Genomic DNA, 137,238 nt, shown 5'->3' on the forward strand with positions numbered 1-137,238 from the left:
TGCTCCTCATGTTTTTGCACAGAGGGGTCTGACTCTGCAGCGGCCCCTGCACCTCCCAAATGCACCCCTCTGATTGGCAGCTGTGGTCAGGGGGCGGGGCCGGCTCCATCTCTGGATCAAACTCCATCAAAGTCATTTCTGAGTCTGCACGTAAAAATAAAATAACCTCCTCACAGAGAAAGTTAGGAATAAAAACATCCCAAACCCTCTGGACTCAGTGGACCTGTGGACCTGTGGACATGTTGGAGAAATGGAGCCTTTTCTTTCTGATCCTGGAGCTCAGCTCAGGTAAAACACTTTACGCTTTAACTATTCTTCCAAAATCTAACCTGTATGATCTGAAATAATTATGTTTCACAACTATTTTTCTGCACAACTTTGTCAGAAATAAAATAAAAAGGTTTAAAAGTCATTGAGCTGCAGATTTCGGCTGAAAAGTTTCCCGTTGAGTCAGATTTACTTTTACATTTCCCACATGTTTCTTCACAGGGATCGTTTTAACATCATCAATCCCACCTCATTTATTTAGCTTTGAACCCAAAAAAACAAAACGAATGAGTTTATCTTAAAACTAAAACATGATCCCGAATGCCTCTGAGCAAAGCCTTGTAGCTAATATGTCACAAAATAAAACAAAACCAAGGAACAGTGTGTGTTTGTACATTTATTTCCTGTGGTTTTAAGGCCAGACTCTGCAGGTGAAGAGGAAACTTTTCAAAATGACTTCAGTTTGAAAATCACTGACTTAAAGATGAGACAAAATGTATTGCAGGTTATTTTTTATAGTTTTATGTTTTCATCTAAAAATAAGTTCTTTAATACATAAAAATGCTCTGCGATGAAATCCGAAAAATTGATTTTGTGACATATTAGTATATATGTATATTTTTTTACTTCTGCCATTTCACTGCAAAACTCATTTTTTGCTGCTACATTCTGGGCCTTGAATTGTGTCGTATTTTTAAAGTGTGTTTATACTGTTTTATGCCGCCTGTAAGGGGACCATGGGAATTTTGAAAGGCGCCCACTTATAAAATGTAGTTTTATTATTATTTCTTTGTGGAAAAATCTTTAAAAAAATTAATAAATCTTGTTTTATGAAATAAAAAATATTGTTAAGTCCAAGACTTTAAAGTTTGAAGTCTGCAGGAGCGGCAAAAAGTCGCACCAATGTGAGAAAATTACAATTAAATCTTTGGAGATAATTTTGTTTTTGTTTCCAGGTGAAAGTTTATATGTTAGAAACCGATTTGGCCCAAAACCTGAACATTGAAACAGAGTCATTCTCGCGGACTAGAATTTGGAAATGTTCCAGCCGTGTTTGACGTGAAAACCTTTTATTTCCTCTTTAAACTCTGACTTTAAACTCATAACTCCAGTCACTTCCATCATTTACAGGAAAGTGATTTGAACAGAGACCGAGCGCACACGTAAACACGGGGATGTCTTTAAGATGATTCTGTAATAATAACTCCATGTAAATAATGAATAAATACATTTTCAGCTCATCGTTCCTCCACACTTTAGATGAAGCTTTGTAGATTCTTTTATTTGATCGTCCGGGTCGTTCTTCAAACCAAACCCTGAGAAACACTTTGACCCAGACATCGGCTTGCCCTCTTTTCAGGAGAAAACATGTTTTACTAAAGTTCCTAAATATATGACTTTTTCAGTAACTCAGGATATAGAATATTTGTTCAATTAAAGTAACTGGAATTACAATAATTACAAACACGGAGGAAAAGGAAATCTGACTGAATTAGGACTATTTTCATTTTTATATTTGTAGTATCGTAGCTCAGTTAAATATTTGAAACAGTAATATGTAAGATACAATCTGTTACCATTTCCCAACACTGGTGAAGATATAACTTTATTTTATAACAGACACATTAAAGACCTTTAGAAATAAATAATCAGTACAGAGGATTTATTATAAGATCAAAACGCTGGCGGGTGAAGATTCTTTTTTTTTTTTCTTATCTTTTTATTTCACAGAAGTTGCCAACAAACAACACAATCTATGAGGTTTTACCCCTCATGTCCCACCCACTTCCCTTTAACAAAACACACCAAAATAAATAAGGCAAAATAATACCAATGATAAAAAAGGAAAATTAATTAAAAATAAATACATTTTAAAATGCATTGTTACACTTGGCATTATGAACAGCAGTAATAATCGTAGGGATGTCCTGGTTGTTGTTTTGTTGTTTTGTTTTTCCTTTCTTTACACTATTATTATTATCATTATATTATTATGTTAATAATATTAATGATTACTGTTTTATTGTTTTATTCCACTTTCTTTCTTGATTTCTTTCTTTTTGTTCTTTTCTTTTCAATTGAGTTGAAATGTGTCATCCTAATTGAAATTTAATTTAAGGGAGACCAACTTAGACATTTTTGGTCATCACGACATCGATATGAAACATGTGTATTAGTACTGCAACAGTACTAATACAGGTATAAAGCAGCACCATCATTTTTCATACTAAATCCATACTAAATAAATAAGTCAGGAATTCTGAATGTTACAAACCTAATATTCTACACTAATGTTTGCTTGCTTTTTAAAATGATCCATGGAGTCACTGCACCCCCTCTGAGAAAATGTATAACTTTATGCTCTGATAAAATGACTCGAGCTACTCGATCCACTTCTAGAGGAGAATGCAGCGTCCCGACATGTAAAACTGCCTTCGCTAAATCTGCTTCTCTGTGATCGGGTCAGTGGAACTCACGCCAACAGAGATTATTGCAAGTGCGACAATCAAAAGTTTTGACTAAAAAATGGCTTCTAGAAAAACAAACTTGCACTCATAATCTGTAGCGTCATGTGGGAGCGACCGTTCACCTAGAAAAAGGACTGGTAGAAAATGTTCCAATCTTGTTTAAATTAAATGTATGTTTTTAATGATGTCAAAATGTATAAATCCATGGTCAAGTTTTCATTTACATTTAAAATCCGTTTCTGTAACATCAACCTGCCCAGGGACGACAGGTGGAAATGAGCATCTTTGCTCTAACCTGGCACAAAGCATCTTTCCTTTTGGTCAATGTTAAATTGTGCACTGTCCCTGTCTAAAAAATAAAACATACCACACCATTTTATACCATCTAGTTCCTACTTAAGCAACATCCAAAGGTACATTTACACATGTGATTCCTGAACAGATGATTTGTTGTTACAGATGATAAATAATAAGGGTCTTAGCCCATAGTCACGTTTCAACGGAATCTTCCATGCTTGAAAGTAATGTGGGAGGGTGAAGATTCTAATGAGTCGCCTTGTTTGTTTGTTTGTTTGATGTTTGTTTGTTTGTTTGTTTGTTTGTTTGTTTGTTTGTTTGTTTGTTTGTTTGTAAATGTGTCCTCTGCATTGAACCCCTTCGATGCCGCTGGGGCGACCCGTCAGGGGCAGTGGTCGACAGCAGTGCCGCGCCCGGGGACCCGTCTCCATGATGTGGAGCCAGGCTGATGGTCAGAATCACCTGGCTGGAGGATTCACCTGTTGTACATGTTTTTAGTGGTAGGGGAAACCGGAGTACCCGGAGGAAACCTACGCAGACACGGGGAGAACATGCAAGCTCCACACAGAAAGGCCCCGTCCTGGTAGGAATCGAACCCGGGACCTTCTACCCGCTGTACTACCTCAGGCTGTTGTTGAGGCTACAACTGTGTAGAATAACTACATGTGCAGTAAAAAGTACCATCTCTGCTGAGAAAAGGATCCTATATTTCGAATGTACTTAACATAACGAGGAATAGTCAGCTCGATAAATGCTTCTTCTGAACAGTCTGTATAATCATTATTTCCTCATGTTTCCATCTGAATGACTGTGATAAATGTCAGAAACTAAACGTCAGAGCTTCAGGAGGAACCTTTACGACATGTTTCTCTGAAGTTCAAAATAAAAGTTCACTTTGTTTTGGAATGAAAGAGCGAGTTTTTCCACGTCTGTCTCTGTGTTTCGCTTCACAGAAAAGAACACGTTTCAAAGTAAAGTCGTGAGTCATGTGACCATCACGCCAGTGCTATCACCGGAGAAGGTCCAGGGGATAGAAACGGTTCAGATGTGAGGAAACAAAAGGAAATGAACGCTTTGTGCAATGAAGGCGCTCGAAAACAGGCCGAGAGTGAAGTGAGAGTGAAGGAGGCGCTGAGGGGTTTCACAGAGGAGAAAAAGATCTGTTTACAGTATGTAAACAGATGTAAACAGATCGTGTGTGTTCTGTTGTTTCCTGATGGTTTTGATTGGTCTGAAAATGCTTCTTTTCTGCTCAGATTTGAGGAAACACTCTTTTCTCTCTTGTCTTTTTTGCAGATATTAATGTTGCACCTTTTCATGGCCCGAGTGTAAAATGCCTCTGCGTCTTTTTTTGTCTTTTTCCAAAATCCCAAGGCCAGACGCTTGGCAATTTGGGCCATTTTCATGCATAAAATAGTTTCTTTTATATGAAAACAGAAACCGTCAGAAAACTGGCCGTGCGTTTGTCCTCATGTTGAAGTCAGTGATCTGCAGCAGGAGGACGTCTTTACATTTAAAACGTGCCTCTGTTCACCTGCAGCATCTGGCCACAATAGTCAACATCTTCATGGTGTGATTGAAGCGGCTTCAGAGTTTTGACTTGTTTTTGTTTGACTGATTTCAAAGTTCAAATGAAACATGAATGCTGGGGAAGTATTCAGAGGCGTGTCCAAACTATTCTCACTGAGGGCCACATGCAGAAAAATATACAAACGACTGGGCCGCACTCAGTAGAGGTCAGGTATGTAACTTCACCCCTGCACTTCCTGCTTGGCTGGGTGTGTTTGTGGTCATCTGGGGTCCTTTTGTAGCTGATCTATGGAGCTGGGGTCCTCATGTATATGATCATGGGGCTGGGGTCCTCGTGTATGATCTATGGGGATGGGGTGGTCATGTATATTATCTATGGGGATGGGGTCCTTGTGTATATGATCTATGGGGATGGGGTCCTCGTGTATATGATCTATGGGGATGGGGTCCTCGTGTATATGATCTATGGGATGGGGTCCTCGTGTATATGATCTATGGGGCTGGGGTCCTCGTGTTTATGATCTATAGGGATGGGGTCCTTGTCTATATGATCTATGGGGATGGGGTCCTCGTGTATATGTTCTATGGGGATGGGGTCCTCGTGTATAGGATCTATGGGGATGGGGTCCTCGTGTTTATTTTTTTTAATTTATTTTTTAAATTTTTTTTTTTATTATTGACATAAAACACAGCTTACAAATAGCACATAGACAAAGGGAAGACACATAAGGGTTGGGTACATATTTGATTATTCGTTCTTGGGTTCTGCGTGGATGTGTGGTGTGTGTGCTGAGTAGGTGTGCAATATGAGTAAGAGAGAAAACACAACAAAAAAGATGAAAGCAAATAATAAATCATGGGAAACAAATCGTGGAACATGAAAAATGATGATAGTAACAAATAATAGTAAGGACACAATAATAATGAGGTAAAGGTAAACTGAATGGGGTAATGAACATGAGGAAGGGTAAACATTCAAGATTGGAGGAAGAAAAGGGAGAGAACAAACAGGAAACTACAATATTAAGTTCTGTCCTCGTGTTTATGATCTATGGGGCTGGGGTCCTCGTGTTTATGATCTATGGAGCTGGGGTCCTCGTCTATATGATCTATGGGGCTGGGGTCCTCGTGTTTATGATCTATGGGGCTGGGGTCCTCGTCTATATGATCTATGGGGCTGGGGTCCTCGTGTATATGATCTATGGAGCTGGGGTCCTCGTGTATATGATCTATGGAGCTGGGGTCCTCGTGTATATGATCTATGGAGCTGGGGTCCTCGTGTATATGATCTATGGAGCTGGGGTCCTCGTGTATATGATCTATGCCGCTGGGGTCCTCGTGTATATGATCTATGGAGCTGGGGTCCTCGTGTATATGATCTATGGAGCTGGGGTCCTCGTGTATATGATCTATGGGATGGGGTCCTCGTGTATATGATCTATGGGGCTGGGGTCCTCGTGTATATGATCTATGGAGCTGGGGTCCTCGTGTATATGATCTATGGGATGGGGTCCTCGTGTATATGATCTATGCCGCTGGGGTCCTCGTGTATATGTTCTATGGGGATGGGGTCCTTGTGTATGATCTATGGGGATGGGGTCCTCGTGTATATGATCTATGTGGCTGGGGTCCTCGTGTATATGATCTATGGGGATGGGGTCCTCGTGTATGATCTATGGGGATGGGGTCCTCGTGTATATGATCTATGGGGATGGGGTCCTTGTGTATGATCTATGGGGATGGGGTCCTCGTGTATATGATCTATGGGGATGGGGTCCTCGTCTATGATCTATGGGGCTGGGGTCCTCGTGTTTATGATCTATGGGGATGGGGTCCTTGTCTATATGATCTATGGGGATGGGGTCCTCGTGTATATGTTCTATGGGGATGGGGTCCTCGTGTATAGGATCTATGGGGATGGGGTCCTCGTGTATATGTTCTATGGGGCTGGGGTCCTCGTGTATATGATCTATGGAGCTGGGGTCCTCGTGTTTATGATCTATGGGGATGGGGTCCTCGTCTATATGATCTATGGGGCTGGGGTCCTCGTGTTTATGATCTATGGGGCTGGGGTCCTCGTCTATATGATCTATGGGGCTGGGGTCCTCGTGTATATGATCTATGGAGCTGGGGTCCTCGTGTATATGATCTATGGAGCTGGGGTCCTCGTGTATATGATCTATGGAGCTGGGGTCCTCGTGTATATGATCTATGGAGCTGGGGTCCTCGTGTATATGATCTATGCCGCTGGGGTCCTCGTGTATATGATCTATGGAGCAGGGGTCCTCGTGTATATGATCTATGGAGCAGGGGTCCTCGTGTATATGATCTATGGGGCTGGGGTCCTCGTGTATATGATCTATGGAGCTGGGGTCCTCGTGTATATGATCTATGGAGCTGGGGTCCTCGTGTATATGATCTATGGGATGGGGTCCTCGTGTATATGATCTATGGGGCTGGGGTCCTCGTGTATATGATCTATGGAGCTGGGGTCCTCGTGTATATGATCTATGGGATGGGGTCCTCGTGTATATGATCTATGCCGCTGGGGTCCTCGTGTATATGATCTATGGAGCTGGGGTCCTCGTGTATATGATCTATGGGATGGGGTCCTCGTGTATATGATCTATGGGGCTGGGGTCCTCGTGTATATGATCTATGGAGCTGGGGTCCTCGTGTATATGATCTATGGAGCTGGGGTCCTCGTGTATATGATCTATGGGATGGGGTCCTCGTGTATATGATCTATGCCGCTGGGGTCCTCGTGTATATGATCTATGGAGCTGGGGTCCTCGTGTATATGATCTATGGAGCTGGGGTCCTCGTGTATATGTTCTATGGAGCTGGGGTCCTCGCGTATATGATCTATGTGGCTGGGGTCCTCGTGTATATGATCTATGGGGATGGGGTCCTCGTGTATGATCTATGGGGATGGGGTCCTCGTGTATATGATCTATGGGGATGGGGTCCTCGTGTATATGATCTATGGGGATGGGGTCCCCGTGTAACCAATCTATGGAGATGAAAACCCTAAAAAAAATCCAATATTTGATATTAACTGAATCCCTGCTCTCTGTACTTGTCAAAGACGAACTTTTATGACCATGTAATGGTTTCTTATTTGTCTGTTAAGTCAGAGTGGCGTTGTTGAAACACAATTGCATAGCTAAGGCTAAGGATATAAGAGGATATAAGAGGATGGGGAGAGCAGCCGCGTTGGGGTGTAATCTGTCTTAGTACAACCTGTCAACCTTCATCCACATTTACAATAGATATTTTCAATACGTATCGATGTAAATTAATTTATTGAAACACTAGTATATAATTCATGTTTAGAATTGGCTAAAAAGCATTTTCTTTATTTATCTTATTTGAATAAAAACAAACCTTCTTTGGACCCACCACCTACAGGAGGAGACCTAAGGGGCTGGTGTGTGATTTGGGCAGCTCCAACAGCTGCCCCCACGACCCGGAAAAGGACAAGTGGAAGAAAATTTATTGGATGGATGGATGGATGGATGGATGGATGGATGGATGGGAAAATAAAAACAAAAATTCACATTTAGAAATGACTAAAAAGCATTTTCGCCCAAAACTAAGACTAAAGCGACTTCAAAACCCCTCTGTCTCTTTGAGAAAACTCGGACAGAAATCTTGATGTCTGCCTCATTTTTATTGGCTTAATGGTCTCTGTAAACAAGCAAACAGAGCAGACTGTACATGAATAAGTGTGTCTGTGTGTGCTCCTCCGCAGGTGGCTCGGTGGCGCCCCCGCTGGCGAAGACAGTCCCTAATGGGCAAACGGCAGAGATCACATGTAGGATTGAAGGGGCTCCCACTGTGGTCTGGTTCCGGGTCTTGGACGAGTCTGGGATGGACTACATTGCCTCAGTGACGTCGTTGAACGGCATTGTTAAGCACAAAGGTGACGAGTTCGACTCCCGCTACAGCACTGAGCGGCTCAGGTCCCACGTGCTGGTGCTCAAGGCCTTTGGGGGCCCTGACGCTGGTGCCTACAGCTGCGCGGCTCTGCAGGGCAAAGACGTGAAGTTCGGGCCTGTGACTCGCCTCCAGTCAGGTCTGAGCACACGCACAAGCACACACACACACACACACACACACACACACACACACACAGCAAAATGGTCATGTTATCCTCATCCTCACCACCTCTCACAAAGATGTCCAAGTGATCAGAGAGTAACCAGCTCTACAATTAATCAAAAACAAAGTCTGTATCTCAAATTCTGACATTTCATCAATAAAAAACATGTTTTTTCTATGACTTTATTAGCCTCAGTGCCCAGTCACAAGATGGAAAAGATCTTTGAGTCACTGCTTTTGCTGTTCCCTCAGTGAAAGCAGCAGAACCAGCTCCTCCCTCAGTGAAGACCACCATCACCACCACATGGACTCCGAGCCCTGCCCCCTGTGTCTGTCCGACGCCGCCAGGTACTTTTACTACAGTACTAATACTGCATACAGGTAACTGGATAAAGTCACAGGTGACTGGATGAAGTCACATGTAAACTATTTCACTAAAATAACCAACACACACAATTATTCACCAATAAAATGTGTGAGTTTCATCAACTTACTCTGATTAGTTTTCACGTTATGTAAAGAAATGTACCATGAATTTAGCCAGACTTGGGCCATTTTCAGACAGAGAAAACAGGAAGTTCAGAGCGCGACCGGTCTCTGCTGATTGGTCAAATGCCACAGAGGCGGGATCTGTGATGTAAAGTGATCTCTTCTGATTGGCTGAGTGAAGACTCATTATACTCATGTGCAGCAGAGGAAAGTGTGCGGAAATGACCAAAAGTAGTCACTTGCCCTATAGAGGGTTAAGAGCGCCTTAGTTCAGGCCTGGAAACAGGTACTGCAGTACTGTGTAGTAGTTAAAGTATTGTGTACTCCTCAGCGGCTGTAGGTCCGATGCACTGCTCTTTGATGATCCTGGCGCCCCTCGCTGGAGGCTGTGGGTTACTACTACTACTACTGCTGTGTACTGTGCTCTACTGTAACCGTGAGTACTACAACTGCTGCTACTACTACAACCACTTCTTAGAGTAGTTTTATCATATAGTACTTTTTACTTCGACTTCAGTAGTATTACATTGAAGTATTGGTTTCTTACTTGATTAAAAATAATTACTTTTTCCACTTTGAGTAAACATTTAAGCGCCAAATACTTCATTTTGATCGATGTGATCTAACAGTGGTTCCCAACGTGGGGCCCCCATGGAGCCTCAGAGGCACTACAGGGGCCCCCCAAAGCTTGTCTCCAAAACAAGTACGTTGAGAAAAAAAAAAAAGAAATACATTTATTTGCTAAAATGTATGACTTTTAATCAACATTTAGCCTACAGTCATTTATTTAGATATTAAATCAAATAATTTAATCTAAAATAATAACAAATTCCTTTGAATAATGTGATGTCCTGGACTGTAGGAATGGCTGATCTTTAATATAATACATGTAGATCATCTGCGCAGCTTGATCTTTAGAATGATTTCGTTTTTTTTTTTGTACCGTACTCTGGGAGTTTTCTTTTTCCACTGGATTTTAGGTTTTGTTTCACACGTCACTGAAAAGAAATCACACTTTTCTGCTCAGTTACTCATAGTACTCAAGTAACATTTTCTCCAAGTATTTCTTTTACTCTTATATTTGGGCTCCTCTACTTCTGCTACTCTGCTGCTCCACTTCCTGTCCATGACTGCAGTCCTTGTGCTTGTTTTGCAGGCGTGCGCACTCGCCGATGTCCTCATCATTACAAACGGAAGTACGTCTCACTGAACATCCTAATATTTTGGAAGTTTTGAAGAAATCATTTCACTTGATGTCACCCCAGAGGCTGTGTTTAATCATTTTTCCAACATTTGTTGGTTTGTGTTGCAGGCCAAGGATGGTGGCGCCGGGGAAGCAGCTCATGACCAACGCTCACATGTAGAATCTGTCCTCACATGTAGAGTCTGTCCTGCACATGTAGAGTCTGTCCTGCACATGTAGAGTCTGTCCTGCAAGGTCTGTCCTGTACATGTAGGGTCTGTCCTGTACATGTAGAGTCTGTCCTGCACATGTAGAGTCTGTCCTGCACATGTAGAGTCTGTCCTGCACATGTAGAGTCTGTCCTGCACATGTAGAGTCTGTCCTGCACATGTAGAGTCTGTCCTGCACATGTAGAGTCTGTCCTGCACATGTAGAGTCTGTCCTGCACATGTAGAGTCTGTCCTGTACATGTAGAGTCTGTCCTGCACATGTAGAGTCTGTCCTGCACATGTAGAGTCTGTCCTGCAAGGTCTGTCCTGTACATGTAGGGTCTGTCCTGTACATGTAGAGTCTGTCCTGCACATGTAGAGTCTGTCCTGCACATGTAGAGTCTGTCCTGCACATGTAGAGTCTGTCCTGCACATGTAGAGTCTGTCCTGCACATGTAGAGTCTGTCCTGCACATGTAGAATCTGTCCTGCACATGTAGAGTCTGTCCTGCACATGTAGGGTCTGTCCTGTACATGTAGAGTCTGTCCTGCACATGTAGGGTCTGTCCTGTACATGTAGAGTCTGTCCTGCACATGTAGAGTCTGTCCTGCACATGTAGAATCTGTCCTGCACATGTAGAGTCTGTCCTGCACATGTAGAGTCTGTCCTGCACATGTAGAATCTGTCCTGTACATGTAGAGTCTGTCCTGCACATGTAGAATCTGTCCTGCACATGTAGAGTCTGTCCTGCACATGTAGGGTCTGTCCTGCACATGTAGGGTCTGTCCTGCACATGTAGAGTCTGTCCAGCACATGTAGGGTCTGTCCTGCACATGTAGAGTCTGTCCTGTACATGCTTTTGTACATGCAGCCTTTAAGAGACTGTTTTTCTGACATTTATGGCAACATTTCCGGGTTGGGAAATTCTGGGTATTTGACATGGGAATTAACGGGAATTAATTAATTAATGATTTAATATTGAAATATCTTTCAAAGGAAAAATGAAAAGTTGTAGTTGCCTGGCAGGTCCAGAAAGTCAGAGATTTAGTTTTCAGATTAGTTTTCCCCTCCTGATGATGTGTTGTTATTGTTCATCTTCTTCATCCATAACTCCTCCTCCAGCTGCATCCAGCTCTTTAGTTCATGATCTGTGAGCTTTGTGTAAACGCTGTAAAATCCTTTATGTGTGTGAATGTAAATACAAATGAAAGTGACTGTTTTCAAATGGGATATTTATTACAATTTAAACATCAATCAAAGGTTTCCTTTTAACAAAGTACGTTCAATAGAATATAATCGAGAAATGCACTCAACATTTTTCATCAAATTGTGTCGAAACAAGATGTAGAAAAATGAAATCTGTTAGTTTTTGTTGCAAATGTTTGTGTAATAAAGTCATTTTGAAGTTTCCTGATGTTTCTGTGAGAGTTGTACTTCAACCAGGTATAGGGGTAAAGACAACAGGTGAGATTTTAACTAAACATATATATAACTAAACATACATATATACTATCACAGAAACATGTCTGTACACCAAACTAACTATCAAAGAAATATATATATATATATATATATATATATATATATATATATATATATATATATATATATATATATATATATATATGGTGTACAGAGATGTTTCTGTGATAGTTAGTATGGTGTACAGAGATGTTTCTGTGATAGTTAGTATGGTGTACAGAGATGTGCGTGTGATAGTTAGTTTGGTGTACAGAGATGTGCGTGTGATAGTTAGTTTGGTGTACAGAGATGTTTCTGTGATAGTTAGTTTGGTGTACAGAGATGTTTCTGTGATAGTTAGTTTGGTGTACAGAGATGTTTCTGTGATAGTTAGTTTGGTGTACAGAGATGTTTCTGTGATAGTTAGTATGGTGTACAGAGATGTTTCTGTGATAGTTAGTTTGGTGTACAGAGATGTTTCTGTGATAGTTAGTTTGGTGTACAGAGATGTTTCTGTGATAGTTAGTTTGGTGTACAGAGATGTGCATGTGATAGTTAGTATGGTGTACAGAGATGTGCGTGTGATAGTTAGTATAGTGTACAGAGATGTGCGTGTGATAGTTAGTATGGTGTACAGAGATGTGCGACGCGTGTGATAGTTAGTATGGTGTACAGAGATGTGCGACGCGTGTGATAGTTAGTATGGGGTACAGAGATGTGCGACACGTGTGATAGTTAGTATGGGGTACAGAGATGTTTCTGTGATAGTTAGTTTGGTGTACAGAGATGTTTCTGTGATAGTTAGTATAGTGTACAGAGATGTGCGTGTGATAGTTAGTTTGGTGTACAGAGATGTTTCTGTGATAGTTAGTATAGTGTACAGAGATGTGCGTGTGATAGTTAATATGGTGTACAGAGATGTTTCTGTGATAGTTAGTCTGGTGTACAGAGATGTGCGTGTGATAGTTAGTATGGTGTACAGAGATGTGCGTGTGATAGTTAGTTTGGTGTACAGAGATGTTTCTGTGATAGTTAGTATAGTGTACAGAGATGTGCGTGTGATAGTTAGTTTGGTGTACAGAGATGTTTCTGTGATAGTTAGTATAGTGTACAGAGATGTGCGTGTGATAGTTAATATGGTGTACAGAGATGTTTCTGTGATAGTTAGTCTGGTGTACAGAGATGTGCGTGTGATAGTTAGTATGGTGTACAGAGATGTGCGTGTGATAGTTAGTTTGGTGTACAGAGATGTTTCTGTGATAGTTAGTCTGGTGTACAGAGATGTGCGTGTGATAGTTAGTTTGGTGTACAGAGATGTGCGTGTGATAGTTAGTTTGGTGTACAGAGATGTTTCTGTGATAGTTAGTTTGGTGTACAGAGATGTTTCTGTGATAGTTAGTTTGGTGTACAGAGATGTTTCTGTGATAGTTAGTTTGGTGTACAGAGATGTTTCTGTGATAGTTAGTATGGTGTACAGAGATGTTTCTGTGATAGTTAGTTTGGTGTACAGAGATGTTTCTGTGATAGTTAGTTTGGTGTACAGAGATGTTTCTGTGATAGTTAGTTTGGTGTACAGAGATGTGCATGTGATAGTTAGTATGGTGTACAGAGATGTGCGTGTGATAGTTAGTATAGTGTACAGAGATGTGCGTGTGATAGTTAGTATGGTGTACAGAGATGTGCGACGCGTGTGATAGTTAGTATGGTGTACAGAGATGTGCGACGCGTGTGATAGTTAGTATGGGGTACAGAGATGTGCGACACGTGTGATAGTTAGTATGGGGTACAGAGATGTTTCTGTGATAGTTAGTTTGGTGTACAGAGATGTTTCTGTGATAGTTAGTATAGTGTACAGAGATGTGCGTGTGATAGTTAGTTTGGTGTACAGAGATGTTTCTGTGATAGTTAGTATAGTGTACAGAGATGTGCGTGTGATAGTTAATATGGTGTACAGAGATGTTTCTGTGATAGTTAGTCTGGTGTACAGAGATGTGCGTGTGATAGTTAGTATGGTGTACAGAGATGTGCGTGTGATAGTTAGTTTGGTGTACAGAGATGTTTCTGTGATAGTTAGTATAGTGTACAGAGATGTGCGTGTGATAGTTAGTTTGGTGTACAGAGATGTTTCTGTGATAGTTAGTATAGTGTACAGAGATGTGCGTGTGATAGTTAATATGGTGTACAGAGATGTTTCTGTGATAGTTAGTCTGGTGTACAGAGATGTGCGTGTGATAGTTAGTATGGTGTACAGAGATGTGCGTGTGATAGTTAGTTTGGTGTACAGAGATGTTTCTGTGATAGTTAGTCTGGTGTACAGAGATGTGCGTGTGATAGTTAGTATGGTGTACAGAGATGTGCGTGTGATAGTTAGTTTGGTGTACAGAGATGTTTCTGTGATAGTTAGTCTGGTGTACAGAGATGTGCGTGTGATAGTTAGTATGGTGTACAGAGATGTGTGTGTGATAGTTAGTTTGGTGTACAGAGATGTTTCTGTGATAGTTAGTCTGGTGTACAGAGATGTGCGTGTGATAGTTAGTATGGTGTACAGAGATGTGCATGTGATAGTTAGTCTGGTGTACAGAGATGTGCATGTGATAGTTAGTATGGTGTACAGAGATGTGCGTGTGATAGTTAGTATGGTGTACAGAGATGTGCGACGCGTGTGATAGTTAGTATGGTGTACAGAGATGTTTCTGTGATAGTTTGGTGTACAGAGATGTTTCTGTGATAGTTAGTATAGTGTACAGAGATGTGCGTGTGATAGCTAATATGGTGTACAGAGATGTTTCTGTGATAGTTAGTTTGGTGTACACTGCAAAAAGTACCCTACTAAAAACAAGGAAAAAAATCTTAAAATAAGACATTTTGTCTTGTTTTAAGGAAAAAATTCTGCCAATGGGGTCAGCATTTTTTTCTTGCTGAGATTCTTATTTCTAGAATATTTTTCTCATCATAAAACAAGAAAGAAACACTAAATTTAAGCAAATAAATAGCTAGAATTAAGTAAAATGTCCTCAGAAAACGGAATAATTTAAGGAAAACATTCTTATTTGGTGAAAAATTGTGGGTATTTCACTTAAATGTTGCTTGGTTTAAGTAAAATGTTCTAAATTACACACATTTTTGAGCTAAATGTTCTTAATAAATACTAATATTTAAGGAAAATTTTGCCCACGCCCGGAGACCCATCTCCATGATGGTCAGAATCAGCTGGCTGGAGGATTCACCTATTGTACATGTTTTTAGTGGTAGGGGAAACGTACACAGACACGGGGAGAACATGCTCCACACAGGAAGGCCCCGTCCTGGTGGGAATCGAACCCGGAACCTTCGAGCTGTGAAGCTGAGGCTCTAACCGCTGTGCCACCGCGCCGCCCACGTTAAAGAATGGAATGTATTATCTCTCTGTGAGAATCAGTTCTTACATTAAGAGTTGTATTATTTGTCTAAAACTGAAGAAGATTCAAAAAGTTTTTCTTTCTTGTTACAAGAAAAATTATCATGTTTTTAGCAAATATATCTGAACAAGAAATGGCTAGATTTTGTTTCCTAAAATAAGATTTTTTTTCTCAAGAAAACTTTGCTCGGCAAAACATTATTACTTTTTAGGGAAAAAATAAGAACTTATTTCTTAAAGTAAGACATTTTTTACTTGCTTAGAATCCACTTTTTGCAGTGTACAGAGATGTGCGTGTGATAGTTAGTTTGGTGTACAGAGATGTTTCTGTGATAGTTAGTTTGGTGTACAGAGATGTTTCTGTGATAGTTAGTCTGGTGTACAGAGATGTTTCTGTGATAGTCAGTTTGGTGTACAGAGATGTGCGTGTGATAGTTAGTTTGGTGTACAGAGATGTGCGTGTGATAGTTAGTATGGTGTACAGAGATGTGCGTGTGATAGTTAGTATGGTGTACAGAGATGTGTGTGTGATAGTTAGTTTGGTGTACAGAGATGTGCGTGTGATAGTTAGTATGGTGTACAGAGATGTGCGTGTGATAGTTAGTATGGTGTACAGAGATGTGTGTGTGATAGTTAGTTTGGTGTACAGAGATGTGCGTGTGATAGTTAGTATGGTGTACAGAGATGTGCGTGTGATAGTTAGTATGGTGTACAGAGATGTGCGTGTGATAGTTAGTATAGTGTACAGAGATGTTTCTGTGATAGTTAGTATGGTGTACAGAGATGTGCGTGTGATATTTGCTGCATAGCGCGGGGGAGTTTGTGTGAAGCCCCCATACACTCAGAGGAAGTGGCTCCAGTCAAACAGAAACAGCCTCAGAGACTGATGCAACAAATTCCACTTCACTTTAAGACTTTTTTCCTCTTTACGGCTTAACGTCGTCACTGAATCACAAAGGAAGCCCCGATAAAAGCACTGTTTACTTACTTTGTTTTGCAACTATTTCCCCCTCGATTCTTATGTGGGAATCACGGCTCTTTAACGGGATGTGTTCATTTAAAAGATCCACTCAAAGGCTGGCTCATTCTTATAATGACTTTTGAAGCAGACAGACAATTCAGATTGTCAGAAAGGTGCTTTGCTCAGAGCTTTGGCACTATAGGATTAAAATGAATAATGTTTACAAAGAGATGTAAAGAGATGGCTTTGAGCCCATTAAGGCCCGTCTTTGAGCCGTGCAGACCCGGGTTTGTGCTGGTGTGACCTGCATCTGGGCCTGGAGGGACTTGGGAATTTGTGTGTATCATTTCAGCTGCATTCAAGTGTTGTCACGTTTTGTTTAAAAATGACATCTGACAGTGGGTTTACGCTGCCTGACCAAACATAAGTGTCTTTTACCTGGATGTTACTTACCACCAGATTCCACATTCTCTGTGTTCGCCCTGTTCCACTCCAAATACATTGCTATTTTAACTGAAAAGAAACATTCCACATCCTCTCTGTTCCTCCTGACAAAAATACAGATCAACTCTATTTTTGTGCTCTGTCAGAGGGAGGATCAAGCTCCACATCAGACAACAACATCGAGGTTTTCAAAGTAAACCCTCCGCAGGTGTCATGATTTATCTTTAGGTTTGTTTGGTCTTGTCTCTGGTCCATACATCCCCTGTGTGGATTGCCTGTTCCTGCCCTATATATATATATAGGTGAAACTTGGAAACTTAGAATATCATGAAAAAGGCTGTTTATTTCTGACATGTTCCTGACAAGATCTCTGTCCCCAGGCGAGAGAGCAGCACTTTCTCTCTTTTCCTCTTGCAAGAGTCTTTTTAATATTTTTGGATGCAATGCCATGTACTTCTTTCATTTGTTGTTGTCTTTTCCGAGCAGAGTACTTATTCACGTCCATGTATATCATTCAGTCCAAAGATTACAGGTTAAAACTCGAAAAATTAGAATTGTTCATAGATTTCTGTAATACAACTTGAAATGTGAAACTGACCAGCTCTCTCCCCATGATTCTGGCCCAAAACATGACTCCGCCCCCTCCTTACTGACGTCACAGCCTTGTTGGGACATTGTGGCCATTCACCAACCATCCACTACTCCATCCTTCTGACCATCCAGGGCTACACGGCCTCATCAGTGAACAAGACTGTTTGAAAATGAGTCCTCATGTATTTCTGAGCCACTGCAGCCGTTTCTGCTTCAGCTTCAATGAACAGTTTAGGGGAGGCCGGAGAGAAGGTTTATGCACAACTGCAGCCTTGATGTTCGGGAGACTCCAGAGGCACCAGCAGCATCAAATACCTGTCTGCTGCTTTGTAGCAGCTGTTCTCTTAATCTGATGTGTTTGTCTGGCAGAAACCGTCCTCATTGTGCCTTTATCTGCACAAACCCGAGTGTGCTCTGAATCATCCACAAATCTCTCAACAGCACTTATCGAAGGTTTTTTCACGCTTTTCATCAGCAGAGAGATCCTTTTTCTTTCCCATGTTGCTTGAAAATTATGGTCTGCTTAATAATGTGGAGCGTCCTTTTTCAGTAGTTTTTCCTTTAACTGGACTAAACCTGACAATTTATCATCCCAGGTCTGAGATTTAATGTCAGTGATTCAAAGAGCCCTGAGACACGACACCATCCATGAGTTTCATTGAAAAAATATATATTTACGTTTATGACAAGGAAATACAATTTGCACAATAATTCTTGCCATAGTGTACGATATAGACTCATTACATGCAAAGTGATATAATGTCAAGTATTTATTTGTTTTTGATTTTGATGATTTTTGCTTACAGCTTGTAAAAAACCCACATTCCAAATCTCAGAACAATAGAATATTCATGAAATCAATAAACACATATATTTTAAACAGACATGCTGGCCCATCTGAAAACTATAATCATGCACATGTACTTAGTACTTGTTTGGGCCCCTTTTAAGTAACCAAAATGTGACAAAAATGTAACCAAAAACAAAGTGACATACTTGCGGAGTCTGGTTAGAGCATAAAGGTTGTTCTACATAACATCTCCATTGGCCACGGGAGTCTGTCTGCCCACTAACCTCTTAACCCCCGCCTTAACCGAGTGGATTCTCTCCAGCTTTACCCAAATTTTAAAGCTTCTCGACTGGAGCTTTTAGCTTAGGTCAAGGTCAAAGTTTATTTAGTTATAATTGCACATAAAAAATACAGTTGACACTGCCCAAAGTGCTGCATATGTTTCAGAACAAGAGAGAAAAATATATTTACAATGTACATGCAAATAAGCTATAGAAGTATTTGGAATATAGACCAGTGTAACATGGTTCAAAGATGTTCAAAGCTTTGTAAATCTTTTTATAACCTAACCCGGATTTATACTCAATAACTTTATCCCGGACCTGTCTGGTGTGTTCTTGGACTTCATGAAGCTTCTGCTCCACAATAGTCTCTAACAGACCTGAGACCATCACAGAGCAGCTGTATTTGAACTGACATTAGATCACACACAGGTAGACTCGATTTAGTCACTGGGTCAACATGTGATCATTCAGAAATCATCAGGAAACTTCTGAAGGCAGTTGGTTGCACTAAAAGGAAAGGGGGCCTATACTTTTGCACATCACACTTGTCAGTTTTTATTTATAAAAAAAAAATCTAAATCATGTATACATTTCATTTCACTTCTCGATTGTGTGTCACTTAGTGTGCGTCTTTCACATCAAATTTCAATTAAATATATTTATGTTTATGGCAAAATGTATGAAAGTTAAAGGGGGGCCCATGCTTATGCATACCACTGTATAATATACACACCACCTCAGGTGCCGCCCCACTCAGAACTGGAACAATTTGATGCGTACAAAGGGTGGGACTGCAGCGTGCACATATCCTCTGGGTAATGGTAGTAGTAACAGTAGTGTGCTTAATCTGTATCTGCCAAGTAGTGCCGGCATGCACACACTGGATAAAATGTCTCTCAGCAATCACCTGTATGTTTGAGTGTAGCAGTGTTTACAGTCTATGTTCAGAGGTTTTGCTCCCATTACCTCTCAGAGCAGGCACAAATGAAAACATGGCTCTGTAAAATGGCGAAGCTATCAAAACAGACAGCTTCTCTTTTCACGGACTGACAGGTTTCACCAAACCGAAACACAAGGACCACTGTGCATAGTGTTTTTGGAGCTTACAGAAGCAGGACTCTTCATGGCCGCGGCACATGGACAGCCAGATCAGAATAATTCATTTGCAAATGTGCATGTTTGCCTCCTTTCTCCTATAGGCCTGGGCACAGAGATGCTGTCTGTGCGATGGCAGAAGTTATTAACGTCGCGGTGTCATTAACAGCGCTTCATTCACTGAGTTTCAGGTGCTTGGTTAGCCCTCTGGCCTCTCAACTGTGAGGAGGTCACTGAGCAGAGTCTCATGTTTGAAAAGCACTGCTCTTGGTTCAGTTGGTTCAGACATTATCAACTCCTCACACTTTCTGTATTAGGCCTTTGGCTGATTTGGATGTGGTTTAGTCCAACTTGAGCTCTAATAGCCTATTGTTTTTATGTCCTGACTTAGTCCTTGTTTAGTTCTGATTATAATCCTGGTTTTGCCCAAACATATGCGGCCTTCATGTGCTCTGGTAAAGATGATCCTTTCCAGTTGTGAAGGGGAAGTTATGAGGGCATTGTGTTCAAGTGATTTTGTGTCGTAGAAAAGTGCAACATAAAAAATGTTTGGGCACCCCTGTAAATGTTCATGATTTTCCTCCTTTTGTTGTCTGCATACAACATTTCAGTTAATTATATCATACAGGAGACATGGTGCCTCCAAACAACTCTCAGATGACCTGAAAACAATGATTATTCAACATCATGGTTTAGGGGAAGGATACAGAAAGTGTCTCAGAGATTTAACCTCTCCTGTGTGTCTCCTCAGGCTGACAGAGGGGGCGCTGTGTCCTAACTCCTGTGTGTTTCCTCAGGCTGACAGAGGGGGCGCTGTGTCCTAACTCCTGTGTGTTTCCTCAGGCTGACAGAGGGGGCGCTGTGTGCTAACTCCTGTGTGTTTCCTCAGGCTGACAGAGGGGGCGCTGTGTCCTAGCTCCTGTGTGTTTCCTCAGGCTGACAGAGGGGGCGCTGTGTGCTAACTCCTGTGTGTTTCCTCAGGCTGACAGAGGGGGCGCTGTGTGCTAACTCCTGTGTGTTTCCTCAGGCTGACAGAGGGGGCGCTGTGTGCTAACTCCTGTGTGTTTCCTCAGGCTGACAGAGGGGGCGCTGACAACGGGACCCAAGTCTTAACCCGGCAAGTGCCCAGACTCTCTCTCTCTCTGATGTTTTGTCGCTTTGAGTTGCCGATTTATCCAGGAAGTATCTCCAATATGTACCCAAATATGGTCGTTTCCTTAGTGGGAGACAGCAGCGGCTAAAGATGGGATAAATATACACAGGGTGCATGCAGACAAAGGGACTAAACTTTAGTCGCTCCCACAGACTCCACACTTTTCTGATTCCACACAGATGTATTGAGCTTTGAACCAGAAAAACAAGGAGAAACTTTCACTTATTAGTTTATTCCAAAACTAAACCAGATCCAAAATCCCTCTGAGCAAATCTTTGGACCTAATATGTCACAAAATGAAACCACTCATTTAAACCTGGCTCTGAATATTATTTAATGCCAATTCTGGAAAACTCCTGATATTCAAGTCAATGTGAAGGATAAATGAGAATAGCGGGCCTGTAGAGTCTGTTACTTACATAAGAACATCCCATAATTCGCATTAGCCGTGTGTGTCCTGTCATCTCCCCCTCTCTCCCTCTGACCAGCGTCACACGGCGCTGACAGGAGACATCTGCAGCTGTCAGACCCTCAGACCCTCACACTCTTCACACACTTCACACACTTCACACACTTCACACTCTTCACACACTTCAGTCTGTGACAGGCCTGATCCGCTTGTGACTTACATCAGGGCTTCCCACTTCCCCCTATTGTCTGTGTTTTGTTTTGATGACGTTAGTTACAGACAACTGCAGATCTTATTCACCAGTGTTAAACTTACACAAATCACCTCTAAAACTATAATAGTCTTTCAAATGAGGCATTGCACTGGCCTATAGGCTGTAAACAAAAACGCATTGAAAACATGACAAAAAGTGACAACAACACATATACCCTCATACCCCGCCTGAACAAGTGCATTTTCTCCAGTTTGGCATCACCCAAAGCTTCTGGACTGGAGTTTTATTTATTTATTGGTTTATTTGGTCGGAACAGTGCGTGTTAATGAACATACAGGTGCTCGTCATGTATTAGAATATCATGGAAAGTGCATTTACTTCAGTTATTCAACTTAAACTGAAACTAATATATGACATAGACTCAATACATGCAGAGTGTAGCCTTTCCTTGTTATCATTTTGATTATTGTGGATGTAAAGAAACTTGTAAAAATCTGTAAGCCATAAGTAAGCCATTGTAAAACGTTTTCAACAGGGGTTTGTTCACCTGAAAGGACACACGTTTCTTCATGAAATATAGTCTCTGTTGACCCTTTTTGTGACAAGGTCTGTATTTGTATTCCACTTTAATTTGTTTTCTAAGATCACCTCCAGATATGCTCAGAAACCAATACGAACACGAAAACTTTATTGTCTTTGGTTTCACCTTTAAGACACATAAAACACATCAGCATTCAGAACATCATCATGTGGCTCCACATTTCTTGTATTACAAAGTCATTTGAACAGCTTCTCTTATGACCTTAAAGAGCAGCTTTTACTGCTCTTGGGACAAAGGAGTTCTTCTAGATGTTTTTCTTTGTGGGTACATCTCTGTATCTCCGTCCTGACCGCAGTAGCTCAAAGTCATTGTTTAGCAGGTGGGAAGGGTCATTTATAATGCGCTTTTAATGCGAGTTTGTTCTTATTCTTCATGATAAGGTTACCATACCACATCAGCGTGTTAAAGGGGAGGTTACTTTCCACAAGGATGACTGACTCAAGAATGGACTGGATTATTCCACAATTATTCCGTTTGTGAAGCAGATACGTTGAACACTTCTTAAAAATAAAGTCAGTGTTCTCAAGAAAAGTGAGGGTCAGTGATTTCCATCAATCTGTAATGGAATCAATGACCTCTTCCTTCATGAAGGCTGGGCTGTGTAGCCTCCCGCCTGAAGTTAACGTCTCACCACCCGCCAAAACCAAATGCATTCTCTCCACTTTGCCATTGTCGTCACTTTTTATTTCCCTTATGTGTTTTTGTCACTTTTTTATTACTTTTCTGCTGGATTTTTGTCTTTTTTTGCTGGATTTTTGTAAAAAATTTAGCTGGATTTTTGTCATATTTTTTGTTCAATGTTTGTCATTTTTTGCTGTTTTTTTGTCACTTTTTTGTTGCTCTTTTGTCACTTTTTTGTTGAGTTTTTGTCATTTTGTCGCTTTTTTTGTCACTTTTTAGCGCTTTTTTGTTGTGTTCACATCCTCATTTTCTTCTCGTTTTTTGCCTCTGTTTTGAAGAAGCTTTTAGATTTGGAGAATTTGGAGAACCAGAGAAAACACGTTCAGGTGGGAGTTAAGAGGTTAATGGTCAGCTCCTTCATCTTAGTTGTGCTCGTAGGTCAGGGCCGTGTCCAGTCTCGTCCTCCTGAAGCAGGATGATCAGTGGACTTCATCAGGGGCCGTCCAGGGTGGAGCTGGTGCAGCTGTTGGTATAAAGCATATACAGCACTGGCGACAGTACGCACCCTTGAGGAGAGCCGATGTTAGTGACAGTCCTGTCTGAGATACAGACCCCTCCAGACCTGCTGCAAATCCAGAATTCATCAAATAAGTCGTCCCTCAAGAGAAAAGTCCACAGACTCTGAGCCGAGAGACAAAAACTGTGTAGAACGCTGACGAAAACTCAAAGAAAAGTGTTTTTAGCTCATTTTTTGACTTGTCCAAGTGAGACAGAGCCCCGGGCTGGAGAAGCAAACTGAAAAGGTTTGTATGATCCTTTTCCAGTATGTTTGAGTGTGTTTCAGCTCTGTCTTTGTGTTTTCTCTGCAGCTCAACAAACCAGGGATAAACTTTTAGACAAACGCCCTCCACACGCTTCAGACTGGGAGCAGCTGCAGCTGATCCACACCAGGCCTGGACCTCTAACCCCCGCCTTCACCAACTGCCTTTTCTCCAGTTCAGCTTTACCCAAATCTAAAAGGCCACAGCCTATGCCAGAGTAAAGTAAAGCTCATCTGAACGGATCCTTTTCACCATCACCATTTTCTTTGCGTTTTTGTCACATCTTTGTCACTTTTGTGTTGTATTTTTTCATCCTTGTTTCTTTCTCGTTTTTGTTGCTATTTTGACACTTTCTTCAGAAGCTTTTAGATTAGGGTAAAGCCCGACTGGAGAAAAAGTGCTGGCTTTAAAGCAGAAGGAAATAAACTCGGCACACGCCTCTGTTTGAGCCTCGTGTTTGTGCCTGATGGTCCTGACAGCTCTGACAGCTCTTTGTGCCGCTCCGGGGCCCGGCTCCTGGGGGCCGCACGTGCTCCGGCTCAGATGGAGATTTAATTGGTTTTAAACAGAGCTGAGCGTCTGAAGGGCCCTCCGGTCGGGGCCCCGCCTTTGTGTCTTTAAGCTCCATTTAAAGTCCATTCAGACCACGTTAAGCTCATCATCCGCCCATTATTCCCCTCAGGACACCGGCCCCCGGGGCCCGAGCCCGTATTTAAGGGCCGCTCCGGGGCCCGAGTCACAGACAGAGAGAGAGGAGCTGCTGCAGGGCCCGGGACAGACGCAGACACCGAGACTGAGGGGCGCAGCCGGAGGAGGAGAGTTCAGCAGCAGGAGGAGGAGAGTTCAGCAAGAGGAGGAGGAGAGTTCAGCAGCAGGAGGAGGAGAGTTCAGCAAGAGGAGGAGGAGAGTTCAGCAGCAGGAGGAGGAGAGTTCAGCAGCCGGAAGAGGAGAGTTCAGCAAGAGGAGGAGGAGAGTTCAGCAGCAGGAGGAGGAGAGTTCAGCAAGAGGAGGAGGAGAGTTCAGCAGCAGGAGGAGGAGAGTTCAGCAGCAGGAGGAGGAGAGTTCAGCAGCAGGAGGAGGAGAGTTCAGCAAGAGGAGGAGGAGAGTTCAGCAGCAGGAGGAGGAGAGTTCAGCAGCCGGAAGAGGAGAGTTCAGCAAGAGGAGGAGGAGAGTTCAGCAGCAGGAGGAGGAGAGTTCAGCAAGAGGAGGAGGAGAGTTCAGCAGCAGGAGGAGGAGAGTTCAGCAGCAGGAGGAGGAGAGTTCAGCAGCAGGAGGAGGAGAGTTCAGCAAGAGGAGGAGGAGAGTTCAGCAGCAGGAGGAGGAGAGTTCAGCAGCAGGAGGAGGAGAGTTCAGCAGCCGGAGGAGGAGAGTTCAGCAAGAGGAGGAGGAGAGTTCAGCAGCAGGAGGAGGAGAGTTCAGCAGCAGGAGGAGGAGAGTTCAGCAGCCGGAGGAGGAGAGTTCAGCAGCAGGAGGAGGAGAGTTCAGCAGCAGGAGGAGGAGAGTTCAGCAAGAGGAGGAGGAGAGTTCAGCAGCAGGAGGAGGAGAGTTCAGCAAGAGGAGGAGGAGAGTTCAGCAGCAGGAGGAGGAGAGTTCAGCAGCAGGAGGAGGAGAGTTCAGCAGCAGGAGGAGGAGAGTTCAGCAAGAGGAGGAGGAGAGTTCAGCAGCAGGAGGAGGAGAGTTCAGCAGCAGCAGGAGGAGAGTTCAGCAGCAGGAGGAGGAGAGTTCAGCAGCCGGAGGAGGAGAGTTCAGCAAGAGGAGGAGGAGAGTTCAGCAGCAGGAGGAGGAGAGTTCAGCAAGAGGAGGAGGAGAGTTCAGCAGCAGGAGGAGGAGAGTTCAGCAGCAGGAGGAGGAGAGTTCAGCAGCAGGAGGAGGAGAGTTCAGCAAGAGGAGGAGGAGAGTTCAGCAGCAGGAGGAGGAGAGTTCAGCAGCAGGAGGAGGAGAGTTCAGCAGCAGGAGGAGGAGAGTTCAGCAGCAGGAGGAGGAGAGTTCAGCAGCAGGAGGAGGAGAGTTCAGCAGCAGGAGGAGGAGAGTTCAGCAGCAGCAGGAGGAGAGTTCAGCAGCAGGAGGAGGAGAGTTCAGCAGCAGGAGGAGGAGAGTTCAGCAGCAGGAGGAGGAGAGTTCAGCAGCAGGAGGAGGAGAGTTCAGCAGCAGGAGGAGGAGAGTTCAGCAGCAGGAGGAGAGTTCAGCAGCAGGAGGAGGAGAGTTCAGCAGCAGGAGGAGGAGAGTTCAGCAGCAGGAGGAGGAGAGTTCAGCAGCAGGAGGAGGAGAGTTCAGCAGTCTCTGATGGAGGAGTCTCTGCTGGACCTGGACCAGGAGCCACTCCTGGACCTGGGGCTGTGGGCCCCTGTGGAGCCCGGGGACCTGCTGTTGGACTCTGGGGGGTTGTCTCCATGGGGCCTGGGGCCCCTGGGGGCCAGTTTTGGGGAGGTTCCTCTGGGCCTGGAGCTGGAGGAGCTGGGGGCGTGTGCGGAGGAGGCGGGGCCTCACAGGGCGCGGCGCTCACCGCCACAGCAGCCGTACAAAGTGCAGCGTCACGCGGCGAACATCCGCGAGCGTAAGCGCATGCTCAGCATTAACTCGGCCTTCGAGGAGCTGCGCGGACACGTGCCCACCTTCCCCTACGAGAAGCGCCTCTCCAAGATCGACACGCTGCGCCTCGCCATCGCCTACATCGCTCTGCTCCGGGAGATCCTCGTGTCCGGGAGAGACCCCAAGGACTACGTGGACGAGTGTCTAAAGAGTGGGCTCAAGGGCCCCCAGGGGCCAGAGGGGGCTCAGGGGGCCAGCGCCGCCTGGAACACCAGTGGTGAGTACTACACAGGCCAGCCCCAAACCCTCCTTAGATCCAGAGACGTCCTACACGTCCAGGGGCCACTGACCCCCCTCTGAAGAACAGAACGTACCTCACACCTGTTCATGTGGGGGACGTGTCTCCTCTGGTTCAGCCTATAGGTCTGGGGGGTCAATATTTTTACAATCAGCAGAAATCTGTAAACATGTGCTGCAAACATCTACATTTACTTTGGTTTGATCATAGTCCTGAACAGACGACAGAAGGGCAGAAAAAACACTTTCACATTTCCCCATATCAATAACGTTTTCCTCATTTTTCTTCATGTTGGATTTAAAGTAGAAGCTGTAAAGGTCTCAGGTCTCAGGTCTCAGGGCTCAGGGCTCAGGTCTCAGGGCCGTATTCGCCTCCATAGGCATTGCTCATATTTGATATAGTTTAGATCAGGGTCATGTGATTTTACGTGTCTGCCTTGATAGAGAAGTGCTGCATCAAGGCGACTGCTAAAAAAAATTGACAAAATGATTTTTATTTTTTTAATTGGTTTATTTGGTCGGGACAGTGCATGTTGATGAACATACATGGGTCTCATGCATGTAAACGAGCCACACCGGATTGTAGTCTTGGGCTAATTTCCATCCGCCATGCTCACTCTCAAACGCACTCTCATTCATCCTGGCCTATTGTACATGTTTTTAGTGGTAGGGGAAACCGGAGTGCCCGGAGGAAGCCTATGCAGACCCGGGGAGAACATGCAAACTCCACACAGAAAGGCCCCGTCCAGGTGGGAATTGAACCGGGACCTTCTAGCTGTGAAGCACGAGTGCTAACTGCAGTGCCACCATGCCGACTTCTTCTTTGTGTGACTGAAAGGCCAGTGCCTTCCGTTCAGTTTGCGTGAAGCAACGAAGAAAGCTCTGATTTGGACCGTTTTAACCGCTGGAAAGTTGATGTTTTTGATTGTTTTTGATTGTCGTCGTCATGGAGCTTGTTACAATATTAGCTTAAAGTCTATTTTTACAACCAGGGAACAGCTTCTCCGTTATTCTAACTCCCCCCTCTCTCCTCCTCTCTCTCCGCAGATCTGACCGCGCGCCTCTCATGGATAAAGTGGGACTAAACTCCAGTTAAGTTAAACGTGTGGAGAAACACTTAACCGCGAGTGCGTAAAAGCTGCTGCGTAAACGAGTCCAATTACGCACTGGCTACAAACGCGAACGAACGCACTCTGGTGTGAGGTTTACACCGGGACTAAACCAGGACTAAACCAGGACTAAACCAGGACTTAAACCCGGGCCTTGGCGTGCAGCATGTGCGCGCGCTCCCAGCTCCTGATCCATATGGATGAGCGCGGAGTAAACTGTGCGTAAAGAGGCTTTTGTTTGAGACTCGAGTGTTTGCGCCTCCATCAGCTGCTCCAACAAAAACAACAAAACCCCGCACAGAAACAACTAAACAGCACAAACAGGCTTTAACTCAACTTCTTTCTGAAGGATCATCGTCACAAAGCGCGGGTTTACGGAGCTCTGCCCCGCTTCTGTTCCAAACGCATTATTATTTCACCGAAGCTCCTCCTTATCTATTTATTTATTTATTCGCGTATTTATTTGTGTCTGTTAATTTATTTTATTCTGCTCTTTGTGTGGTTTTGGTTCGTTCATATTTCCATAGGTTTGGAGCTCATCATGTCAGTGTCTTATGTTTATTTTAGGTTAGTTGTAGAATGCGCACGTGTACATGTTGCCCCGCCTCCTCTGCTAATGAACTGTGTGTTTAATGATGTGAACACATGTGTAACCTGCAGTACAAATAAACGATCTTTTGTCTAAATGATTTATTTTGAGACTGTTTTCAAACCTCTTAACCCCCACCTGAGCCGAGCATGTTTTCTCCAGTTTGGCTTTACCCAAATCTAAAAGCAGAAACGTACGACAAAAACGAGGATGACAACGTGACAAAAGAGCGATGAAGGCCATAACCCGTCAGGAAGGAGAAAACAAGTTTCCTTGTGTGAAAAAGCTTCCATGTCGTGGTCCAAGACAGAGCAGAAAACATTCACAGGTTGATTCATTAGACACAACATTAGTGTTATGTATGAGTGTAGTGGCGCAATGCCCTGTGCTGAGAGCCACTATATAGATTAAAGGTGCACAGATGTTCTTTAAGCACGCGTGTCTTCAAGAATACCATAGAGTGCAGTGGAGTTATTAAAACGTATTTATTTTGCTCATCTTTTAAATCAGCACAAAACCAAGAACTCTGACAATGACACGTCAAAAATCATATCACCTTTGCACCTTCCAACACCTGGTGCCAATATCCTGCCTTTATAACAGCTGTGTGTCCTTACAAGAAGGGGTAAACCACAGTGCCCCATGGGGCAGGAGGCACACATACAAAATGGCTCCTACAATGAGCCTAAGGCTGCGTCCAAAACAAGCAGATTGTAGCCTCTAAGCACTAATGATCGAATGCAATTTCTCCATCTGTGAGATCAATAAAGTATCATCTTATCTTATCTTAACACTAGCAACTAACTCCTTAACCTTTCATGGGTCGACTGTTAGATCTGTGCAGTTAGAGAACTAGAGCTTCAGCAGCATTTGAACAATCCGTCCGTCCTTAAACAGGGGAAAGGGAAGTGACATCACCAACAGCTGTTTTTCTTCTTCTTTAAAGTTATTGGTGGAGTGCAGGTCAAACAAAAGTGCATGTCGCCCCCTACTGTACAGTGTCCCAACAACAACATAGTGTCCAAACAAAGACATTTAAAGCAGTACTAAGTTACTTGTTTACCTTAATAAATCCTCTCCGTAGTCCCTGTGGGGGTGATACAAGTGTTTATGGGATGATTGGAGGGTCTTTCATCTCCCCCTGGTGTCTCTGGCCAGAAAACCATGTTTGCAACTTGAGAAAGCAATACACACTAATGGAATCACGAAGAAGAAGCTAACATGCTAACGGGCAAAGCTAACTGCGGGCTAACGTCACTTTAAACAGTATTTACAGCCAAGTCTGAGTGAAAAAAAAATATTTCCATTGTATAATTGGATGCACAGTAACCCTCTCTCCCTTTGTCTTTCCTGTCAGCGTAGTATTTACTCTCCAAGACAATTAATAAGTTAAAAAATCGTAACTTGCTATGACACCTGCAGTTGCACTTATGGCCTCTCGGGGGAAGAGTTACTTAGTACTGCTTTAAGGAGAAAAATAAATCCAAATGATCCAAACATTTCCCTTTAGCCTTATTTTATTTCAACAGCTGTTCCTTAAAGCTACAGCAGCAAATGATTCATGTGGCTTAAGTTTCTACTAAATGAAACAAAAGCACAAACTGTCTTCATTTAATCCGTTTCCTGAGTTTCCTCTTTAACACTGACATGTGACTGAGCTGTGGGGACGACAACATGGATTTATCACTTTTATCAAGTTTGGCTTGTGCAGAATCTTATTTTTTTATTATTATTATTATTATTATGATTAAATGTGCTCCTGTCAATCAACAGTGGTTACTCATGAATCACTGGAGGGTGGGGGCGAGGGGGGTGGGGGGATTGGCGCAGTGCCTTATGGGATGGCACATAGCTCCTAATCACCAGTTAGTTAGCATCAGAGGTCCCTATGCTAAAGTGGCTATGATAGTTAGCATCGAGGCTCCTTTTCCTAACTCCTTCCTAACTGACAGCCCAATTCGGAGGCAACTTGCCATGGCGGACGCTGACGCACATCCGGTTTGGCGTAAGAGCTCTTGCCAATCTGCTCGTTTCGGACGCAGCCCAAGTTCACTAACTGCACAGATCTAACAGTCGACCCATGAAAGGTTAAGGAGTTAGTTGCTAGTGTTAGTACTTAGAGGCTACAATTTGATGGTTTCAGACGCAGCCTAACCCTCTATGGCATGACTTTTTATTTTAGGAGAAAAAAATATAAAATATTCCAACCCACATTTTGGGTTGACGGAACAGAAGGAAGAAATGTTGTTTTTCCAACAAAAGTGCTACAACTGCAACAATGTCTTGAGGCAGCAAACCGAAAAAAAGCATTTCGCACTTTTGTTAGAGTAATCATTCCTCACTATATAAAACTACATTTGCTAATGTCGCAATGGAGCAATTGCTTTAAAGGTATTATCCACACTATTACTATAAGATCATCTGAGTGATGCTCCTCTCACAGTAACAAGTACCACATGCAATTTTGAAACTTACGAGCAACCGATCACCATAGACGGCATTATTTCAGAAATGTACAAATATTTTGCTGGGCTGCTGGGCCCTTTTCTCTTTCACGTTCTCTCTGAAAGTATTGTTAAAGGCATTCTCCCAGTAAGTGTGACCTAAGGACTCGTAAGTTTAAATAAAAGGACCCTCTGCTACTCGATCATTGGAGGCCAGTCTCTGAACTTCACAAAGATTACAAGATCATTCATGAGGAACAGGAACATATTTAACAACACTAGATTAGTTCTAGACCTTAGAGACTATGCTGACCTCATTAATGATGCCAGCTTCATTCTATTCTTTGACTTTTTCAAAGCCTTTGATACAGTGGAACACCTCTTTGTTTACTCCTGTCTCGTAGATTAGACTTCGGGTCATATTTCTGTGATGTGATGAAAACACTTTATGCAGGAACATGAAGTGATGGAACAACACATGGTTCTGATGGAGTCTCACTTTACTTCTTAGTCGTAGCTCAGATGTGTTGTCATGTGGTGAAGTTGAGTAGGTTGGAAGCCCCTCTATTGCTAAGTTTACTATTGAGTCAACTGACAGAGGACAGTGCTGTTTGTAAAGACTGCCTTACAGGTGAAGCCGGCATTTCACGTGAAATCTTTTCGAAAGCTTCAGGTCTGTATTTGAGCTTATTTGCATTTGAGTTATTTGCATTAAAACGTTGGGATGTAACTTCAGGTAACAACATCTGTGTTAAAAGTAAGATGAACTATTTAGAAGTCACCATAACTAAAAATCAGCAGGAGAGATGCCACCTCAACTTTGAACCAAGAATAAAGAAAGTGCAAGACAGATTCAGTCTTTCTCTGTGTTCCTTACATAATACAACACCAGATGAGAAAATCTGGTGTCCTCAACAACTACAACAGTGGAGGTCTGGACAATCTCGATTTTTCCACAAATCGAAGCTAACATCTGTGTCTTTCAGATCAGTGTCTTTAGTTTAAGGCTCTATCTAAAGGAAAAGCTCTCATCACAGAAATAACCCAAACAATAAAGTTTGGGAAAAGGCGTAAAAACAATTCAAATGTGCCCTGTCTTCATGTCTTCAGTCCAAATTAGAGAATTATTATTGGAAGAGAAGAGGAATACCAATACACATATTACAGCCTATATCAGTACCAGCATACAGCGCCCTCTAGTGCGGCTATAAAAAGCAATGTGACAAATATCCCCGGTCTCCCCTAAATCGGATGCAACACGCAAATTTTAAGTACTATACTCGCACTTTAGCACCTGGCTTAGTAAATGACCCCCAAGGTGTATAGAGTCGTCCAATGACCAAGTCTATGGCCCCTTCCGAAACGAGCAGATTGGTAAGAGGTTGACTGTCAGAGATCCCGCACATGCGCACTCCGCCGGAGGGCAAAACCTCCTCAATCCTCCACAATCAACACAGCCCACTCAAAACCTCCTTTTTAAGACAGCCACCGGCAAAACCATCGCCGCACAGACCACCAAGATCACGAGCTACTGCACGAATCGGAGTCAGACTGCTGCAAGCGAAACGCCCATTTCATCCGTGCCATATACTACAGACACAACGTCATTAAAAAAAGTTTGAGCTTAAACTATAGTTACTCTTAATACTTATGTAAACATTTTAACCAGTTTAACAATTACATTTAGGCTATTAATTTATTATCATTATCAGCACGTAAATATCATTAAAATCACCAACGTTCACCAAAAGAAGATGAAAGCATCCCCACAGTTGGGACAAAATGACCTGTTGTACATTTAGAAAGTGCTCGGTTCAAAAGTCTGCTGTGACTGGACCGTCCTCTCTTGATCCGCATGAGGAACATCTACTGAGGCTTTAGCAGACACGACTGGAACTTGATGGTAGTAACTTTTTTGTGTCTGTACATGTGGAGCAGGTTTGTATTTTCTTACCTCTAATAACATGAAGTGAGTCATGGCACAGTCGCTGATTCAGTCTCCTGATCACAGCTGTTGCTTTCTACATGTTCAATCTGATCTTACATCAGTGAAACGTTACGCTCCTCTCCTTCCTTCGTTTGTTGGTGTCGTCATTCATTCGTTCATTTTATTATATTTACTTTTGACCAAAGTTTTTAGCTAATTTCTAATGGAGTACGAAGACCTGTGCTTTCCTTTTGCCTCCAGTCGGCGCCACGGCTCAGTATCACGTGCTCGTGACGTCACTCATCAACATGCGTGTAGGAAGGAAAAGAAGCCTGTATGCTAACTATCATAGCAACTTTAGAATAGGGACCTCTGGTGCTAACTAACCGGTGGTTAGGAACTATGTGCCATCCCATGAGCCACTGCACCAATGTTGTCCAGAGATGCGGCGAGTAGAGTCATGTTGTTAGCGAGCGCGACCACTTGAGCCACGTTAGCATAGCAACGGTTTAGCATAGTCGTCGTCAGTTTATCCCGCTCAGAGGGAAAGGATGACTTTCCACCAGCCCAGGGGGAGGAAGACGGCAACAGGGACATCCTGATACCGTCTTCAATGACCGGGACGCCAGAGAACTCGCCCCAGTTCTCCATCGCGTATGGGCCATAACCTGTAGGTAGTCTGCCACTGGAGCAGCAGGCTGCGGAGGGAGCTGGACCTCCATTCTAGCAGCGGCGGCGGCGAGGAGGTGAGGGACATGGTCTAGGGGATAACGGCCATGTGGAAGGTCATCTTCGAGGATGGAAGAGACATCTTCGAACCTCAAAGACGGCGCCGTCATCCTCCTCATGGAAACTACCCGAACCCCTCGGAGGAGGCGGGGGTGGGTGGTTAGACCCTGACGGACCCGGCTCGGTTTCCGCCACCTGCTCGCGGCGCACCGAGGGGCCTGGCCCTATGGAGCCCTGGCGACGCTCGAGCTCCTCCCTGGGGAGCTCAAGACACGCCGGACAAGAGCCATCCTCTGCGAAGTGGCGGGGGCCAAGGCACAGGAAGCAGAGGCGATGCCCGTCCTGAGGGAACATGACGGCCGGGCAGGAGCCGCAGATCCGCTCGACACCGGAGGGCGTCGACATCTTCGAGCGGAGATCTACGGCGGAGAGTCCAATATAGAATACTTGAGGAATCTTCTCAAGGCTTTTAGAGCTGAGAGAAAAGGGAGACGAGCATTTGGAGAAGGCCCCTTTTATAGGGGTGCAGGGTGTGTGGTTCCCCTTAGGTGATTGGAGCGGACAGATCAATTGATCTTCTCAGGGCCAGTGTTCATTTTGACAACATATTTTAATTTAGTTTTAGTCTTAGTCTTTTGACGAAAATGTAGTTCGATTTTAGTCTAGTTTTAGTCAAAAAAATATCTTCAATTTTAGTCTAGTTTTAGTCGACTAAAATTGCAAGTAAATTTAGTCGACTAAATTGAAGACGAATTTAGTCGACTTATACTGTATTTATAATATTGATTCTAATCATATTTAATGTTGTTCCTCTGCTTCATGGAGCTGCTCCACATGAACAAAGCTCAGAGCTGATCCTTTGGCAGAGAATTTACATGATCTGAGGCTCTTTCAGACGCTCAATAGAAGTTTGGGTGATTTTAGTCTCTCCTTTTCATTTTTATTTAGTCTGATTTTAGTCGACTCAAATATCTGGACATTTTAGTCACAGTTTTAGTCTCATGAGAAACTTTTCATTTAGTTTTAGTCCAATTTTAGTCACAAAAATATCACTTTGACTAAAATTAAGACTAAATATTTTAGTTGACGAAATGAACACTGCTCAGGGCTGGAAGCAGAGCTCCCGAGATTATGCATCAGCGAAGCACCTAAAGGGCTGAAGCATACATTCACAGAATAAAGTTGATTTATTAGGTTGGGGCTAACACCTGAACACAGTTTTAGTCTTACTTACTTACTTACATTGTGGCGTTTTCCCTGGTAACCTGGGTGAACAAGGGCTCATGTTTTAATCAGAAGGTGATGATCATGATTAGAAGGTCGGCGGTTTCCTCCATACTTTACTCACTGCTTTCAAAAATATATTTTTTTTTCACAATTTAGCCAATATTGCCTATACTTCACAAGATGATCTACTTCTGGGAACTAAAGCAGGGGTTGATGTATTAACCTGTAATGTCACAACTGAATGTATGATAGATAATGAACACATGAGCCCAATGCCATTCAAACGTGATATAGCGTACATGAAACTGTATAGCTTGCGGTGAGTGTGTTAATGTGTATGGCGCCATCTAATGGACTTACAAGGGAGTGTCCTCGGGTCTTCACAGGACTGTCCTGGGACATGCCAAGAAACAAGCCCAAATTGAACCTGCCCACGTTGAACCGCAACACCGCGCATCACAGTTTGGGCAGTTTAGAGCGTTTCCTTAGGGAGGGGCTGGCACGTGCCTGACTCATAGCGGGGGAGGAGGGGGGAGTGACTGAGATTTTCCACCGGAGGAAGGAAAACAATACTCAAACTCGGGACATTTTCAACAACCTTTTACCAAAACCGTCCGTGAAAAGAACCTTCAGCCTACGCCGAGGAGAGATGCCCCACAAGAGGAGAACCCACGGGAGACACGGGGAGGTGCGTGCGCTTCTGCTGCTCTGGAGCCTGTTGCGCAGCATTGCTCTCCGCGCGCGCTGGAATCTGTCTGGATAATGCTCTGAAAGCGGAGGAATGTCTGAGAGAGTAATGGATGCATGTTTGTTGTTGAAAGTGTGACCCGCTGCTGCTGTTGTGGAGCATCGATTGAAGCTTGTTTCTGTCTCTGTGCCGCGGCTGCAGCTCCGGGGCTGCGGCTCTGACAGTGATATAGAAAGGAGAACTCTGAAAACTGTTACTGTTCTCAACGCCTCTCTTGTCTTAACGTGTTTCATGTGGCAGCTGTCTCTTTTTAGCGGCTGCAGTGGCTTTGCGTTGTAAAATCACTAGGGGGCGCTGATTGATATTGTTGTAAGCTGCAGTGAGGAAATACCAGAGTCATAGATCTAAGATATAAGTAGGCTATTATGGATACTCATCTTGATTAACTATATTCGGATACAGTTAGCCTACTCTTTCATTTCAGAGTGTTTGGAATACAGTTACTCTCCTGAAATCAAAGGACACAGGACTCATTTTAGCTTCATGTTAGATGTGTCGATGTTATGGCTGTCAAAAAATGTGAGAAAACAAAGGAGTTCGTGAAGCCTTTATTAACCAAAAAGGACAGCATGACGACAGTAGAGGTCTGTAAGTTTGACGTAACAGCAAAGTATATATTATAGCACAGAGGCTGATTTTATTACCATGAAACAAAGCATCTTCATCAAGAGGACACCAAAATAAACATCCTGCATTATAGACGTATATTTCCACGGATGCATCGAGAGAGAAAAGATCCAAATGACCAAGAAAAGTTGAGGGATCTGCAGCGTTACTGTGTGCATTACCATAGCCACACCCAGTTTAGTCACATTTAGGTCCTCTTTAGAGCCAGTTTAGTCACATTTAGGTTCTCTTTAGAACCAGTTTAGTCACATTTAGGTCCTCTTTAGAGCCAGTTTAGTCACATACTAGCTGAGACCCGGCCTTCGGCCGGGCCTCGCTAGTCTCCACATTTGATATTCAGAGATTGTGAGTGACTACAAAGAAATGTCCAACCCATCACACAGTTCAGCTGTAGTGGTTCCCAACCCATTCCAAAAACTATGGCCACTACAAATGTGTAAAATAATGAATGCTAAAAATAATTTCAAACAAACAGCAATTGGAGTGTTTGATGCACCCGCACTCCTTTCTTATAAACTACAACGAGAATATGTTCGCTAAACTCGGGGAACAGGATTCAAGAGACAGTGGAATAATTATGGATAAATATTAGGGGTTCAGCTCTAACTGTTTGGTTCACGGTGCAGGACCCGAGGTTTGGTGCATCACGGTAGTGTACAATCAAAAAAATAATAAGTAGGTTTTGAAATGAAATAGCCTAATGATCGTTGTTAGACAGTATTCATAACCTTACAATAAAATTGGCAATGCTTTCCAAGCTGCTTTAGAATCAAATGTACCTCTGGGCTCACAATACGTGAAAGCAAAATAGAAAACAAATGGTCCAGCAGCAACGTAAAAAAAAAGAAAAAAACTACGCAGTGCAGGCCATGCGCTCGTTAAGTGGTAGTTTCATTTTCGCTTTTACTCACACGGAGGATAAATCACTTGGAGCAGCGCGTTTGATTAGAGGCTCGTGTTTGAGCAGGTTTTGGGCAATGTTTTGCGTGTACTTTTTTTCGGAGACAAAGCTTTGGAGACGGAATACGGTCAGCACCAATTAGCACAAACTCACTACTGTCACCAGGCTTCCTGGTGTTCCCAAACGGTCTTCCATCCCAGTCCTAACCAGGCCCGTCCCTGCTTAGCTTCAAAGTCGGTATGGGAAATAAACATGGCGGCGCCCAGGCGGCGGCCATTGAAATTGCGTTTTCTATTATAGATAGGTCCTCTTTAGAGCCAGTTTAGTCACATTTAGGTCCTCTTTAGAACCAGTTTAGTCACATTTAGGTTCTCTTTAGAGCCAGTTTAGTCACATTTAGGTCCTCTTTAGAGCCAGTTTAGTCACATTTAGGTCCGCTTTAGAGCCAGTTTAGTCACATTTAGGTCCTCTTTAGAACCAGTTTAGTCACATTTAGGTCCTCTTTAGAGCCAGTTTAGTCACATTTAGGTTCTCTTTAGAGCCAGAGTAGTTACGTCATGTTTCATGGAGCCGTGTTTGAGCTTGTCTGGTTTCACCTGGGGAGAGTCCTCTACCTGGTCTGTTGTTTGTGTTTAATGCAGAGCAGCTCCACATTTCAATAGGTTCCGTGTACATTAGGGTCATTAGAGTCATGTGTCCACATGTAGGTTAGCATGTGCAATCGGCCTCATTGTTGATAAAAAGTCTGTAATAAACCACAAATCAATCTGGACTCAGTGTGTGATCATCTTCAAGGCTGCTTTATGTGGTTACGGCTTTATAGAGTTCGGGAAATTCCACAGTTACCATGGAGATCAGCCATCTTTGCAGCTGTTAGCATACATTTCCATTGACTAACATTAGCTAGAAACAGTATCAAAAGTGGAGAAAAAAGCCGTGGAACAACTCTGAGTTACTGCTGGTAAATACATCTGACTCACTGTGGTGTCCAAGTGTTTTAATGTGAACAAGAACTTCAGTATTTTAACTTTTACAATCTCCATTAGTTCACAATTGCTGCTCATCCCATAATGTTTAGCGATATGACATCACATTCCCGAATCCTATTGAGGTTATTAGTGCGTAATACTTGATTCCACAAGATCCATTATTGGAGCTAGCTGCTAGAGCTGCTAGAGCTGCTAAGAAGCTAGTTAGCTCCGGGCTCTAAACAATCTCGTAATTTCGACTTCCCGTTGGGCTTTAATTTTTTAACATGGCGGAAACGGACTTCCATACCTTTCAGATAGTATAATGAAGCTAGCATGAATTCAAACTGGAAGACGTATCTGCAGCATTTTTGAGGCAATTTTTTTTTTATCTATACATGCAAAACTAAAGTGTTATGTTCATATTTGTTTGTATATAAATATGCATTTCTGTCGTTATGAACCTTGTCTTTGAATAGATGGTTATAAAAAATATTTTTTAAGCATGAAATTGTTTGAGCGAGATAAACATTTTCTGGTCACACCCTGCAAAGAGGGCCATTTCTGAGCTTTTCTGAGTAGGACCATCTTTGTGAAGCTATAACTCAAAGAGAGATTAATTTAGGAAGCATAAAGAAGAGAAAAAGGATATAAAACGCTGCGGCATTACGGCGCTCGGTTACGGTGCAATGCTTTTCACAAAGTATTTCCTCTGATCAGATCCTCTGAATGAATTGGAGTTGTTACCAGTGTATGCCTGTAGTTTAGATGTTCATTCAAACCTGTTTAATGACATCAAGCATTTAATATCGGCCTTAGTTACCAGGACGAGCTGTTTCAAAGGAAATAAACAAAAGTAAAGCTGAGAAAAAGATATGCTAATATGACCAGAAAGCAGACGTAGACTAATCAGAATCAGAAATGTTTTATTTGCCATTGTTAATGAACAGGTTCATTGTTAATGAACAGGTTCATTGTTAATGAACAGGTTCACAACCAGGAATTCTTTCTGGTTCAATCATGCAGCATGAAACATAAAACATTTAACACATAACTTAGATAAATTAAAAAACTATACAAATAGTGCAATAGAGCAGTGCAAACGGTATAATATCACAACAGAAGCCGCCTCACAGGGCTGCACCGAACAATAAGGCAATACAACAGAGCAATAAATATGACATGTAAAGTTCAGGTGAATGAAGTATCCAGGCAAATATAATGTCCAAATAAACGTCGACGTGCGGTGCGGGTGTCCCCTGTCCTTAGACTCTCCAGCACGGCAAAGAAAAACTCAAAAAACCAGCGGGACAAAAGAGAAACCTTGGGGAGAACCACAGAAGGAGAGATCCACTCCCATGGACGGACAGGCTATAGACCCAGGGCCGAAGGATCCCTCAGCAGACGGGCCAAGTTTGCAGACCGTTCAGACCTCAGATTCCAGTACGCAGGGTTCCTCCGTTCAGCCGAACGATCCGACCCACACGCCTCCAGGTCCTGGAGGTTACAGGTCTGGAGAGGTGGGAGTTTACAGCCAATCACCTTCTCAGCAGAGTCAATGCTTGTTCCGGTTTGTGGCGCCGGGAACCACACGGTGATGGAGGAGGTGAGGATGGTCGGAAGATTCCTCAGCTACCGCAGGGAGGACTTATTTGTTTGTTTCTAACTCTTTATATATAAGCAAATAAGGGAGGGGGGAGAAGTTAAGGGGGCTGATGGGAGTCCCTCTGTGGGCGGGGCCAAGCTTGTGGTGGAAGAACGTCCAGTTGTTGGAGATTCAGTCCTTGTTCAGTCGCTGTTGGACGGTGGTAAACCGTGGACTGAAGACTGATCAACCGGCCACCTGGAACACAGAGAGAAAGATGAGACGAGAAGTCAGGCGTTAAGAGTCACATCTGAGGAGCGTGATGTTCAGCGATGAGGACACACAGGTTCTGCTTGAGGACAAAGAGACTACAGGATCTGTTGGAGAGTGAGGAGGTCTGCGGATGAGAAACAAGATGGTTTTCAGGAGAGGATGGATGACATGAGTGGAGAGAGGAGAGGACGGGGGAGAAAGAGAGAAGACAGGAATGGAGAGAAGAGAGGGGGAAGAACAGAGAGAACAAACCCCCCCTCGGCCCCACCCTCCAGTGATTCATCACTGTTACACTGTTATACCGTAGATACAGACGGCATCTGGATTCTGATTGGCTGGTGCATTATTTTGGTATAACCGCACACGGATTCCGGTAGTTATATCACTGGGATATCACTCCGCTGTGGGCATCGCCATAGCAACGCATGACACAGCTGAACCAGATAAACGTGTAATTAGTGACTGACAGGAACGTATGAGATGGATTTAGTGTTTGCTAAATGTTTGTAGAGGAGAGTGAGCAGCTAGGTTAGCTACTGTTAATAACATATGAGCTTTACATTTCTATTGGAAACGGTTAAGGCTATTCATCATTTTCAGCCGTACATAAAATGATCCTGCATTGAAGCATATTTGTCTGGATTAGTAAAGTCAAACATAAAAGTTTCAGTTGGGGGGGCCCAGGTGTGAGCGACTCCACCGCAGCTGTTTCCATAAACAGTTGAGCTGGTTGAGCTAGCTAGCTAGCTTCAGGTTAAACAGCGTAAAAGTGAAATAACTCCTGCCCACGAGTGCCGCATATCGGTGTTTACTTCCACGGTAAAGTGTTTCCGGGTTAGTCCTGTTGTGTTGTGATTCTGTGCTGATGTTGTGTCGTTGAGCCTGACTGAGATCCTCGTAATAGCTGCGGAGAATGACTCGCTCTGAGACCAGCCTTCAGTGACCGGCTAATAACCCACACAAAATAGTCCCGTAGTCTGGCAGATTTAGTGAGTTTAGTACATGAAAAAAACATTTATTATAAATGTTACGTTTGTGGGACCCTGGTATAAGCGGATCAATCAAGTAAGGATTAAACAACTCGGAGCCGCATTAGACAGTTATAATGCACAACGTGGAGTCAAGAACACCACGACGCAGAAATCAGTGCTACTTTTCTTTTTTTTAGGAACGTAATCATAACGTAGACAGTTCTGATTCATCACTGTATAAAGCTGAACAGCAGCTAAACAGCATATTTTTGTCTCAAATCCACCAGATTGCACAAAATTGTTAGCCTGCCTAACACCAGACTAAAATCACAAGTGATATTTAGTCTGGGGACACCAATTCATTTTCTGGTAGGAGAGGTGTGGTTTACGATCGGCCATAGCCGCTCATTGGGCGACACGAATGTCTCTCATGCGTCTGCACGAGGCCACAGCCAATCGTATCATCGTATCCGATGACGTATGACGTACCCATTGTAAACTTTCGAGCTAAACTATTTAGAACACGGCCTAAAGCTTGATGGAAAAATAGCGTTGCATCTGCTGCTGTTGTGTTGGATCCGTAAATAAACTTTTTTTTTTAATCCGTAATTAAACTACAAGCTTCCGTATATAGAATAGCTCGTCATCATCTTGCCGTCCCTCCTCGTTCTGTGATTGGTCCCAAATCCATGCGAAAATTTGGGCCATGGTCCCCTGGCTGCTGTGCAGTTCCAAATGATTCGAGCGCACACAGCAGTCTGGTGTTAGCCAGGTTACAAAATTGCATCTAATTCATCAAAAATTTCCTGAGGAGGACTGACTGTTGCTCTAACTTTCTGGGAGTATTTCAAACAAGAGCACATATAAAGATCAGTTTTTATGTACAATGGTTTAAAACTTATTTTGAAAAGAAATAAATAAAAAGTATTATAAAACACCTTCTGTTCCATGTAATCTATACACAGCCTATATTGACCTAATGTAGTGTTCTGAGTCTTCTAGTTCCACCACCTCCCAAAGTCCACTTTAACTACTGCATGTACTTTGACCTAACACTACTATACATATACTGCAGTTGTACATAAGCTACTGAAGATGGTAGCAGTAGAATTAAAAGTAACAGTGCTAGTAAATGTAACATTAAAATGGTAAATGGACTCAACTTATAAAGCGCTTTCCTATGTTTATCAGGCCCAAAGCGCTTTACAGTAAGGAACCAGTCACCCATTCATACATCAATGTACGCAGGCACTGGTAGTGTCTGTAGTAGTAAAAGTAACAGTGGTAAAAAAAAAGTAGCAGTAGATGAGTAAAAGTAGTAGTAACAGTGGTAGTAGTAAAAGTATTCTATTCTTTTTATTCTTTATTAGGATCCCCATAACAGTAGTAGTAGATGTAACAGCAGTAGTATATGTAGCCGTAGTAATAGATGTAATAGCAGTAGTATAGGTAACAGTAGTAGTAGATTTAACAGCAGTAGTATAAGTAACAGTCATAGTAGATGTAACAGCAGTAGTATAGGTAGCAGTAGTAATAGATGTAACAGCAGTAGTTTAAGTAACAGTCATAGTAGATGTAACAGCAGCAGTATATGTAGCTGTAGTAATAGATGTAACAGCAGTAGTCATAGTAGATGTAACAGCAGTAGTATAGGTAGCAGTAGTAATATATGTAACAGCAGTAGTATAAGTAACAGTAGTAGTAGATGTAACAGCAGTAGTATAAGTAGCAGTAGTAATAGATGTAACAGCAGTAGTATAAGTAACAGTAGTAGTAGATGTAACAGCAGTAGTATAAGTAGCAGTAGTAATAGATGTAACAGCAGTAGTATAAGTAACAGTAGTAGTAGATGTAACAGCAGTAGTATAAGTAGCAGTAGTAATAGATGTAACAGCAGTAGTATAAGTAACAGTAGTAGTAGATGTAACAGCAGTAGTATAAGTAGCAGTAGTAATAGATGTAACAGCAGTAGTATAAGTAACAGTAGTAGTAGATGTAACAGCAGTAGTATAAGTAGCAGTAGTAATAGATGTAACAGCAGGAGTATAAGTAATAGTAGTAGTAGATGTAACAGCAGTAGTATATGTAGCTGTAGTAATAGATGTAACAGCAGTAGTAAAAGTAGCAGTAGTAGTAGATGTAACAGCAGTAGTATATGTAGCTGTAGTAATAGATGTAACAGCAGTAGTATAAGTAACAGCAGTAGTAAAAGTAGCAGTAGTAATAGATGTAACAGCAGTAGTATAAGTAGCAGTAGTAATAGATGTAACAGCAGTAATATAGGTAACAGTAGTAGTAGATGTAACAGCAGTAGTATAAGTAACAGTAGTAATAGATGTAACAGCAGTAGTATAAGTAGCAGTAGTAATAGATGTAACAGCAGTAATATAAGTAGCAGTATTAGGAGATGTAACAGCAGTAGTATAAGTAACAGTAGTAGTAGATGTAACAGCAGTAGTTTAAGTAACAGTCATAGTAGATGTAACAGCAGCAGTATATGTAGCTGTAGTAATAGATGTAACAGCAGTAGTCATAGTAGATGTAACAGCAGTAGTATAGGTAGCAGTAGTAATATATGTAACAGCAGTAGTATAAGTAACAGTAGTAGTAGATGTAACAGCAGTAGTATAAGTAGCAGTAGTAATAGATGTAACAGCAGTAGTATAAGTAACAGTAGTAGTAGATGTAACAGCAGTAGTATAAGTAGCAGTAGTAATAGATGTAACAGCAGTAGTATAAGTAACAGTAGTAGTAGATGTAACAGCAGTAGTATAAGTAGCAGCAGTAATAGATGTAACAGCAGTAGTATAAGTAACAGTAGTAGTAGATGTAACAGCAGTAGTATAAGTAGCAGTAGTAATAGATGTAACAGCAGTAGTATAAGTAACAGTAGTAGTAGATGTAACAGCAGTAGTATAAGTAGCAGTAGTAATAGATGTAACAGCAGGAGTATAAGTAATAGTAGTAGTAGATGTAACAGCAGTAGTATATGTAGCTGTAGTAATAGATGTAACAGCAGTAGTAAAAGTAGCAGTAGTAGTAGATGTAACAGCAGTAGTATATGTAGCTGTAGTAATAGATGTAACAGCAGTAGTATAAGTAACAGCAGTAGTAAAAGTAGCAGTAGTAATAGATGTAACAGCAGTAGTATAAGTAGCAGTAGTAATAGATGTAACAGCAGTAATATAGGTAACAGTAGTAGTAGATGTAACAGCAGTAGTATAAGTAACAGTAGTAATAGATGTAACAGCAGTAGTATAAGTAGCAGTAGTAATAGATGTAACAGCAGTAATATAAGTAGCAGTATTAGGAGATGTAACAGCAGTAGTATAAGTAACAGTAGTAGTAGATGTAACAGCAGTAGTATAAGTAGCAGTAGTAATAGATGTAACAGCAGTAGTAAAAGTAACAGTAGTAGTAGATGTAACAGCAGTAGTATAGGTAGCGGTAGTAATAGATGTAACAGCAGTAGTATAGGTAGCGGTAGTAATAGATGTAACAGCAGTAGTATAAGTAGCAGTAGTAATAGATGTAACAGCAGTAGTATAAGTAGCAGTAGTAATAGATGTAACAGCAGTAGTAAAAGTAACAGTAGTAGTAGATGTAACAGCAGTAGTATAGGTAGCAGTAGTAATAGATGTAACAGCAGTAGTATAAGTAACAGCAGTAGTAAAAGTAGCAGTAGTAATAGATGTAACAGCAGTAGTATAAGTAACAGTAGTAGTAGATGTAACAGCAGTAGTATAGGTAGCAGTAGTAATAGATGTAACAGCAGTAGTATAAGTAACAGCAGTAGTAAAAGTAGCAGTAGTAATAGATGTAACAGCAGTAGTATAAGTAACAGCAGTAGTAAAAGTAGCAGTAGTAATAGATGTAACAGCAGTAGTATAAGTAACAGCAGTAGTAAAAGTAGCAGTAGTAATAGATGTAACAGCAGTAGTATAAGTAGCAGTAGTAGTATATGTAACAGCAGTAGTATAGGTAGCAGTAGTAATAGATGTAACAGCAGTAGTATAAGTAGCAGTAGTAGTATATGTAACAGCAGTAGTATAGGTAGCAGTAGTAATAGATGTAACAGCAGTAGTATAAGTAGCAGTAGTAGTATATGTAACAGCAGTAGTATAGGTAGCAGTAGTAATGGATGTAACAGCAGTAGTATAGGTAGCAGTAGTAGTATATGTAACAGCAGTAGTATAAGTAGCAGTAGTAGTATATGTAACAGCAGTAGTATAGGTAGCAGTAGTAGTATATGTAACAGCAGTAGTATCAGTAGTAGTATATGTAACAGCAGTAGTATAGGTAGCAGAAGTAATAGATATAACAGCAGTAGTATAAGTAGCAGTAGTAGCAGTACTGTGATGATGAAATGTTGTTGCGCAACATTTCCAGAGTTAAGTGTAGGCGGTGACTTTTCCCATGCCCAGTGAAGTAACTTATGTCTACATACTTTAGAATACTTTCCCCTCAGTGATTGGCTCATTCTGAACAATAGAGCGGTGTGGTGTTTTTGGTCTCCATAGCAACCGTTGTTTTTCCAATGTTAGATACCCATCTATCATCTGTTTGCCTTGGCTTTGGGTTCAAGACTTACTAAGTCAAAGTGGGTCTGCAGATGACGTCCCTGTGTGTAAAAGTGGGTCTGCAGATGACGTCCCTGTGTGTAAAAGTGGGTCTGCAGATGACGTCCCTGTGTGTAAATGTGGGTCTGCAGATGACGTCCCTGTGTGTAAAAGTGGGTCTGCAGATGTAAAAGTGGGTCTGCAGATGACGTCCCTGTGTGTAAAAGTGGGTCTGCAGATGACGTCCCTGTGTGTAAAAGTGGGTCTGCAGATGACGTCCCTGTGTGTTAAAGTGGGTCTGCAGATGACGTCCCTGTGTGTTAAAGTGGGTCTGCAGATGACGTCCCTGTGTGTTAAAGTGGGTCTGCAGATGACGTCCCTGTGTGTTAAAGTGGGTCTGCAGATGTAAAAGTGGGTCTGCAGATGACGTCCCTGTGTGTAAAAGTGGGTCTGCAGATGACGTCCCAGTGTGTAAAAGTGGGTCTGCAGATGACGTCCCTGTGTGTAAAAGTGGGTCTGCAGATGACGTCCCTGTGTGTTAAAGTGGGTCTGCAGATGACGTCCCTGTGTGTAAAAGTGGGTCTGCAGATGACGTCCCTGTGTGTAAAAGTGGGTCTGCAGATGACGTCCCAGTGTGTAAAAGTGGGTCTGCAGATGACGTCCCTGTGTGTAAAAGTGGGTCTGCAGATGACGTCCCAGTGTGTAAAAGTGGGTCTGCAGATGACGTCCCAGTGTGTAAAAGTGGGTCTGCAGATGACGTCCCACTGTGTAAAAGTGGGTCTGCAGATGACGTCCCACTGTGTAAAAGTGGGTCTGCAGATGACGTCCCTGTGTGTTAAAGTGGGTCTGCAGATGACGTCCCTGTGTGTTAAAGTGGGTCTGCAGATGACGTCCCTGTGTGTAAAAGTGGGTCTGCAGATGATGTCCCTGTGTGTAAAAGTGGGTCTGCAGATGACGTCCCTGTGTGTTAAAGTGGGTCTGCAGATGACGTCCCACTGTGTAAAAGTGGGTCTGCAGATGACGTCCCTGTGTGTAAAAGTGGGTCTGCAGATGACGTCCCTGTGTGTAAAAGTGGGTCTGCAGATGATGTCCCTGTGTGTAAAAGTGGGTCTGCAGATGATGTCCCTGTGTGTAAAAGTGGGTCTGCAGATGACGTCCCCGTGTGTAAAAGTGGGTCTGCAGATGACGTCCCTGTGTGTAAAAGTGGGTCTGCAGATGACGTCCCTGTGTGTAAAAGTGGGTCTGCAGATGACGTCCCTGTGTGTAAAAGTGGGTCTGCAGATGACCCACTTTGACTTGGGCATGATGCACAGCTGCGTGCGCATCGGTGCACGCGGATGCACAGATGAATTTTCGTATCTTTTTTTCCGTCTCAGACGGACTGACCCATCATTCTGGTTTGCCTGTTACTCGAGGTATCCTGCTTTTTGTAATCACAAGTTAAACTGGGTCATCAACATTCTTGCTCGTAGCCTGGTACTTCTGATCTTCTTTACGTTCAAAAACAAACAGCTGTTCGGCTCGGAGGAGTCGAACACTGGACGCACTCACATGTTTGTTTTGTTCTCCGCATGTTTCTTTTGTTCTTAAAGTATGAAAGTGTAGCTGTTGGAGTCTGTCACTGACAAATGACCTGGGCTTTAACGGACTTCTCCTGATACTCTGGAATGTCTGATAAAGGAGCGGTTATGGACACGCTTCATTGCGTGCCCGTGCACGAGGGTGTGTCGGGAGCGCGCTCCAGTTTCAGTCGCTCAGCAGAACTCTCTCTCTCTTGCTCCTCCTCGTGCGTTTTGGTCCTCTGTAAACCGTGTACGTGCGCGCGCGATGCCCAGAGGTGTGGCGTATGCGCGCGCGCGGGGCGTGGCGCGGGCTTTGGGCATGATGCAGCGCGCGGGGCGGGCCAGAGCGCACTGTTCCCGGGAGCTGATGGGTTACGCACTGTACTGGATGGTCCTCGTGAGTATTTGACACTTTTTTTTTTTAGCACATATTGGCCTGATTTGGCACCTTTACGCACGCACGGGAAATCCTGAAGTAAATATCGGAGCTGAGCGCGCGCGGAGTCCGGTTAGCTCGTGCGTGGGCGGGTTGGTTGAATGAACTTGGCCAGACTTTCGCCTCTGAGTCTGCAGGAGTTTATCTGACAGGAGGAGGGAGCGTCTGCGTGTGTGTAAACGAGGATTAGCGAGAGCAGTGGAGCAGCCACAGTGGGACCAGTGCACGGGGACATGCAGGGGACATGGAGGGACATGGAGGGGGCACGGAGGGGGACATGGAGGGGACATGGAGGGGGACATGGAGGGGGACATGGAGGGGACACGGAGGGGACATGGAGGGGACATGGAGGGGACACAGAGGGGACATGGAGGGGACACAGAGGGGACATGGAGGGGACATGGAGGGGACACAGAGGGGACATGGAGGGGACATGGAGGGGACAAGGAGGGGACACAGAGGGGACATGGAGGGGACACAGAGGGGACATGGAGGGGACATGGAGGGGACACAGAGGGGACATGGAGGGGACACAGAGGGGACACAGAGGGGACATGGAGGGACATGGAGGGGGACATGGAGGGGACACGGAGGGGGACACGGAGGGGGACACGGAGGGGGACACGGAGGGGGACACGGAGGGGGACATGGAGGGACCGATTTGAGAAAGTCAAGTTTATTATTGCAGTATTTAAAGGCCCTGCACACCATGTTTTGGTTACAAACAATGAAAGAGAAAGAGTGAATTGTTAGTTGTGTATTCTAACACACTTAGCATCCTAATTTTGAACAGAGATGAGTTGAAAAGCGCGTTACACAGATGGCAGGTCATGTTGCAGGGTGGTCACAGAAATGCTTCGAACGAGCCTTCAAGTTCAAGTGAAATGGCTCTGTTTTCTCCACGGTTTGCAGGAGGAGCAGCACACTGAAGGACCACATAGCTCATGTTGTTCCTACATCTACACCTTTAACCTCTTTACCCTCAACTGAGCGCATTGTCTCCACCTGGGTTTCCAAATCATAAAGCCTCTCGCCTGGAGCTCACCGCCTTAGGCCAGATTAACGCTTCATTTGAAAGCTAAGGCCTACAAAACAATTAGAACTATTTTGTCGCATTGTCGCTGCGTTTTGATCCCATTTTTGATGCATTTTTTGTAGTTTTTTTAAAATATTTTCATAATCTTCGTCACTTTTTTGACATTCTTTGTTGTGTTTTCATCCTTGTTTTCATCCCGATTTTGCCGTTTTGTTCTAGAAACGTTAAGATTTGGGTAAAGCCAAACTATAGAACATGTGCTCGGTGCAGGTGAAGAGGTTCACTTTGTTTCAAACCAGAACGTTTCCGTAGAATACAAAAATGGGGCAGATCAAAGTGAAGTAAATACATTATGCAACGCGCTTGGCTTGTAAAATGTTATTTCTAGTTCTAACACCTCTTCCTCGTCACCATTTGCATAAGCGCTGAAGAAGTGAGGAGGTCCCGGTGTTTAGAACGTCCGACATTATTCGTCATTATTCTTCAGTGTTCAGCCAAAATAATCAGCTCCGAACAATAGGCTGCATCCTGTCCGTACGATTCCACTGGACCTGCTAATGATTCCACCTTTGTGTGTGCGTGTATCTGTGCATGTGTGTGTGTGTGTGTGTGTGTGTGTGCACGTGCAGCACGGAGGGGCCCTGCTGGACGGACACCTGCCCAGTCGGTTTGCCGCCTTCTGCCCCAGCGCTGTGTCCAAGCACCTGAAGGTAACAGTCCAAAAGCCAGTTCTGTGTGGGGCTGGGGGACCACTTTTCATGTGTGTTTATTTATTTATTTTTTTCATTATCAATGCTTGCCCCAATGCCGATACCTGAGCGATACTTTTTTCGATATATTTGTTGTCTCGAACCAGAACAATAATGTGTGGAAGATTTGCACATTTACAGTAACAGGGGTGAATAGAAATTAAAGGGGGGGGGAATTGGGAGAACTTGTGGCTAAAAAAGAAGGAAATTGTGTGTGTAAAAAAGAAAAATGGGAAAAATTTGGCAAATATGGGGAAAAGTATTGGGGACAAAATGGGAAAAGAAGAAATAATTGGGACAAAAATTGGGGGGAAATGGAGCAAACATTGGGCAAAAGAGAAAATAGCTCATTTAGTTGAGCTGAAACAACCAACACACTTCTTTAACTCTGTCCCTGGACCAACTGCATCAAAAGTTCTACTGGTTTCATTTTTTCGATCCCAGTAAAACTTTTTTTCTGATGCCACGCCTGTATTGTTTAAGTCGCCAGCCCTACGTGAGCCGCTGCAGATTCCTGACACAGCTGAATATGAGTAGAGTAGGAGCAGGAATGGCCAAAAGTTTAAATTAAAAAAATGGGTTTAAATGTGTGCTTTTATTTTGTGATCTTTTTTGAAAAACCTTGTCAGTAGTGGAAAAAATGTGTGAAAATTCTAATGAATAAATCAGGCTGGAGTCAGACACTGAAACCTCCCTGTGAATGGAGTCTAACATAGAGATGTTGTTGCAAGAGCATAAACCTGTGGAGAAACATTGACTCGGTGCAATAATTATTCTCCTGATCGTGAGGATATGTTCAGAGCAAACACTGAAGAAAACGTCTGGCCGTGATCTGATGTACTTTAGTTTTGGCTCTTGGTGAAGGAGTGAAGTGTGTTCTGTAACGTGCTGCTGCTGCTGCTGCTGTTGATGATGATGATGATGATGATGGGACTTTCTGTTACCGCCGCGGGGAAGATCACGCTCATAAATGTGGCAAAAACATGATTTAATATATGTGCATGGTAATGTCAGGTTTGGACCGTGGGAGAGACGGGCGTGGGAAAGTGTGAATGACCACAGGGCGGACTCTGGTCTGAATGAATCCTGGTGGAGACACAGTTTAGGTCCGTGTTGGAGCCTGCAGACCCGGGTCAGCGCTGGTGTGGCCTGGGTCTGGGCCTGGAGGGACTTGGAATGACCAGGAGTAGAGCTGGGTACCGTTAAACGATACCAGTGTGGTATCGGAAAAAGAGTTTAGGTTCTATTGGTGCCGGAAAAAAAAAGATCCAACTTTTGATGCTGTTCGTCCAAGGACTACATGAATCATCATAACATATTTATGAATGAAAATATTTGGTCCGTATGTTGGTGTTTTGGTGTCATGTGAGTAATGGTGTTGGACAAGGACAAGTTCTCTCTCCTGTTCTGTTTAATGTTTATATTGATGAAGTGTCCACATAGTTGAATGTCTGTGAAACAGGGTGTGTCATTGGTACAAACGTTGTCATCTGATGTATGCGGGTGATCCTGTGATGATCAGTCCAAACAGTGCAGGGATGCAAATGTGTTGTGAATATGGCACAGAACATAACCCCACTGAGAGCACTGTGATGGCTGGAAGAGGCTTTCCTGGTTATGCCCTCTGTGATAAGACTCTTCTGCTGAGGTCAAATATCTTGGTCCCCTCTTTTCTGCTTATTTTTATTTATTTATTTATTTATTTGACAGGGACAAGTTCATTTTCACCTGTCGTCCCTGGGCAGAGGCAAAGTGACAGCAGTTTTATACAGAGGACAGTGAGCATTCTTACTGATAAGTCCATTCACAATGTAAAATATAAAACACTGGCAAAAATAGTTTTTTTTTAAATGTGCCTTCTTTCATTTTTTTATTACTTTTTCACTCTTTCTCTTCCCCCAATTTATTCAATTTTTTTCCTCATTTTTGTCATTTTTTGCCCCAATTTTCTTTGTTTTTTCCTCATTTTTATTTGTAATGTTTTTTTTAATTATTATTCCCAATTTGTACTTATTGTTCTGAGCTGCTGCAGTCGGTCCGGTCCCCATGTGCCCAAAGAAGGAGCTCTGACCTGAACATCCTGAAGGACCAGGGTATTCCATCCAGGATGACTTCTTCCCTGATGGCACGGGTATATTCCAAGATGACAGTGGCAGGGTTCATGGGGCTCACGTTGTGAAAGATCAATGTTAAAGGAACTTTCTCTTTTGCCAAAGTGTTTTTGGGGGTCAGGCAGTGCTGGGGCCCCTGACAGCTGGGGGCCCCTTCAGAGCAGCCCCTGCCGTGTTACATTAACGTCGTCATAAAGGTTTCTGTGGCTGGACGTGTTCAGGATGTGACCTGCTGAATATTGATCTTGAAACATAAATCTTAAACCTAATTGCAATTGCAAAACTCGTCTGAAAGAATTTGCATGTCCCGAGCTTGGGGGGGTCACTCTCAGTACTGCCCCCCGGAGCAATGGGATATTTGTCTGCATTGCTTCTGGCTCCTGAAGAGTTTTTTTGCATAAAAAGTTCCATAATGCACCTTTAACCATTGCCGCTGTGGGAGATGCAGAGGTGTGTGCACATATTTATTTTACACTTTAAATGTGGAGTTTGATCTGATTATATATTATAGACAGTGCTTGATGTTGCAATGTTTGCTTTGCAATGCCATGTGGTAGTAAACATTATGAGCACATGATCAGCTGAACAAACACAGTTTCACTTACTACTTACCTGTGTCACAAGTGTCTGTGCTGCCCGGCCTCTGGACCTTTGTCTGGTTCTCTGTAGATAAACACGTCTTCTCTTGTTCAGCATAAACACACTTAAGGTGAGGTGAACTTTACTGTCCCCATAGGGAAATGTGTCCTCTACATTTGACCCATCCTTCGATGCCGCTGGGCTGACCTGTCAGGTGCAGAGGGCGGAGATGGAGCCAGGCTGATGGTCAGAATCACCTGGCTGGAGGATTCACCTATTGTGCATGTTTTTGGTCGATGGAGTGCACAAACAGGACAGTGTTCAGTCTGTAGCTGTTGAAAGTACGTTCTGCTGAACCTAAAGCAGCCACAGTGAGCCACTGTCCCAGTAAACCCAGTCTGATGCAGATCACCGTGTTATTGATCAGTTAGACATGAATTATGAGCAGAGTTATTTATTTCTAACTTAAAAGGACTATACAGAGTTTAACTGAGCAGGTCAGTGGTTCACCAGCAGAGGGCGCAGCAGCTGCTCAGAGCAGGATTCAGGAGGATTACTGAGAACTGTGTGAATGAAGCCAAAAACCACTGGGGTGTCTTTGATAAGGAAATTGTTTAACAACATGGCTAAAAGCTGATGATATAGCCGCACGGTGGCGCAGCGGTTAGCGCTCACGCCTCACAGCTAGAAGGTCCCGGGTTCGATTCCCACCTGGACGGGGCCTTTCTGTGTGGAGTTTGCATGTTCTCCCCGTGTCTGCGTAGGTTTCCTCCAGGTACTCCGGTTTCCCCTACCACTAAAAACATGTACAATAGATTCCCCTCTGGGGCCAGGACTCCCCTGAAAAAGAGATTAATCTCAGTGGGACTATCCTGGTTAAATAAAGGTCAATAATAAAAATAATAAAAAATATAGGACCTTTAAACTGTGGAGGTGAGGCCCCTCCTGCACTGCCCCTGACTATGCCAAGGGGGCGCTGTGTCTGCAACTGTAAACCAGTCTGTTCACAGCTAGAAGGTCTCAGGTTCGTTCCCCGCATGGTAGTGATGGGATTTACGGCTCTTTTCTGGAGCCGAGTCTTTGGGATCCGTTCATTTCAAAGAGCCGTTGTAAAGACTGGCTCTTTTTAATATAACATTTTAATAACAAGTGGCTGTAACTGTCTGATAAGTCATTTTCAGTGCGTTTAGCTTCGACTTCAGAGCAGGAAGCTTTGACTCGTGTGGCCTGCTCCGTTGTTGGGCTGGTTCTTGGTTCGGGGGAGTTCTGGGTCAAATTGACTTAAAAAAAAGATCCGGCTCTTTTTACTTAAAGATCTGTTTAAAAGAGCCGCTCGTCATGAACGCCACATCACTAACAGACAGGGCCTTGCTTTTACCTTTAGTTAACCAGGAAAGTCCCACTGAAATTACAAGTCTGGTAGTAGTAGTAATAGTAGCTGTAACTAAAGTATTCTAGTATTCCCTGTGGTAGTTGCAGTAAAGCGCATCAGACTGGAGTTTCCTCACGTCGAGCCTGTTCCACCGGATCAGCAGCTCTCCTCCCCTGGAGCATCTGGTTCACACCCGCTCAGGCCACGCCCCGTCAGGTGTGTCATCCCGAGGCCCCGCCCCCTCAGGTGTGTCTGTCTGAACATTGGAGTTAGTCAGGTCCAAAGCAGGTGTTTGTCTCTGCGTTTAAGTTGTTTTTAAAGCCACACTGCGGAACATTGCAGGTCATGTGTAGCGCGTGTGACATGTATCGCAGTGTAGGCCGGCGTTTCTGAGGCGAAATGCATGTTTTGTAACGTGTATTTTGCCTCTTTTTGGCCCTGCAATGGTGCTGTAGATCCTCAGCTGATTGTGACACATGAGTGTGGCATGTTTGGTTCAAGAGTCGCCCAACAAACCGCAGAGAAAACTATTAAAGGATCCTCACGCCTCATGCTTAACCACAGACCACACCCACCACACCTGCACCACAGGAATCCTCTGTGGAAGAAATCAACAGAAACAGGACTGTCAGGACGAGAGATGCAGCCATCCATAGCGTACATGGATCTGATCATTACAACTTCAGCACAACAACTTCAGTTTCATGAACTAAAACACAAACACTTGGATGTTTTCTTCAATTAGGTGATCCAATCAAAATCCCAGCTTTGATCCGCTGACGTTAGTATTAGCATGATGCCGCTAGCAATAGCATACTGTCTCTATCCACAGCATTTTGTGTAGTCCTTCAAAATAAGGTGCTGCATGTTCATATTGTTGAAAGTTGTGTTTTTAAAACTATGAAGCCAAAACAGGCATCGGTTCGGCATCGGACATTTGTTTCCGATTCTTGATGTCGCCTTTTTCCAGCATCAACTGCCATTTTTCCCACTTGAGCATTCAACTGAAATGCTAACGGCTATAGGAAAAATACATTGAGCAGGCTAATGCTAATGGCTATAGAAAAAATACATTGAGCAGGCTAATGCTAACGGCTATAGGAAAAATACATTGAGCAGGCTAATGCTAATGGCTATAGAAAAAATACAATGAGCAGGCTAATGCCAATGGCTATAGGAAAATACATTGAGCAGGCTAATGCTAACAACTATAGGAAAATTACATTGAGCAGGCTAATGCTAATGGCCATAGGAAAAATACATTGAGCAGGCTAATGCCAATGGCTATAGGAAAATACATTGAGGAGGCTAATGCTAACGGCTATAGGAAAATACATTGAACAGGCTAATGCTAACGGCTATAGGAAAAATACATTGAGCAGGCTAATGCTAACAGCTATAGAAAAAATACATTGAGCAGGCTAATGCTAACGGCTATAGGAAAAATACATTGAGCAGGCTAATGCTAACGGCTATAGGAAAAATACATTGAGCAGGCTAATGCTAACGGCTATAGAAAAAATACATTGAGCAGGCTATTGCTAACGGCTATAGGAAAAATGCTTTGAGCAGGCTAATGCTAACGGCTATAGGAAAAATGCTTTGAGCAGGCTAATGCTAACTGCTATAGGAAAAATACATTGAGCAGGCTAATGCTAATGGCTATAGGAAAAATACATTGAGCAGGCTAATGCTAATGGCTATAGGAAAAATACATTGAGCAGGCTAATGCTAATGGCTATAGGAAAAATACATTGAGCAGGCTAATGCTAACGGCTATAGAAAAAATACATTGAGCAGGCTAATGTTAACGGCTACGTCACCGATGCAGTGGTTTTGTTCAAGTTCTATCATTAGCTGCACACCTCCACCTGGGGCGCTATTTCTGTCTTCATCTGCATCTGAACTCAGAGCATTCTGACCATCTCCGAGTTCAGTTTACATGTTGGAATTACCACTTTGATCGGCTTGTGTTGAGCTGTGTTGCTCAAAAATAAAATGTAGAAATCTCACTTTAGTTCCACCTTAAATCATTTGTCTAAAAGCGGGTTTCTTTCTTTTGTTGCAGTTTTGTTTCCTCCTTGTTATAGACGTTTGGCACATCTTCCAAACACTATTCCTTGTAGACCAGTGGTTCTCAACCTGCTTTTAAAAACAAATCTACACATTTTTTTCTACTAAAGATTTTTAAACATCACATTTAACAGAGGAATGAGAGAAAATTAGACATTTAGAAAGAACTTGGACAAAACAAGCGACTTCTGGGAATAAAAAATAGTGTAAATGTGATTTTGAGTATTTGTGACGAACCAGCGAGTAAAAACTTGACTGATATCTTTATAAGACATATCAAATGTTTAAGGACATTATTCACACAGCTCCTCAATGCCCCGCAGAAGCCCCTGTGACCCCCTGCTGGCTGACAAAGGAACTGCTGGAGCATTGTTGACATTCTTGAGAGAGGTGTGAGTGTGTGCAGTGTTTTCACACAAAGACCCACTATCTTTACTGTGTTCTCGGCCCAGCCCAGGTGTGACCCCGGTCTCAAGTCTGTGAGTAAAAGTACTGCTGCTCTTGAAGTATTCTTACTCGAGTAAAGGGGCAGCAGGAGAGCGAGCAGGTCACAGGCTCCACTCTTTCAAACTGTGTCACGGGCCATGTTTTCACTCCCTTTTTTAAACCTTTGATTTAGTCTGACAAAACAACTGCAGCTTTTAGTCACTGTTTTAGTCTCTTTAGACGAATTGGCTGTTTTTACAGTAAAAACTGATGTTAATCAGATGATGAGCATCGTATTAGTGACAATGCAAGTTTTAGTCTATATTTCGTAATATTAAAGCTCTGTCATACATGTGCGTGTGTGTGTGTGTGCGTGTTCTTGTTCTTATGACATTGTGAGGACCAGTTTGAGTTTTTAACCAACAGGGTGAGGACATTTTTGTAAAGTGAGGACATTTTGGGTGGTCCTCCCTTGTTTGAAGGACTGTTTGAGGGTCAGGATGTGGTTTTAGGGTTAGGGGTAGAATTGGGTTTAGATTAGGGTTTGGGTTAGGATTAAGGTCAGGGTTAGGGTTCATGTCTGGGTAGTACATTATGTCAATGAGTGTCCTCACTAGGATAGAAGTACAAGATTGTGTGTGTGGGTGTGTGTGTGTGTGTGTGTGTGTGTGTGTGCATGTGTGCATGTGTGTGTGCATGTGTGTGTGCACCCAAACGAAGCGCCTGTCATCATTAGTAACCGCTCGTGCTGATATTTGCTTATTGTTCAGTAAATAACCGATAAACCATACATTTTAGCTCAGTATTGATCGCCTTTTCATTTAGTAGCATTTACCATTATTCTTTCCTTTGTAAAACCTTTAACAGAAGCAAATTGATCCATTATCTTTCATGTTTATTGCAGCTTGTGTGGCTTTTCAGGACATGATGGTTGAGTTTGAGAACAGAGGTCTGTTGTACATAGAGCCACTACCCGCTAAGCTAAAGACTACTGACATTCCAGACCTGCTGTTCCATCCTCCACACACACACACATCTGCAGGCCTTTTTTAGTCATTTATTCTTTTAGTCATTTTTTTGGCGGGACAGTGCATTTTAATGAACATACTTGGGCTAATTTGCATCGGTTGTCCCACACTTGTTCTCTCAATTCATCCTGGCCTATTGTACATGTTTTTAGTGGCAGGGGAGACCGGAGTACCCAGAGGAAACCTACACAGACACAGGGAGAACACGCAAACGCCACACAGGAAGGCCCCGTCCAGGTGGGAATCGAACCCGGGACCTTCTAGCAGTACATGAATAATACCAGACATGAAATGAAAGACTGAAGAGGTGGACGTGTACTGTCGGGTACCGTTACACACTACATACCAGTACTTTAGCGGTACTTGGTTTTCAATACCGATACTTGGACGATACCTTTTCCGATACCTATACTCCGATATTTATCATCGAGAACCAGAAAACAGTGTTCATGTGTGGAAGGTTGGGTTCATCTCCAGTATCAGGAAATGTGTCAAATCATTTGGGAAGAATTGTGGCAAAAATGTTGGAAAAAAGTGGGAATAGATATGGGAAATGTTTTTAAGTATTAGCAGAAATGAGGGAAAACAAGAAAACATTGTTGCAAAAATAAGAAAAATGGTGTTGGCCGCTGTATTGGGTCTAAATAAATATGGTATGGTTTAATGTTGCTCAGCACAAACGTTGTTTTAAGGCCATGAATAAGATATTATTGAAAAATCCCTGTGAAAAAACCTTCCAAATGTTGAGAAAAGTGCAGGAGCTCTTGTGCACTCTTCTGTACCCGTCCCTTTAAATCCTGCCTCAGCCACGCTCCTCCTAACCCCGCCCACGTCCTCACAGGCCCCGCCCCCTCCTGCCCTGTGCGGGAGAGAGGGCTCGTCAGTGACTTTCCTCTGAACACACGGAGCCTGGACCGCTGAACTCAGCCTGTTGTCCATGTCCTCTTGGTCTGGGCTTATTGGAAACCCGGCTTCGCTCTCGTCTTTGTCGGACCCTCGGTGGGGGATCTTCTGGTGCAGGAGGACATCATGGGGCAGATTCTGAGCTGGATCAGGGGCACGTCTCCGCAGGACGAACCCGGGCTGAGGGTCGTGTCCGTGGAGGAGCAAGTGAGTCTCGAACCGGGACTAACCCCAGGACTGTCACATGTGTTTGTTTTCAATCTCTGCCCCTTTTTTGTTCCTGCTCAACTTTGACTTGGCTTTGCTCCAGATCAGTGGAATGTGCTCAGACAGGGCAGTGTCTGTGTCTGTGTATACACGCAGTACACGCAGTAACAGTACTACAGTGTACTGCAGTAATGCTCCTTGTGCAGTGGTGGTTTTTATCTGTGCGGTTGCGTAAGTGTGAGGAGTTCGAGGAGTCTCGCCCAAACAGCATTCTCCTGAGATAATGCAGCTGGGCGTGGGGCGTGCAGAGGTTACAGCGGCGGCCAGCACGCAGTACACGCTGTAAAGTACACACAGTAAAGTGCACGCAGTAAAGTGCACGCAGTAATGGCAGCAGTAGGAGTTGTTGTATCCTCTGCTATACTAGCCTGGGAATCCCCATGCTGCTGTGTGCGCTGGAATCATTTGGAACTGCACATCAGTCTGGGGACCATGGCCCAAATGTTCGCATGGATTTGGGACAAATCACAGAACGAGGAGGGACGGCGAGAGTATGATGAGCTGTTCAACATACAGAAGCGTGTAGTTTGTTTACAGATCCAACATGACAGCAGCAGACGAGACTCCATTTTTCGATTAAGCTTTAGACCGTGTTCTAAATAGTTTATCTCGAAAGTTTACAGCGGGTACGTCATACATGATCTGATACGATGATACGATTGGTCTGATGAGAGACATTCAGCACAATAAACGGCTCTCGACGATCGTAAACCACACCTCTCCTGCCAGAACATGGACTGGTGGTCCCCAGACTAAACATCACTTGTGTAGCCAGGCTGTGATCAGGTCTATTGTTTGAAAAGTTTCTGAACTGTCGCTGACTCTTTCCTCCTGTGTGAGCCTCTGTCTGAGAGTGTTGTCATCGTGCCCTTGTGCAACACACTCCCGGGCCCCGCCCCCCTGTGTGTGCTCAGCGGGAGCGCAGGTTGTTTTGTTTATGGTTCTAGACAACAAATCTTTTCGTATGTATCAGATAAAGTAGCGTGTAATGCATTGTTCAGGCACCGGTTTAGTAAAACCACGACTGATGAGCCTCTGAGATAATCTCCTTTGTCAATGTGGCCACATTCTCTGACATGATGACATCACGCACTTCATCAAAAAGAAGTGCTCGTCCAAAATGAATTCCACTGCATGTTTTTCACTCCAATTTGCTTTCAAGTGTCCTCATTATATCTGCTTAATGTAATCTTTAGGAATGACAAATGCTGAGATTTGTGTCATTCCAAATGTTTTGAGGCTTGAATGAACATGAACAAGCCTGACATGTGACCTCCTGCTGCCCACATGAACCCTGACCCCCCCTCTCTGATCAAGTGTACAATATTAAATGACACGCTGGTCTGGATCGGTTTATTTCTCTGTTCTTGGTTCGATTCCCAGCCGGGGGGGGGTTCTGTACTGCCACTGACACTAGTGATACTGCATGTTCCACTGTAGAACCACAGCTGGCTGGTTCCCACACCTTTACTCCTGATTAAACCGTCTCACAGTAAAACGGTAGTTGTTGAGGTTAGATTGGTGTTTGCTGATTCAGCGAGAAGCCCGAGGGCCACACTTTGGACACCCCAGCTGTGATGTGAACTACAGTAAGTTACTGTACCACTCACACACCATTTCCCAGAATCCTCTGTGAATGACAGTGTGATACTGTTGACATTACAGTAAACCAAACTGTCATCGTATCTCACAGTGAGGTGGACTGAGAGTGAGAGCGAGTGGTGGTCAGAGGTAGGGCTGCTCGATTATTGAAAAAATAATAATCACGATCATTTTTGTCATAATTGAAATCACGATTATTCAAACGATTATTTGTTGCCTTTAAAAAAAAAAGTCTTTATTTTATTTATATATTAATTAAAAAAAAAACGATGGTGAATATTTTCTGTTTTCTGAACAGTCATAAAAGTACAAATGATTTCATGTACGCCTCGATTAAGGAGAGGTCCCTGTTTCACACCTGCCCCCTGCTGGCCGGCCCTCACACCTGCGCAAGTAAACTGAGCTGTTTGTTTTTACATCAGGCAAAAGCATGAGCCATGGCAGGTGAAATGTGAAGGGAAAATAATCCCAGCGCCGTGAAATAATGCAAGTCTGCTTTGCCAGTAAAAAATGAAAAAAAATTGGAAAAAAATGGAAGAAAAAAATGAAAAAAATCAAATAATATATTTTTTCGAGTATGCTAATTTTGTAATCGTTTAGTGTAATAATCGAAATTGTAATCGAATTTCGATTATTTGCACAGCCCTAGTCAGAGGGGCCACAGAATAGCAGCCACGCTTCCATCAGTCTGTCCCAATGGGCAGCTGTGGCTACAACAGGAGCTTACCTCCACAGAGTATGGAGTGAATGAATAATGTAGTGCTTTGAGACACTTGGTAACACAGGCTTGTAAAGCACAAGAGTGTAAGCCTTTGTTCTGACTGTATTTGGGGCAGATTGTCCTGATAAACACCTCGTTCTCTCAAACACTGAAGTGCACAGGGTTTTAGTTGATTGAGTTTTTAGGATCTGACCCAAACATGTGCAGGTCTTAGTTTGTGTCACTAGTATCAGGACTGAGGCGAGTGAGTGAGTCATCACACTGTGGGAAAAGGTTCAATATCTCGGACTTTGGACGGAGACGCTCCTGACGTCTCTCAGGTATTTACCAAGTACTTACTCAGCTGGAAGTACTGCAGTGGTGTCTGTGTGAAATATGCTGTAAATATACTCAATGTAGTACTGGTGATACACTTTATGGTTAAATCCAGCGGATATACTGCAGTAAAGCTGTGTGTATTTGTATGTAGTAGTACTCTCTGTGAAGTGTTAGTCTAAGCCGTTTAGTTGGTATATAAAAACATGAAAGCGACTGATATGGAGCAGTACTCTGGTGTAGTACTGCGTAGTTACAGTACTCCTTGTACTTTGGAGCAGAGGATAAAGACAGGAAATGCTCAGAGGAAGCTCCGCCCCTGGAGTGGAGTCTGTGATGTCAGGCGGAGAGACACGGGTCAGGAAAGAACAGTTCAAATGTTTTCCCTGATCTTTATGCAGAAGCAGAGTTTAGTTTCAGATACTAGAGTTTAACAAACAAGTGCACGCTTCATTTGCAAACATTCCATCAAACAGAGGAATGAGGGAAATTGTGTTTTCAGGAAATGAATTGGACACAACAGGAAACTTTGGAGGAAAAAGAAAAAAAGAGAGTATCATATTTCGTGATTCGTGATTCCATTAGTGTGTATTGGTGACTCCGGTCCGGTGGCAGTCAAGTTGGTTTTACAAGTTGGTAACAACAGAGGAGAGACGGGATTACGTGACTGTTCTGAATCTGTGGAGCTTTGTGGATGTTGCTCGTCATCATTCACGTTCCTTTGTATTTTGGGCATGAATGTAACTAGTAAAGTAACTTGTGATCTAGCTTAGTTACTTTTAAAATCCAATATTCAGTAAGTGACTAATTTACTTTTTAAAGGAGTAATCAGGAATTGCAAGATCTACAATCTTAATAATTAATATATCGACAAAACACCCTTGTATTTAAACCTGGCTGATCCATTTTTTCATATTTTGTTGGATATATTTAATCATAAAAGGCCTTTTTATATGAAAACATGAAATAACAGAAAACTTGCTCCACATGCATCCTCATGTTAATGTCAGTGCTCTACAGCAGGTTCTGGCCTTAATCCTACAGCGTTGGGAAGTGTCCCTGTAAATGATTGGTCAGTCCCTGTCATGGAGGGTGAGCGCCAGTTGGAGTGTGTGAAAGTCAAACTCTCTGCAGGACCTCGTGGTGGTCCTCTGGAGGTGAGCTCAGGCTGAACTCAGGGGACAGGAATAGCCTGGACATGTGACCTGCTGAAATATCATCTACACGTGAACTCCACACATCACCCGGACGTTTACGCGCTCTATGTATACCACAGCCCTGACGGAACATACATCACCCAGCCAAAACAAAGCTCTGCAGGAGGGCCTGGAGGGCCAAGCAGGGCCGAAGAGTCAGAGCAGGGACGGAAACAACAGCTTTAAACACGTGCTTTCATTTTGTCACATGTTCGTTACAAAGATTTGCTCTGACGGATATTGGATCGATTTAATTGCAAATAAATAAGTTGTTAGTGGAAAAATCTGTAAATATTCAAATTTCACCGTTCTTTGAGTTCAAAGCTCAACAAATCTGTCTAGGGCATCCTAGGATTAGGACTGGGATTAGGGTAGGCTATAAATAAGAATATTATTCATGACCCATTAGCATGCTTGCAGATAAAAGTATATTAAGCAGAATATTCATACTTAACAAGTATATTATTCATGACCTATTAGCATGCTAACAGATAAAAGTATATTAAGTACTTTATTCATACTTTACAAGTATATTATTCATGACCCATTAGCCTGCTAACAGATACAAGTATATTAAGTACTTTATTCATACTTAACAAGTATATTATTCATGACCCATTAGCATGCTAACAGATACAAGTATATTAAGTACTTTATTCATACTTAACAAGTATATTATTCATGACCCATTAGCCTGCTAACAGATACAAGTATATTAAGTACTTTATTCATACTTAACAAGTATATTATTCATGACTTATTAATGGCTAATGCTGATTTTTATACTCACTAGTGCCACCTCAGGTCTTACAGTAACTGCAGTTTCTTTATTAAAGGAACAGGCCTCCGTTCTTCCGCACTGAGATATGTTCTGACCTGAGCTTAGACGAGTTGATGTGTACCTGTCTGGTCTTTGTGCGTGTGGAAGAGTTTAAGTTTAGTCGCTTCTAACTTCACCCCGTTTGGAGCCATAAGAATATACTGGGAGAGGCCAAATGCTAACAACATCTTTGGTCGTTTTGCATGACTGAGGGCATGTTTTGTTTTTCACACAGGGTTTCCGCAGGGCATTAAAAAGTATTAAAATCTCAACAAATATTTTTTACTACATAAAACATCCAAAATCCCAAAGTGATGGTCTCCAGCTCCTTCAGCTGCAGTTTGTAAATATGTAAATGTCCCTCATTCCTCTGCAGATCTAAAAACATGAAGTTCTGATTTGGTAAGTGGATCCAAACGGGTGAAAGATGCAGATGTTTGTGCTCAGTGATTGAGTCATATTCAGTGAAACCATAAAGAGATCTCTCCTGGAACACACCGGCTCATTTTACAAAAACAGATCAACTCTCGTGAAGCACGTGCTGAGCTGCTCATCATTTCTTAGTATTTGGAAACATTAGTTACATGTTGGATATTCCCCAAGTCGGGCACAATTCTGAAAGTCATCACAACATGCGGGTGGATGAGCTTTGGACCAGACCTTTTGTGTTTCTCATCAATTCATGAAGATCTAGAAATGTAAAGGACCTATGCCTAACATTTGAGATGTTTCGTAGGTGTTGGCTCATAAAAGTATGGTGTAATAGAAGTCGTTTGTGAACAAATGTTTGTATTGTCCTCTTTGCTGTGAGGAGACAGGTTTACCTTTGACTTAAACAGGTTAAACATTAGAAGTGCTTTAACCTGAAACATCTGTTCTGCTCCAGTGACATTTAAGGCTTTATTTTGACATCATTCCTTTAATGAGTTGTTTTCGTCTTTGTAAATCTGACTTCAGTGAGAAAAGGCGGCGCAGTGGTTAGGGCTTGTCCTTCACAGCTAGAGGGTCCTGGGTTTGAGTCCCACCTGGACGGGCCTTTCTGTGCAGAGTTTGCCTGTTCTCCACATCTGCCTGTGGGTCCTCTTACGGGTCACCCCAGCGGCATCGAAGGGTCAAATGCAGAGGACAGATAAAGTTCCTGAATCATGACCTAAATAGGACGGGGATAAATGGCTGTGCAGTGTGAGCAGAAGAGGGACAGGTGGTCAGTCTCCCTTCAGACGGAGGTCAGTCCCACTCGTCATATAGACATGTGTTCATTCAAAAGAAAGACTCATGACCCTGACCCTGTGTTTGAAGAAGCTACAATATAGAATGTAGTAGGGATGTCACGGTAACCGGTGTAGCGGTAAACCCCGGTAAAAATTTTGACGGTGAAAATGACCGTCTTGTTTTGTGTTTTTATTATTATCTCGGTGAATAACCGCACCCGCGGTGTAGGCACGGTGAGCCTCACCAGCCACCGTCTCATCTGCTGCAGTTTCCGCGGCTATTGTCAAATATAAAGCTACAGGCATCACAAAACTTAGATCAGTTTGGTGCTCAGTCTCCTGCACAGTTGCGCGCTGTGTCGGCGTAGCTTTGTTGTGCAGATGCATTAGCCGTTCCCGCTAGCTACGAAGTAAAAGCAGTAAAAGTTCACTTGTCGTAATATAAAGCCGTATAACTTTCACCTCAGCGTCAGCGCGATGTCTCATGCGGTTCATCGCCCTCAGTGGTGCGTCTGTTGGAGCGGGGTTAGTTTAATATAATAGATCCATGGGTTAGCGAGTAGACGAGCCTACAGTCAGCCGGCGGATGCGGGCGGCTGTAGCGCTGCTCAGGTGAAGTGAGGGAGCGAGAGGGCGAGCGTGGGGCAGCGGGGCTCACTCAGCCTGGAGCTGGAGGCTCCTACGGCTGAAGCCACGGGGAAATGGCATAATTGTATGTTATAGCAAGTAAGTTAGCGTTTTAGCTGAAATGCTGATGTGGGACTTTGGGTTGAAGGAGAATGTAACGAGTCGCCTCATAGTGCGGCTGCAGCGCCACCGCCAGCATAAGCCGTGTCCGGATACCTCCGCACGATGGCACAATGCGTTACGGGGCTCCCGGTGGCAGATTGCAACAGATTCACTCTCGCCACAGTATTAGGAATTTAATAATGATGGCATTTTCCCAAATCTGCAAAGCGAAAGCTCACTGGAAGGACAACAACAGTTTTCCTGATATAGACGGTTTATCTTCGTTTCTGACGCTATAAATAGTTCATGTAACACCCTCGAAACGATCAACAACACATCGTAGAGTTCCTTTACTTTGATGTGAAAAGGCTTTGTCTGTATTTTTTTATGTAACAAGCACTGTTAAACTTTTTTGAAACTATTTCAGTTTGTATAGGATTATCAATGCTTTCTGAACATATTAACACACATTTTAAAAAAATACCGCGATAATACCGAAAACCGTGATAATTTTGGTCACAATAACCGTGAGGTAAAATTTTCATACCGTGACAGCCCTAGAATGTAGATATGACCCAAAGGTCTCCCCTCAGAGTGAAGTAATCAGCTTCAGATTTCAGTTGTCATTTTTTGCAGCGTTAGTGGATGGGGCCAGGGGCGGAGCCAAAAGTACACTATATTGTATTATTTATTTCTCCAATGTATTTCTGATATTATAGACAAAAGTGAAGGATCCACTTGGACTCTGCTTCGTGGCACGTGGCGTTAGTTTTGGTTGTAGAACGGCCTGGTTATCTGATTAACCAATCAGATTACCCGCTTTACCTGATGCTGACAGTGGCTTCCTTCAGGAGTCGGATCACAGTCAGTGTGCTTTCGTTCTGTTAAACCAGGGGTGTCCAAAGTGCGGCCCAGGGACCAAATGCGGCCCTCAGACAACATTTGGTCGCCCTCAGCCTTGTCACTGAATCGGTACACATCTTCAGAGATTGTCCTTTTTATTTGAAAAGTTATGATTCTACACAATTCTAACCTAACAACATTTTATTGTGAGACAGAGCTGCATGAAGGTTTTAAGGCAAGACACTGCAGGTGAAGAGGGAAAAAATGTATATTTACAGATATCAATTTGAAACTGTTGCTGTCGATCACTGGCATAAATGTGAGAAAAAAAATACATTGCAAGTTTTCTGTCATTTTATCTTTTCATATAAGAACAAGGTGTTTTATGCCTGAAAATGCCCCAAATTTCCCATCTTTTCGGCGACGAAATCTGAATAATGTATAGAGCTACATTCAAATTTATGGTTTAATTTTATTGATAAATGATTTACCAAGACTTTCTCAGAGGGGATTTTGGATCTATTGTTTAGCTTTAAAATAATCTGTTTTTTTTGTTGAAAATGTTGTAAAAATGTAATTTTCACCTTATTTTTTGACATTCAAAACTCAATAAATGGGGCTTAAGGGATTAGATAATAAAAAATCGCTCTGAAAAAATCTTCCAAATATTGTTCAGTCCAAGGCTGGAAAATGTGAAGTCTTTAGGTCCGACTGACGTGGACATAGTGTCGCCACAATGACAGAAAAATGTGTTTGGAGAAAAAGGGCCTTGAAATTGTGTTCTCCCATATAAGTCTATGGGGGAACATTGAATCAGCGCAATATTTAAACATGTTATTGTGAAGATTAGGCATGTTTTCTGTTTCCGGGTGAAAGCTTGTATGTTCAGATACCAATTTGGGCCAAAAGAAAAAAAATTGTTTTGCCTGTAGTGTCTCCCCTTAAGCATAAATAAAGGTGTGGGGCACAATTTAAACCTCTGCTAGTCCAAGGTTTCGTGGCACTAACCACCGAACTATGGCCCTTCACCCCGAGTTTGCTTCAGTATGCGGGCCGGCCCCCCATGAAAAAAGTTTGGACATCCCTGTGTTAAACCATCCCAAAAAAGGCTAGGTTCTACTGGGATCCAGAAAATCAAAGGTCAAAATCTTTATATTGTAATTTTGATCATGGTTGTCAAGACATGAGGAAAAAATAGTGGGAAATTGGGGGAAAAGCGTAGTGGAAAACGTGTATAAAATGTTTGAAAAGGATAGTCCTAATGAGATTAACATTAATCTGTTTTTCAGGGGAGTCCTGGCCCCAAAGGGAAACCTATTGTGCATATTTTAGTTGAAAAATGCCCTTTTGCCGCTTTTGTGAAAGGAAGTTTCTTGGTTGTTGAAATCAATAATAAAATGTTAAAGAAATGAAGTGGAAGGACAAGGAATAAGTGAACACTGTTAATGTGATAAATGTTTGATGTGTTGGAGGGCGTTGGTTTGAGTCCCGCTGTGGGACAATGTAACACACAGGTCTATCTACAGCCTGGTGTCTGATAAACTCCAGGGCTCAGGGGCTGTTTGTCCTTTTAAAGACAAACATCAGAGTGTTACATAAACCAGGCCTGCTCTCGATCATCCAGCTCCAGGTCTGCCCTGCAGGGTCCTTCACCTTATCATCGTTGGCTCATTCAGACAAAATAACAAGACATGTGTGGCAAAAAGTCCCTCCTTTAATGCTGTCTCTGGACCAACAGCATCAGAACTGTCAACAGTCACAGGTTTGCTCTGAGGGATGGTTTAGTTTGGTGTAAAGTGGTTGTCAGTGAACTGGATCTGTAAACGTCCCTGTGAAAAAGTCCCAGACTGTAAAGTTTGCCGTGTTTCCTGTGAGTGTCCTGCGGGGGGCGCTGCTCTCTCATGGGTAAACCCTGGTCTGGAGTTGGTTCCTCTGTGGCTCTGTGTTCTGAGTGTGGTCTGCAGAGTCAGGGAGAGGCTCTTTCATGAGCGGAATGTCACAGATCGACTTTATTTACTCCAGAAGTTCAGTGAAAAGGCAAACTGGAAGATCAAACATGTTCTTTATGAGGGGAGTTTTCAGTGTTCAGGTTTAGGTGGTCTCTTAACATTGACATTTTCACCTGGAAACAAAAACAAAACAGAGGGATTGTTTTAATATACAATTTCTAAGCTGATTTTTTTTATTTTTTACTTATTTAATAGTATTTAAAAAAAATCTTTTTTCAAATTTCTACAGATTTTCCCATAGATAAATAGCTCATTTTAAAGACATTGAAAATCCCCGTTGAAAAAGTTTTTGTACCTGTGAACTTCAACCCTACTCTGTTCATTCTTCACATTTTGTCGCCGAAAGTGAAGAAAATTTTGGGCATTTTTAGGCAAAACTATTTGCTTAGTCAATCAAAACAGAACACTTGCAATACATTTTTGTCCATATTTATGTCAGTCTCTCTACATTTCAAAAGTTTCCCTGTTCACCTGCAGAGTCTCGCCTCAATTGAACATTTTTACTTTTTTCCCCACAATTAAATATATATTCAAATTGGTTCCAAATCTTAAAGGGACTAGACAGAGTTAAAAAATGTTGAATTGTCTTTTCTTCACCCTAATGTGTAAAATGTGTAGAATGATTTCAGACTTGTTCACCTTTACTGCCTCTATCCTCCTGCACTATCGCTCAGAAAGTTGTTATTTTGGGTCTGAAGTGCCGTCAGCACGAGCTTAAAGCAGTACTAGGTAACTTGTTTACCTTAATAAATCCTTTTCGTAGTCCCTCTGGGGGTAATACAAGTGTTAAAGGGATGATTGGAGGGTCTTTCATCTCCCCCTGGTGTCTCTGGCCAGAAAACCACAATTACAACTTCTCTGCCACCGGGTCGGAGTCACCAATACACATTAATGGAATCACGAAGAAGAAGCTAACAGGCTAACGGGCAAAGCTAACTGCGGGCTAACGTCACTTAAACAGTATTTACAGCCAAGTTTGAGTGAAAAAAAGATCTCCATTGTGTAACTGTATGTACAATATCCCTCTGTCCCTTTGTCTTTTCTGTCAGCGTAGGATTTACTCTCACGGACAAGAAATGAGTAAAAAACACAACATGCTACGACACCTGCAGTGGTGCTCATGGCCTCTAAGTTATATAGAAACTGCAGTTACACTTCAGACCTGAGGTGGCAGGAGCGAATATAAAAAAGACAACTTCCATCTAGTCCCTTTAAGGCTGAAAGATTGGGAGATTCTTTTCAAAGAGACCATAATAATATAAGTCAGTCTGGACCCTACAATGATCAGTGGTTAAATAATGTTTCACTGATTGTTTATTCAGCAAAAGAAGTGTTTCATTTTGAATTTGAATTGTCCTCCGCTCCTCAGGTAAACGTAAACTGTTCATGAACCAACTGTGTTCCTATGTGTATATATATATATATATATATATATATATATATATATATATATATATATATATATATATTTTCTTTCTTTCTTTGACAACATCCAAACTCTCAACAAGTACAGTGCGATAAACAATACTTTACCAAAGTACTCGGTAAAGACCATGTTACATACTGTAAAACTCCCTCACTATTTTTATCACTCTCTGACCTGGTGGCCATTTTGTGATTGCTTTTTGCTACTGCTGTAACTGCATGAAAGTATTTAATCACAACTCTGAGCAGATTGTTAAAATGTGCCCCCAAAATGGTATAAAACTGTAGTCGTGTGGTATTAATTTCCTTCCGGTCATGAGACGACCCGCTCTACTATCTGTGCCACTGCCCGAAAATACACTCACTGAGCAGAGCGTTTAGTCATGGAGGTAAATACAGTGCAGATGGAATATTCTTTTTACTGTGTTATCCACTATTGAGGGTTTTTTTTGTATCAAAATCAAGTTTGAAATGTTAGTATCGTGACTATATGACTTTGAAATGTTAGTATCGTGACTATATGACTTTGAAATGTTAGTATCGTGACTATATGACTTTGAAATGTTAGTATTGTGACTATATGACTTTGAAGTGTTAGTATTGTGACCATATGACTTTGAAGTGTTAGTATCGTGACTATATGACTTTGAAATGTTAGTATTGTGACTATATGACTTTGAAGTGTTAGTATTGTGACCATATGACTTTGAAGTGTTAGTATCGTGACTATATGACTTTGAAGTGTTAGTATCGTGACTATTTGACTTTGAAGTGTTAGTATCGTGACTATTTGACTTTGAAGTGTTAGTATCGTGACTATTTGACTTTGAAGTGTTGTGTCGTTGAGAATCAGAAAATAGTTAACAATTAATTGTTTGGAAGATCTGCACAGCTACAAAACTGGGGTAAATTGGGAGAAATTGTGGCAGTAGGGAGTTACAGAAAAAGCGGACAAAAATTGTGTAAGACATAAACATAGGAAAAATGGAATAGGGCAAAAATGATTTAAAAAAAAAAGAAAAAGTGTGGGTAAGAAATGCAAAACAGTGGGCAACAAAAAATGATAAAAAAGAATATTGTGCCAAAATCTGGGGGAATCAAGTCCCCTCCTTTAAAGCCGGGGTACCTGACTTTTTCCTGTTGAAAAATAAAAGTGTTTTTACCACCTCTGGGTGAGTTATAAACACAGCAAAAAACAGATATTGTTAAATTGTCTTCACCTAAGTATTGTATTGAGTATTGAGCGATAGAAGATAGAAATACCAGTCTAACTTTTCCACAGCTCAAAGCTGTACACGGGCGTGAAACGTCCATATAAACAATTTACTAGAATAATTTGGACATGTAGGAGGGATTGTGAGAGCGAGGAACCAGTTTGGGCCAAATAAAACAAGTTGGTGTGGGAAAACTCAGGTACCCCAGCTTTAATGCTGTCCCTGCACCAACAGCATCAACACTTGGATCTAAAGATAGAAGATTTTTAACTTTTTTTTTTTCAGTTCCCTTTCATTTTTCCGACACCAGTACAAGCTAAACTTTGAGCACGTGAACGATCTCTGTGAGGATGTTAGAGCAGAGCTGTCACATGTGAGTTTGTTGTAGAAGCGCCGCTCCCTCCTCCCTCCTCCCTCCTCCTCCCCTCTCTCCTCTCCCTCCTCCCCTCTCTCCTCCCCTCCTCCCTCCTACCCTCTCCCATCTCGCCTCTCCCTCCCTCCTCCTCCTCCCCTCTCTCCTCTCCCTCCTCCCTCCCTCCTCCCCTCTCCCATCTCGCCTCTCCCTCCTCCCTCCCTCCTCCCCTCTCCCATCTCGCCTCTCCCCCCTCCCTCCTCCTCCCCTCTCCCTGCCGTCGGTTTGTTTCTTGTTGCCTCTGAATTCCTGAGCGCTGACTGTTGCTGTCACGCCCTGGGCCCGTCCGACTTAACCCTTTCCTGTCCCGCCTCCTCCGGACCTCCGAGCTCCGCCCCCTCTTTTTGTGTCGCAGAGAAAACATCTAAACATGGAACACTTTACACAAACCTAAAGTTATGTCTCTGACTGTTGGGGTAATCCGACCAATCGCAGACGGGCTGGCGTGGAGTGGGCGGGTCGTTTTACAGGACTGCACTGTAAAAAAAAAAAAACATCTGCAGCTTAATGTTCAGAACAAGTTTTCTAACGTGTAATTTCTTCATCTCTAACCGTTAATCTTTTATTCTTTATGTATTTTCATATTTCATTGTGAGTGCAGCCATGCGTCCATGCAAGGAATATTTACACAACACAAACCAAACAATAAAACGCCTTGAGAAGCAGAGTCAAGTCCTTCTCTAGTCTTAAACTAAACACTTGATGCTTCTTAATTTGTGCTGAGGAATTTGTCCATTTGTGAGGTCAGAGGTCAGGACACTAAATCTGCTCAGCTCCAGTATGTTACACTAATGTACCAGTGCATGTTAATGAACCCACATGGTACTGACTCATACATGTAAACACAGCCATGGCCTATTGTACATGTTTTTAGTGTTAGGGGAAACCCATGCAGACCCTGGAGGACATGCAAACTCCACACAGGGGCAGAGGTGGGTGTGCCTGTCATGTAAAGTTGCTCCACCCACTGTTTTGACCTTTCTCTGATGCAAGTACTGATACGATGAGTACCAGTATCGGGTATTGGGCTGATACCGCATACTTGTAGTCATGTTAATGCTCATTCATGAGGTCCCGATACCAGAAACCGATACCACTTGCCGTGTGGCCGGTGCTCCTACAGGACTGAGGAGAGAAAACAACAACAAACTGTAGAATTGTTCATTGTAAATCATTATTCCACAAAGAGCTGACTTTATTACAGACGACACTCCCTAAATGTTGTTGGTGCTGCAGCGTGGAGTCTGCAGTGTTTATAAGATACAGGCTAATGTTGCTAACTAGCCAACTTAATCCCATGTATTTTAGCGCTGACTTTTCAAAAAAATCAAGAGTTTAGTGGAACAACGCCAGCCAATCAGCTGTGTGCTATCTACCGACACTTGCGCGGGTATTTTACAAGAAAGAAACAAACAATACTTGAAAATACGACAAAATTACTTTTATAATTTTGCAGTTTATAACATTGTAGACAAATCTTCATTGTTTCCATGTATGTTTCATGTCCGTGAGTTAGCACGCAGCTGATTAGCCGAGCGATTGTGGTACTCATTAGAGCTTACGTCATAAAGACACGGCTGGCATTGCCACAGCTCCACGAGTTCATCCTCTTTTTCCACCGTCCAGCCCCACGTCTGCTTTTGCTCCTTGTTCGCCATCCTTTGCAGTGTGCGCCGTTTGTTTTTGCCGTCGTTTTGGTCCCGCGCTCGTGCGTCGTCATTGGTCATATGGTGCACGTGTGAGCCAGCGTCATCCTCTCACGGCAGCGTCTCCATCGGCTGCATTTACGTGTGCGGAAGTGGACTGTAAACAGCCCAGAATCGGGCTTAAAAATCAAAACATGTTTGATTTTCCTACGACTGGAGTGTAGTCTCGTCTTTGTGCTGCCAATGCTACACGATTCCAACGTCATTCCAGTCGACACCCCCCCCCCACACTCCGCGACCCGACTCTGTGCGACTGTCTTCGACTCGCCAGGACTCGGCGCGACTGAGAATTAGGGCAAAATCGGGCATAAAGGTCGTGTAGTGTGTGCTGGCCTTAAAGGAATAGGCCAGCGTTTTTACATACTGAGATATGCTCTTACCTCACTTTAGCCAAGTTAATATATCCCCGTCTGGTCTTTGTCCGTGCGCTCTGCCAGGCAAACGGAGCACATACACAGCCTCTCCCACATGTCACATAGCTCCAAAAAAGCTCACGATAGAAGCTACCAAGCTCTTCCACGTGTTCCCTATTTAAATAAAGTTACGTGAAGTGTTTTCATGCGAAGTATATTTACACAGAAATGTAGCATGTCGATTTTATAAGCAGATAAAAAGGGGGACTATATTGTGAGGCGTAATGATACGAGGAGCAAAACGTCCGCGCAGTAACTCCTAAAGACTTCCCCCGCTCACTTCCGTCATGTAAAAACGGTGGCCTATTCCTTTAACCATCTCAATACTATTGTTAAAAGAAAATAAAGTAAATTAATTACTAACCAATCTGCTGTGAAAAAGTACATCTGTTGAAGAAAATGCCTTGTACTCGTATCGGTATTAAGTACTTAAATCAAAGTACTCGTACTCATATCGGTTTTAGAAAAAGTGGTATCGGTGCATCCCTATTATATATAGACTTATTGTTGTATATTTTGATTTGGTTATTTTCTTTGTAAACCTTAAACCAATAGTCTTTCATCGTGTGTCATGTTTGTGTTGCTTAAAAACCCAAATCTCTGGACCTAAACCTCATTTGCATTTCTTATTTTATGGACTTTATTCTGTACTTTTAAAGCTCATGTACGTTTCCCTCTTGACTAGTCCTCTCAAACTGTATTTTTTACAGCGCAGAAGTGTTGTGCCCGAGCCTCTTCCTGAGTGGGCGTGTCCCTGATGGGCGTCTCCCCCCCCTCCTCCCCCCTCCCCCCCTGCATTTGGGCGTGCTTGGCTGTGTACATGCGTGTGAATGTTGTCATGCGTGTCTGGCGTGTCGGACCTGCCTCTGTCAGACCTGGCCCAGTCTCTCTCCCTCTCGCTCCTGTCATTAGTTCAGCTTTTAGCCTCAGCTCCAGTGCGTCTTCAGCAGAACCAGGCTCATGGTAAGCACTTCCTCCTCCTCTGCTTCCTGTCAGGACCTGCCTGCGCTGCTGCTGTGCTGCTGCACGGGCGCGCGGGGCGGGTAGGGTCAGCTCGGGTTAGTTAAGTCGCTCTAAAGCCAGGCAAAGCGGGTCAAAGTGAGTATACTGCGCTTGTTGCCGTCGCTCGTGTTTGTCTTTGTCTCTGTCTGACTCTGAAATCTCACTTTGTGGCCGAGAGTTTTGAAAGCACAGCGACAGAAGTGTAGAAACGAGTCCTGCTGCCAGAGTACTGCCTGGGCTGAAGTACTAGTATGTAAAGTATCAGTGGTAGAAGTCGCAGTCGCAGTGGGGTTTGTGTACTGGACTTTACTGTACTGAACTGCATTTTCTTTACACAGATGTCATAATATGGCCAACCCTTCAGCTTTTGGCAGTAGTACTCAAAATATTAGTAGAAGTAGCTGTAGTAGTTGTAGTAGTAGCAGTAGAAGTTGTAGAAGTAGCAGTAGAAGTAGCAGTAAGAGCTGATAAACGTAGCTGCTGTAATGGCCTTGTTGCAGTGTTTTTCCACATTTGCAAAGAGTGGTTTTGCAAAATCACCCCCTCAGCCTAATGCAGTACAAGTATTTGAAGTATTTGATGTGTCTGGAGTTGGAGTAGAAGTAGTAGCAGCAGTAGTAGTAGTAGTAGAAGAATCTTGATTCCTGCGGCTTCAATGTTGCTTTTATCTCGCAAATAGAGAGCTATCTACCTTTCAGCATCTTTTTGCAGTACACAAGTACTAGTAGAAGTAGCAGTAGTAGCAGTATTAGTAGTAGTTGTGGTAGTTGCTGGATGCAGGGTTTTCTTCTCACAGATGTTGCAGTAATAATAGTGAAGTACATGTCTGAAATACTTACCTGCTGCTAAGAGCGAGTTCAGTCTCTGATCAGAGGCTTTTGTTTTGGAAAGTTTTTCTGTGGGTTTTATTCAGAAAGGATTGGTCTGTTTTGTTATGAAAGATTCAGTGTTTTATTCAGAAAAGTTCAGTGTTTTATTCTGAAAGGCTCGGTGTGTTTTATTCTGAAAGGTTCAGTGTTTTATTCTGAAAGGTTCAGTGTTTTATTCTGAAAGGCTCCGTGTGTTTTATTCTGAAAGGCGCGGTGTTTTATTCTGAAAGGCTCGGTGGGTTTTATTCTGAAAGGTTCAGTGTGTTTTATTCTGAAAGGCTCGCTGTGTTTTATTCTGAAAGGCTCAGTGTGTTTTATTCTGAAAGGCTCAGTGTGTTTTATTCTGAAAGGCTCGGTGTGTTTTATTCTGAAAAGGCGCGGTGTGTGTGATTTTCCCTGTTGCCGTGGAACACAAACAGCTGTAAACAAAGCGCTAAAACTCGGAGAGAGACTTTTGGAGAGGGGTGTTTGTAAAAGTATGTGGTCAGCGTGTTGATGTAGTACTGCAGTATCAGAAGTACTTTTCGCAGTAGAGTCTGTAGTATTTGCCCCGGAGTGGACTCTCAAACAGACTGGACACTGTGCCCTGGAGCAGGACACTTCCTGACTGTCTGAGAATAGAATGTGGTCTGACGTCATGTTTAGGAGGTTTCCACCAGGGCAGGGGTTCCCAAAGCGGGGGTCAGGGCCTGTGCCACCTCTTCTTCATGTGTTTGTAGTTTTATAAACAGCAGGTTTGAGTGAATCGGGTCAAATAAGAAAGAAAACAGGTTTAGGGTTTTCAGATGAAATTACAGTGAAGTCGAGCTGTGTTTTACAAGGCAAGTACTGCTACTCATAATGCAGTACTCGAGTACAGACAGGTGATTCTGATGTTGAAGAAGTTGCTGGTGATGTGGCGCTGAAGATGGAAGCGGCTCTTTGACCATCACCATGTGGATGTGATGGCGTCATTAAAAAGAGCCAGTCTCCCAGTAAAGAGCCATGAATCCTAACTGGAAAACGAATGATCGGGAACATACTTTACTTTGGTTTTACTCAAGTAACAGTAGTGATACTTCCACACAGCAGTACAAGAGAGTGTGTGATGAAACTACAGCAAGAAGTACTTCAACAGTGACTGCAGTATGTCGCTGTACTCCTGCCTCTGACCTTTGGTATTACAGGAGACTGTTGGTTAAAGGGAGGCACTGCTTGTATATATACAGTATATATATATATGTTATCGGTTGTATATTTTTATGGAGTACGTGACAATACTCAGTGTACTCATGTGGGTGACGGTGACGCAGTGGGAGCGGGTCGTCTCATGATCGGAAGGTCACGGGTTCAAATCGCAGCTCCTGTAAGTGCACCCTGTCATTGTGTCCTTGAGCAAGACACTTCCCCCCAGTGTCTGCAAACACTGGTATGAATGAGAGAGTGAATGACTGGTTCCTCACTGTAAAGCACTTTGGGCCTGATGAAAAGCGCTGTTTAAGTTGGGACTATTTGTTTGTTCTGCATTTTAAGACCAAAAAGAAAATGTTTTAAAAAGGATTTGTACCATTTCACTCGCGCAGCCTTCTCCTAAAACCGTAATATTCATGATTTGAAACAATAACTTAGGTGCCACGCGTCCACAAACTGCTAAATGCTACTTTCCAGTTTCCTCTGTTCAGCATCGTCCTGAGAAATGACGCCCGAGTGCACATCACTGTGATCAAATCCAAATCCTGATCTAGGCCAGGGGTCCCCAACTGGAGGACCTGGGTCCAGATCCGGACCTCCAGAGGTTTGAGTCTGGACCCCAAAGCCCTTTCATCCTCTCAATATACTTCATATCTAAGGCTGAATTACATTGAAATATAAACAAAATGATTGATTCATTGATCAGAGTTGATCGTTCTGCTATGGAAATACCTGTGCTCATGTTGTAACATTCTGAAGGGAAATGACTGCATATGTCCGATTAGATTGCTGATTTAGTTGGGGGCCCCTGGTCTACACCAAAGATAATCATATTTATGGCCGAATCAGTTGCTCTTTGCTCGAGCTAATCCGATCCAGTGCGTTTATAAGTGCTATTAAAAAACAAGTTTGACCAAAGTACAAAAGAGACGATAAAAACATTGAGTGGTGCAAAGAGAAGACATTGTTTACAGTGCAGGTCACCTCTCCAAACTGGTTCAGCGCTCCTGATGTGTGAGCTGTGTGACACCAGGTTAGATTCAAAGACTAATAACCAGATTTTAAAATCCATTCTGCAGCAGACTGGGAGCCTGTGAAGGGCAACAAGGGTTGGTGAAATATGATCAGAGCAGATTGAGCCAAAGGTCCTGAAGTTTGGCCCAGACTCCTGAATGAGTCCAGAGCATGATGCAGCTCAGTCTTACTCAATAGCAAATTCGATATCGTGTTTTGATACCATGTTCTTGAGAAGTTATTGTAATAAAAGTTTTGCTGTTTTGCATTTTCAGCAGCAATGTTTACAGTCAAATGCTCATACTGTACTCGTCTCTAACCACTAATATGAGGGTGACCAGATGTTCCAATTCCAAAACTGGGACACAGTTTGAGAATATGCGGCAGGTGTTCAAAATCATGACTGTCCTTACGATAAATAGTAAAAACTGTGTAAAAAAAACTGTGCACCGGTCGGCTGCGATCTTTCACTTTTTTCTAGGTATTTGATGTTCACGTGGGCTAAAAACAAGTAAAGTGTGTTAATGTCTGGGACTGAGTAAAACTGGGACAATCCGTGGTATGGGAGCAATCTATGGGACATGGACTCAAAACACTGCCAACACTGTCTTCCTGAACAGTCAGTGCTAATTCAAAGCACCATGTTTCCAGTGTCCCTTTAAAATATCCATGAGTCGAGTACAAGTGTCAGCGTGTGACTGTACAGCTGCCTTTGATATCATTTCATTTTGTTGAGAATTTTTAGAGGAAAACGGCATAGTAACCCTAACCCAATGCTAACTGACACATGTAAACAAATGGAGCCGCTATGCTAAGCTACGCCATGTGGGCCGCTAAGCTAACGTTAGCAGCACTCGCAAATTGTACAGTTTTGGGCAGCAGTAATCAGATCCTACATTTCAACAATGGCTGCATTTAGTTTTAGAACTTTGTCCAGGGTTTTTGGTAAACTACAGAGAGAGTTCAGCTGTGCTAAACATGCACCGAGTATCCATACCTGCTCGAATGAATATTTAGCCTCGATGTTACTTTCAATAATGATTTAGTATACCCAGGGTCCAGAGCAGGGTAGGGGCCTCAAAATGCTGCAGAAAGTGTTCTGTATTGTACTTTCTAAGTTTCCTCATAATTGATACTATAAGAACTGAACAACCGGGCTGAAATACAATGGTTGCAACACAGAATTTTGCACAAACAACAATGATTGATATTATCTCAGGGCCCTGACATTCCTTTAAAAATGTGCCCAATGGTTCAGCCCACACACCGGCGTTAAAGGCTTCAAATATGGTGAGACTAAATCAGACTGAAGCCCTTGAGTTTTGTGTTCACAGAGACATCATAGTATCATCATTTTTTGAAAATTTTAATGCCATTTTAATGCCCATTTTAAAGTCACAAATGTGTTATTCTCAGCACAAACATCCTATGTCCTGGTGCAGTCCTCCTGTTTAATGTGGTGCTAATAATCATTATGCTCGACCTAAAACTAGCCATTTCAATTGGCCCAATAAAAGTAGAATATTCCACCCCCAATAGAATATGTCACTACAGGTGATGCAATTTCTAGTCAAACATTGACTTCAAACAAACAATTAAACAAACAAACAAACAAAAACAAACCATGACCTAAGTAAGAACCCATTGGATTGGATGTGTTTGTTTATGAAGCACTTTTTGGCCGACCCATTTTTGTCACTTCGTTAAGGTGTATATAATAAAGTTATAATAGAATATAAGTGAACACCACTGTTAAACCACTAAACCACTGTTATTTGGTCAAAGAACATAGAATATGAACTGTGAATTTCATATGGGGGGGGGTCCTCCGAGATAGTTTGTACCCAGGGCCCAGAGTTTGGTGCTACGCCCCTGAATATAAGGCAAAGTCTTTGATTCGTGTTATACCAAACATTCTGGAGTCGCCCCAAGCCACAAGGGGGCGGTGTCGCAGCAAACATCAACCCCCCCCCCCCCCCCCCCCCCCCCCCCACGCCACGAGGACCAGAGAGTGCTTACCTCATCCATTCTTTACTGAGCGTCGCCATGGTTACTGCCCACGTTGTGATGTGACTGGAAACTATCCCCAGTGCAGTGATGGCTCCTGAGCTGGCCCGTCATCCCGTCCACAGCTTTATTTTCGAAACATGATGCGGAGGAGGAGGTTTCTGACCCTTCACTGTGACATTCTGAGCTGCAGCGCCGTTCCAGCTCGTCAGGGTTTATCCTCAGCTCTTTCTCTCAGTCGTGCTGCTTCCACTATTCAATATTTTCTCGTTTTGTCGCACATCTGCTCCGCACTCACATTCCTCTGGTTTCTGCAACTTTCAGGAATTATGTTTCAGTGAAGGGCCAGACCAGGCTGTAGTATTAGAACAGTGATAGGGCTGGGTGCAGTTTAATGATACCATTCTGGTAGTGACAAAAGGTTTAGGTGCTACTGGTATTGAAAAAAACCTGTTGGTCATCAGAGTTTAAAAGAAAAATGGAAAAAGTGGAGCAAAAGTGGAAACATTGTGAAAAGCAAGTGGAATAATTGGGTGAAAAAGTGGGAAAATCTGGGAAAATGGGGAGACGTAAAGTGATTTTTTTCTGCCCTTTTGTTGTTAAAGGAAGTTTCTTGGTTTCACCTCAATTAAATGAGACAAATGTAAAAGAAATGCAATGGAAGGAAAAGGAATTATTGTTCGTTTTTCTGATTCTAGACGAACAACATATACAAATAAATATCTCAGTATAGGTATTGGAAAAAGTCGTTATCGATAACCAGTATTGTTAAAGTACTGGTTTACGTTTGTTAAGTGGCGAGGTCACAGCTTTAATTCCGGGTTCACAGATGTGCGAGAAACTACCAAAAAACTCTTTAATCAATATTTCTGAAACTCACCAGAGAGTCACTGAACAGACTTACTTATCAGGCCCATGAGCCAAAAATGCTACTGCTATAAAAGTCATATTTACCAAAATCGCTACATCCGGGTTTAGCGGAGAAAAATGCTAGCGGCTCAGCAGCTACGCTAACCCCGGATGTACCGACTTTAGTAAATATGACTTTTTTTAGCAGTAGGTTCAGCATTTTTGGCTAATGAGTCTGAGAAATAAGTAGGTTCAGTAACTCTCCGCTGAGTTTCAGAAATATTGATGGTTGTTATTAAGTTTTTTCTATGTTTTTTGTCTCGCATATTAGCTGGTGTGCTAGGACCCGGAAGCAAAAGTCGTGACGTCACACTTAGCAAGCGTATAGATACAGACGGCATCTCTGGAATTGCACATTTCAAACTTTATTCAAAAAGTACTTTAACAAACGCTGAAATATGAATATAGTTTTCTACTAAATAAAGATACAAAGACATGGAGAGGAGCAAAGTGGTTCACAGCTCATGAATACATAAATAATGTGCTAATGCTAACTAGCGCTAGCGAGGACTGGCGTTTTTTCGCTTCTACTGTAAAGCGAAAAAAAGGTAGGAACAGGGGGCGGACTGGGACTGAAAAACGGCCCTGGACTCTGGACCAGCCCGGCCCAAACCAGCGTAAATGCGACACTTCCACAAATACATATTTAACCCTTAATCGAGTGCATTTTCTCCAGTTCGGCTTTACCCAAATCTAAAAGCTTCTTGGCCGAAGAGCAACAGTGTAATGCCTGATTTGAAAGCTAAGACTTACAAAAGCGATTGAAACTTTATGTCACGTTGTCGCCACATTTTTGTCGTGTATTCGTTGTGTTGTCGCCACTTTTGTGTCACTTTCGTATTGTGTTTTTGTGGCTTTTTTGTTGCTTTTTTCCATTGCTTTGTTGTGTTTGTGTTTTGTTTGTTCCTCTTTTTTGTCACGTTTTTGTTGCTTTTTCGTCACTTTTTTGTCGTGTATTTCGTTGTGTTGTCGCCACTTTTGTGTCACTTTCGTATTGTGTTTTTGTGGCTTTTTTTGCTTTTTTTCCATTGCTCTGTTGTGTTTTCGTCTCTTTTTTGTCATGTTTTTGTTGCCTTCCTGGCACATTTTTGTTCCGTTTTCATCCTCGTTGTCGTCGCTATTTTGATTCTTTTCTTTGAAGCTTTTAGATTTAGGTAAAGCTCGGTTAAGTCGGGGGATAAGAGGAGAAAATGGAAAGGCCCAGACCGGTGGCCCAAGAGCCAGTGGCCCTTCTGTGCTCTTCCAGAATGGACATATGGCCAGTCCGCCCCTGGGTAGGAAAGTGCTTTATAAGTTGAGTCCATTTACCATTTTGAGCACAAGTGAATCGTCACTAATCATCAGGACGAAGACGATCAGAAATGTTGTATATTATCATTCCCAGGGCCTGACTGCTGCCTCCTCTGCCCCAGCTCAGATCGTTTCTTAGTTTTTGGAGAGGAAAAGCAGCTGCTGTGGATTCCTGGTCATGGCTCTTTTGTTGGCGTGTGAGCCCTGGAGGATGTTTGGGTTTGTAAGCACTTTGCGTCGTGGTGGAAAAGCCTGGGCCGTGTGGAGCACCAGCCCCGGCGTCACTCTAGAACGATAATAATAGCTGTGTTTGAGGATCACTCTGAGCTGACGGTCGGGTTATGCGAGTGTCTGTGTGAGTGTGAGCGTGGTTAGGATTCGGGTGGAGCCAGTGACTCATCAGTTTCATAATCGGAGCAGACGGCGCTCGCGGCTCTGACAACACAGGCTAAAGAGGAGCTAACAGGCTAGCAGCTGCTGAACCTATGTGCTTGTGGACTGGATCAACCCTGCACTGGGGCTTTGTGGATGCAGAAAGAACCACAGAGCTGTGAAAAAGTGCATGCCCCTTCCTGTCCCGAACAAACAAACAATAAATCCAACCCTCTCTGGCCCTGTGTGAAAAAGTAAATGCCTCCTGAGCTTAATAACTGGTTGGGCCGCCCTTTGCAGCAGTGACTGAGGTCAAGTGTTTACGATCACTGGTGATGAGTTTGTCACATCGCTGAGGAGGGGCTGGTTTGTGCTGCTGCATAACCCAAGAGCACTTGAGTTTGAGGGCTTGACCTGATGGCCAGACGTTCCCATCAATGACTGAAGGTTGTCCAGGTCTGGAAGCAGCGAAGCCCCAGACCGTCGAACTGACACCTCCATGTTTGACTTTTGTCTTTTTATCAAATGCTTTTTTTTGATGTAGCGAGTCACAGACACTTTCGTCTCATCAGACCATTTCCCTAAAGGTCTTTATCCAGATGTTTTTTGGCAAATGAGTAAGGCTGGGTGCTGTTAAGTAAAACCATGATATCAGAGAAAGGTTAAGAACTACCAATATTGAAAAAAGTATCAAAAGCAGTTTCCCAAAAAATAATCTTCACTTTAGATCCAAGTTCTGATGCTGTTGGTCCAGGACAGGATTATAGGAAGTGACTTGGTTGTTTCGGCTGTTTTTCTTTTCCCCATTTTTGCCCTGTTTTTTTTAATTATTTTGCCCAATGTTTGCCCCATTTTCCCCAATTTTTTGTTTAACACAATTTGAATTGATTTTGCCCCATTTTTTTTTGTTTTCCCAATATTCCCCCTTATTTTTCCTCATTTTTATTACTAACATTTTCCCTATTTCCCCCAATTTTTATTTACTTTTTTAAACATTTTTTTCCCTTTAGTTTTGCCACACTTTCCCCAAATTCTTCTCCATTTGTCACAAATTTCCTGATAGTGGAGATGAACCCGATATTAGATCTTGGTCTGTGTTTTCTGGGTTCTTTGGTGACCTCCTGGATTTTGTCGCCTACTTCATTGTCTAACAGTGATATGTTCTTGATTCAACACACTTGATGGTAAACAAGACTCACTTATTCACAGCTGATCATGGACGGGGCATTTACTTTATCACACAGGACTGGACAGGGAACTTTGGATGTTTCTTTCCCATTATAAATGTGAGAATCATTTCCAAACTTTGCTTTTCACCGGGAATGTCTTTGTGTGATGTAGACATTGTCGTGATGATCAGAAACATTGAAGTGCGCTAAATATAAACAAATATAAGCTGCTGTTTGTTTACTTTTACCATTATGGACTCTCTGCAGCCAAAAAATCCAAGTCAGACAAAAGTATCCAGTAAAACAATGTAGAAACCAGTTTGCAAAAAGCGCTTCTGTACCGAGAGAGAGGGAAGTTGCTGCTTGTTTACACGTTGCCATGAAATGTAAAGAAACCTGAATAAATAACTGACCTTAGCCGACTGTGCTGGGTTTACTGTTGGTTGAGTCTTGTGAGTTCCATGCCTTTGTGAATGAAACACTCCCTGCGGCCGCGCCCACTGCTCCTGCATGTGAGCGTGTGCATGTGAGCGTGTGCATGTGAGCGTGCTCGTGGTCAGCTGCTCTGCCTCTGGGTGGAGCAGGAGCAGTGTCCTCTCTGGCACAGGGACAAAGGAGGAACCTGAAGCTCCAGAACCTGTTTGTTTGTGCCGCTGTGGTTTGAATCATTTGGTTTTGGGGCGATGAGGTGAGACCGTCTCACACCTGCCACAACACTGCCCTCATGTCATTCTGGTGGAATTATGGGAAATTGACTTTGAGATGATTCCACATGAACTCCTCTTCAACGCAAATTTTCCACGGGGGAAACTGGGATTTTATTTCGGGTGACCAGACGTCCCAGAAATGTTACACAGTGTGGCTTTAATGACTTTGATGGACGTGTGTACATCAAATAAACATTTTCGCTTAGGAATGAACCAATCAAAAGCTCTAAGGTTCATCCCCTCAATACTGATTGGTCCAATAATTGACATTAGACCGTTTTTACATGGGGCCCAAAGTCACGATTTGGCTTCCTCACAAATTCAAAATGTGGAAAATCTGGTCACTGTGACATAATGTTGATACCCAGGTTGCAGATGCGGCACAGTTAACACAGACACATTGTACAGTGTAGAAGCATCATACACAGGATTATAGATGAAATCAATAATCAGCAGTGCATGTCGGTCCCCCTCTGTTTATGAAGTCTACTAGCAGACCACATACTTCCAAAGGACAAACGGAAAGACACGACCTCTGCAGACACGCCCACAATAGTGACCGTACCTCGGCTAGTTCATGATCAAAGTGGTTCTAGAGTACAAGTACTGCAATGACCTCAAGAGGCTGGCTGTTTGTTTTTTTTCGTCTCTGTATTTGAGTGATACATGTTCATCCATCAGGATTGTGGAGCCTCTGATCTCAGGTTCAGCTGCAGCAGATAGAAGTTTGTCTGAGTTTCCCTGAAGCTGATTTTAAACTTTAGAATCACAGAGCGTCTAAACACTTTAGATTCTAAAGTGTTTAGACGCTCTGTGATTCTATCCCGGACTCATGTTAGTCACGTGGCTGTCCCCCAGAGGTACTCTGAATGTCGGGGAAACTCCTCCAGAACAGTGCTCATTTTGACAACATATATTATTTTAGTTTTGGTCTTAGTCTTTTGACTAAAATGTAATTTATTTAGTCTTTTTAGTCTAAAAAAACTTTTCAATGTTAGTCTAGTTTTAGTCGACTAAAATTGCATGTCAATTTAGTCGACTAAATTTAAGACGAATTTAGTCGACTTTGCATTTATAATCTTCATTATAATCATATTTAATCAAGGTCCTCTGCTTCATGGAGCTGCTCCACATGAACAAAGCTCAGAGCTGATCCTTTGGCAGAGAATTTACATGATCTGAGGCTCTTTCAGACGAAGTTTGGATGATTTTAGTCTCTCCCTTTTATTTTTATTTAGTCTTATTTTAGTCGACTAAAATATCTGGACATTTTAGACATAGTTGAAAAAATTGGGAGAATGGAGTGCTACTCGGATGTAAAAAGTTGTATAAGTTTAGTCTTTTGGGTGCTCTTCAGTGCAGGGATCAGTTTCCTCAGGGCAAGCTTGCCCTGAGGAAGGCCTAGAGCCGAAACGCGTTGGCAATTTTACCTTATCTAGCCATGTTTAAATAAAGGCTTTTTAATATTTCTACCTTCGGAGTGCCTCAGTTTGTTTGATTTTTACATTTTAGACATAGTTTAGTCTCATGAGAAACTTTTATTTTAGTTTTAGTCCAATTTTAGTCGTCAAAAATATCACTCTCACCTATGGTCATGAGATTTGGGTAATGACCGAAAGGACAAGATCGCGAATACAAGCGCAGGGTGGCTGGGCGCACCGCAACGATAATTCCTCATATATTTGATTGGAGAGTGAGACAACAATAAAACCTCTAAAATGTCTTTATAATCAAGCTGTTTAAGTGTTCGACCAAAATCACTGTCTGATCCTTGGTAAATATGCTTATTCCAATGTGCGATTAGATTAAAATGTGACCAGACGACCAGGAGCTCTATTATTATTATTGTAAAAGCAGTGGTGCCAGCGCTGATCCCTGTGGGCCTAATGATGACTTTAGTGAAGCTTTATTGTAGTCTTTTTGAACATGATTCTATGTGGACTGAGTGAATGGTCCAATCAATGAATCAATGTTTGTATTTGAGTGGTTAAATACATTTTATATAGTACATTTTGCAGATGGAAACGAGCTCAGGCTGCATCTGGATCTTTAGCTGATGTATGTAATGTAATGTGGCTCAGACCCTGTAACGTCAGGGTCATGCCCCGCTCCAGTGGTGTGTGTGGACTCTCGCTCGTCCAGCTGTGAGGTGTGACCCGGGTCAGAGCGCCTCATGATAAACCTGTCACATGACTCCCTCTCACTTCCTGTAAAATGCTTTATCGTTGCCATGGTGACTGGTCTCATCGGGCCTAAAGGCTGATGATGACGACGTGGTGTCTGCAGATGACGTCCCAGAGTGTTTGTCCTCCCTGTAGTACTTGTACTCGTGGCCTACTCTGTCTGTAGTATTTGCAGTATAAGTACTTCAGACCATGTGAACATTACTGCAGTATAAGTACTTCAGACCATGTGAACATTACTGCAGTATGAGTACTTCAGACCATGTGAACATTACTGCAGTATGAGTACTTCAGACCATGTGAACATTACTGCAGTATGAGTACTTCAGACCATGTGAACATTACTGCAGTATGAGTACTTCAGACCATGTGAACATTACTGCAGTATAAGTACTTCAGACCATGTGAACATTACTGCAGTATGAGTACTTCAGACCATGTGAACATTACTGCAGTATGAGTACTTCAGACCATGTGAACATTACTGCAGTATGAGTACTTCAGACCATGTGAACATTACTGCAGTATGAGTACTTCAGACCATGTGAACATTACTGCAGTATGAGTACTTCAGAACATGTGAACATTACTGCAGTATGAGTACTTCAGACCATGTGAACATTACTGCAGTATGAGTACTTCAGACCATGTGAACATTACTGCAGTATGAGTACTTCAGAACATGTGAACATTACTGCAGTATGAGTACTTCAGACCATGTGAACATTACTGCAGTATGAGTACTTCAGACCATGTGAACATTACTGCAGTATGAGTACTTCAGACCATGTGAACATTACTGCAGTATAAGTACTTCAGACCATGTGAACATTACTGCAGTATAAGTACTTCAGACCATGTGAACATTACTGCAGTATGAGTACTTCAGACCATGTGAACATTACTGCAGTACTTCAGACCATGTGAACATTACTGCAGTATAAGTACTTCAGACCATGTGAACATTACTGCAGTATAAGTACTTCAGACCATGTGAACATTACTGCAGTATAAGTACTTCAGACCATGTGAACATTACTGCAGTATGAGTACTTCAGACCATGTGAACATTACTGCAGTACTTCAGACCATGTGAACATTACTGCAGTATGAGTACTTCAGACCATGTGAACATTACTGCAGTATAAGTACTTCAGACCATGTGAACATTACTGCAGTATGAGTACTTCAGACCATGTGAACATTACTGCAGTACTTCAGACCATGTGAACATTACTGCAGTATAAGTACTTCAGACCATGTGAACATTACTGCAGTATAAGTACTTCAGACCATGTGAACATTACTGCAGTATGAGTACTTCAGACCATGTGAACAGTACTGCAGTATAAGTACTTCAGACCATGTGAACATTACTGCAGTATGAGTACTTCAGACCATGTGAACAGTACTGCAGTATAAGTACTCTGAGGTGTGACTCTGATGTTCTGTTCTTGTGTTTCAGTCTCACTCGGGGGCCACGCCTAAACCTGCCACTCCGGTCGCCACCTTCGAGGTAAAAATACTTCAGTTTGCAGTATTCTGTGTACTTCACCTCTTGACCCTCAGTATCTGCAGTACTCCATGTACTCCTGTACTTCCTTCTGTTCCCTAAACTATGGCCTCACAGCTGTTTGTAAACTTGCTCTGACCTGAACTTTCTGGATGGTGACAGTTTGAATTCGTCATATGAAAATTGAGAGTTGGCAGTGTTTGTGTGGCAGCAGGGCAGCTGTGGCTATAATAGTAACTGAACCAAATAGAGAGTGAATGAATAACGTTGTAAAGTGTCCAGAAAAGCGGTATATAAAACCAATGCATTATTATTATTATCATTAAATACTGTAGTTATTGTTCTCATCAAAACACTTGGACACAACACGATGTTAAGAATTATTATGCAAATTGTATTTCAGTGTCATAAAGATAATTTAAATAAGGCCAGATTGGTTTATGCACGACTGCAGGCCTTTGGAGGGTCCTACAGCTGTTCTTAATCTGATGTATTTCACGCTTTTCATCAGCAGAGAGGTCCTTTTTCTTTCTCTTATTGCTTGAAAATGGTGGTCTGCTTTATAATGTGGAACGTCCTTTTTCAGTAGTTTTTCCCTTAACTGAGCAGTCAGTGATTCAAAGAGCCATGAGACACGATACCATCCATGATTTTCATTGAAAAATGTATTTTTTTGACCTTCATGGCACTAAAATACAATTGCATAATAATTCTTAACATAGTAATTTTCCCAAACTGTGGTACTACTAAGTTTGGCTATCTGTCATTTGGACTTGATACCCTGGAGTTTTTTCCAGTATCGGCTCTGATATCCGATACCAGTATCTGATCGGTGCATACTTACTTTTTCAGTGTAAACACAGAGGGATGCTGTAAGGAGTTAAGTGCTCTGCCTTTCCTGTCTGCGATAATGGAACGGATTCTTCCAATTTAAAGTGTCTTGGACACATTTAAATCCGTGCAATGTCCACAGTCTGTGCTTATTTACAGAGACGCTCTGGACATGGTCTGCAACTTCAGCAGAACTGTGCTACAGGAAACCGTGAGCCCCCTCCCTTTATAAACAAACAATAAACTGGATCTTTATTTGATCAAACGCGTCCAGGATTTTAAAGTCTAGTCCTCATCCAAACTGGGAAAATCCGACCGTGACAGCGAGTGTAATTCACCTGAGGAACACACTTCACCTACGAACACAGTCAGGGCTGATCACGGCCTTCAATAAACACAGACAAGCCACAATATTGAATTTAAATCATTTTTATTTTAATGTCAATTTTGTCATTTATAATTTACGTATTACATTGTAAATAAATGATAGATATAATAGTGCATAACCACTCTGCTACTGTGCCATAGTGGAGCCGCCATAAAAAGGAGGAAGAGGAAGTAATTCCTGTGTTTGATCCTCCTCAGAGTGCCACAGGAAGGAAGTACAAGTACACGGCTGTAGTAAACACTAGAGTCGTCACTCTGCACACTGCTACAACATAATACTGCAGAATTGTCCCGTATTTGGCTGTGAAACGCCACGTCCCGTGTTGAATCAATATGTGCTGCTGTTTGTTCAGTGTTTTGTCCCTGAGCAGAGGCCCCTCCAGTCCCGAGACTCTTAAATATAGGCCCAAAACATCTTCATAATGTACCAACAAAATAAAAGACAATGGGCCAGATCTTGTGCCTGGCGCAAGGACAGCACACACTCTCAACGCAATGGTTATCTTGTGACAGGGCGTGAAGAGGGCGACTGAGGCGTGGTTTAACACTATGGCAGCCTTACATTCATTTCCTTATTCACATGGAGCTGCCTTGTGTTCTTCCTTAAGCATTACAGACTAAAAACTAAGATGTAGCTACAGACGGTCCCACCGTGGCGACGGTAGCACAGGACAGAAAGCGCTTTATGTGTAGCTGATGGTTCTAAACACTGATCCAGCCGCCAAAGTTAGTTCCTGTCAGCTGTGTTGCAGTAGTGGTGCGGGGTTTTGCAGTAGTAGTCCATTAGTAGCTAACGTGGGGAGACCAGATTGTCTTTATTAAAAACTGGGACAAAATGGAAAGTGAAATTGTGACATTTTCCCCAACGTTGGATGGCAAAACTGTTGATGAAGTCTTATGTGAATTAAATGGACCAATCAGCATTCTGGTGATAGACTTTTGTGCTTTTTAATTGGCTCAGTGGCTACAGATAATTAATAATTCAGAAGAAAATTCTGCTTTGGGCATGGCACTGGCAAAAATAATAGGACACCTGGGTCAGAAGTTGTGTAAAACTGGGACAACAAATCAATGGTTGTGGAGACATTCAATGGGACATGGACAGAGGGCTCAAAACTGAGGCTGTCTCTGGTAAACTGGGACGTCTGGTCACCCTAAGCTAATGTGCTAGCTTTCCTTCGACAGGGACAGCATGCATTACTTTGGGCCAGTCCAATGTGCTTTGCCTTAGCTGGATTGTTTCGTGCTGCTCTCATCTGACTACAAGGTCGACAATTGGCTCAGGGGAAAGGCAAATCAAACCTCCCGGGTTCACAAGAGTTTGGTCAAATCCTGTTCTGGTCAGACTATTTTTTTTATGTACTTTCAACAATCAGTGATGAGACATTTGAAAGAAAAGGGTGAAAACTTTATCCAAGGTGTGATACCGAGCTTCTTGCACTCGTTTCCACTGAGCGCCATGAAGCCAGGGGGGGCTTGGCCAAGGCAGAGTGACACAGACGTTGATGTCGCTCGGAGTCAAAGACCACATTTCCCAGAAGATGATCTCCAACGGCAGGCTCTTAATGACTCCTCCTGCTGGACACGGTTCCTTTGGCCTCCTTCAGTCTTTCCCTCAGCGTTCTGACCCTTTCACTCTGACACCGCTCTTCTCCTCAGCGGCAGTGCTCAGTTTGTCAGTCTTTCACTCTGACACCGCTCTTCTCCTCTGCGGCAGTGCTCAGTTTGTCAGTCTTTCCCTCAGCGTTCTGACCCTTTCACTCTGACACCGCTCTTCTCCTCTGCGGCAGTGCTCAGTTTGTCAGTCTTTCTCTCCGACACCGCTCTTCTCATCTGCCGCAGTGCTCAGTTTGTCAGTCTTTCACTCTGACGCCGCTCTTCTCCTCAGCGGCGGTGCTCAGTTTGTCAGTCTTTCTCTCCGACACTGCTCTTCACACCGACACTGGCCTGAATGTCTCCGCTCTGTTTTGCCTGATGTCCTTTTGACTTTCGATGTTTCCTCAGCAGCAGAAAACCTCGGCCGGGTCCAACATGGCATCCAAGCCCTCAGCCACAGGAAGTGCCACGACAGCCACAGGAAGTGCCACGACAGCCACAGGAAGTGCGGCTAAGGTTAGAAGCGGGAGTGGGTGTGGCCTCTGGTTATGCTTGTAGACCTCTCCTTTCGGGTTTTGGTGTAGCCTCCTCCTCCAGTTTCAGCAGCTTCTCTCCGTACGCTCAGAGAAAGCTGCAGGAAGATAGTTTGACTTCTTCAAATCCTGTTTTTAGCTCCTTAACATCCAAGTTTTAATGTCAGAGTAAAAATCTCCTTTTACGATGCTTTCACTAGTCGTGAGAAAAATCTCAGGTCTTGGGTCGCACAGTGAGACAGGGACAAAGATTTCAATTAGAACCCGGGTACGACCAAAGACGAGCTGATATGTGTCTGATGTTTTGGAAGGCTAATGTAGAGCGGGCCATCTTCTCTCTGTCAGTGTCCTGTCAACACATCAGTGCACACCGCCAGAGCCAAAGTGACAGAAGCCGAGCATGGGCGGGTCTGGCGACGCATTTTACAGGACTTTCCCTGCACTTGTCCGCGAAGCCTGAAGCCTGAAACTGCTACGACTGTGCTGTTCTTTGAACAATCGCAGAGTGGACACAATTCTACCATCCCCACATCGTGCAATGTGACGTCTAAAAATCTTCTAAGTAAGGATTGAACAACGAGGAGCCGTGCATTAGACGGTTATAATGCACACCGCGGAGTCAAGAACACCACGACGCGCAGCGGAGCATTATAACCGTCTAATGTACGACGCGGAGTTGTTTAATCCGCTTATACCAGGGTCCCACAAACGTAACATTTATAATAATGTTTTTTTCATTCACTAAACTCACTAAATATGCCGATATGCGGCTCTCGTGGGCAGGAGTTATTTCACTTTTACGCTGTTTAACCTGAAGCTAGCTAGCTAGCTCAACCAGCTCAACTGTTTATGGAAACAGCTGCGGTGGAGTCGCTCACACCTGGGCCCCCCCAACTGAAACTTTTATGTTTGACTTTACTAATCCAGACAAAGATGCTTCAATGCAGGATCATTTTATGTCCGCCTGAAAATGATGAATAGCCTTAACCGTTTCCAATAGAAATGTAAAGCTCATATGTTATTAACAGTAGCTAACCTAGCTGCTCACTCTCCTCTACAAACATTTAGCAAACGTTTTGTTTTGACCAAAAACGCTGAAATTAACACAAAATCCATCTCATACGTTCCTGACAGTCACTAAGATAAGATAAGATGAGATAAGATAATCCTTTATTGATCTCACAAAGGAGAAATTCACTTGTTACAGTCGGCGTTCAAGAAGATCACTCAGAGTTAATAAAGTGCAGCTGATACAGAGATTATTGCACATGTTACTTTACTTTAATTACGCCTTTATCTGATTCAGCTGTGTCATGCGTTGCTATGGCGATGCCACAGCGGAGTGATATCCCAGTGATTTAACTACCGGTCTACGTGTGCGGTTTTACCAAAAATAATGCACGCTTGTTAGCCCCCACCAGCCAATCAGAATCCAGTATTCACCCAGACCATAGTGTAAGACAACAATAATATGCACAGCTTTTGCGTGACACTGTTTCTGCTGAACTTCGTAACGTTCATTGTGTCTACTCGTGCTACAGTATCACTTTTAGGGTTAATTTTCTCAGACACTAGGGTTAGAGAAATCTTTTTTACCTCCATCAGCCGTGACGAAGGAGCGTTTCTCCTGTCCCACACCTGGACACCCTCCTCCAATGATTACGCAGGCGGCGTGACCAGTCTGTCGGACCTGTTGGGACCGTCAGACTGGTCACGCCTCGGAAGTAAGAACAGCCGATAAGTGACACATCAAGTGATACTTCTGATGACGGCCTGCAGAGGGCGGCTGAAACATGTAAAGGTGAAAAGATTTCAACATCTCTAACCCTAGTGTCTGACAAAATGAACCCTAAAAGTGATGCTGTTTCTGCTGATCATGCTTGAGATGTTTCTACAACTCTCTTGGTTCACATGTGCTAAATCACATGGATTGGACTTGATTTGGAAAGACCTAAACCTTGTCAAAGAAACTGCCTGTCAACCTCAAAGCCAGGTTTGAGGTTTGAAGAGCCATCAGTTCCCTAGATCTGAGCCTCGATACAAACCTGTCTCTGAGTCTACAGACAGTTCCTCTGACTTCAGCCTTCAGTTTCTGCTCTGACATACAGAAAACTTGCTGAACATTTAGTTTTCATGTTTCTGTCAGTAATATAGAGGAACAGTTTCATCTGGCCCTGCGCTTCGCCTGTGTTGTGTCTAAATCTCTGTGTCCGTTGTGTCGTACTAACAGCCTAACCTCTCCGGTCCCGACATGACGCTGTATTCTCCCAAAGGCTGGTCCAAGGTAAAAAAAAAAAACATTCCACCGCCGTCAACCCATCGTCAGCTCTGCACCTTCGACTACATCATTTCACACATATTTGGTCTTTTTATTTTGTGGTGATCTTGAATAAATCCTTTCCTGTGTTGCTGTGTTGCTGTGTGTACGGAATGGAAATGGAATAGTGTTTTTCTGTCCTGTCCGCCTTTCCAGAGCGGTTCTGCTGCTGCTCAGGTGAAAACCACCACAGCTCCAGCCTCGGTCTCCAAACCCGCACAGCCCAAAGACTCTGCCGCCAAGGTACAGCTGTAAACCTGATGCCCTACCCCTCATGTATGAGAGGCTGACGGGTTTCCCACTGGATACTAACCTTCCCCTTGGGTCTTGACTCTGCACGTTGACTCGGCAGTTCTTCAGGTTTCTTTGCATCTGCTTCTGCAACTTTTGAAGACATTAATGCTTAAATGCTTTGGTGACACTTTTCATGGGCACATGAGCTCACGGGCCCAGCTTGCCATCTGACTTTCGAAAGCCATCATCATCCCATACCGTCCTGTACTCGAAAACCAACTTTCTTTTTCTCCTGCATTCAGAAATCCTCCTCTTCTTGGCTGTATCATCCTACTTTAGTTGGACTTTAACCAGACTTAAACCAGACTTTAGTTGGTCTTAAACCAAACCCTAGATGGACTTAAACCAGACTTTAGTTTGACTTTAAAAAGAGTTTAGCTGGACTTGAACAAGACTTAAAGGGATGTTTCAGGATTTTTGACATAGGGCCTCATTTCCTAGTTATCCAGAGTGTTGCTGACACCTGGAGATATTTGTTTTGTAATTCATGCAGTTTTTATGTTTGAAGAGTTTCGTGGCACTAGGCTAATGCAAGGCTAGCACATTTCTACGATAGAATAATTTGAACCATTTTGCATTTAAAATACCTTATATTTGAGCAGCATCAGCTTCGTGGTTGTATAAGCTACACAGTGGTGGAGTGATCTGCTAGAAAATAGTCCCTCAAAATGCGATCATTCATGTGATGCAGGTCAGTTATATTCCAAACATGACTCTATCGACACAGACATTTATATGGTTAGTCTGGTGTTATAAGTGATTTGCCTCAGGTGCTCTGTGGAGCGGGTCACACTGTTTTTAATGCAGGCTAGCTGATACCATAGAAATGCACTAGCCTTGCATTAGCCTAGCGCCACGAAACTCTTCAAACATAAGAACTGCATGAATTACAAAAAAAATATCTCCAGAAATCAGCAACACTCTGGATAACTAGGAAATGAGGCCCTATGTCAAAAATCCTGAATTATCCCTTTAAGCTGGACTGTAGCCAGACTTTAGACTTTAGCCGGACTTTAACCAGACTTTAGCTGGACTTTAGCCAGACTTTAGCTGGACTTTAACCAGACTTAAGCTGGACTTTAACCAGACTTTAGCCGTACTTTAACCAGACTTTAGCTGGACTTTAGCCAGACTTTAGCCGTACTTTAACCAGACTTTAGCCGTACTTTAACCAGACTTTAGCTGGACTTTAACCAGACTTTAGCCGTACTTTAACCAGACTTTAGCCGTACTTTAACCAGACTTTAGCTGGACTTTAGCCAGACTTTAGCCAGACTTTAGCCAGACTTTAGCCGTACTTAAACCAGACTTTAGCCAGACTTTAGCCAGACTTTAGCCAGACTTTAGCCGTACTTTAACCAGACTTTAGCCAGACTTTAGCCAGACTTTAGCTGGACTTTAACCAGACTTTAGCTGGACTTTAACCAGACTTTAGCTGGACTTTAACCAGACTTTAGCCGTACTTTAACCAGACTTTAGCCAGACTTTAGCCAGACTTTAGCCGTACTTTAACCAGACTTTAGCCAGACTTTAGCCAGACTTTAGCTGGACTTTAACCAGACTTTAGCCGTACTTTAACCAGACTTTAGCCGTACTTTAACCAGACTTTAGCTGGACTTTAGCCAGACTTTAGCCAGACTTTAGCCAGACTTTAGCCGTACTTAAACCAGACTTTAGCCAGACTTTAGCCAGACTTTAGCCAGACTTTAGCCGTACTTTAACCAGACTTTAGCCAGACTTTAGCCAGACTTTAGCTGGACTTTAACCAGACTTTAGCTGGACTTTAACCAGACTTTAGCTGGACTTTAACCAGACTTTAGCCGTACTTTAACCAGACTTTAGCCAGACTTTAGCCAGACTTTAGCCGTACTTTAACCAGACTTTAGCCAGACTTTAGCCAGACTTTAGCTGGACTTTAACCAGACTTTAGCCGTACTTTAACCAGACTTTAGCCGTACTTTAACCAGACTTTAGCTGGACTTTAGCCAGACTTTAGCCAGACTTTAGCCAGACTTTAGCCGTACTTAAACCAGACTTTAGCCAGACTTTAGCCAGACTTTAGCCAGACTTTAGCCGTACTTTAACCAGACTTTAGCCAGACTTTAGCCAGACTTTAGCTGGACTTTAACCAGACTTTAGCTGGACTTTAACCAGACTTTAGCTGGACTTTAGCCAGACTTTAGCCGTACTTAAACCAGACTTTAGAGAGACTTTATGGGCACACGCTTATAGTTTATTATCTGACATTTAAATCCCATCATCATGCCTGACCATCCAGCACTTAAAAAACACATTTCTTCCACTCCTGTACCATCCTGCGTTTGGAAACCCTCCTCTTGGCTGTACCATCTTACTCTTTTTCCTGACCGTGCTGGAGAGTAACCGGTGGATTTCTGCGTTTTAGTCGACGACGACCGCTGCCTCCACCACCGTCAAAGTGGATCCTGTGAAAACGGTTAAACCAAGCACTGGAACGACGACAAATACATCCGCAAGTACTGCAACTACTACCAGTACTACGACCACGGCGAGTAGAACTGCAGCAGCAAAGACGTCCACAGCAGCGACTAAAGCGGCGACGCCCCAGGTATGAGCTCTGGTGGCACAGTGGTTAGTCTGGGGCACATGTGCTGCTGGCAGAGTGGTTAGCCCGGGGCACATGTGCTGTGGCAGAGTGGTTAGTCCAGGGCACATGTGCTGCTGGCAGAGTGGTTAGTCTGGGGCACATGTGCTGCTGGCAGAGTGGTTAGTCTGGGGCACATGTGCAGTGGCAGAGTGGTTAGCCCGGGGCACATGTGCTGTGGCAGAGTGGTTAGTCCGGGGCACATGTGCTGTGGCAGAGTGGTTAGCCCGGGGCACATGTGCAGTGATGGTTGTTTTAAAGTGTTTTATGAATAAACTAGATCATGACCTACAGCAGTGATTCCTAAAGTGGGGTCTGGGGCCCCAAAAGCTGAAGTTTGAAGTGAACTGACCGAGATTTGCTGATATTTGTTCATTTATGAGAAGGGTTTGGGGTTTTATATTTTGATCATCTTATCGAACGCACAGCACTTGTTTGTTCCAGCCTTTGCGGTGTTGGAGTCATGAGTTTAATTCCTGTTCAGATAAAGAGCAGTGGTTTGTTCGAGCAAATGAATATTATTGATGAATGGAGATGTTTCCAGGAGACGGCAGAGTCTGGAGTGAAACCTCTGTCTCTGTTCCAGGTCCAGGTCGAGGTTCCGCCCAAAGCACCAGCATCCAAACAGGTACAGTCCAGACCTGGACTTCAACCAGACTTTAACCGGACGGTAGACTGACTTTAGTTGGACTTTACTCTGACTTTAGTCGGGCTTTATTCAAACTTAAGTCAGACTTTAGCCGTAATTTAGCTAGACTTAAGCCAGACTTTAGACTGACTTCAGTTGGACTTCAGCCGGACTTTAATCAGACTTTAGCCGGACTTTAATCAGAATTTAGCCGGACTTTAATCAGAATTTAGCCGGACTTTAATCAGAATTTAGCAGACTTTAGCCAGACTTTAGCCGAACTTTAGCCGGACTATAGCAGACTTTAGCCAGACTTTAGCCGGACTTTAGCCGGACTTTAGCCGGACTTTAGCCGGACTTTAGCCGGACTATAGCAGACTTTAGCCAGACTTTAGCCGAACTTTAGCCGGGCTATAGCAGACTTTAGCCAGACTTTAGCCGGACTTTAGCCGGACTTTAGCCGGACTTTAGCTGGACTATAGCAGACTTTAGCCGGACTTTAGCCGGACTTTAGCCGGACTTTAGCCGGACTTTAGCCGGACTTTAGCCGGACTTTAGCCGGACTTTAATCACACTTTAGCCAGACTTTAGCCAGACTTTAGCCAGACTTTTGCCGGACTTTAATCAGACTTTAGCCAGACTTTAGCCGGACTTTAGCAGACTTTAGCCGGACTTTAATCAGACTTTAGTCAGAGATCCTCGGCCCCCCTGCTCTTCCTCTGGCCCCTGCGCTTCCTCTGGCCCTTCTGCACATGTGTGTTGCTGATATTTCTGGTGTTTTTTTGTACAGACTGGTCTTCCTCTGGACCCTCTGGATGCCCTGGCCTCCTCTTTACCCTCCGAGGCCCCCAAACGCCCAGAGCCCAAGTACAGCGGCCCCGAGGTCACAGAGGTAACGCTGAGTGAACGAGTGTCTGCGCAGACGGGACGGAGCTGTAACTACAGAGAATACTCTCTGTGAAAGACAAACTGCTCTGAGCCTGAAGCCCTTTAAGCAAATCCACTTCTCCTGAACACAGACAAAAGCACTTTGTGTTTGTGCCTAACTGGCCTTTTAGCTGTGGCCTTAACAACGCCCCAGGATCAATGGTTTGTTTTTGTTTTTTAATGAAAGTTCCATTTAAGGTACTTGATTTTTTTCTAGTAGTAGAACTATTTTTTTTCCCCTCCTTTAAAAGTTACCCCTGCAAGTTGTGAAAAGTTAGGAGTATAAGTCAAGAGTTAGGATAAGTTTGGACACAACTAACATTTTTATTTTGTTGTTTCCACTTTCATTGTGTTTGATTAAAAAAAAAAAGTGTTATAGGGCCTTTAAATTGAAAGCAGTTCAATAAATATAAGTATCAAAATGTTAACTTTGGTACATCACTTATTTTTCTGCTGATTGTGAGATTTCCATTTCCCTTTGAAAGCATCATCGGGACAGGGTTCACTACTGACACCTACTGGTCAAAAACAAATCCTAGAGAACAGCTTGTAGTGGCTTTAAGTGTAGTCGTTACGGTCTGACCTCCCTCCCGTCTGTGTGTGACACGTGTGTGTGTGACACGTGTGTGTGTGACACGTGTGTGTGTGCGTGCATGTGTGTGTGCACGTGCATGAGCGTGTGTGTGTGTGTGTGCACGTGCATGTGCCTGTGCTTGTGCTGATGTTGTGCTGTTGAGCAGGACGTGACATCAGGAGAAGGCGTTCGAGTGGGAGAAAGAGAGGATACTTTACCTCCAGGATACAGACTGCAGGACATGGTCAGTTTGACATCCTCTGCACCTTCAGAGGAGACCACGGGGAATCCTCTGCACCTTCAGAGGAGACCACGGGGTATCCTCTGCATCTTCAGAGGAGACCACGGGGAATCCTCTGCACCTTCAGAGGAGACCACGGGGAATCCTCTGCACCTTCAGAGGAGTCCACGGGGAATCCTCTGCTCCTTCAGAGGAGACCACGGGGAATCCTCTGCACCTTCAGAGGAGACCACGGGGAATCCTCTGCACCTTCAGAGGAGACCACGGGGAATCCTCTGCACCTTCAGAGGAGTCCACGGGGAATCCTCTGCACCTTCAGAGGAGACCACGGGGAATCCTCTGCTCCTTCAGAGGAGACCACGGGGAATCCTCTGCACCTTCAGAGGAGACCACGGGGAATCCTCTGCACCTTCAGGGGAGACCACGGGGAATCCTCTGCATCTTCAGAGGAGACCACGGGGAATCCTCTGCTCTTCTTCTGCTCAATCCTCATCCTCTTTGGTCCTCCTCTAGACCGCATGTTTTCCGACTGCTCCTCCTCTGCCTCATCACGAGGGCTGGGCACCGTTACATTTTCCGATACCAGTTCTTTAACAATACTTGGTTTTCGATACCGATACCTGAACGATATTTTTTCCAATACCTATTCTCAAATATAAACTTTAACTACAAATGGCAGATTGTTTTTCCTAATTTTTCCTCAACTTTTCAAAATTTGACCCAATTTCTTTCCACTTTTTCATAAATGTTTCCATGTTTTTGTTTTTTTTGTCATGATGACCAGAAGCATCTAATGATTTTATCATTTTTTTCGGTACCAGCAGAACCTAAACTTTAAAAATATATATATATATATATATTATGCAAAACTGGTATCATTTATCGGTATCCAGCTCTACCCATCACTGTCACTTACTTTCGGAGCAAAATCCTGAAATGTTTTTGTCAAACTGCTGCTGTTCTATCACTAATACTTAAATGTTTGCTTCGTGCTAAAACTAAAAGGTTTTTTTTGTTTCATTTTCTTGTTTCTTCCGTCCAGGCTCCAGTCCCGGCAGACGCCAAACCAGCTGAAGTCCCGGTGAGTCCGCACCATAGATATGAGAGATGATTACCTGTTCAGCCCCGTTCACAGTAATGGTCCAAGTCGCACAATCTCCTCCTACACAGCCAGCTCCTTAAAAGGGCAAAAGGGCGGGAAGTGGGGCGGGCGGAGCCTCCACAGAGCTCCAGGGCTTACTTGACAGGCTCTGGAGCCAGTCAGTGCACTGAAAAGGCTTCTATTATTCCGGGCTGATCCTCATTAGAATCCTCTCTGTCAAGTGTCCCTTGGAGTCGCCCCTGGCCACAAGGAGGTGGCGATGTCAGCTCCCGCCCTGAGGACCAAAGAGAAGCACGTTCCTCGCTCATTGGACCGTACACTCAATTAGTCATGACACAAAGTCACATTTCTGTGACTAAAATGAGACTAAAGTAAAAGTTATTAATGAGACCAAAACTGTAAGTAAAATCTGCAGATATTTAGGTCGACTCCTAAAAACTCAATCAAAAGGTTAAAAGGATTAAAACATGCAGTACTCTGTAGTGTTTCCTGCAGTAGTAGGAATGTGGGCGTGTCTGGCTCTGTTCTGTATTGACCCTGGTGTTTGGTCTGAGGAGACTGCCCCCTGCTGGACCAGAGCAGCATGAACTGGCTGTGTCCGAGTGTCCACACTGTCCTGTGGTCAAACCATTTTGTCCTGGTGTTCGAATGTCCAGAGAGAAAAAAGTCATGCACTCAACATTTCCCACAACATATTCTGTAGTGAGCAGCGATGGTCACCAGAGTCGATATTGACCACAATGCACTGGGAGAGTCGTCAGAGAACAGCAACAGGCCTTTGAACTAAACACAGTGTAAACAGCTCTTTTATTCACGGGTTGTGTATTTTTCATTAATAAACTACTTGAATATAAGCGTTACAGCAAAACTTTGCTAACGTTAGCTGCTAACCTTTAGTTTGAGCTGTTAAATAATGAATAGCGCCACCTTCAGATAAAAAGGAAGTAATCCGAGCTGTTTTCTTCATTCATGTCAAATCCATGTCAAACAAAACGTACCATAGTATTTTCAATTTCAAAATACCTCTGTATTTAAAGCAGTACTAAGTAACTTGTTAACCATAATAGTCCCTCTGGGGGTAATACAAGTGTTAATGGCCCCCTGGTGTCTCTGGCCAGAAAACCACAATTGCAACTTTCCCTGCTCCGACCTGGAGGCCCCAATGCACACTAATGGAATCACAAAGAAGAAGCTAACAGGCTAATGGGCAAAACTAACTGTGGGCTAGCGCCACTTAAACAGTATTTACAGCCAAGTTTGAGTGAAAAAAATGATCTCCATTGTGTAATTGGATGAACAATATCCCTCTGTCCCTTTGTCTGTCCTCTCAGCGTAGGATTTACCCTCACAGACAATTAATGAGTTTAAAAACGCTTATGGCCTCTAGGGGCATGAGTTACTTAGTACTGCTTTAATTATTCCTGTAGTCTTTTAGTCATCTTCATCTGAAAACCCCAAACAAATCTTCCATTCCAGTCTTTTTAAAGGTATTGCTGGCATGACCTCATCTAACCGGCTTTGTTTACTTTAGTAGCAACAGTAGGATCAGACACGCCCCTGTTAATGAAGTGTTAACATTTTGTTTGTTGCAGAAGCAGATCAGCACGGCCGACGCCCTGGACCTCCTCTCTGAGGGCTTCATGTGTGAGACCCCACAGGTCAGACTTCACAAACACTCTGTCCTCATGCAAACTGTGGTGCACTCTGACCTGACCTGGCTTTGTTTTATTCTCAGAAACCTGTAGAAACCATCAGCGCTGCATCTACGGCTCCTTCCAACTTCGCTCCGGCCCCAACGCCAACAAAGGTACGATATAACCGAGCACCAGCCGCCGATGCAAGTGTCAAATAATGTGAGAGCATGTGTGTGCTGCAGAAGGCCCAGAGTGCAGCGCCCCCTGCTGATAAGAAGGCCAAACTGGACACAGACCTGTTCTCCCTCAGTGCTGCCATTCCCTCTGTGAGTATACTGCAGTAACTACAAGTATCTCACTACTTTACTGGAGTCCTGACAAATATGTGCGTACAAAAGGTCTGTCAGTTTGTAGAGTTTCCAGATCTGTGACAATCCAACATTTGGGTCTCTCCAGAGCGTGACAGAGGGCTGTATTTAACTCAGACTCATCTTTTCTTCAATGGCCGTTTTCTTATTCCATCATCTCTGCAGGTAGTTAGTGCTTGATAATAGTCAAATAAATGATTTCTCTGTCTGTCCAGGCCCCTGTCTCTGCAGCTGCTCCAGTCGCCTCCGCAGGCCAGGGCTCCAGTGCCAAGTCTGCCTCGGTACAGCTCCACTCTCTGTCTCTCAAAGACAGTGGAAATGTCTGATCTGATAAATGTGTCCTGTTTCACTCGCAGATGTCTCTGGACGCTCTGAGCGCTCTGGAGGACCTTCTACCTTCAGCAGAACCTCCCAAACCACCGCCCGCTCTGAGGCCGGAGGACATCGTCTCGGTGAGAACTTCAGTTTATTTTAAATAGTGTGAAGCGTTGGTCTGTCTGGTGGGCGTGTCCTTTATGCTTGAGGAAACATGGAGTCATTAGAAACTGGTAGTCAGGGTGGCAAACCTCCTGACCAGAGCATTCAGCAACGTCACAAACGCTATTTGCGAGCGGTTCATCGGGTGTTCCTGTGGTGACGGCTCGGTCTGTGATGGGGTGTTTCAGGAGGCGGCGGTGGAGGAGGAGGAGGCCGTGCGAGTGGGAGAGCGAGAGGACACTCTTCCTCCAGAATACAGGCTCAAACCTGGGGAGATCAGCCAGAGGCCTGCTCCCAAACCTCAGCCCAGTCTGGACACCGCTGAGGCCCTGGACTTCCTCTCAGGAGGCTTCTGCGACGCCTCCACGGCTGCTGCCCAGGTAAGGCCTCGTCTGCGCCCCCTGGAGGAGGAGTTAGACGGACCCATGTTTCACCACTGTGTCTCCTGCAGAAGTCTCCTGCTCCTCCGGCCGATAAGAAGCCTCGGATGGCGAGCGATGGGTTCTCCCTGGAGGCAGGACTGACTCCGTCTTCTGCACAGGTACTCCCCCCTCTTCCTCCTCCTGTTTTCTACACACATTCCTGCATAAATGAGTCTTTATTTCTTTGTCCATCATATGTGTTGATGTCATTATTGACCCCCCTGTTTTTGTGTAGAAAGTGGAGTCATCCGTTCTTCCTCCACCGAAGAAGATCTCCGACACCAAAACAGAGAAGAAAACGGAGAAACCTGCAGCGGCTAAAGACCCCAGACCTGCAGCCGGACAGGTGAGAGGGCCAGGGGGGTAATAAAGGCTCCAAACCTGCAGCCGGACAGGTGAGAGGGCCGGGGGGTAAAAAAGTACTACTATATAGTACTTTGAGGAACTTGTGACACAGGCTTGTAAACAGGGTCGGACTGGGACTGAAAAACAGCCCTGGACTCTGACCAGCCTGGCCCAGATTAGCGTAAATGTGACACTTACCACCCGCGTCAACGGAGCGCATTTTCTCCAGTTCGGCTTTACCCAAATCTAAAAGCTTCCCGACTGGAGAGCAACAGTGTAACGGCTCATTTGAAAGCTAAGACCTGAAAAAGTGATTGTACCATTTTGTCATATTTTTGTTGTTTTTTCATTACTTTTTTGTGGCTTTTTATTGCGTTTTTGTCACTTTTTTTCTATCATTTTTTGTTGTGTTTTTGTTGACTTTTCATCACATTTTTCGTCACTTTTTTGTTGCTTTTCCGGCACATTTTTGTTTTCTTTTCATCCTCTTTTTTGTTGCTATTTTGATGCTTTTCTTTTTAGCTTTTAGATTTGGGTAAAGCTCGGTTAAGGCGGGACCGGTGGCCCTAGAGCCAGTGGCCCCTCTGTGCTCTTCCAGAATGGACATATGGCCAGTCCGCCCCTGCTTGTAAAGTGCAATACAAGTTGACCAAATCACAGCTTATTATTATTCATTTATTGGGAAAATGTTCTCTATTATAAGTGGCCCGCGACCCGCCGTGGGACCTTCATTTCGGGCCGCGACCCAAAATGAGGAACTTGGGAGAAATTGGGCAACAATTTGGGGAAAATGTGGAGTCTGTTCAGGACAATTATCTTTTTCAACAACAAATGATGTAAATGCAGTACATTTTTGCTTATTGTTTCTGAAAGTTTGCAAAAATCATCACTATTATCGAGTAAGTTCCCAAAACTAGTGAGATATTCATTTTTGTCAATATCGGTCGGCTCTCTGTAGGACGTTCAGATCTAAATGAAAACGGCCCTAAAGTGTATGTGGATTCAGGGGCGTCGGACTGGGGGGGTAAAGGGTACTGAGTACCCAGGGCCCAGAGCAGGGTAGGGGCCCTCAATAATGCTGCAAAAAGCGTTATGTATTGTACTTTCTAAGTTTTTTCATAATTGATACTATAAGAACTAAACAACGTGGCTAAAATACAATGGTTGCTACCCAGAATTTTGCACAAACAATAATGATTGATAATATCTCAGGGCCCGACACCCCTTTAAAAATGTGCCAAATGGTTCAGCCCACACACCGGTGTTCAGCACCGTGCGCTTCAACTCAGCAGTGACTTGATGAGGTGGATTCTGTGATGTAATGACACAGAGCTATGAGGAAAGACAGATATTAGTCTTACCTCGCTCTTATGTGCTTTTATTTAAGACTAGCCTGTTCTAGCGGACCTTAGAGGAAACTTTCTTGTCATAAATGACAGTTAAACATGAGGTGAGGTGAGTCCTGCCTCTGCCTGCGCTGAGAAGAGGATGGTGCAGGAGCAGAGACAGAGCTCCTTCTCTCCTCGTTTTAACCTCTAAAGTGTTTCTTTCCTCATATTTATTGTAATTGAGCCATCAGGTCAATACAGTGACAAAAGCCACAGGTCGCGCACGCCGTTTTCGCCGAATTAATTATGCAAATTAGCCGCGCGCATTCGGAATCCACGCATTGTAAATGCGCAGCTTTGGGGACAAGTCAACCTGGTTCTAGTGAAAGGTGGAGCTCGTGCCATTTAGTCTATTCCAGCAGAACCTTTTACAACAATTTACTGACAATACACTTAAAGGTATAGGCTTCAAATATGGTGAGACTAAATCAGACTGAAGCCCTTGAGTTTTGTGCTCAGGCCTGTGGCCACAGAGACATCATAGTATCATCATTTTATGTAAAATAGCATTTTAATGCCTATTTTAAAGTCACACGTGTTATTCTCAGCACAAATATCCTCTGTCCCTGGTGCAGCCCTCCTGTTTAATGTGATATGCTAATAATCATTATGCTCTACCTAAAACTAGCCATTTCAATTGGCCCAATTAAAGTAGAATAGTCCACCCTAATCTAAATATCTATGTCACCACAGGGTTAAAGGTTATTCAATTTCTGTAATTGAATCCAAATCAGATGAAATTTCAAGTCAAGGACTTGAAACAAACAAACAAACAAACAAACAAATAAACAAACAAACCATGACCAAAGTACCCATTGGATTGGATATGTGTCTGTATATGAAGCACTTTTTTGGCCAACCCATTTTTTCACTTAGTTAAGGTATATATAATAAAGTTATAATAGAATATAAATGAACTGCGCTGTCAAACCACTAAACCACTGTCATGTGGTCAAAGAACATAGAATATGAAATGTGAATTTCAAATGGGGGGGGGGGTCCACCAAGATAGTTTGTACCCAGGGCCCAGAATTTGGTGCTACGCCCCTGTGTGGATTACAGTGTCATGAAGTGAGTTTATTGTGCAGGAGGTTCATTATGAGAAAACGATGTGACCAGAGTTGGTTTGTGGTGGATGTGTGGACCTTACCTAGCTTTCTCCTGTTTCACTCGCAGATGTCTCTGGACGCTCTGAGCGCTCTGGAGGACCTTCTACCTTCAGCAGAACCTCCCAAACCACAGCCCGCTCTGAGGCCGGAGGACATCGTCTCGGTGAGAGCTTCATTCTACACGTCGGGGTGCACGGATTCAAGGCCAAGTTCACTTTTGCCCAGATAGTTATTTCACATCATGTTAAACAAATGATTGAAAAGAAGCGAGTGCAAAGGCGAGGGCAAAGGTGAGGGCCTCTATCGCCACCTGTAGCTTCATTGTCATTTTATTTTGAAGCTCTTGCCCAGAAGCGTGTTTTCCTTTGCTCTGAGTATACCAGGGTACATTCCATTTGCACTCGTCGGAATTTCTGTGGGAAATTTAAAACTGGAGCGCCCTCCAGTTCCTCCATTTCCCACTGAGAACGTCGGACGATCCTCACAACATGGCGACGCACGGTGTTAGCAGTAAATAAAAACTCCAGCTACAGGATTTTCACATTTATTTTGTTCTTAACTCTCTAGTTGTCCTCTACTGCCCCCTGCTGTCTGCCATTTAGCAGAGCAAGAGCTGTTCTTCTGTTCTTCCTTCAGTAATGTGTATTCTAGTGTTGAGCATCCGTGAGAGCGCCGCCCACTATAATAACAGTCTAAAACCAGGCGCTTTGGTTTGGGGCTTGGTTTTTTCCCCTTATTTTTTTTTTTTTCCCAACCTTTTTTGTTGCCATACTCGTTCAACAGTACCCAGCCCTAGTGAGGTTTGTGAGGCTCAGAACAGATCCAGCCTGGGCAGCAGTGCTCGATGACCGCAAGGCCGGGTGCGAGCGAGGTGGCCTCCACAAAGCTCTGTTAAAGGAACAGGCCCCCGTTTTTACACACTGAGATATGTTCTTACCTGAGGCGAGTTGGTCTGGTCTTTGTGCGTGCCCTCAGTCACGCAAAAAGACCTCTCCTCTATGGGACCAACGGGGGTGAAGTTAGAAGCCAGCTCTTCCATGTTTCCCCTGTTTAAATACAGTTAAAGGAATAGGCCACCGTTTTTACATACTGAGATATGTTCTTACCTCACTTTAGACGTGTTAATATATCCCCGTCTGGTCTTTGTCCGTGCGCTCACACATACGCAGCCTCTCCCACATGTCACATAGCTCCAAAAAAGCTCACGATAGAAGCTACCAAGCTCTTCCACGTGTTCCCTATTTAAATAAAGTTACGTGAAGTGTTTTCATGCAAAGTATATTTACACAGAAATGTAGCATGTCGATTTTATAAGCAAATAAAAAGGGGAACTATATTGTGAGGCGTAATGATACGAGCAGTAAAACGTCCGCGCAGTAACTCCTAAAGGTTATTGACGGAAGTGAGCGGGGGAAGTCTTTAGGAGTTACTACGCGGACGCTGTGCTCCTCGTATCATTACGCCTCACAATATAGTCCCCCTTTTTATTTGCTTATAAAATCGACATGCTACATTTCTGTGTAAATATACTTCGCATGAAAACACTTCACGTAACTTTATTTAAATAGGGAACACGTGGAAGAGCTTGGTAGCTTCTATCGTGAGCTTTTTCGGAGCTATGTGACATGTGGGAGAGGCTGCGTATGTGTGAGCGCACGGACAAAGACCAGACGGGGATATATTAACACGTCTAAAGTGAGGTAAGAACATATCTTAGTATGTAAAAACGGTGGCCTATTCCTTTAAGTGAGTAGTTACACGATCCAAGTCTAGTTAAACAAAATTAAACTTGTTGATTTTCTAAGGGGATCAAAAGGGGAACTATATTGTAAGGCGTAATAACACCATAGGAGCATCTTCGACATCCGCACAGTAAAGTGAAGATATTACTGCGCCAAAATGGAAGTACTCATGTTTAATTCTGTGTAACTAGACTTGGATCGTGTAACTACTCACATAATTTTATTAAAAAAAGGAAAACGTGGAAGAGCTTGGTCGCCTCTAACTTCCCCCCCCACCCGTTGGTCCCACAGAGGAGAGGCTAACAATATGTTTGGTCTTTTTTGCGTGACTCAGCGCACGTGTAAAGACCAGACAGGTACACATCAACTCGTCTAAGCTCAGGTAAGAACACAAGTGCAGTCCCGCCTCCCCCTGACTCGTGTAGTCGAGATGTTCCAGCTCTGGCCCTGACGCTGTGGTGTTTCAGGAGGCGGCGGTGGAGGAGGAGGAGGCCGTGCGAGTGGGAGAGCGAGAGGACACCCTTCCTCCAGAATACAGGCTCAAACCTGGGGAGATCAGCCAGATGCCTGCTCCCAAACCTCAGCCCAGTCTGGACACCGCTGAGGCCCTGGACATCCTCTCAGGAGACTTCTGCGACGCCTCTGCCCCCTCCTCTAAGACCGCACCCTCTGCTCAGGTAACGGCTCATTTATTGGCTAAGTTGGAGGGACGTGGAGCTTTCTGTCCGTCTAACTGTCCTGGTGTCTCCCTCAGCCCACAGCGCCCCCTGCTGAGTCCCTGGCAGCGCTGGACTGTCTGTCGCAGGATTTCGTGAGTCCGTCGAAAGGCGCGGCGGTCCAGGCTGTGGCCCCTCCCCCCCAGGTGAGTTTTTGATGGAGATTGTCCTCTGTTTTTTCACAAACTACATCCTCCTCCTCTGACCCGTGTCTGTGCAGAAATCCAGTGCTGCGGCCGTCTCTGCCCAGAAGAAACCTGAGGCCAAACCTTCATCAGGGAAGCCCAAGGACTCCGCCCCACAGCCCGCACAGGTCCGACCCGCTCTGCTTTCAGACTCTTCTTTTTTGTTTCTCTTTTTCTTTTTAATTATACGCTTTTGTCACTTATGACTAATTAGTTTATTTTTCTCTTTTTTCTTTTCTTCATATTTTCCGTCTTTTTAGTCATTTTCCATGTTTTTTATCATTCGTTTTATTTGTCGATTTATTATACATTTTTATTTTATTTTAGAATACATTGTCTTACTTTTTGGGGGGAGGGGGGAGCCTATGGGGATATATGATTGATTGGATTTTTTCTTTTTATCTTTTGTCACTTTTGTCTAATTTGTAGGTTTTTTTATGTATTTATATTCAAATGTAATTTCATTTTTTTTTTTTTTTTTTTTTGGGGGGGGGTAATTAAAGTAATATTTTCTCCTTTTTTTTTCCTATTTTGTCTTTAGCAATTTCTTTCCCATTTCTTTTCTCTCTGTTTTTACTACAGTAAAAAACAGGTTTGGGATTTTCACAATAAAATCACCATTATGAAGTGAACTAGGATTTTTATGTTTTAAGAATATTCCAGATTTTCACATTTTTGCAGTTGTTTTTTTCCTTGTAGCCGTCTATCTTTAGTTTTCTCTGTCCAGTTGGTCGGTCTGTGCCTGTCTCATCTCACTGTACCTTCTCCTCAGGGCGGCTCCATGTCTCTGGACGCTCTGAGCGCTCTGGAGGACCTTCTACCTTCTGCCGAACCTCCCAAACCACAGCCTGCTGTCCGACCGGAGGACATGGTCTCGGTGAGATCTTCCCTCCTCACACTCTGCACGGTCCGGGAGGAGCTCAGGTGTTGATGTATGTGTGGTGTTTCAGGAGGCGGCGGTGGAGGAGGACGAGGCCGTGCGAGTGGGAGAGCGAGAGGACACTCTTCCTCCAGAATACAGGCTCAAACCTGGGGAGGTCAGCCAGAGGCCTGCTCCCAAACCCCAGCCCAGTCTGGACACCGCTGAGGCCCTGGACATCCTCTCAGGAGGCTTCAGCTCCTCCTGTGCACCTTCCACTCAGGTAAGTCTAAAACTAATACTTTAGCGATACTTGGTTTTCAATACCGATACCTGAACAGCATATTTCTTTAAATACTGAGATATGTTCTTACCTTAGCTTAGACGAGTTGATATGTAGCTGTCTGCTTTTTACGCGTGCCCTCAGTCACGTAAACAGAGCACAGACGGCGTTAGCATTTAGCCTCTCCCTGCAGAGTTATAGCTCCAAACTGTGGTAAAAGTAGTTCCTACCAAGCTCTTTCCCTATTTAAGGCGAGACACTGCAGGTGAATAGGGAAAAAATGTATATTTACAGATATCAATTTGAAACTTTTGCTGTCGATCACTGGCATAAATGTGAGAAAAAAATACAAGTTTTCTGTCATTTTATCTTTTCATATAAGAACAAGGTGTTTTATGCCTAAAAATGCCCCAAATTTCCCAGCTTTTCGGCGACGGAATCTGAATAACAGATAGAGCTACATTCAAATTTATGGTTTCATTTTATTGATAAATGACTTACCAAGACTTTTTCAGAGGGGATTTTGGCTTTCTTGTTTAGTTTTAAAATTAGCTGTTTTTTCGCCTTATTTTTTGACATTCAAAACTCAATAAATGGGGCTTAGGGATTAGATTATAAAAAATCCCTCTGAAAAAATCTTCCAAATATTGTTCAGTCCAAGGCTGGAAAATGTGAAGTCTTTAGGTCCGACTGACGTGGACATAGTGTCGCCACAATGACAGAAAAATGAGAAAAAAGCCCTTGAAATTGCATTCTCCCATATAAGTCTATGGGGGAACATTGAATCAGCGCATTATTTAAACATGTTATTGTGAAGATTAGGCATATTTTCTGTTTCCGGGTGAAAGCTTGTATGTTCAGAGACCAATTTGGCCCACAACCTGAAAACTGAAAAAATTAAGTTTTGCCTGTAGTGTCTCCCCTTAAATATGGTTGCATGAGCCTTTACACGATCCATGCCTCTCACCGCTCTTCCTCTGCCCCTCACCGCTCTTCCTCTGCCCCTCACCGCTCTTCCTCTGCCCCTCACCGCTCTTCCTCTGCCCCTCACCGCTCTTCCTCTGCCCCTCACCGCTCTTCCTCTGCCTCTCACCGCTCTTCCTCTGCCCCTCACCACTCTTCCTCCGCCCCTCACCGCTCTTCCTCCGCCCCTCACCCTCTTCCTCTGCCCCTCACCGCTCTTCCTCCGCCCCTCACCCTCTTCCTCTGCCCCTCACCGCTCTTCCTCCGCCCCTCACCCTCTTCCTCCGCCCCTCACCCTCTTCCTCCGCCCCTCACCGCTCTTCCTCTGCCCCTCACCGCTCTTCCTCTGCCCCTCACCGCTCTCCCTCTGCCCCTCACCGCTCTTCCTCTGCCCCTCACCGCTCTTCCTCCGCCCCTCACCGCTCTTCCTCTGCCCCTCACCGCTCTTCCTCTGCCCCTCACCGCTCTCCCTCTGCCCCTCACCGCTCTTCCTCTGCCCCTCACCGCTCTCCCTCTGCCCCTCACCGCTCTTCCTCTGCCCCTCACCGCTCTTCCTCTGCCCCTCACCGCTCTTCCTCTGCCTCTCACCGCTCTTCCTCTGCCCCTCACCGCTCTTCCTCTGCCCCTCTCCGCTCTTCCTCTGCCCCTCACCGCTCTTCCTCTGCCCCCTCACCGCTCTTCCTCTGCCCCTCACCGCTCTTCCTCTGCCTCTCACCGCTCTTCCTCTGCCCCTCACCGCTCTTCCTCTGCCTCTCACCGCTCTTCCTCTGCCTCTCACCGCTCTTCCTCTGCCTCTCACCGCTCTTCCTCTGCCCCTCACCGCTCTTCCTCTGCCTCTCACCGCTCTTCCTCTGCCCCTCACCGCTCTTCCTCCGCCCCTCACTGCTCTTCCTCTGCCCCCTCACCGCTCTTCCTCTGCCCCTCACCGCTCTTCCTCTGCCTCTCACCGCTCTTCCTCTGCCTCTCACCGCTCTCCCTCTGCCTCTCACCGCTCTTCCTCTCTCCACAGTCGGCCCTGGACGCTCTCTCCGGAGACTTCGTGGCTGCCTCATCTGCAGCTTCCACACAGGTCAGTTATAATGACACCCGTCACCCTTCAAACCGAGGTCATTCTAATCCCACGTGAATAAAGATTGAAACACATTTCTATGGATTTTTTGTCGACTAAACAAAACTGGACTAAACCTCCTGCCCCGTGCTGCTGTTCTTGTCTCCACAGTCGGCGGCTGACGCTGCGTTAGACGCTCTGTCTGGAGACTTTGTGGCGCCCTCTGCTGCCCCCACAGTGCAGTCCTCAGCCTGCGCCCCGGACGCCCCGGTAAGTGAGGTAGTCGTGGTAGTAGTAATGGTAGTAGTAGTAGTTGTGGCCATAATGAGCAACAAGCAAATGTAATGGGCAAATATCCGCCAGCTCGGTTGAGGAGACATTGCACAGACTGAAGGCGAAGTATGGGAAAAGAGAAGGGCTTTTGTGCATTTTAGGGGAGCCACCGCTGACAGTTACAAGCGTAGAAGTGTCCTATCTGGACAGCTAGCAAGCCTGTCAGCCGTCAGCATTAGCACGTTCATGTAGCTTATTTTTCCTACAGCCGCTAGCATCAGCCTGTTCAGTATATTTTTCCCCATAGCCACGTTAGCATCAGCCTGTTCTTGTATTTTTTCTATAGCTGTTAGCATTAGCCTGTTCTTGTATTTTTCCTGTAGTTGTTAGCATTAGCCTGTTCTTGTATTATTCCTGTAGTTGTTAGCATTAGCCTGTTCTTGTATTATTCCTGTAGTTGTTAGCATTAGCCTGTTCTTGTATTTTTCCTGTAGTTGTTAGCATTAGCCTGTTCTTGTATTATTCCTGTAGTTGTTAGCATTAGCCTGTTCTTGTATTTTTCCTGTAGTTGTTAGCATTAGCCTGTTCTTGTATTTGTTCTGTAGTTGTTGGCATTAGCCTGTTCTCGTGTTTTTCCTGTAGTTGTTAGCATTAGCCTGTTCTTGTATTTTTGCTGTAGTTGTTAGCATTAGCCTGTTCTTGTATTTTTCCTGTAGTTGTTAGCATTAGCCTGTTCTTGTATTTTTGCTGTAGTTGTTAGCATTAGCCTGTTCTTGTATTTGTTCTGTAGTTGTTGGCATTAGCCTGTTCTTGTATTATTCCTGTAGTTGTTAGCATTAGCCTGTTCTTGTATTTTTGCTGTAGTTGTTAGCATTAGCCTGTTCTTGTATTTTTCCTGTAGTTGTTAGCATTAGCCTGTTCTTGTATTTTTCCTGTAGTTGTTAGCATTAGCCTGTTCTTGTATTATTCCTGTAGTTGTTAGCATTAGCCTGTTCTTGTATTTTTTTCTATAGCCGTTCACATTAGCCTGTTCTTGCATTTTTCCTGTAGTTGTTAGCATTAGCCTGTTCTTGTATTTTTCCTGTAGTTGTTAGCATTAGCATGTTCATGTATTGGAGCTATTAGCATTTAGCCTCAAGCATCCCAGATTATGAAAGCTCGAGATGTTTTCAGCTGTCGTCCACATTTAGGTTTCTGTCAAAGCCTCATTATTAATATATGAACAAACCTTTGGAGGTCAAGGTCAAGGGCAAATTTATTTAGAATATAACTATGGCTGTGCAAAGTGCTTTACATAGGCAATATGAAATTTCAGCAAAGTTAATATACATCATTACATTACAAACGATAGCAATAACAAGAACCACCAAAGAAAATCCGGCTCAGCTTGTGTTGAAGGCCTCTGTAAACAAACGGATCTTCAAAAGAGTATTTAAATTTGTTATTCAATTTGGAGATCCTAGAGAAGATAATAATCATATTCAGTTCTGTTTCTACTGGATGACCACAGTACTCGAGTATTCCTGTAGTGACTCTTCTTCTCGTCTGACATCTTTGTTTCCTGTGTTTTCGTGCTGTGTCTCCGGCGGTGGCTAGTTGGCGCCTGGAGCGGACTCGGCCCTGGACGCGCTGTCGGACGCCCTGGCGGAGATTACCCCCACGCCCCAACCAGAGCCACCCATGCCCACCAACATCGTCAAGGTACGAGAGGGTACCTGAGGCAGTCTGACACACAGGGAGGGAGGGCACCACAGGCAGTCTGATGCTGCGCTTCAGGGGTTCCCCAGGGCTCAGTCTTGGGGCCAGTTCTGTTTATTTATTTATGAACATTTTATTGGAGGATCATCCCCATGTGATGAATCATCTCGTTTTCATGGTGGTCCTCAAGATCATGTCCAAGAAAAATTTCATATTATAGTATTTTTTTATCATTGTTTTCTTAAACATTTTCTTCTTCAATCATGTTCTTGGGCAGGATTTATGCATGTTTCTAATATGCACATTACTGTGGTTTGGATCGATTTCAGCGCCGCTTTGAGAGACGTTATTCAGCGTAAATTGTTTGTGACTTTCAGGAGAAGCAGATCGAGGAGGAGCGTCTGATAAAGATGGGAGAACGAGACGACACACTGCCACCAGAATACAGGCCCACGGAGGCGGAGCTAAAGGTACAAGTACACACTACCACAGGAGTACTACACGCAGTACTGCAGCAGTATCATCTGTATCTTACACACTGTAATAATACCAGGAGTAGTTCGAAATCCGCGCAGTAATCTTCACTTTACTGTGCGGATGCCAAACTACTCCTGGTATTATTACGCCTTACAATATAGTCCCCCCTTTTATCCGCTTAGAAAATCCACATTGTTAATTTTGTAGGTTCTTAAAGAGACAGAGGCCTATTTCAAGACATTCACTACAGCCATTTTGAGAGAGCAATTTTATACAAGGCGGTTATTCTAATTTACTGCATTTACAGACCAACAGAAGGTTTGGTCATCATTGTAGTGTGATATAGACTGGTGCTATGTGACTGAAAAAGTAAAATACCCCCTCTTTAAAGTAGTGGTGGAGTAATAGGTAAAAGATGTGGTCTGTATAATCTCACCTCTAGCTCCCCCCTCTCCCACAGACTCTTCCTCCTCAAATGATGTTGATGAAGCCTTCTTCATCGAGCCGTGCTCCGCTGTAGCCTTTATTCATGAGCTATGGTGCTGATGTTCACTTAGGAGTATACCATGAGGAAACACATACAGCTGCTTGTATCTGTGATCTGATCAAATATTTTCAAATGAAAGATGTTTTACATTATGTGTGATTTCAGGAAATGGAGCAAATGAAAAAGGTGCCGGAGTCTCCCAAAGAGGCAAGTGACCCACCATCATCATCATCATCATCACACCGTCACCTCTTTGTCACATTTTGTCATTTCTTTGTGTGATAGTTTTAGTCAGTCCTAGTGAGTGTTAGATCAAATGAATGCAGTAAAGTATTGTGAATGTGTGTGAAGGTTGAAGGTCATAGAAGCTTTTGTCAGACAGAAACCTCCACAATCGTCAGAAATGTCCTAATTGTAAAACGAGCTGCGACTTGAAGCTTTCCACTGAAGCAGCCGCTCTAGTGTTTAATGGTTTTGGACGGGCGACTTTTCGACCTGGGACAGTCTGAGAACATCTGGTCAGAGGACCTCAGCACTGACCGGATTTTACAGCATTTCAGATAAATATGAAGTTACATATTTATGATTAATATCAGTCAGATCAGTTTGAGCGCTATCGATCATTTAACAGCTCCAGCTAAAGGTCAAAGCTAACATTAGCCTTTTTTCCGTCTGAACATTCGGACAAAGGACCAAATAGCGTGACAATAGTCGCTACGGCAACAGAGGGGACCGAGACACAGCCCATGACACATGATGTTAAATCTCTGTGTGATGTTTTTTGTGCAGAAGCTGATGGATGATAAAACAGCTCTGGACCTTCTCGCTGGAGACTTTGAATGTTCTGCACCAACACCTGCCTCTGCACCTGCCTCTGCACCTGCCTCTGCACCTGCCTCCTCTGCGTCAGCTCAAGTCTCCTCCTCTGCGTCAGCTCTAGTCTCCTCCTCTGCGTCAGCTCTAGTCTCCTCCTCTGCGCCGGCCAAAGACTCAGACCCACAGAAGGTACTGTGTGACATTGTATCAATTTTACGATATACAGTATTGCGGTATTTTGATGACATCATGCATGTGAAGGATGCTGCAGAGCTCGAATACTGTACGTTTGTTAAATGTGACGTCACGACTTCCGCTTCTGGGTCCTAGCATACCGGCTAATATGCTAATCTTTAATACAACAATCAATATTTCTGAAACTCAACGGGGAGTGACTGAACCTACTTATTTCTCAGACTCATTGGCCAAAAATGCTGCACCTACTGCGAAAAAAGTATTATTTACTAAAGTCGGTACTTTCGGGGTTAGCGTTAGCGTTTATCTGCGCTAAACCGGAAGTACCGATTATGGTAAATATGACGTAGCTTTTATAGCAGTAGGTTCAGCGTTTTTGGCTACTGGGCCTGATAAATGAGTTTGCATTCAGCATTAGCACGTTCATGCAGCCTATTTTTCCTACAGCCGCTAGCATCAGCCTGTTCAGTATATTTTTCCCATAGCCACATTAGCATCAGCCTGTTCTTGTATTTTTTCTATAGCTGTTAGCATTAGCCTGTTCTTGTATTTTTCTTATAGTTGTTAGCATTAGCCTGTTCTTGTATTATTCCTGTAGTTGTTAGCATTAGCCTGTTCTTGTATTTTTCCTGTAGTTGTTAGCATTAGCCTGTTCTTGTATTATTCCTGTAGTTGTTAGCATTAGCCTGTTCTTGTATTTTTTCTATAGCTGTTAGCATTAGCCTGTTCTTGTATTTTCCTTATAGTTGTTAGCATTAGCCTGTTCTTGTATTTTTCCTGTAGTTGTTAGCATTAGCCTGTTCTTGTATTATTCCTGTAGTTGTTAGCATTAGCCTGTTCTTGTATTTTTCCTGTAGTTGTTAGCATTAGCCTGTTATTGTATTATTCCTGTAGTTGTTAGCATTAGCCTGTTCTTGTATTTTTTCTATAGCTGTTAGCATTAGCCTGTTCTTGTATTTTCCTTATAGTTGTTAGCATTAGCCTGTTCTTGTATTTTTCCTGTAGTTGTTAGCATTAGCCTGTTCTTGTATTATTCCTGTAGTTGTTAGCATTAGCCTGTTCTTGTATTTTTCCTGTAGTTGTTAGCATTAGCCTGTTCTTGTATTATTCCTGTAGTTGTTAGCATTAGCCTGTTGATGTATTTTTCCTGTAGTTGTTAGCATTAGCCTGTTCTTGTATTATTCCTGTAGTTGTTAGCATTAGCCTGTTGTTGTATTATTCCTGTACTTCCGCTAAACCGGAAGTACCGATTTTGGTAAATATGACGTAGCTTTTATAGCAGTAGGTTCAGCATTTTTGGCTACTGGGCCTGATAAATAAGTGTGGTCAGTAACTTTCTGTTGAGTTTCAGAAATATTGATTGTGGCATTAAAGAGACAAGATGCAAGTTGTTCATTTTTATACTCACTACTGCCACCTCAGGTCATACGTGTAACTGCAGCTTCTATATTAAGCTCGTGCATGATTTTAGAGGCAGTTGTGGACATGGCTGCAACATGTAGGGGGAGGAAAATACTTAGTTTTAACTCCATATAGTCCCTTTAAATACTTTTTTGTAGCTTCTCACACATCTACGGCCCCGGAAGTAGAGCTGTGACGTCACCACTTAACAAAGGTATAATGGCCAAGAGTCAGTCAGAGCAGTAGAGGGCAGCACTACAATTTTAAGCACGTGGACCAAACACTGTCACACATATGAGCTTTTTTTCAAGGGAAGTTCATGAATGCTAAACAGGTTAACAATCTGTAAGTGTGATGCATTGTTATATTATTTTGTAAAATATATGGATTATCGCAGCTGGCGGACAAGGCGGATCAACCAATCCGTGATCCTGGGCTAGACACACGGCCTTTGAGGCTTGTCGCCATTAGGGCTGGGGGGAGGTTTAGGTACTTCTTGTATAGAAAAAATACAACTATTTAAAGCAGGTACCGGAAAAAATATGAAATCTTCAAAAATGGAGAAAAAAATGTGGCGGAAAATGGGGGGAATGCATTTGCGTCGTTAGTGCAGCCGTTGACTGTTGTACATGTTTTTGTTTGCAGCCGATGTCGGGCAAAGTCCTGGACTCGCTGTCGGACACGCTGCTGCCAGACACGCTGAAAAAGACTGAGAAACCGAAGGTAAAAACTCAACAGTGTGGAACATTGTTGCTCCCTGCCCGAGCATTAGCCATCGCTGACTTCATGAGCGCACATCTCAGTCCAGACGCTGCAGGTGAAAACATGGACGGACTGCCATGTCTACGGTGGCACAGTGGTTAGCGCTTGTGGTTGACCGCTAGAAGGTCCGGGTTCGATTCCCACCTGTGTGGAGTTTGCATGTTCTCCACGTGTCTAGGTTTCCTCCGGGTCAGAGTGAAAGTAAAAACAGACCAAACTTTTACAAGGTATATTTTTGACATTTTGTCTGAAATCATTCCAACAAATACAGACATGTTTGGAATCCACCCGGCAACACTCTGTAGTCCATATATGTTCATTTGTGTTGTGGAAGACACCGGCCACATACACACACATGTGCAAACCTTTTCTTCACTTCAGTATCTCCTACAGACTCCACACTTCACAGGCTCGGAAGGTTTTTTTACTGAAGGATTTTTTTAATATCCGACTACAAGGCTATTTTTAAACATCTGATCACAAAGAAATATTGCATTTACTCTCAATTTTCTTTAGTAATGCTTTTCTGACACTGAAAATATCTCTATTTCACCTGGAGAAATGGTGAGCTATATTGTTCGAATGAGGTAAAAACAGTTTTTGGCCTTTTATCTGTTGTTATTTCAGCAGGAGATTCAGATAAGGTTGCGTTTGTTGCTGTGTTTATCAATGGAACCTCTCACCTTAATCGTTGTGTCCTTGGGCAAGACACTACACCTTTCCTCCAGTGTCTGCGTACATTGGTGTATGAATGGGTGAGTGGTTCCTTGATGTGAAGAGCTTTGAGGGCCTAATATTGGTGAAAAGCTCTATATACAAGGTTTCCGCGGGGCATTAAAAGTCATGAAATTAATTGTGCCAAAATCAAGGCCTTAAATGTCATTAAAAAGCATTCAGTTGGTTTCAAACTGACATTAAATCAAAATTTCTTGGAAAATTATGACATGGCTACAAGTTTTATGGTCCAAAACATAGTTAGTTACTGTTTTTGCTGAAATTCACCACATTTTTTGGTAAAAAGTTTCATGAAGTTTCATGAAATATGCATATGGACATTAATTAATTAAAATTAGACTTGTTTCTGCCGGTATAAACGCAGTATATAAGTTGAGACCATTTACCATGCATAAAATGCCACATTTGTTAAATGAAAACATCAAATGCAATATACGTTGTCCTATTATATTATATTCATATTTATATCATGTACAGCAAACATTCATATCTCCACGTTTAGACATTTGTCCTCATTCTCCTGCAGCCTCTCGCCTTCATACTGTAGTTACATGAAGCGGCACATTCACGTCTTTCCACCAACGATTTGCACAGAACACAAGCATATGCAAATCTCAGGTACATGGGCAAATGACGCATTATCCCAATGAGAGTCACGGCGCCCCCTGCTGCCAGAGCCTAACCCCGCACTCTGTTCCAGGCCAAGTCCAAGTCCCGCTCTCGGACTAAAGTAAGCCCCGCCTGCACGCGCTGACACGTGCTCCTCACCACGTCACCAGTCCGCCACTCTCTTCCCCTGTATGCCTAGTGTGCATGTTTTTAGAGGTCATCAACAGCCAAGGATGAGTGAGAGTGTCTGTGTGTGTTTGAACATGCATGTTTGTTCTTTAACCTGCACGGTCACAATCAAATACGAAATCCATCATCATTTGCCACTAGGCTCTATGCATGGAATGTCTCTGGCTAACTACTTCCTGTCCACATTTGAACCGAAATAAAAAATAAAATAAGGTAACTTCAATAAACATCTGTATTAGCATTCACTAATAGTTACAAACAAAGACGTTTTGCCCAGTGAAGTATTTTCACCAGAGTAAAAAACAGAGTTTTTTTTATTTTAACCAGATAATACTGTACATACACTGAACAGGCTAATGCTAACGGCTATAGGGAAAATATATTGAATAGGCTAATACTAAGGGCTATAGGGAAAATATATTGAATAGGCTAATGCTAACAGCTATAGGGAAAATATATTGAATAGGCTAATGCTAACAGCTATAGGGAAATTATGTTGAATAGGCTAATGCTAACGGCTATAGGGAAAATAAATTGAATAGGCTAATGCTAACAGCTATAGGGAAAATATATTGAATAGGCTAATGCTAACGGCTATAGGGAAAATATATTGAATAGGCTAATGCTAACAGCTATAGGGAAAATATGTTGAATAGGCTAATGCTAACGGCTATAGGGAAAATAAATTGAATAGGCTAATGCTAAAGGCTATAGCAAAAAACACATTGAATAGGCTAATGCTAACGGCTGTAGGAAATACACTGAACAGGCTAATGCTAACAGCTATAGGAAAAACAAACATCGCACAGGCTAATGGTAATGGCAATAGGAAAATACAAGTCTCATCCTGTGAAGTATTTTTATCCTGAGTTTTTTATTTGAACATGATAAAGGAGCAGGGCCTGATCCAACTCAACAAGAGACACTCAGTTTTGGAAAGAAATTGGATTCACCTGTTTTTGTTTCATCTGGAAAAGTCCATGACTCACCAAATTTACCATAGTTATTCTTAGCTGCACCAACTCCATTTAAATTCAGTGTGGTCTTCAATGTACAGTTATTTTGATTTGACAGATGGTTCTATGCTGCACGGTTTCCTTTTCTCCTGACTGCGCTTGTTCTAAACCTGTTTCATAAACGGTTTATGGCTCCAGGTATGAACGACCTAATGTCTTCTTCTCATGTTGTTGCAGAAGTCTCCAGCAGAGGGCGCCACTGACCTGCTCCCCTCTCAGGTCAGCTCAGACGTCCTGCCCTCCAGGAAGAGCTAGGCCCAGGTACACACAGCCGTCACTGTCACAGGGGGAGGAAGTGCTTTACTGGAGTACAGTAGGTACTACAGTAACACAGACAATGCTGCAGCAGACTGTAGCTGATAAATGGAAATAATACATGTGACCTGTATCTCATTATGACCTTTATGACTCATTATGTGGACCATAGAAAAACGTGTATTCTCCCCAAACAAATGAATGTTTCCAGGCCTATATTACAGTATGGCAAAGCATGACCGGTCCGTTTATGACAGTTCTATTATGATTTCTAACGCGGCTTTAACATCATCTAAAACATCTGGAATGGATGGATAGAACATTAGCCTGTATTGGAAAAATACATTGATCAGGCTAATGCTAACAGCTACAGGAAAAATACATTGAACAAGCTAATGCTAACGGCTACAGGAAAAATACATTGAACAGGCTAATGCTAACGGCTACAGGAAAAATACATTGAACAGACTAATGCTTATCGCTACAGGAAAAATACATTGAACAGGCTAATGCTAACGGCTACAGGAAAAATACATTGCACAGGCTAATGCTAAAGGTTATAGGAAAAATACATTGAACAGGCTAATGCTAACAGCTACAGGGAAAATCCATTGAACAGGTTAATGCTAACAGCTACAGGCAAAATACATTGAACAGGCTAATGCCAACAGCTACAGGCAAAATACATTGAACAGGCTAATGCTAACAGCTACAGGCAAAATACATTGAACAGGCTAATGCTAACAGCTACAGGCAAAATACATTGAACAGGCTAATGCTAACAGCTACAGGCAAAATACATTGAACAGGCTAATGCTAACAGCTACAGGCAAAATACATTGAACAGGCTAATGCTAACAGCTACAGGCAAAATACATTGAACAGGTTAATGCTGACGGCTACAGGGAAAATCCATTGAACAGGTTAATGCTAACGGCTACAGGCAAAATACATTGAACAGGCTAATGCTAACAGCTACAGGCAAAATACATTGAACAGGCTAATGCTAACAGCTACAGGCAAAATACATTGAACAGGCTAATGCTAACAGCTACAGGCAAAATACATTGAACAGGCTAATGCTAACAGCTACAGGCAAAATACATTGAACAGGCTAATGCTAACAGCTACAGGCAAAATACATTGAACAGGTTAATGCTGACGGCTACAGGGAAAATCCATTGAACAGGTTAATGCTAACAGCTACAGGCAAAATACATTGAACAGGCTAATGCTAACAGCTACAGGCAAAATACATTGAACAGGTTAATGCTAACGGCTACAGGCAAAATACATTGAACAGGCTAATGCTAACAGCTACAGGCAAAATACATTGAACAGGCTAATGCTAACAGCTACAGGCAAAATACATTGAACAGGCTAATGCTAACAGCTACAGGCAAAATACATTGAACAGGCTAATGCTAACAGCTACAGGCAAAATACATTGAACAGGCTAATGCTAACAGCTACAGGCAAAATACATTGAACAGGTTAATGCTGACGGCTACAGGGAAAATCCATTGAACAGGTTAATGCTAACAGCTACAGGCAAAATACATTGAACAGGCTAATGCTAACAGCTACAGGCAAAATACATTGAACAGGCTAATGCTAACAGCTACAGGCAAAATACATTGAACAGGCTAATACTAACAGCTACAGGCAAAATACATTGAACAGGCTAATGCTAACAGCTACAGGCAAAATACATTGAACAGGCTAATGCTAACAGCTACAGGCAAAATACATTGAACAGGCTAATGCTAACAGCTACAGGCAAAATACATTGAACAGGTTAATGCTGACGGCTACAGGAAAAATACATTGAACAAGCTAATGCCAACGGCTACAGGAAAAATACATTGAACAGGCTAATGCTAACGGCTACAGGCAAAATACATTGAACAGGCTAATGCTAACAGCTACAGGCAAAATCCATTGAACAGGCTAGTGCTCATTTCTATTGGAAAATACATTGAACGGGCTAAACGCCACTTCTCCTTTTTATATCTATGGTTGAGATTGTTTTGAAATCCTGGAGCGACGGAGCTGTGGTCGGGCCTTTGGAGCAGTCGGTTATTTGCTTTTCACAAACATTTAAACATTCATTTGAAGAAAGTCGTCCCTGTACCCCGGCTTTGAGCTACGCTTTTAATATTCCATATTTCTAATGGGTTCTTGTAGTTGTTTACACTTTTGTGAATACTTGGACTTAAACCCTGTGTCTCTCCCTAGGTCTACGGGTCATGACGAGTGTGGGGAACGGAGGACATGACGAGTGTGGGCTGCAAAACAAAATGTATTTTTCTAAATGTGGAGATTGTTTATTTCTGATGTAGATATGAATTTGTAGAACACTTTTGCACAGATCGCTGCCGTTCTTTGGGTCAGAAAAAAACCAGGGAAGGTTCACTTCGTACAAATGAATGTGTTGAAGGCGGAGAAAGAGAGAGACAGAGGGAGGGAGGGGGTTTCAAAACTGCCGGGGGTCCCTGGAGGGGCCGTCGAATGGAAGAGTTTTATATATGAATGACAAATGAAAAGTGCCATATCTGCGGGAGTGGAATGATTTGAACTATTTTGTGGCGAGACGCGGTTCTGCTTCGACACTAAAGAGTGCGAGAGAGTGAGCTCTGCGTGAGTGGATTCCCATTAATTTAGTGCAATCTTTTTCATCAAAGTTATTACAGCCAACAGTTTACAGTCAGTCTAAGATTTGCCTGCTATTTTTTCTGGAGCTGAACTAAAAAATGCATCGACTTTGTGCTTTCCTTGTGTCACGCATCAGACCAGCGCTGCAGGGGGCGACGGTGAGACACTGTAACGCCGACGATGTTTCCACATTTCTTTTGCTTCCGTTTTCTGTGCGTCTCGTTTTTGGTTCTGTTGTTTTTTTGTGTGTTTTTGAGAGAAAGGGAGCTCTAATAAACGCCTGTGTAAAGATGGGACACGAGTCTGTGTTCATTTATCTGGGTTTGGGGCGGGTGCCTCCGACTGGAACATTTCAGCTCTGAGACAAAGCAGGAGGTGCCAAACGTAAGGCCTTGAAAGTCATTAAACAGCATTAAATCAGATCCAAACTGGCATTAAATCTAAATTTCTTCCAAAATATATTTTTTCCTTAACAGTTTACACTGATCTCTGGTCTAGATCTCTGGTTCAGCTGTGGTTCGGACTGAAATTTGACACAATCTCTTGCTCAAAAGTTTCCCGTTGTGTCCCATTTAGTTTTGGATATCAAAGTTCAGCCTCATTCTTCTGTTTGATTGAATGTTTGCAAATCTTACGAAATTAAATATATATGTATACAAAGTAGGGCAGAGTGCACACTGACCTGAAAGACAAGGACCTTTTCACACGAGGTACTTTTATTATACACTGTGTTCCAAATTATTATGCATATTGTGTTTTTGTGTCAAAAAGGTACACAACTTTTTTTTTTTTATGAAACTCATGGATGGTGTCGTGTCTCAGGGCTCTTTGAATCACTGACATTAATCTCAGAGACCTGGGATGATTAGTTTTCAGGTTAAGCCCAGTTAAAGGAAAAAATACTGAAAAAGGATGTTCCACTTTATTATGCAGATCATCATTTTCAAGCAATATGGGAAAGAAAAAGGATCTCTCTGCTGATGAAAAGCGTGAAATAGTTGAATGCCTTCGTCTAGATATGAAAACCTTCGATATTTCATGAAAGATTAAGCGTGATCGTCATACTGATAAGAGATTTGTGGATGATTCACACACACTCGGGTTTGTGCAGATAAAGGACGTTTTTTTGCCAGACAAACCCATCAGATTAAGAGAACAGATGCTACAAAGCAGCAGACAGGTATTTGAAGCTGCTGGTGCCTCTGGAGTCTCCCGAACATGAAGATGTAGGACCCTCCAGAGGCTGCAGTTGTGCATAAACCTTCTATCCGGCCTCCCCTAAACTGTTCATTGAAGCTGAAGCAGAAACGGCTGCAGTGGCTCAGAAATACATGAGGACTCATTTTCACTCATTTTAACACTGTTCACTGATGAGGCCGTGTGACCCTGGATGGTCAGATGGATGGAGTAGTGGATGGTTGGTGAATGTCCCAACAAGGCTGTGACGTCAGTAAGGAGGGGGCGGAGTCATGTTTTGGGCCAGAATCATGGTGAGAGAGCTGGTCGGCCCCTTTAGGATCCCTGAAGATGTGAAAATGACCTCTTTCTGACTGACCACCTTCATCTATGGTACAAAAAGAAGAGCCGTGCTTTCCCGAACAAAATCATAAAGGATCCTTTACCAGGTAAAGACTTGAAAATGATGCGGACTCTCATTTGAGTTGACGATTTAGAAAATCTGAGAAAAATGTCATCTGCATAATAATTTGGAACACAGTGTATATAATTGTAACAGTCTAATTATACTATTTCAACCAAAATAACTTTCATTTTGTTCTTAAACTTCACTTCATGAACCTAAAAGTTTGCAGATTCTGATCAAAATGTTCAGCACCAAAGAAAATGACTTATCAAGCGCGTGTAGACATGCTGAAAGCCTTGGGCGAGCGAGAGCAGCTGGTGGAGAACCCTGTTGTAAAGCTGTGGGGCAGAATTATGAAACTGAAGAATACAGAATGACTCTGATTCAAAATCAAGCATATGAAGTACTGGGAACCACCCAGAAGAGCAGAGCAATATCTGTTCTGGCGTTACAGCAAATGATCAAGAACTGGAGAGTCATGAAAAGACTGGAAGGACCGTGTAGAAAATATACAACTCATGGAGAGATACAATCAGTAATAAAGAATTTAAAAATAAATTCATTTTCTTTTTAAATGTTTACACGTTTGCATTAACAATCATTGAAACATAAGGCTTAGAGGCTGCAGAATGGAGGTGAATATGACAAACTTTCTGCCATTTGTCCGAGCTGGGACTCGTACCCACAGCAGTATTTGTGAACACAGCAACTTTACCAACCCATCCCCCCCACCGACCCTCCACCAGAGTCGCCAAAATATTTACTCAAGAAAGAGTGATGTTAACAAAGGCAAACAAGGCGCTTCATGGACGTCCAGGCAGTCACGACAAATGATGGTGAAGGGATTGACCAAGGCACTGTCCCAGAAATGTCCTCAAATGCCTTTGTTAGCTCTGGCATGTCTAGAACACGTTTCATCAGGGAAACAGAACATGTGATGTGACATACATGTGTTCCACCAATAGGGCTTCTCCACCTGGCTGAGGCAGCATGGGAGGTGGACTCAGGTGGACAGTGACTTAAGACCACAAGACGGTGGTGCAATCGTACAAGTATGAGTAGAAATGAAGCTTATGCGCAAATTCAACCTGGAAGACCTACCAGCTGCATTCATTCATCACCTCATCACCGGCAGCACACTCCAATCATCCAATCACGCACTCCGATCAAGCCGCACCTTCACAACAGCCAATCACCGCAGCTGCTCATCCCCTCAGCAGCCTGTCATCGCTCAGGATCCCCTTTTTAAGCTTCCTGGTCAATCACTCAGCCGCTTGCCAGCCGTGCTACGACCCTCCTCCACCCCTTTCTCCGCCTGGCTCCTCCTCGGCTCCACTCATCAAGTGGCCAACCCAGGTCTCTTCCACCACCACCAGGGTCCAGGCTCCGGGGAAGATCATGGCTATCATTCGTCAAAGCCATGCAATCCATATCGTTCGTTCAGTCTTCCGCCGGGGTCTGAGCCCCAATAATAATTCATGTTCGTTAATAAAACACTCATACCGTCATTCCGTTTCTGTGAGTCTTTTCAGGTTGAAATGATTTAAAACCTATAGAAACGGTGAAATCCAGGGTGTTTAGGGTCTGTACTTTAGGTTGTCTGTTTCCTCTCTGTACTGTGTCTGGTATGAGGTAACTGTGGTGGAGTGTCTGGTCACAGGGCGGTTGGTGTTGCCTCTGCAGACAGCGTGCTTATGTTCTGTAGTCTGTCCTGTGACAAAGGTGGTTTGAATGAAATGGTTGATAGTGTGCTCCTTGTTTGTATGAAGGTCCACAAATGTTTTGGTCGGACAGATGTTGTTGCAGTGATTACAGTTGTTGCATTTCTATGTACCCACGGGTTTACAAGCCATGTCTGTTTGGACACAGGTGCAGACAGCTGTCCTGGAGGGTGGGGCATCTTTTAAAGGTGAAGAGAGGTGGCTCTGGAGTATGTCACTTTCAATGTTGGCCTCAGAGCTACCTGTGGTACTAAAAACAATGCACTCTTCGGTGGGTTAGATGAATGCCTGTCCAGAAGTGAGTCTGTGTTTACACCTTTTGCTCGAGAGGAGAGTATGCCTTTTGTCAAGTATTTTTCTCATACCCTCTTTCCTGGAAACTGACCAGCATCTCTCCAGATTTGGCCTCAATCACAGATTCTACACACTCCTTGCAGCCGGTGTATTATCCTGAAGCCACTTGGATGGCAGCTGTTACCAGTTAGAAGTGTGTTTCTGTCGATAGGCTTTCTAAAAAAAAGTTATTGCTAACAGTCTGAAAATCATCATTTCTTGACTATATTCCAAAGAAAGTTTAATGTTGGGATTGAGGCCATTAACAAATAGGTGAAATTCAGTTTCTGAACCTGACCAAAGCAGACAAACATCATCAATGTATCGTCCCCACCAGATCATTTATTTATGGAATCTGTTATTCAAAGTGTTAAAGATAAAATCCTCTTCCCATTTGCCCAGGTAGGATGGGCTAAAACAAACACCCATAGCACAGCCTTTTACCTGTCTGAACACTCTGTCTTCAAATACCAAAAGATTATTGTTTAAAGTCCAGTCAGTGCTTAAAGCTGCCAAACCACCTATGTGTTCCATGTTGGTGTAGCCTGGCCTTAGCCATCCAGAAACTGTAGTTATAATTTCCCTACATGTACGTAGTGAGTACGAGGGTGTGGAATGGACCAGGCTAATGTCCGTGACGAGAGCTTCTAATCTACATCCATTGTTGTATTAGTCGATTCATTTGTCAATGAATTGAACCTTTGTCTGGCCTTTTATTTACAATTCCTTCATGTTTTATGAAGCACATTCTTCTTCATATGTAATATTATAATTCATAGGTTTACTCTTAGTGTTGAATAAATGTAAAAACAAACCTTTCTTGCAGATGTGTTTAATGTAGCATTCTGCACCAAAGGACAAAAAGTAGCCTGGGTTTGAATTTTGCTCTTGTATCATTAGAACCAGTCTGACCTGAAGTCACAGTGGTGGAAGAGTTCAGGCTGTCCATGTCTTCACATACAGGTGAAATGGTCCCCCATAAAGTGTGGTCAAAGCCCCCACAGTGCACAAGGGCACTGAGGGCGAGACAGCAGTGAGGCGTCAGGAATGAAAACTAAGAATAAACAGAGCCTCAAATAAACGATGGGTCAGAGGTGAGGAATGTGACGCTAAAACAGGAGCGGCAGGAGTGGATGCAAGAGCGTCTGTGGATCCGAGAGGGAATCAAGCCTTAAGTGTCATTAAAAACACATTCCAACAGGCTTTGCACCGGGAGGGCTTTGAACAGAATGACCTGGCAACGTCTTTTACCCCAGCAATTCATCACAAATACAAAACACAGGAGCCAATGGGACACAGTTGAAGCACAGACCTTGCTCTAAACAGTTTTATTTAAGAACAGACAGTTTTCTTGAGCATAAAGGGACATTCACATTCACTCATGAGTTAATTCCTCAAAATGATGAAAACGTAACAAATAAATTAAGCTTGTGGATTGAAACAAACACATTCCAATGAACACAGCTGAATGTTGTACTACCCGACCTGTCCAGGAGAGGCGCCAGCACTCAGTACAGAATTAATACTCCCACAAATAACAAAGACAAACGGTATGGCTTCAGTGTGTAGTGTAGGGTGAGCAGACCCACATACAGTCCCGATCAAAGGTTTACTGCAGGAACCCGTTACTGGAGCGACTGCAGCTCAATAACCATCAGAGGTTTTCATGAAGGGCTTTAAAACCAAAAGTCACACAACTGTCCGTTTGGACTTTGGAGAGAGACCTGAAGAAAGTTTGATTCTCTGAACAATGTGACCTTGATGGTCCTGATGGTTTCCAACCATCAGGACCATTTCGTCGACTAAAATATTTAGTCTTAATTTTAGTCAAAGTGATATTTTTGTGACTAAAATTGGACTAAAACTAAATTAAAAGTTTCTCATGAGACTAAAACCATGAATAAAATGCCCAGATATTTTAGTCGACTAAAATAAGACTAAATAAAAATGAAAAGGAGAGACTAAAATCATCCAAACTTGTATTGAGCGTCTGAAAGAGCCTCAGATCATGTACATTCTCTGTTAAAGGATCAGCTCTGAGCTTTGTTCATGTGGAGCAGCTCCATGAAGCAGAGGAACAACATTAAATATGATTAGAATGAAGATTATCAATGCAAAGTCCACTCAATTAGTCTTAAATTTAGTCGACTAAAATTTACTTGCAATTTTAGTCGACTAAAACTAGACTAAAATTGAAATACATTTTCGTCAAAAGACTAGGACTAAAACTAAATTAAAATATGTTGCCAAAATTAACACTGTTCCAACGTCCCTGACATCACAAGCAGATCCACCTGAGATGTTTTCCTCCAGCCACAGAGAGGGGGCGCCATCATGACCTTCAGTGGAACAATGGAGCTTCATGGAGCATCCCTCAGACTGGGGCCCTTGTCTGTGGGAACCACTGGTTATTGGGCTGCAGTCCACATTCTAGCTCAGATTTGACTTTAGATCAGCTGCAGAAACAGACTGTTTTGTCTCACTCCCATTTCTTCTTAAACATTTGACCAGGACTGTATTTCTAAACCGTGGGGAAAGACATTTTGTTGTTTGTCTGTGCGATGCGTTTCCTCCTGCTGTGTGAGAGGTGGACGTTATTCACCTTATTCCGCCCCGCCCACTTTTTGCGTTGTCTCGGCACCTCGTTGTCCAGACACTTCCGGTTTAAACGGAGAACGAGGGAAAATATTCTCCGCTCAAATCTGATGTTCAGTCGATTGATTTGTGTAAAATGTTCGATGTTCATTTGCACCGACATGTCGACACTCCAGCGTTTCTCTGCGCGGCCGAAAAACGGCTTTGTTTTCGTGTAGTGACTGATTTTATGTGGACTTCTCCAGCCCCATGTTAAGACATAGGAGAAAAGGGGCGGGCACAATTCATGGCGGCGCCCACGCAAGCCTCCGGAATAAGATGAATAGAGAATATCCAATCAGAGACGACTCACTGCGGCAAAACGCTGTAAGTTCGTGCGACAGAGGGTGAATTGTGGGACACGGCTCCAGTGTGTGTGGTGCAGATTTTGAATTTAAATGTCATACTACAAAAAGTAAATATCAAGCATTGGCTTAAATGACTTGAATGGAGGAAATGTATCGTGTTTTGAGCGGTTTTCACTCATTTAGACACTTTTCCTGATCGGACCAAGTTTACTTTGCTTGTTTGAGGACATTTCAGACCAGTTCTAGGGTAAATCTCGCTTGAAATAAGAAAGTAAAATTGCCAATGAGATAAGACCAATTTTCTTACCCCATTCGCAAAGAAAATGACCTGAAATAAGGACGAAATGTATCGAAACGAGTCAGAAACATCTCAGAACAAGTGACATAATCTAGGACAAATGCCCAAGAACAACTTAACTAGTCAAAACAACTAAGATTTGGATTATTGTGCTCAAATTGAGAAGTTTATACTGATCTAGTTAAATACTTTTTGCAGGGCAGGACGTCTGGTCACCCTTCAGAAATGTCTCTTTAGGCGTGAATCAGCGCAGCTTTAGCGGTTCTTGCGGCTGACACAGCGCCGCTAAAGGCTACGTGCTACGTGCTACATCTCTGCGGAGTCACGCTACAGCTTAGGATAAAAACGCACAATATAAAACACACCTTCCTAAAATTCCCTTTAGATTACAGAATGGCTTTTGGACAGAAATGCAAAGGAACAATCTTGCACCTGAGCGTATATAAAAGACGGATCTGACAATATGATAATCGCGATAACAATGTCATTGCAATATTGCTTTTTTTTTTTTTTTCATTGACAAAACTCGACTGAGAACAAAACGAGGCTCAAATGGAAGTAAATTCAGAAAATCACGACTAAGACTGAGCTTTGTAAAGTTGCTAATTGACACTTTTGAGTAAATCCAACAAAACAAAACCTGCTGCTAAAAAGTCAAAATGAAATGACGTCCAGGACATGTTTGCATATTTCATTCATTGTTCATATCATTTTAAACGGGAAAGTTCCAGAAAACGTTTAGATATACATTTTTGTCAATGTCGCCCACTCCTATTTGGCACAGTTTAAGTTCTGTGTGTTTTTCTTTGAGGCCGGGGGTTCAGTCTCAGTCAGGTGAAGACCTCAGGGATTTGAGGAGATACTGGGGCTTCCGGGGTATGCAGATTATGTCAGCGAATATTTCTCTTAACTTAGTTTGTAGACCCCTCCTGGAGCCGCCACCTTAACGTGGTGGAGGGTTTGAGCACCTAGATGATGTTGTCGGGGACTTCGTGCCCGTGGTAGGGTCTCCCAGGGCAAACAGGTCCTAGGTGACGGGTCAGACAAAGACGGGTCAGAAGCCCCTTAAGAGAGACCAACAGGCCCGGTTAATGGATGGATGGATGGATGGATGGATGGATGGATGGATGGATGGATGGATGGATGGATGGATGGATGGATGGATGGATGGATGGATGGATGGATGGATGGATGGATGGATGGATGGATGGATGGATGGATATGGATGGATGGATGGATGGATGGATGGATGGATGGATATGGATGGATGGATGGATGGCCATGGATGAATGGATGGATGGATGGATGGATGGATGGATGGATGGATGGATGGATATGGATGGATGGATGGATGGATGGATGGCCATGGATGAATGGATGAATGGATGGATGGATGGATGGATGGCCATGGATGAATGGATGGATGGATGGATGGATGGATGGATGGATGGATGGATGGATGGATGGATGGATGGATGGCCGTGGATGGATGGATGGATGGATGGATGGCCGTGGATGGATGGATGGATGGATGGATGGATATGGATGGATGGATGGATGGATGGATATGGATGGATGGATGGATGGCCATGGATGAATGGATGGATGGATGGATGGATGGATGGATATGGATGGATGGATGGATGGATGGATGGCCATGGATGAATGGATGAATGGATGGATGGATGGATGGATGGCCATGGATGAATGGATGGATGGATGGATGGATGGATGGATGGATGGATGGATGGCCATGGATGAATGGATGAATGGATGGATGGATGGATGGATGGATATGGATGAATGGATGGATGGATGGATGGATATGGATGGATGGATGGATGGCCATGGATGAATGGATGGATGGATGGATGGATGGATGGATGGATGGATGGATGGATGGATGGATGGCCATGGATGAATGGATGAATGGATGGATGGATGGATGGATGGATGGATGGATATGGATGAATGGATGGATGGATGGATGGATGGATGGATGGATGGATGGATGGATGGATATGGATGAATGGATGGATGGATGGATGGATGGATGGATGGATGGGCGGCCATGGATGGATGGACGGCCATGGATGGATGGATGGATGGATGGCAATGGATGGATGGATGGATGGATGGATAGTTTGTTGAGCTATTGCACAGCCCTTGTTTGGATCACAGAGGAGGCTGATTTCTGCTTCTGTTTGGTTCGTAAAACAGATCCGAACAGGTTGGAGTGGTTTTGTTGCTCTGACATTAAAAGACGTAACTAGAAAAGTGAACATTGACCGACTGGCTGCTGTCAGCTGAGCGTCGGGCCTGCAGAGGACAGAAGGGCGTAAGGGTGTCAGGGTGTCAGGGCGTCAGGGCGTCAGGGCCTGGCTGTGGTGTTAAACCCAGAGGAAGTATGCGATCTCGTCCAGGTCCACAGGGTAGTCGGTCAGGTGCAGCGGCGCTTTGATGTCGAACCTCTCTCCCTTGTAGCTCCGCCAGCGGCCGGCGGGCAGGTAAATGTCCCGCTCCTGCTTCCCGGGCTCCAGCACCGGCGCCACCATCAGGTCGTCCCCGATCAGGAACTGCGAGTCGATCTTGTAGGCCGTCTCGTCTCCCGTGGCGATCCACCACAGCGGCCGGATGATGGGGTCGCCCGTGTCCAGAACCTCCCCCGCGAGCTCCAGCACGCGCGGCGCCACGATGCTCTCGTGCAGCGCCGTGTATTTGCGGGCGATTTCCACCACCTGCAAATGCAAAGAGACACTGCATTCAAAAACGATTCCCACCACATGCAACGGCAGAAAACATCACAAACACATCCCCAAAGCCAGCCATGTTCATGCTTTGGGCTGTTAGAAGCATCTTCACTGTAACTCCAAGGTCTGAAGTAAAGGAAGCTTTCGGTCACAGAGTTGATTCCATGAAAAAGAGTCCGTGTGAGAGAAAAGTTAAAAGCCGTGCACGATGGGCCGTGGTGACGGGGGAGAGACTGTCCCAGCTTCAGCTCGCTCATATCAAAGCTATATGTGGAGCACTATAAGTAAAAAACAACGGTGGAACATTGTTTATTGTCCCACCGTAACACATGAAAAGGTTCCGCCTTGACATTGATGTTAAAACTAGGCAGAGAGAGAGAAAGAGAGAGAGATTTTGATTTTTAAAGAGGGGGTATTATGCTTTTTTCAGCCACATAGCACCAGTCTATATCACACTACAATGATGACGAAACCTTCTGTTGGTCTGTCAATGCAGTAAATTAGAATAACTACCTTGTATAAAATTGCTCTTTCAAAATGGCGGTAGCAAATGACTTGAAATAGGCCCCTGTCTCTTTAAAAACCTCTGACCCTTTGCGACACGCCCCCTCCACACGCTGTCTGTGGCATCACAACAACACTGCGCTCGTTGTCTCAACAGTATTGAAACTACGATCGGTGCATTTTATTTTTTATTGTTGGAAAGGAGCTACTGTTTATCACTTTGTGAACAATGGCCACACAGGATATTATTTGGAGACGAACCTTCCACACCGGACGCTTGGAAGGGGCTCTTGCCTGAAAAATAACTGCTGTTTGGAGGCTATCTCTTTGCATCTGCCATGCCCTATGGATCTCTAACTATACCCCCATGGACGACACCAGGATCTGCAGGAGCCCATAACGATTCAAAGACGGACATTATCTCCGCAGGTGGACAATGTTTTTTCGAGGTTACCCGTTAGCTTGTTATTATCGACTACAGCTCATTGTTGATGAAAAGTCTGCAATAAACCACAAATGTGTAAAGCCAGGCTCATTGTGTGATCATTGTAAAGGCTGCTTCAAGTAGTTGCTGCTTTATTGACGTTATTTGTGCATAATATGCTGCCTGTTTTCAATGAATGTTGTGAAGGTGAAGGTTGTTAGCTTGTCGCGGCTAATAGTGCCTTAGCTCCGGGAGAAAACCACTCGGCTACGACTCACTGTAGATGAAATGTGAGCAATAAACTACACAATCAACAAGCCAGGCTCCGTGTGTGATCATCATAAAGGCTGCTTCAAGCAGTTGCCTGTTTTAGTGACGTTTTTAGTGCATAATATGCTGCTTGTATTCAGTGAATTTTCCCGTTAGCTTGTCGCGGCTAGCTTGTTAGCTCCGGGAGAAAACCACTCGGCTATGACCCATTGTAGATGAAATGTGAGCAATAAACTTCCAAATCAACAAGCCAGGCTCCGTGTGTGATCATTGTTAAACGGTTCTTTATGTGTGTGGTGGTTTTATTGACTTTATTTGTGCATATTTCTCGTTTTCACGTGATGACTCGAGGTTTAGCTTAGCATTAGCTTTCTCCGGAGGCTCTGTGCATCATCAAGGCCCAGCGCAGAACCAGACACTGAAATAAGCGTTCTTGTCACCGGTTTTAATCCTGGGTGTTTCGGTAACAGAAACACTGATGTGTCTTTGTAAAAGTCTGCTGTGGCTCCGGTTCACAACACATGAAGATAATCCTCCATGATGACTCTGTTTACATCTTAGGGCTAGACACTGCGGGGAGGGGGTTCTGCTGAGGAGCAGTGGTTGGTTACTCGGCTGGTGACGAAAGGTCGGAGGCGTATCCTGGAGGTCGAGGGCGTTTCCTGAAGAAATCAGGCGTTTTATCCCTAAAATGGCCGCCATCAGAGTTTCTACAGATTACTCGAAAATACGTGAATGTGCCAAGGCAACACTTCAGGCATGGTTTTAATGAGGGAATGACTTAATAACATGATGTAAAGCTTGAAAAAGTCGATTTTGCATAATAGGCCCCCTTTAACCAAACCTTTATTTGGTCAGAAAAAAAAGCCTTTTTTTTTTTTAGAGAGAGAGAGAGGGAGAGAGAGAGGGAGAGAGAGAGGGAGAGAGAGAAAGATCAACACACGACAAGTCGACCTGTCTGTTCTTGCCTGCTCTACCGTATAATCCTTGTGTTGCCTTCATGGGTCATTTTGACCCGCTGTCATGTTCCGGGCATTTGGATGCAAGGTGACACAAGGGGGCGCTCTTCCAACCTTCTCAGTGTAAATGTGAGTTGACTTTCTTCAGAGCTAGACTTTAGGTCATCAAAAAATAATCAAAAAATTAGTTTTTTTTATTTACTCTCATTCTAAAAAAACAAACAAACAAACAAACAAACAAACAAACCCAGGTCATTTGTATCTGCTGTAGGTCATGTTTGTCCCAGTTCCTCTGAGTCGTGGTGCAGCAGGACTGATGTGGACAGATGTTAAAGAAGCTTGTGAGGTTCATTTCTTCAACAGTTTCTATAGTAACTATTTTCTCCAAAGTAAAAGTAGATCTACCACAGTCCTGTCCACATCTGTCATGGTCCACCATGACCCACCACGACTCAGAGGAACTGGGACACACATGACTTTACAGCAGATACAAATGGTTAGGGTTTGTTTGTTTGTTTTTTTGATTAGATACATGATTTTCAAATATTTTTCTTTTGTAATTGTAATAATAATGTTCCATATATTATGTTTTTACTACATGTTTGAGTTTCAGAACATGATCTGACTCTTACATGCAGCAGAAGTCTGAAGTTCTGTCTAAAGCAGAAGCTCCATGACTTCCTTCTTCACTTCTCAGTCTGTGACTGAAGAGCAATGAGGCCTCAGACTTTTTACTGGAAACAAAGAGCTCACTGTATTTAGCGTCATGTTACTGTCACTCATGGTGTCTGACCGAAAGTCTCACTCTGAAGAAAGTCAACTCACATTTACACTGAGAAGGTTGGAAGGGCGCCCCCTTGTGTCACCTTGCATCCAAATGCCCGGAACATGACAGTGGGTCAAAAAGACCCGCGAAGGCAACACGAGGGATAATATATTATGTTATGTAAATGTATATTGAATTGCACATAAAAGCTTTATTGCGTCAGCCTACTCCATTTTGAACATCTATAACTCTGAGATTTTTACTATGTATATATATATATATATATCCTCTTTTTTTTTTATCACTGGGAGGTTTTTTCAGCCACATTCAAATGATCCTCGACCAGTTAAAGACTTGAAAATGATGCTGACTCTCTTGACAATTTTGAAAATCAGAGAAAAATGTCATTTGTCTAAGAATTGTGAATGCGGTGTAGTTGTGTGACTAAATGACTAACGAATGCTGAGTGACGCCTGCGCACCTCTCTCGTGCAACAGATTATGGGTAATGAAGTTTCAGCAGGAAGTAGCGAGTGCCGAGGGAGGGAGCAGCAGGGTGAAGAAGGATTCATGCAGACGCGCTCTTTCAGTATTGACTATCATCAGACTCATCCACACGCCCCCAAAATTGAGTGTGCAAATCTTTTAAAATGAGGTTGTGCCCTTTTGTAGAACAAGTCAGGCACCCCCACACCTGCCAGAGATTCCCCCACACTCACTACAGACTCTCCCACACTTCCGTCTTTGAAAAAAAGCAGTCCCCCGTGTTCTCTGCGTTGGTTTTGTTTTGACTCCCTGGTGAGTTATGTGTGACTCTCGCTCACCTCGCTGTCGTACTCCCAGGGCGGGATGGAGAACTGCATGGACGGCATGAAGGCGGACAGCTCCAGCCATCGGATGTACAGCTCGCGGTCCGGCAGGACGCGGCCCCCGTCCGTGCGGTTTCTGTACGCGTTTCCCCCGATCATGTCCGGCAGAATGAACTGGTATCCCAGGATGCTGATGGTGAGAACCGTGGGGATCAGCGACTTCAGCCCGAGCTCGTAGCCCCACACCGAGTCTCGGTCCATGGGGCGGAAGAAGCAGGAGATGTTCTGCGACTGGTACCCGCTCCGCAGCTCCGCGCGGTCGTTGTACGGGATGGCCATCTCCGTGTAGCGGCGCGTGTAGAAGCTCGGGTCGCGGATGGGCATCTTGGTGCTGAACTTCCACGGCAGGTAGTTGGTCTCGCCGGCGTCGAACTTGAACGAGGTCACGCCGTAGCGAGCGCGGAGCGACCGGAGCTGCTGCGAAAACCACTCGCGCGCCTCCTGGTTGGTGAAGTCCAGGATCCCGCCCACGCCGTTCCACCACTTCACCAGCGCGGGGAGGCGGCCGGTGGGCTCGCGCACGAACAGCCCCCGCTCCACGCACATGTGGAAGTTGGCGGAGTCGTAGTTGACGAACGGGTGGGTCCAGAGCGAGACCTGGAAGCCGTCGGACTTCAGCTTGTGGAACATGTCGGTGGCGTTGGGGAACTTGTCCGGGTCGAACTCGAAGTCGCCGTAGCGCCTCGTGTAGCGGTCGTCCAGCTCCAGGTGGCTGCAGTTGAAACGGTGCTTCTTGATGTTGGCGGCGTACGCGAGCAGCTTCTCCTGGTCAATGTTCCTCTTGTGCAGCGCCCACGTGGACCAGATGGGGTGCTGGAACATCACCTGCCCAGGACATTAAGTCGATTTAGAATTAACCCGTAGAACACTTTCTGACCAAATTCAAGACAAACTTGGACAGTGATCATTTCCATCCATTTACTTTAGCTTTAAGTCCGAGTTAGGAGTCTGTAGGAGCTACTAAAATAGAGATGTTGTTGCTTGTTGCACGGTGTGGCTATGCTAGTTCCTCTGACCTGAAGGTGTGAGCGCCTGGACTTCCTGTCTGTTTTCTTTTCCTGGAATAATAATCATATTTTCCAAAGATGATGTTGTGGGCGGTGAGTTCCCGGTAGATGATAATTTATTGTGTGTTCAAATCATGATGAACAAGTTCACAGAGACACCTGTGATCATAAAGGATTGATAGTTTGTCTTGAAGCTAAAGGCTAACATGCTATGAAAAATATATATAAAAAGGCACTATTTCAAGTTGTGTAATGCATTAACCCCTTAACGCCCACCTGAACCGAGCACATTTTCTCGACGAAAACAATGTTGGAAATGTGGCAAAAATGTCACAAGAAATTGATAAAAAATTGACGAAAAATGACAAAAATGTGACAAAAAAATGACCAAAAAATTACAAAAATGTGATAAAAATTTGACCAAAAAATGGCAAAAATGTGACAAGAAAATTACAAAAATGTGATAAAAAATTGACGAAAAAATGGAAAAAAAAGTGACAAAAATGATGGGAAAAAAAATCTGATGACGTGAGGAAAAAAGATCCGCTCGGTTCAGGCGGGAGTTAAGAGGTTAAATTAGCCTTTAGCTTCAAGACAAACTCACTGATCCTTATAAACATGAACGTCTCGTCTATGGAAATATTTCTACGAGGAACTCACTGGTCTGAGCTAATCCTAATGGAAATGAATACGAACAGGAAGTACTAGCGCCCACAGCTTCAGCTCAGAGGAACTAGCGTAGCCACATTGTGCAATAAGCCGAGTAAGCATTGACCAACATTGACCACTTAAATTAAAAATATTATCCCTCCCCCTTGACAAGTTTGATACGTTTTGCCCAAATGACTTCTCAAATGCCACGAGGTGAAATCCTGTATGTGCAACATTTCAGTAATAATAAAAATGACCTTGGCGGGGACTTTGTAGGGCTTGTTGAAGTATCTGCGGACCATGTACTTGTGGATGGAGGTGACGTCGAGCCCCACGCACACGCGGTAGCTCAGTTCGGCGTTGGGCTCCACGTCCGGCGTGAACGGGCTGTCGCTGTAGCGCGCCTGGAAGGACATGGTCTTCTCCGTGTCGTTCCAGCCCAGGTGGAAGGGCACAGAGCCGTTGATTTTGATGGCCGTGGCGTTGGACGAAAGCCAGTAGCTCTCGAGGATCCCTGCAGGATGGAGAGAGGGAAGAGAGGAGGGTCACGACTCACCATGTGATCGTAAACCCAGTGGATACCCCCACAACTTTGGCCATCTGAGATAAAAGATTACAACAATGATTACGTTTGATATTTCTGCATGTTCAGCATCCAGCTGTTTAGCTCCCAGGCTCGGTTGGTGAAACAGAGCTTTAAACATCAGAAAACATCGAGTCTACAATGTAGTACTGTCATAATAAAGTAGCGCACAAGTAAAACAAGTT

The 137,238-nt window shown here is 43.5% G+C and overlaps 5 protein-coding genes across 6 annotated transcripts in view; 4 read left to right on the forward strand and 1 right to left on the reverse strand.

Moving 5' to 3' along the window:
* The first annotated feature begins 158 nt into the window (after positions 1-158).
* cd8a (CD8a molecule) lies at positions 159-10,529 on the forward strand. Its single transcript, XM_079582528.1, has 6 exons — positions 159-288; positions 8,317-8,640; positions 8,919-9,014; positions 9,487-9,591; positions 10,312-10,351; positions 10,468-10,529. Exons 1-6 carry the CDS (start codon positions 240-242, stop codon positions 10,517-10,519), a joined length of 666 nt encoding a protein of 221 aa, XP_079438654.1. The 5' UTR covers positions 159-239; the 3' UTR covers positions 10,520-10,529.
* A 15,142-nt stretch (positions 10,530-25,671) lies between these two features.
* On the forward strand, positions 25,672-27,884 carry LOC306982348 (helix-loop-helix protein 13). Its single transcript, XM_079582261.1, has 2 exons — positions 25,672-26,195; positions 27,263-27,884. The coding sequence occupies exons 1-2, from the start codon at positions 25,673-25,675 to the stop codon at positions 27,298-27,300; spliced, it is 561 nt and encodes a 186-aa protein (XP_079438387.1). The 5' UTR covers position 25,672; the 3' UTR covers positions 27,301-27,884.
* Positions 27,885-46,688: 18,804 nt separating this feature from the next.
* LOC306982481 (calpastatin-like) lies at positions 46,689-112,795 on the forward strand (the record flags this gene model as incomplete). The annotated part of the gene is made up of 26 exons (XM_079582417.1): positions 46,689-46,831; positions 48,536-48,616; positions 86,188-86,238; positions 89,458-89,565; positions 91,813-91,866; positions 92,056-92,142; positions 94,598-94,780; positions 95,403-95,444; positions 96,235-96,336; positions 97,112-97,189; positions 98,229-98,267; positions 99,881-99,946; positions 100,024-100,095; positions 100,165-100,248; positions 100,506-100,571; positions 104,099-104,194; positions 106,241-106,450; positions 106,528-106,635; positions 106,710-106,802; positions 107,447-107,551; positions 107,625-107,816; positions 109,789-109,848; positions 109,999-110,097; positions 111,697-111,801; positions 112,176-112,268; positions 112,736-112,795. Exons 1-26 carry the CDS (start codon positions 46,700-46,702, stop codon positions 112,793-112,795), a joined length of 2,466 nt encoding a protein of 821 aa, XP_079438543.1. The 5' UTR covers positions 46,689-46,699.
* A 760-nt stretch (positions 112,796-113,555) lies between these two features.
* On the forward strand, positions 113,556-121,689 carry LOC306982349 (uncharacterized protein). Of its 2 annotated transcripts, XM_079582262.1 has the most exons (5): positions 113,556-113,767; positions 115,820-115,897; positions 117,372-117,401; positions 118,663-118,746; positions 120,979-121,689. In XM_079582262.1, the coding sequence occupies exons 1-4, from the start codon at positions 113,558-113,560 to the stop codon at positions 118,738-118,740; spliced, it is 396 nt and encodes a 131-aa protein (XP_079438388.1). In that variant the 5' UTR covers positions 113,556-113,557; the 3' UTR covers positions 118,741-118,746; positions 120,979-121,689. The 2 variants fall into 2 exon arrangements, with proteins under 2 accessions (XP_079438388.1, XP_079438389.1); XM_079582263.1 differs by lacking the exon at positions 117,372-117,401 and having other exon boundaries at positions 120,979-121,688.
* Positions 121,690-130,650: 8,961 nt separating this feature from the next.
* Positions 130,651-137,238, reverse strand: part of myorg (myogenesis regulating glycosidase) — a 12,142-nt gene continuing 5,554 nt past the window's right edge. The window contains exons 3-5 of the mRNA XM_079582538.1: positions 136,728-136,984; positions 134,768-135,637; positions 130,651-131,009 (exon numbers count right to left, since the gene is read on the reverse strand). Coding sequence (XP_079438664.1) covers positions 130,662-131,009; positions 134,768-135,637; positions 136,728-136,984 — 1,475 coding nt within the window. The 3' untranslated portion in view covers positions 130,651-130,661. The remainder of the gene's footprint in view (positions 131,010-134,767; positions 135,638-136,727; positions 136,985-137,238) is intronic.

This window comes from Gobius niger, assembly GCF_951799975.1.
Source record: "Gobius niger genome assembly, chromosome: 24".
NCBI classification, from domain to species: Eukaryota; Metazoa; Chordata; class Actinopteri; order Gobiiformes; family Gobiidae; genus Gobius; species Gobius niger.

Coding starts and splice junctions, on each gene's coding strand:
- LOC306982349 (XM_079582262.1), top strand. CDS start 113,558: ATGGATGATAAAACAGCTCTGGACCTTCTCGCTGGAGACTTTGAATGT. Junction 113,768..115,819: donor AAGACTCAGACCCACAGAAG/GTACTGTGTGAC, acceptor TTTTGTTTGCAG/CCGATGTCGGGCAAAGTCCT. Junction 115,898..117,371: donor AAAAGACTGAGAAACCGAAG/GTAAAAACTCAA, acceptor ACTCTGTTCCAG/GCCAAGTCCAAGTCCCGCTC.
- cd8a (XM_079582528.1), top strand. CDS start 240: ATGTTGGAGAAATGGAGCCTTTTCTTTCTGATCCTGGAGCTCAGCTCA. Junction 9,015..9,486: donor TGTCTGTCCGACGCCGCCAG/GTACTTTTACTA, acceptor TGTACTCCTCAG/CGGCTGTAGGTCCGATGCAC. Junction 9,592..10,311: donor TACTGTGCTCTACTGTAACC/GTGAGTACTACA, acceptor CTTGTTTTGCAG/GCGTGCGCACTCGCCGATGT.
- LOC306982348 (XM_079582261.1), top strand. CDS start 25,673: ATGGAGGAGTCTCTGCTGGACCTGGACCAGGAGCCACTCCTGGACCTG. Junction 26,196..27,262: donor CGCCGCCTGGAACACCAGTG/GTGAGTACTACA, acceptor CTCTCTCCGCAG/ATCTGACCGCGCGCCTCTCA.